Source organism: Ursus maritimus, unplaced genomic scaffold (assembly GCF_017311325.1).
Source record: "Ursus maritimus isolate PB19 unplaced genomic scaffold, ASM1731132v1 scaffold_25, whole genome shotgun sequence".
Lineage (NCBI taxonomy): Eukaryota > Metazoa > Chordata > Mammalia > Carnivora > Ursidae > Ursus > Ursus maritimus.
Genome location: NW_024425008.1, coordinates 10,105,566 through 10,249,744, shown reverse-complemented (window position 1 = coordinate 10,249,744; position 144,179 = coordinate 10,105,566). Strand labels below are relative to the sequence as shown.

Sequence of the window (144,179 nt, the reverse complement as noted above, 5' to 3'; positions counted from 1 at the left end):
ACAGAGTGGAGAGCCCTTGGCATGACATAATTTCCTCAACCTGCCACCCCCTATTGGGCCCTTCTATAGTTTCTACTTTTTCACAATGATAAAAAATATTACAATGGAAAATTTAGCCCATTCTTTGTGGACATCCTTTCTTAGTTTCTTAGGAGACCTTGCTAGAAATTGGATACGTTAGATAAAAGGAACGCACATTCTAAAAGCTTTTGTTGCATCTTGAAGGCATAGTCTCTGAGAAGCCAGAAGCTGGTTGGTACAAGGGAAATCTCCCCACTCCCGAGAGGATGGGAGTGTCAGGGGCCCTGTGGGTTATTGCTTCTGCTAAAAGGCCACTCAAAAGGGAGGGAGGCAAGATCAGAAGGGAACTGGAAACTGAGAAGCAGCTGGGCATTTACTGCTTGGAGTAGAGAGAGTTTGTAGAGGCAATTATGCCTGTACTCCAAAAAGGCTGAACACATGCTGGTTATAAAACCGGAGAGGGCCCGTGGCAGCCTGTAGAATGGACAGAGAAGAATCCTGTGTTTATTACTGGGACAAAGTTAAGTTAGGGACAAGGAATATAACTGAGGATTTTTTTTTTTTTCTTTTAGCCTGGATCTAATAGAGGAATTTTACCATTTAAAGGTAAAATATAAAGTAGAAGTAGCAAAAGTATTGGGCGCTTGGGGTGGCTCCGTGGGTTGAGTGTCTGCCTTCAGCTCAGGTTCTAATCTTGGGACCCTGGGATCAGCCCGTCTCAGGCTCCCTGCTGGGCGGGGAGTCTGCTTCTCCCTCTCTCTCTGCCCCTGCCCCCACGCCGTTACCCTCACCCCTGCTTCTCCCACCCCCGCTCATGCTCTCTTTCTCAAAAATAAATAAATACATAAATAAATAAATGATGTCTTAAAAAATATATATATAGACTTGTTCTGTGTGTCTGAAAAGAAAAGTAACAATAGCTGTGGCTGGCACCTCCTGGAATTCACACCCTTGTGTCACCTCCTGCCCTCAAGGACAGGCTGGGATTGGGAGCTTGCTTGTAATGAATAGAATACTATGGAAGGGATGGGGTGTCCCTTTTGAGATAAGATTATAAAAAGATTGTGGCTTCCGTCTTGGGGTCTTCTCTCACTCCCTTTTGGGCGGCTTGCTTCCGGTAGAAATCAGCTGCTGTGTCATGAGGCGGCCTCGTGGAGAGGTTCTCACCCCCCCCCCCACCCAGGGACTGAGCTTGGAAGGTCTCCCAGAAGACGGTCACAGCCTCTGCTGCAATCAGAGGGGGCCAGAGCCTCGCAGTGAAGTTGCTCCCGGACTCCTGATGCACAGAAGCTTGGAGACAACTGAGTTTTGGGGGTAACTTCTGTGCAGCAGCAGGGGACACATACAATAGAGCTCCTCCTCGAGGACCTGCCACGTAGCAGGTACAGGTGCTGGCACTTTGCAGTAATAATTCATTGGGTCGGTCACTGTGACCCTGTGAGTCACTGCCCTGCTTACTCTCATTTTCATTTGAAGCAACTGAAGCCTCCCCCCCAAGGGTTAACAAACTTGCCCAAAGTCGCAGAGTTAGGAAATGGTGAGGCTGGCATGTGGATGGAGACGTTCGGGCATGGGAGCCTTGCTCACATCAATAAAGATTTAAAAACAGCTGCTCATATTTCACAGGCTGGAATTGCATTGTTTGCCTCGGCCGAAAACGAGCAGTTTGGCAAAGGGGACCTCATCGTCTTAAACTAATCCCAACTTCCCGTCCCCACCGCCTGCAGGGGCTATGGAACCGCTGGATTTCCCCTGAAATTAGAGGTTCTGTAAAGTGGGTGAACAATCTGGCTTTGGATACAAAGGAGGAAGAGGATTCACTTGGCTGGGTGGTAGCTCGCAGCGCCGTCTCTTCTAAGGCATACGTTGGGTTCTATTCCTACTCTTACTCCTTTTTGGAGGGAAGCCGCAGGAAGTGGTGATGGGTAGGATTCAGGTGAGACGGTCGGAAACGGGTTCACCAGTGATTATATTCACGTTCCACGCTTGAGATGGTGCTAGCTTGGTTCAGAGCCAAGATACTCATGGAGGCCGTCTGGCACAGTGGTTAAGGTATTGGTTCTGGAACCAGCCGGATCTTGGTAGCTTTAACTGTGTGACTCTGGACAAACCACCTCACCTATCCCAAAGGTCTGTGTCCTCCCTTGAAAGTGGGCTAGTAAAATACCAACGAAGATTGTGGTCAGAATTAAATGAGGTTGGGACGCCTGGGTGGCTCAGTTGGTTAACCGTCTGCCTTCGGCTCAGGTCATGATCTCAGGGTCCTGGGATCAAGTCCCGCATTGGGCTCCCTGCTCAGTGAAGAGCCCGCTTCTCCCTCTCCCTCTGCACCTCCCCCTGCTTGTGCTCTCTGTCTCTGACAAATAAATAAAATCTTAAAAAAAAAAAGAATTAAATGAGGTAACATGGGTAAAGCACTTGGCACCATGCCTGGCACATAGGGAGAGCTTAACAAAGGAGAGCCTTGATTATGATTATGATTATTTTAGAAAGAGAGAGTGTGTGGGGAGGGGCAGAGGGAAAAGGAGAGAGAGAATCTTAAATTAAGCAGGCTCCACACCCAGTACAGAGCCTAACACGGAGCTCAATCCCACGACCCTGAGATGATGACCTGAGCCGAAACCAAGAGTCGAATGCTTAACCGACTGGCCACCCAGGAACCCCAGCCATGATTATGATTATATATAATAAGACACATCAGAGGGGCGCCTGGGTGACCCAGTCAGTTAAGCGTCTACCTTCAGCTCAGGTCATGACCTTGGGTCCTGGGATCGAGTCGTGTTGTGTTGGGCTCCCTGCTCAGCGGGGAGCCTGCTTGCCCCTATTCCTCAGCTCTTCCACCCCCCCCCCCTTGCTGGTGCTCTCTCACTCTATCTCAAATAAATAAAATCTTTAATTAAAAAAAAGAAGGCACATCAGAGCATTACTAATTAGTTATGAAATATTACCTTCCAAGTGTGAAACACCATGTTGGGCTTATATGGGATATAATATACCTTGATATTAAGTGGTACAGAGAATCTAGTAGGGAAGCTGGAAAGCACACATCAAAAGATACTCTGATAATATTTGGGAACACACGGTAAGTGACATATATTAGGGCATGTTAAGAATTTAGAGTCAGTTTTTGGGGCGCCTGGGTGGCACAGCGGTTAAGCGTCTGCCTTCAGCTCAGGGCGTGATCCCGGCGTTATGGGATCGAGCCCCACATCAGGCTCCTCCGCTATGAGCCTGCTTCTTCCTCTCCCACTCCCCCTGCTTGTGTTCCCTCTCTCGCTGGCTGTCTCTATCTCTGTCAAATAAATAAATACAATCTTAAAAAAAAAAAAAGAATTTAGAGTCAGTTTTTAAATTAAGGATATTCAAACACATATAACTAGAAGAACTTTTGAGTCACAGAGTTCCAGAGCTAAAGAGGACCACAGATTTTGTAGGTAAGTAAAGTGAAATCCAAGAGGAATTTAATGCCTTTACTTGCAGGTCATAGAGAAGCCAGAAGCAGGCTCAGGTTTGGGTTCAAGTTTGGACCCTGCCACTAACTAGCTGTATGTGTGTGTGTGTATGCTTTAATTTTAAACATTTTAAAAAATGTATTTATTTATTTATTTCGGGGGGGGCGGAGGGAGAGCATGAGTGGGGGGAGGAGCAGAGGGAGAGGGAGAGAGAGAAAAGCAGACTCCCGGGACACAGAGCTCAATCCCAGGACCCTGAGATCATGACCTAAGCCGAAGTCAGACATTTAACCAACTGAGCCACCTAGGCGCCCCTAGCTGTGTGTTCTCGAGCAAGCCACTTACCTCTGAGCCCCGCTTGCCTCGTCTGTGATATTTTATCATTTCAGACCTCAGCTTTCTGACTCCCAACCCATCTCTCAGGATGATGACTGAGAGCCTTACAACCCTACTTTATACTAAATTATTTAATATATTGGTCCAGTTTACATGGTAACCAACGTGTACGTAAGGAAATTAACATCTCTAAAAGCAGAGTTAGGCTTTTTAGTAGCAGAGGCAGGAAAGTATATGGGAAACCCTCCATAGCTAAAGAGTACTTTAGCTTTATGTCATTCTCTTTAAAATAAGACTTCAGAAGTTGAATTCTAAAGCCATCTAATTTCCAATTTTATGAAATGTTCTGGCTGGAAGTGAAATGGAATCATTAAGGATGCTCTCAGTTACACAGATAGATCAGTGCATTTGCCTAGGCCAGGATTCTCAGGCTAATTAGAAGATTCTAGAAGTGTCATGGCCTAGAGGCGAAGTCACTTCCTAGACTGGGTACTTAAATATTTTTCCACATAAAGGCTTCAGAAATTTTCCACTCTTTGAGGGGGGCAAGCGTGACACCACTTATGTAAGAAATAATCCCTTTCTGTTTGGGCCTGTCCACAGGCTTTTCTGAGTGCTTACTGCCACCTGGTGGTGCTTAGATGAATAACCATTAATAGGAAGGGCGGGCACTCCAGTTATTCACTCCCTAGTGACTTATTTCACTGGTTGGCGTGCCAGGTCATTTATTTGCTTCTGTGTGTACGTATGTATGTATGTATGTATGTATGTATGTAAGTATCTGTGTATGTATTCCAATGAACATTTTATTTATTTGTTTGTTTATTTTTAAGTTTATTTAAGTAATCTCTACACCCAACGTGGGACTCAAACTCATGACCTAGAGATCAAGAGTCCAAGAGTCACGGGGCACCTGGGTAGCGCAGTCGTTAAGCGTCTGCCTTCGGCTCAGGGCGTGATCCCGGCATTCTGGGATCGAGCCCCACATCAGGCTCCTCCGCTATGAGCCTGCTTCTTCCTCTCCCACTCCCCCTGCTTGTGTTTCCTCTCTCGCTGGCTGTCTCTCTGTCACATAAATAAATAAATCTTAAAAAAAAAAAAGAGTCCAAGAGTCACATACTCTTCCAACTCAGCCAGCGAGGCGCCCCTCGATGAACACTTTAGTTTAGAATAGTTTAGACTTACAGAAAAGTTACAAAGATAGTACAGAGAGCTCCTACATAGTTCCTAGTTCCCCTTATTGTTAACATCTTATATTAGCAGGGTACATTTATCACCTCCAAGAAACCAACATTGATACATTACTATTAACTAAATTCCAGACTATTTTCGGATTTTACTTTTCCACTAAACAGATAAAGTCCTTTATCTGTTTCAGAAGCCCTTCCTGGATACCACATTCCATTTAGCTACCATGATTCCTTAGTCTCCTCTGGTCTGTGACAACTTCTCAGTCTTTCCTTATTTTGCATTATCTTGACAGCTTTGAGGAGTGTTGGTCAGGTATTTTGTAGAATGTCCTTCAATTTGGGTTTATCTGGTATTTTTTTTTTTTAAGATTATTTATTTATTTGACAGAGAGGGTGAGAGAGCACAAGCAGGGACAGCAGCAGAGGGAGAGGGAGCCTGACACGGGGTTCGATCCCAGAACCCTGAGATCATGACCCAAGCTGAAGGCAGACGCTTAACCGACTGAGCCACCCAGGCGCCCTTATCTGGTATTTTTCTCATTAGACCGGGCTATGCTTCTCTGACATTAACCTTGATGTTAACTACCCAAGCTAGTACTTGCCAGGTTTCTCCACCGAAAAGTTACTACTTCTCCCTTTCATTACTTCATTCCTAAATTCAGCCCACACTTAAGGGGGAGAAGGGAGTAAACTCCACCTCCTGAAGGGGGAGCATCCACACAAATGATTTGAAATTCTTGCATAAGGAAAACCTGACTCTCCCCCCACATTTATTTATTCGCTCGTGTGTTTATACGGGCATGAACTCGTGGATATTTATTTTATACTTTGGGTTATAACCCAATGCTATGCTGTTTTTTTTGCTCAAATTGCAGCTTTCACCAGCGGGAGCTCTTTCAGGCTGGTTCCTGTTTTCCCTTTGACATTTCACCTCCTTTTGTTTTTTGAGCACTTCCTTTGTATATTTTTCATTTAAAAAATACTTTTAGGGGCATCTGGCTGGCTCAGTCAGCAGAGCATGCAACTCTTGATTTCGGGGTCGTGAGTTCAAGCCTCACGTTGGGCGTAGAGCTTACTTAAAAAAAAGAAAGAAAACACTTTTAAGCAGAAGAAAACGAAATTATCTTTAAATCCCATCATCCCGACACAACTAGTTAGCATTTTCATGTCTTGTTGCTCACGTTTTTGAAACATAGCTTTTAAAGAACATATTTTTACTGCTTCACGATTTCATAAACATAACTGCTATTTTTGACAATTAGTAGTGCTTACCAGATGCGTAAGTCAGATCACCTTAAGAAAAGCTCTCTGGAGTCAGACTAAGTGCCCTTCTCCTGGCACTGAATCTTTCTGAGCCTGAAGCTTCTCATCTGTAAAACAGGGAAATGGTGGCGTGTCTTACAGGCTTCTGCAAGAATTGAGCCAGGCAGCATAGACAAGGACTCTGGAAATAGTTGGCCTGAGTATAAATCCTGACCCTGCCACGTCTTAGCTGGGAAAATCTGGGCAAGTTACTTAACTTCTCTGTGCCTCAGTTTCATCCGTAAAATGGGGGGGAAAAAAGGCCTTACTTACCTCTCAGTATTGTTTGACCAAACGTTCAGTGGTGCCCATGGCAAGTGTTCGATGTCAGTTGTTATTATGAACTCTGGATAGGCCTCCACGCAGGCATTATTACCTAAATTTAACTATAGAGGCTACATCCTCCAGCTCAGTGTTTCACACGCAGGAGAGGTGCACTGTGTATTAACACCTATGTGTGCACACCCAGTGTCTGTTTATCAGCAAAATGCAGGTAAACCGCTTCCTACTACTGAGGCAGCAAAGTACCTTACACATACCAACGAGATCAGAGTTACACCTTTGAATGTATCTATGCTGTCTAGTATTTAGCTTCTTTTTCCTCACCTTATGGAGGTATAATTGACAAGTAAAAATTACATATATTTTAGGTGTATAATGGCTTGATCCATATTTAGCTTCCCATAGTGGGAGGACTTCATAAAGAATGAAACCATGACCTCTAGTCTTAACAGAAACACTTTACTATGCCTCTGAATCTAAACCAATGATGTACGTCTTAAATTTGGTCCTTTGGGGTATTTTTATCAACGAGGAAGACTTTATCCTACTTTTCAGCAAATTTCAAACTTTCTTCATGCTGACTGTTTTTTAGGGACCAAGTCACTAACCCACGCCCACCCTCCTGGCTGCCCCTAGGTCTTATAGGTTCTCATACTCCCCACTTCCCATAATATCTAGTTGGCAGTTATGATTCAGAATCACGTACTCTACACTAATGCATACAAGACATACCTGAAATGTGGTTAACATCCGTTGTGTTTCCCTTGTGAGCCTGTTGGGTGCTCATACCCTTACGATTGCTTCTCTTTCTTGGCAATGCAAAGAATATGGGCCTTGCAGTAGGGCAGAGGGCAGAATTCTGGACCCGCCACTTAAGAGTTGTTTTGCCTTGGGCAAGGTTTTTTTGTTTGTTTGTTTGTTTGAAGATTTTATTTATTTGTTAGAGAAAGCATGTGCACAAGCAGGGGGAGCTGAAGGCAGACGGAGAAGCAGGGTCCCTGCTGAGCAAGGAGCCTGATGTGGGACTTGATCCCAGAACCCAAGGATCATGACCCGAGCCGAAGGCAGACGTTTAACCGACTAAGCCGCCCAAGTGCCCCTTGGGCAAGTATTTTTTTAACCTTTCTGTGCCCATTTCTACAAGTGAGAAACTGGGTTTTCCTATATTGCAGGATTTTTTCCCCAAGATTTTATTTATTTATTTGACACAGAGAGAGAGAGAGCACAAGCAGTGGGAGCTGCAGGCAGAGGGAGAGGGAGAAGCAGGCTCCCTGCTGAGCAAGAAGCCCCACATGGGGCTTGATCCCAGGACTCTAGGATCATGACCTGAGCTGAAGGCACGATGCTTGACCAACAGAGCTACCCAGGCACCCCTATATTGCAGGATTTTTAAGAGGATTCAATGAGAAAGTACATGGGGAAACTTTAATTTAGTCCAGTCTGTCATGGAGAAGCACACAACCTTTATTTCTCCCCTTTCCCTCTCCAAATTCAACACACTGATGCATTTGGACCTACTCTTTGCACTAATTTGTGTTCGATCTTGTTTCGTTCCCTCGTATATCAGTCAAAGGTCCCTCTGGCAATCTTACTCAGAAAACTACTCCCTAGGGGCATCTGGATGGCTCAGTCAGTTGAGCATCCGACTCTTGGTTTCGGCTCAGGTCATGATCTCGGGGGTTGTGGGATTGAGCCCTGCATCGGGCTCTGTGCTCAGAGAGGAAACTGCTTGAGATTCTCTTCTCTCCCTCTCCCCCTGCTCATGCTTGCTCTCTTTCTCTCTCTCAAATAAATTAATTAATTAAAAAAAAAGAAAGAAAGAAAGAAAAAGAAAACTACTCTCTACCCCCTGGGCACTGAGAGGAAAATATCCAAGGGACTAAGATTGTGTAACCTCAGTGTTTTTCAGATTTACGCTTTTGGAACCCTTTGTTCAAATGAAATCTCTCTTGGAATCTTGATATAAATAAAACAGATTTTAGAAAGGTCATTGTATTAGCATTCCTTTATTTTGTAAGTTCACATAGACCATTTTATAACACCTATTAAAATGACATTCAGAACCGGAAGTTCTGATGACACATATCAGAAACCCAGGGTTAGAGGTGATAGTTGCGAACTTATCAACCTCAGCATTTGAGTCTGCCTCGTTTTGACTGCACAGAATCAGTAAAATTGTGATTCAGACAGAAAATAATTTAGTATCTTAACCACTGTTCGTATCTTCATAATAAATGTAGGGCAATACATACCTAAAAACTATCCATGATACAGCATCACATCCGGCATGCTACCCTTGCACCTGTTACCACATAAGCTGACATCTCTCAGAGCACCACACAGATAGACACTCTGCACAATTTTGTATGATAAATTCACAGGAGTAAATCTAAATACATAAATACTAGTGCAGAACTACATCCTTCCTAGTCTAGGACACATTTGGGAGACATTAAATAGGCAGAGAGATGACAAAGGATTTGCACAGAGAACTGTACAGAAAGAGCTCCTCGGCAGCACAAGGAAGGGACTGATCAACGTCTATCAGGAGTATACTGACTGTGCTCCTACCTTCACGCTCCGCTTGCTGCCGGCTCTCCCTTCCTGGTTGCCTAAGACTCAGGAGAACCGCCCTGCTAATCCTGCCTGGAGAAGGCCCTCCTCCTGCTCAGCGGCCTCCTCAGCCTTTCTCAGCGCCAGTAGCTGCAGTAAGCCAGGGCCTGGGCCGTCCTGTGGCAGAGCAAGCTCCCTGCGAAGGGTTCTGTGGACAGCTCCAGCCAAGATCTGGTCTAGGTGGGCGTGATTCACAACATCTTTCTCAATTGCTCCTCTCTCTACCAGTTTCTGTAATAAAGGCTCCAACCTTAGCACGTAAGTGGACAATTTCTCTTCATCCTTCTGATATGTGGTCAGATACTTGATCTGCAATTCCCTAGGATTATCCATAACCCCAAATACCTGCTCAAGAGCCTGCAGGCATTCAGCGACTGTAATGAAAGGATTGTTTATCTTGAGGACATGAATAACATCAAATGCTGCGCCTCTAAGGCTCCCTAGCAATCGCCTTCTTTCTCTGCATCTGACACCTGCCACGTCTTCATCATCTGAGTAGTGTGCAACAGCTAACTTTCAAATTCTTCTTCTCCTGGTTCTGGAGGGTCACTGCCTGAGAACACGTTCAGCTTTCTGTATTTCAGGTACTGCAGGGCAGGCTGAAGAGCCTCCTCTAATGCCTGTGCCAACATAGGCGCCTGGATTTCGGGGATCATGTCCTGGCCTAGGTCAAAAGGGTCGTTTCCATATCCAAGAGCTCTGGTCAACTCCCCCAACGTTGTGCCCTCTCCCTCTAAGAATTCACTTAATCTGCTTAAAAGTTCATTATCCAGGTCTGGGGGCTTAACGATCACTCTCCAGACACCCCCTTTTCCGGGTATCTCCTTACGGGCCACAGCATGAGTAGTCTCCTCAGTCAGCCCTACTAAGGCTACATTCCTGTTCTTGTTCCGCCGGAACATCCTCCCGAGCAGTCTGTACTGGCCCAAGGGCGCCCAACCAGCCCGCAGAGCCTCCTCAATTTCTGCCACAGGGCGGGGGGGGTGCCGGCAACCAACAGCGCGTTCCGAGGGTTCACATCCATCCCCGTGCACCAGTCTTCTAAGAGCCTCAGCGTCATGGTGCCCCAAACAACAGATTTAAATTCTAATCTGGCCGGGGGCACTGATGCCACCGCAACGCACGGCGCTTCTCCACGGCACCCCGGGTGAGTGTCGTCAACGTCCCGACCGGAGGCTGCGAGGACAAAGCAGTAGGGTTAGCGGCAGGTGTCAGTGACCCCGGCCCCCAGAGGCCCCGCGGCCCCGCACCGGCGGGCGACCTCCCGGCCGGCCCCATTGCGACAAGCGGCCGTCTCACCCTCTCCGCGGCTCGCGCGCCCCTCGCCGCTATCCGGTTGTCCGCGCCCGCGTCCCTCGCCGGCGCAGCGGGAGGCCGGCCTCTCACGCACTCCGCGCCACCAGGGGAGGGCGACTCGCGCCGTCGCGGCGCTGAGGTCCGCGGCGAGGCACCGGGAGCCGGGCCGAGGATCGCCAAAGATGCCCGGACGGCCGCCCACGTGAAGGGACGCGCCCGGCCGCGCGCGGTCGCAGCCGCCGCCCCGGGCCCAGCCGGAGCGGTGCCGGGCACGCGCCAAGAGGCGGCCTGGCGTCACGACGGGGCGGAGCGCGCGCGCTTCCGGCCCGAGCCGGAAGTCCCGACTGTGGCAGCATCCGGGACGGCGGGCGGGCGGGCCAAACGGGACAGGAAGGTGAGATCGGGGAGCTGCCCGTCTCTGCAAGCTCGGCCGGTGGCCGCTGCCCGGCAGTGGGCTCCCGGCGCTGCGAGGCGGAGAGGCCCGGGCCCGGAGCCGCCCGCGCAGCCCTGGTCGCGGCCGCCGGCGCTGCACCCCGGCGGGGGGCGGGGCCGGCTGCTGGGGAGGCCCGGGGGCTGGGGAGCCTCCCGGCCCGGCCGGGTGACACCGGCTGGGGCTCCGGCCGCAGCGACAGGGGCCGGGCCGCCGCGTGACTGGCCGCAGTCACGCTGTGCTTAATCACAATTAGCTTGTGCTCCAGGCTGGCCGCGCTCCCATTTCTCCCAGCCGGTGACCCCGGGGATTTCTCTTATGGTGGCTTTCTCTGAAATGCCAAAACCACCCGAGTATTCAGAACTGAGTGACTCTTTAACGCTTGCCGTGGGAACAGGAAGATTTTCGGGACCATTGTAAGTGTTTAAGAGTTACTGTCTTAACGTGGGGGCTCCGACATTGGTTTGACTTGTAGAATCGAGTGTTCACGTCCAAAATAGTACGGTTAAGTCAAAAACTATTTGAACTAGAAAGGTGAAGTGTTCCTTAGGAAACCAGTTTAATTCCAGTTTCTCAAGGGAAGGTGTGCTGGACCTATTTAAGCCGAATATATAGTGATTTATTTATTCTGTGGGATTCACATAAAAAGCACTGTCAATATATTCTGAAACTTTACTTTCTCATAACTATTACATAAAACAAGCTGTGAGTTGTTTACATTTCTTAGTAAATGTAAATTTAGTTATTTCAAACCTTAAATGCATTAATGGGGAATCGTTGCCGTGACAGCATTACTAGACCCTAACTTTTTTTTTTTTTTTTTTAATTTGAAGGCACAGAGCATGGAGAATGATGAACTTCCGTCAGAGGATGGGATGGATTGGAGTGGGATTGTATCTGTTAGCAAGTGCAGGAGCATTTTACTATGTTTTTGAAATCAATGAGACTTACAACAGGCTGGCCTTGGAACACATTCAGCAGCACCCGGAAGAGCCCCTTGAAGGAACCACATGGACACACTCCTTGAAAGCTCGGTTACTCTCCCTGCCTTTTTGGTTTTGGACAATTATTTTTCTGATACCTTATTTACAGATGTTTTTGTTCCTTTATTCTTGTACAAGAGCTGACCCCAAAACAGTGGGCTACTGTATTATCCCCATATGCTTGGCAGTTATTTGCAATCGCCACCAGGCATTTGTCAAGGCTTCTAATCAGATCAGCAGACTACAACTGATTGACACGTAAAGTCAGTCACCATTTTTTCCTTACAATTACAAAACTGCCAGTACTATACGGAGCCTGATCACAAGACTGCAGTTTCTTCACAGATCTCAGGAAGTTGTGGTGGGGCAGAGGCTTTCTAAAAAGTGTGACTAGGGGGCTGTCTTTATCTGAATAATAATGAATTTTTAAGTGAAGCCTGAGATACAGTACTACAAAATCATGTTGATAACTTCAGATTTTGGAAGTAAAATCATGTCTTGTTATTTGCATTCTTTAGAAACTTGAATAAGTACCTGAACTCCTATTTTTATTCTACTGTGCAGCATAGTGATGATTCAGAAATTTTTCCTTTGGGGAAAAAATGAATATGAACATTTCCATTGTGCTTAATGTAAAAAGGTCCAAACATGGTCATAAAATTTAAATTTTATACAATTACTTGGCTTGCTTTAAAATTCTTCGCACTAAAGCACCGGTTCAACCTGTTGTAATTAAGCCAACTATTTATGCCTGCTTGCTATCAGTTTGTGAGAAATTGGTATAAAATTACTGAGGTGATGGCTGTCTTGATAAGCAAAGTTTGTGCTTCCTTTTGGTAATGCTACTGGCATTATCAGCGTTATTAAAGCTACTAGTTTTTTTTAAAAATTACTTGGGAAGAAACTAAATGTTTGATAGTTGAGAAATCTTACACATAGAAGATGGAAACGAGGCGTTCAGTGAAAATATTTAGTCTGGTCCTTGTCAGATGTGTGACCCCCTCTAAAATACTACCAAGTCGTCATCCTTCTGATTTTCTTTTCTGGCCTAAGGTCCAGACTTCAGGCAACAGGTGAATTGCATGAAGATGTGATCTTTGTACTCCCCCCTTTGCATCTGTACTTACTACCTCATGTCTGGTACCAATACAAATAACTAAAACATGGAAATATCAGATTTTAGGACTTTTTTCCTTTTTTTTCTGGGTGGGATCAAGATGTATTTTTATACAGTTGTGTCATTAATACCAAGGAAATGTTTTACACTGACAGATTTTAATAATAATCATAACCTTTTCCGGTGCTTATTCTATTGCACCCTGTTCTAAGAGGTTTACATGAACAATCTCATTTAATCCTCTCAACAACCCTAAGAAAACAATTATCCAGATTTTACTGATAAAGACACTGAGGTAGAGACGTTAAGTAACTTGCCTGGTAAGGTCACACACCTGGTAAGCAGCAGAGGGAGAGGTATGACCAGGCCTCTGATGCTTTGTTCCTAACCACTGACCTATAGTCCTGCTCACAAATGACGTGTTTGACGGTGTTGTCCGCCCAGCCATGCCAAAGAGTGGGACTGGCATGATTGAAAGGTTTTTCTCAATTCATATGAGCTACTGAAAACCTAAAAGTGTTCTAACAACCTCAGCGTTCAGTGTTTGACTAGAATGGAAGGCTGAACGTTCCACAGCAAGCTTTACTTGAAAGATAGAGCAAGTACCTTTGCAACTCAAAAGCAGCCTGAGAGTCCTTCTCCAGTTAATCAATCTCACCTTCCCTTTACTTCTTCCAGAGGTCTAGTGACTGAAATGATACAGCTTTTGCTACAATACACCGAGTCTCCAAAGTAGGCAGCAGTTTGAAATACCCATTTCTGTGAAGGTCTGATAACCAAATCACTTGGTGTCTTTTGAGTACTTAACTAGTAGTGTGCACACTGCGGGCACTGTTTTCTGAGTGATTTCTGTGTTTCTTCACAACAGGCCTATGAGGCAGGTATGTGCTGGTACTAGTGCCATTTTACAGGAGAGGAAGCACAGGAATTAATAACTTGCCCGTGCTCACAAAGCAAGGACATGGAAAAGTCAGGATTTGAACTCAGGATGTCTGGCTTCAGATCTCCAGCCCTATCACCTCATTGTACTGCTTTTCAGAAGAAAAGAGGATAATTTGAGAAAAATCATTGAGCAGTTTCTTATTTGATTGGATTAGTCTTAAGGCAGTGGTAGTTGAAAATGATTTAAGAAAATTATTTCAATTTTTTTCATTTTATAAATGCTCGATATAATGCAAGGTTTGGGAGTTTATCACTTGTCTTATAAAGTCATTCCTTTCTATTGAAGTAGACTTTACCTTTTATACTTCAAATTCTAGTATTTGGGGATTTGGTAAGTAAGTGTTCGGTCCTTCTCTTTCAAAACCAGATTGGCTTGGTAGTAGAAATATTAGAGTGGGAGTAATGTAGTACTTCCAAATGTAATTACTAAATTTTAGATTGCAGGGTTACTATTTTTTTTTTTTAAGATTTTATTTATTTATTTGACAGAGATAGAGACAGCCAGCGAGAGAGGGAACACAAGCAGGGGGAGTGGGAGAGGAAGAAGCAGGCTCATAGCGGAAGAGCCTGATGTGGGGCTCGATCCCAGATCGCCGGGATCACGCCCTGAGCGGAAGGCAGATGCTTAACCGCTGTGCCACCCAGGCGCCCCCAGGGTTACTATTTTTGATTATTTAGGAATTAATTACCCAAGTTGTGAATTATTCCTATTTTGTTTATGGCTATTTAATAGTTCAAAGCACTCTTTGTAGAGCAGAGGGAAAGGTGAAATTAATCTAGCTCTGTTAGATTGAGGGGGAGGTTAAACTGATGGAGAGGAAACCCGTGTATTATATCAAGTTAGTTACTTCACATTCACATCACTGTATAATAAGCAGTGAGTACAGGATTAGATAAATGGCACATATAGGAAGTGTTTCAGGGATTTTAGGGAAAAGACAAGCATCCTAATATTTTCATAACTAGTCAATAATATCTGCTTCCAGAAATGAGAAAAAGAGTTAATATCCCCTAGTTTCTTTTTAAAAAATTTTTCCCACAGTTGCCTAATAATTCACCTTATTTGCAGCCAAATCTGAAATGAAGTAAAACTTGTGTTTTTCATGGAAATATGCCAGATATTTTATTTTTTTGAAAGTGCCAGGAGACTAGATAAATTGGAGAAACATCTAATTCATGGAGCTTTAGTCACCATGTAACTTTTCTAGTTTTAAAAATGCTACCAGTTTTATTTTTATTTTTTAAAAGGGGGGGCAGGGGAGAGGGAGAGAGAGAATCTCAAGTGGACTTCACACTCAGCCCGACATGGGGCCCAATCTCACAACCCTGAGATCATGACCTGAGCTGAAATCAAGAGTCAGACGCCTAACTGAGCCACCCACACGCCCCTAGATGCCACCAGTTTTAAAGTAGAATATGTGATTTCCTAAGTTTAGAATTTGATTATATTTCAAAGCTTTTATAATTAATAAAAAAAGCTTTTCTCTCAGGAGGTCAGTCATCAGATAAAACACTTCTATGGCAGTAACTGCACCCAAAAATAATCAAACTGGTATGTCTGTTCACCATGGGTTACTGTTACAGTTTTTATTAAGATTATCTAGTGCTGATTTCCTTCTTGATGAACAATCTCAATCTCCAAAACACTGTTCGAAAGCTTTACCACAATACTGCATGACTCATTTTTGCATCAAGTGTGTGCTATCACTTTATAAATTCTCTAACATGTTTATAAAGTTCCAGAGAACTCTGGACCATGATTGGGAATCCTGCATTAGTATTTTTGTTTTGGTCCAAGACAGTGAACAGGTCTTGAATTAGAGCTGCATATTAGAATCATCCAAAGAAATAAAAAAAAACCAAAGCAAAACTCCTCACATGAGCAATGCCAAGGACCCTTCCCAGTCTTATCAATCTCTGCGAGAGGAGAAAAGGCAATTGCTTTTAGAGCTCTTCACATGATTGCATTGGAATCATTGGTCGAGAATCACTGGACCATAGGTTTTTATGCACCATAAAGTCTCAACTGTCATCTTAGTCATGTCTGTCTTTGGAACAGCTTCAACAAATTATCTTGCAGCAAGTTCACCCCAGCTATTTGAATTGCAAATCTTGAAAGAGGTGTCTATATTTTCTTAATTTTTTTTCAAGGCTTAAATAGACTTTCTTGTTACAAGTGGTGGCTGCACAGAGCAGGGCCTTATACACTGATACATGGTGTCACAGGATGTCACCATGGAGAAATCAAGAAGTCATGATTGTAGAAGAGGTCACTGTAACTGCAGTCCATGATCCAACGGAAGCCAGCTAGGAATCCAGCAGACATGATCAGGACAGACAGCATGGTCGGCTCACAAGGTACAGGAGAGGACAGTCCCCTTCACTCCTGCTTCCTGTAGCTCTCCAAATGTGGCAAGACCCAGCCCCATGGCAGGAGAAAACAAAGCAGGAGGTGAGTCCAGTGGTGATATCCATGGTCCTGAGCTGTTCCCATGGCAGCTTGGGATGATCTGGGCAAGAAGCACCGGGAGCCGCGCGCTGGGCCGATCAGGCCCTTCACTCCAGGGGCAGTGTCAGCATCGACGTGACCATACAGAGTAGACTGTAGGCAGCTGCCTGCTGGAGCCCAAGGTCTGGAACAAGGTATATTTTCTGGTTCCAGTTCCTCTCTTCTAGATTATCCTGAACACACTTCAGGGTTTTGCCTCCCACTCTACCAAAACTACTCTCTTGTCAAGAAGTCACTTAGACATAACTAAACCCAATAGTTAAGTCTCAGCCCTTAAATTACTCGTTTCAGTTTCTGACACACTCCTTATCATTGTGATACTTTCTTCAGTTGGTTTCTGGATCAGTACTGCCCAGATCTTTAGTGATGATGGAAAGGTTTTATATCTATCCGTACTGTCCAAATCAGTAGCCACTAGCCACATGAAATGAGCCCTTGAGATGTGGCTAGTGTGACTGAGGAACTGAATTTTAAATTTTAATTAGTTCAAATAGCCATATGTAGCTCGCAGCTACCAGATTTTACCCCTGTTCTAGACACTTCCCTGGTTTGCCTTCTTCCTCACCAACTTCTCCTGTCTCCTTTGCTGGTTCCTCCCTGGGGCTCTGCCCAGTTTCTGAATGTTGACATCCCCCAGTTCTCATTTTTATACTTACTCCCCTTGGTCATCCTATCCTGGTTCATGGCTTAAAGTGCCCAAATTTATATTACTACCTTGCCTATCTCCTAAGCTCCAGACTTGGATATTCAACTGCCTATTTGGTATTTCCTAAGATGTCTTACCAGGCATCTGAGATTTAACCCGTCCAAAACCAAGCTCCTCATCTCTCTACCCACTAAAATCTGCTCGAGGCCCCTGTAAGTCTATCAAACAAGTGGCAAGAGATTCTTTTAAAATGTTACTTCTCTCAAAAACCCTCCTATAGCTTCCCTACTGAGAATAACACTCAAAGTTCTTAACATGGCTTACGAAGTCCTAAGTAAGTGGCCCTTGACTATTTTCTTCATTTTCTACTATTCTCTCCACCCCTCATTCCACGCTAGCCACACTATCTTCCTGCTGATTCTAGAATATGCCAGAAAAACCTGTTTCGGGGCTTATGCACTCAGTGTACCTTCTGTCTGGATGCTCAACCCTGGCCTGCTCTATCACCGTCTTCAGACCTTTGCTCAATTGTCAGCTTTGTGAGGCTGCCTCTGACCAGCCTATTTAAAATGAAGCATCCTCCTTCCCTGTTTTCCTCCACAGCACTTACCATCACATGACACATTACACATTTTGTCAGAATCTAAACTCCATGAGGGCAGGGATTTTGTCTGTTCACTGTTGTATACCCTGTGCCTAGAACAGTGCCTGGCACACAGTAGGTGCTCATAATCACTTATTGCATGGGTGATTTTTATTGCCACTGAATACCTCTTTCATTAGACTGCAAAACAATCTGGTTTGCTCTCCAGAGAAAATAAAGGTTAAAGTTAACATTTTCTACTAAGTGCAAAGTCTAATCTGTCACATGTTCGAGGTAAGTTGAGTGGTTAAGCTTTCTCGAGTTTCAGCACATAGTGATATAGTCTTTCTGAGGCCCAAATTTAAAATGAGTCCATTTATTTTTGCCAACGGTTGTGATGTTGGTTGTGTTGGGATCTTCCTTATTCATGCAGGAAAAAAAAAAACAAAAAAACAACAACCCATAAACCACACTCACAAACAAGGTTTTAAGGGGTGATTAGAGCCTTAAGCAATTCTCAAGTTACAATCATGAAGATAAGTTTCCTAAGCCACCTAACATATGCATCAAGTGTCACGGCAGCCTCTTACAGCTACAGCACACAACAGCAGTGTTCGGGAGTTGAAGGCAATACCTTGGCCCTGTAAATCGCTCATTTAAGGTGGTAATGTGTTTTTAGAATTTAGTTCTATCTCCAGCAGAATTTTTGGCACTGGAGTAAATTTCTGTTTTTCTTTTTGCATTGGAGGAAATTTCTATTTAAAACCGTACCCCAATGGCCTTGTTGCTGCCCCAATGTGAGCTGCTACTTTTTAAAAGATTTAAATAGAAGCTTACATTCTAGCATTCACTGTTCCCTGGGCCATGTCTTTAAATAGAGCAGTTCTGATCTCAAAGGTCACCTGAGAACTGGAATAGTTACGGCCACACTGAAATTCATTTCATACTTCGAGAATAATGTACTGGCTAGAGGGCATCTTTTTCAAGGTTAGAGCTAGGCACATCAGTTTTAGAAACACCTCCTCCCTTTTTTTTTTTTTTAACAGCGTCCTACCTCACGTTAGCTCTGCTCACTTTTCCGACAAAGTAGTCAAGTGGGAAATGTGGATTTTTTTAAAAGTATTTATTTATTTATTTATTTGAGAGCAAGCGAGCATGAGTGCACGAGTGGGGGGAGGGGCCGAGGGAGAGGGAGTGTCTCAAGCAGACTCTGCACTGAGTGGGCAGGGCTCATCCCATGACCTGATCCGAAATCATTGAGTCAGCTGTTCAACTGACTGAGCCACCCAAGCGCCCTGATTTATTGTTGTTTTTTGTTTTTGTTTTTTAGAGAGGGAGAGGAAGAGAGAATCTCAAATAGGCTCCATGCCCAGCCCGGAGCCCGACTTGGGGCTCAATCTCATGACCCTGAGATCATGACCTGAGCCAGAATCAAGAGTCAGATACTTAACTGACTGAGCCACGCGGGCGCGTTTTTGTTTTGGTTTTTAAGTCTAGATTAGTTAATTTTTGCCCTGAATTACTTACATGACAAATGTTTTAAACTGTTAATATGGCTGGTCTGCCCTTATTAAATTAAAGCATAACTTTTTAAAAATTAAAAACTGAGGCGCCTGCCTGGCTCAGGCAGTACAGCATATGACTCCTGATCTTCGGGTCATGAGTTTAAGCCCCATGTTGGCTATAGAGCTTACTTAAAAAAAAAAAAAAGACAGTTTCAATAACTTTTGAGGGATAGTAACTTTTACTGCATTTGTGTAGAAAAATACTAAATATGTTTTTTAAAAACGCAAAGAGAACAAGAGTGTACAATGAAAAATCTCTTATTCCCAACCCAACTCCCTCTGCTCAGCAGCATTCTGGCTATCCTTTTAGATACCACATGTGTATCTAGCCAATATTCTCCAACAGCAGCATTCTACACACTGTTCTGTATCTTGTTTTCATTTAACATTATATCCTAGAGATTGGTCTTTTTTTTTTTTAAAGATTTTATTTATTTATTTGACAGAGAGAGAGAGAGAGAGTCAGCGAGAGAGGGAACACAAGCACGGGGAGTGGGAGAGGAAGAAGCAGGCTCCCAGAGGAGGAGCCTGATATGGGGCTGGATCCCAGAATGCTGGGATCACGCCCTGAGCCGATGGCAGACGCTTAACGACTGAGCCACCCAGGCGCCCCCTAGAGATTGGTCTTTAACACACAGAGCTGCATTTTGGTCTTTTTAAATGGCTGTGCAAAATTATTGTATTAATATTGTATCTTTATTTAATGAACTAGGGTCTTGAGAACGGACATTTAGGTTCTATTTTTATTTAATTAACTAGGCTCTGCAAATGGACATTTAGGTTCTTTACAGTCTTATTACTAAGAATAATGCTACAATGAATGTGTTGTAAACAGATCTGTGCACAAGTGTGCTGTTATCACCGGATAAATTTCCATAAATGAAATTGCTTGGTCAAAGAACAGTACATCTAACATTTTGACTGAAGTGTCAGCTTGGCTTTCAAAGGGCTTATACCAAATCACTCACACACCATCAGTACTGTATACCCCTCACATCCTTTCCAGTTCAATATTGCATCAAAACTTTTGATCTTTCAGTCTGAAAAGTAAAAAATGGTATCACACTGTGGCTTTAATTTTAATTTCTTTGAAGTAGCACATTTTTTTCATTTAAAAGCCATGTGTATTTCTTTTCTTGTGATCTTGCTATTCCCTTCCTTTGCCCATGTCTATGGTCTCTCTGAACAGTACACATGAAATCTATAAGAGGCAATAGTTCTTAGTCATTTGTGCTGAAAATACAAAATACCTTTTCCCTCTTTTTTTTAATTAAAGATTTTATTTATTTATTTGACAGAGAGAGAGCACAAGTAGGCAGAGTGGCAGGCAGAGAGAGAGGGAGAAGCAGGCTCTCCAGCGAGCAGGAAGCCCAACGCGGGACTCGATTCTGGGACCCCAAGACCACAACCCGAGCTGAAAGCAGATGCCCAACCGACTGAGCCACCCAGGCACCCCCGTCTTTGTCTTTTAACCTTATTCATAGAATGTTCCAAATGTTTTATTATGACATAATCACATTTACTAATCTCTTCTATTATGGTTTCTGGATTTAAAAAAAAATCTTGCTTAGGAAAACTTCCTCACTCTGAAACTATAAAAACTACTACATTTTCTTTTAATACTTCTGTGGTTTTGTTTTTTACATTAAAAATCTTGATTCTAGGGGCTGCTGGGTGGCTCGGTCTGTTAAGCATCTGCCTTCAGCTCAGGTCATGACCCCAGGGTCCTGGGATCGAGCCCCGCATCAGGTTCCCCCCTCAGTAGGGAGTCTGCTTCTTCCTCTGCCCCTCCCCCTTCTGCTCTCTCTCTTTTAAATAAATAAATACATAAATAAAATCTTTTTAAAAAATCTTGATTCTACCTGAAATGTATTATGTTCTAAATAGTGAGAGATTTAAACTCTCACAAAAACTAGCCAATTTGCTTCTCATTTGTTAAAACTGAAACTGTTATTTTACAAATATTCTCCAGTTTCAATGAGGATTTTTTTTTTAAAGCAGGCTCCACACACAGCAGAGAGCCCAGTGCCAGGCTTGAACTCATGACCCTCAGATCAAGACCTGAGCTGAGCTCGAGTCAGATGCTTAGCTAACTGAGCCATCCAAGTGTCTCTTGATGAGGATTTTACATGAAATAGCCAGGAAATAATTATCACAAAATGACTGTGATCAGTTTCCTCAAACATGTAAATTTTACTTGTAACTGTCTCCTGCTACATTTATGGCAATACAGTTTTGAATTTTGCAATGCTCAACTACCCCACAATAAGTTCAAACAGGAATTTCTTGCAAACGTTTTATCACAACATAGGGATTGACAATTGAGTTAAAAAGCCTAGGTTTTCAGGATGTCTTATATATGAATACTATTGCATATATGTAAGAAAAGATACTCTACATTTGTTCAGATTGAACAATTCCACTGAGAAACAGACATATCTTTAATAGGCTAAATAGGAACTAGTACTAAAAGTACTAATACAATAAATTGAGGGCCACAAATATCTCCAACAGATTTTCTCATTTGGAAGGAAGCCTAAACTTTATTTCCTTTGAAAGTACAGCCTTCTCAACACACACACACACACACACACACACACACACACACTTTACTATCAATTGGATTTTTTAAAAAAATCTTTAAAAATTCTGAGTAGCTGAAGGAATAATTCTAACAAAGTACATTTCATATGGGGGGGGGAACTATAGGGGGCTAGATGCCACAGAAACACACAGCTTGAGGCCCTTATATTGTCTAGGAAGCCAGGAAAGTCTGGAGGAAATGTTTAAGTTGAAACCTAAAGGATGGGAAGAACTAGACAGGCAAATGGGGTCACTTGGCTGAGGATCTGAAAGGCAACTAGTTGCAGAAGCATAAATCCTCTAAGTATGAACACTACTCCTAAATGGGACAAAGCTGATCTCTTCCTATATTATTTTCCCATTTCTTCCCATATTCAAAGTAAATTTTCTTCCCAAGTGATTTTTTAAATTTTTTTATTTATTTTGGGGAGGGGGTAGAGAGAGGACGGGCAGGGGGAGGGGCAGAGGAAGAGGGAGCGAGAGAATCCTAAGCAGGCTCCATGCCCAGCGCAGAGACCTATGTGGGGTCAGTCTCACAACCCTGACAGCATGACCTGAGCTGAAATCAAGAGTTGGAGGCTTAACCCACTGAGCCACCCAGTACCCCTTCCCAAGTGATTTTTTTTTTTTTAAAGATTTTATTTATTTATTCGACAGAGATAGAGACAGCCAGCGAGAGAGGGAACACAAGCAGGGGGAGTGGGAGAGGAAGAAGCAGGCTCATAGCGGAGGAGCCTGATGTGGGGCTCGATCCCATAACGCCGGGATCACGCCCTGAGCCGAAGGCAGACGCTTAACCGCTGTGCCACCCAGGCGCCCCCCAAGTGATTTTTTTTTTAAAGTAAGCTCTATGCCTAACATGGGGCTTGAACTCATGACTCGAGATCAAGAGTTGCATGCTCTACCAACCGAAGCCAGCCAGGCACTCTTCTTCCCAAGTGATTTTTAAAAAAATCTTCAAACTTTCTAACTTACAAACAACAGCAATCTATCTTAATAGGTTCCACGGAACTCTATTAAAGAAATATTTCTTCAGGTGCCTGGTGGCTCAGTGGGTTGAGCATTTGCCTTCGGCTCAGGTCATGATCCCAGGGTCCTGGGATTGAGCCCCACGTCTGGCTCTCTGCTTGGCGGGTAGTCTGCTTTTTCCTCTCCCTCTGCCTCTGCTCCACCTGCTTGTGCTCTCTTTCTCTGTCAAATAAATAAATAAATAAAATCTTTAAAAAAAACAACAACACGTATTTCTTGAGGCATCTGGGTGGCTCAGTTGGTTAAGTGACCAACTCTTGGTTTGGGCTCAGGTCCTGATCTCAGGGTCCTGGGATTGGGCCCGGATTCGTGCCCCCCCCACCCCCACTGCTTGGCACAGAGTCTGCTTCAGATTCTATCTCCCTCTCCCCCACCCACTCGTGTGCTCTCTCTCTCTCTAGAATAAATAAATCTTTAAAAAAATATGAATTATTTCTTAACATAACACAAAGCACTTTTAGAAAAACCATTATGTTGCATATGTCCATATATTTCACATTTTACACTCCATGTCTCACATATTAAAAGATTATTTATCTAAGTCTGGTGTCAAGCTTATTTTCAGCTAGTATTGTGAGGCTGATTTTCCTGTACAAAAGTAAATTCAAAAGAAATTCAGAGATTAACTGTCCTGCTTGCCTGTGGCTTATGTCTGTACCCTTAGAAGGCAGCAGACTGGAAAACTAGGCATTTCTTCTATACTGGTCCTTCACAGTGATCTTTCATGTTACACATGTAGCTCACTTAAGGAGAAGACAGTATTAGAATCAGTATTAAAATTAAGGAAAAGATCAATCAAACCTATAACCCAGACCTCAAAACACTGGACCGCAAGAGCAAATATCTTGCAATTTCTTCTTTATAAATATATTTACTAAACAAAGAAGGAAACAAAATATTCAGGAGCAAAGTTCAGCTATTACTTTAAAAATACGAACTATTTTAGGGGCACCTGGATGACTTAGAAGATCATGTGACTATTGATCTCAGGGTCATGAGTCTGAGCCCCACGCTGTGTGTGGTGGTTACTAAAAAAAATAATAAACTTTATCTTTTTTAAAGATTTTATTTATTTGACAGAGAGAAAGAGGGAGAGCACAAGCAGGGAGAGTGGCAGGCAGAGGGAGAGGGAGAAGCAGGCTCCCCACTGAGCAGGGAGCCCTATGTGGGGTTCGACCCCAGGACCCTGGGATCTTGACCTGAGCCAAAGGCAGACACTTAACTGACTGAGCCACCCAGGCACCCCAAAATAATAAATTTTTAAAAAGAAAAAATTAAAAAAATATATGAACTATTTTAACTATGCTGTTAAGTGTTTTTAAAGGATTGTATGAAGACAAAGATTATTATAAGTCAATAACTGAGTCGAAGTGCCAATGTTAGAGACACTATCACAAACTAAACAAGGAAATTTCTGACTATTTATAAAACATTTTCTAGTTGATATTTTTTTTCCTATTTGGTATTGCTTTGATTACATAAATGCACTTAAGTGGAAGGCTGATATTTCAAGTAAAACAATACTTTAAAGATATGAAAAGGTATCTGAACTCAGTTTCCTTAATAGCATGTACTCTGTAAGCTATAGATTTCAGAATGTGTAACTGGGAAAGCACTACAGTAATCTTTTTAAGGCTATGTGTACAACCCGGCTCTACCAATTGTTAGCTCAAAGTCAGGGCAAACACCTATTCCAAGATTCAATTCATCTCAGAAATAAATCGTATAATCTGTAAAGTCATACAGAACTCTAAAATTCTATAACTATTTGTTTAGATGCACGCTACTTGATTTCTTTGTATTTTTGCTATGCAAATGAATCAGGAAACATGCACAGTAAATAAAAAAACGCCTTGGTCCCACTGACAAGCAGAAAGGAACACACACACACATGTTAGGAATATATATGTATTTTAAAGGATTCAATAGTACTTCAGTAAGCAAAATCAAAGCAAGGGTACAGGATGAGAAGAAATGCCTTAAGTTATAGTCAACATAGATTGCTTACTTAAAGACTTACATTTGTGTTTATATACATAACATGTTACAGCATAAAAGCACATCTAACTTTGTTCTCTTAAAGTACAGGTTAAATATATACTTGTTAAGTGGTATTATCTTGGGGGTCTGTATATTGGGTGTGGGTGTGGACTCCAGGTTTCCTTGGATCTCTCTCAAGGGCTCATCTCCCTCCTTCAGTATTTCTCTTCCCGTTTTCCTTCTTCTTACACAGAACTGCCATTCTTAAATTTAATATCCAATTTTCACCACTTGCTCATGTCGCATGGTTCTTTGCAATGTTACTGTCCAAGAACTGACATGTATTTTTTTATAACAAGCAGAAGCCAAAAGATGTAGACATCACACAATTTAATTCAATGGTTATTTAAAAAGTAGAAAGCAATAAAAAATTCAGTTGCCTACTTAGAGGATTTTATACATCATAAAATGTTCTATTCTATTTCCATGGTCTGAAATTTATTTCTCACTCAAGAAAACAGATTCATTTCTAAACATTTATTATATCTTTCTTGCTGGAAACAGAAGAAACATTTTTTTCTTTGACAAAGTTGTCCTGGGGAAGAAAACAAATGCTTTTCCAGATTAGAGCACTAGTCTTTCCTAAATGTCAGTGCGTGATAATTCTCGTATAGTAGCAGTCTTTAAAATTTCATAAAAGCTACTGTTAAGATGGAGGTTTGGGCCGTTTTGCAGATGGTCCATCTGAGTTAGTTCTGATATCAGTGTTATTATCATCTTCTGCATCATCTTCATCATCACCTTTTAAAATAAATATTTGTTGTATGACAATATGTTCAGTGGTTCAAAGAAAAAGATTGCTAAAATGGTTGATAATGAGATCATTTCACTTTTAAGAATTAATAAAATCATGCATACAACAGATTCAAGGTATGAATGGTTAAAAAGATTTCAAGAATTTTGGTGCTTAAGATCTTTCTTATTTATCACTTTTTTTTTGAGATATAATTCATAGACCATAAAATTCACTCTAAGGTATATGAATTGTATCTCCAAAAAAAGTGATAAATAAGAAAGATTTAAAATTTTAAGGTGTACAATTTATTGATTTGTAGTATATTCCCTAGGTTGAGCAACTGTCACCACTATTTAATTCTAGAACATTTTCATCATCCCAGAAAGAAATCCCACACCCATTAACAATCACTTTCCATTCCCCTTAGCCCTTGGCAACCTCTAATCCATTTTCTATCTCCATAGATTTGTCTATTCTGGACATTTCATACAAATGGAATCATAAAATATGTGGCCTTTTTGTCTGCCTTCCTTCACTCAACATGTTTTTAAGGTTCATTCACGTTGTAGTGTTTATTGGTACTTCATTCCTTTTTATTGTTGAATAATATTCCATTGATGAATACACCACGTTTTGTTTATCCACTCATCAGGTGATGGACTTCTGTGCTGTTTCCACTTTTTACTTATTATAAAATAGTGCTGCTATGAACATTCATGGATAAGTTTTTACGTGAACATGTTTCCAGTTCTCTTCGGAGAACTAGGAGTGGAATGAGGAGTTCCTAGAAGTGGAATTCCTGGGTCATATGATAACTTTATGTTTAACTTTTTAAGGAACTGCCGAACCATTTTCCAAAGAAGGTATAGCATTTCATATTTCCACCAGCAATGTATGAGGGCTCCAATTTCTTCACATCCTGGCCAACATTTGTTATTGTTCTTTCTGATTATAGTCATCCTAGTGAGCATGAAGTAGTATTTCATTGTGGTTTTCATTAGCATTTTTCTGATGGCCAACGATGCTGAACATCTTTTCATGAGCTTACTGACCATCTGTATATCTCATTTGGAGAAATGTCTATTCAAATCCTTTGCATATTTGATAACTCGATTATTTGTAATCCAATTTCAATACTTAGTACTTTTTAGAGTTCTATCATTTTTCTTTAGTAATTGTTATAATTTTTAAATTTTGTACATTTGTTGAGATAGAATTCCTATAACACAAAATATACCATTTCAATCTCTATTGCTTTTAACAAAGGAAATTCAAACCTAAGCTTTATGGACCGGGTCTTCATTTAACATACAAAAACATGTCCTCCAATACAAAGATATTACTGACCTGCCATTAACAGAATAGGTGGCAGTTATTTTTCCAATAAGTAATGATATTTTAAGAAAGGGCTCTAGCTATACTCATCCTTATTCCAATGATAACACTTTCAACAAATTAGAGAAGTACTTCTGGAGCCAAGAAACAGGACTTCACTTTCAACATATGTGGCAACACCCAATTAACATATTCATGGAACCAATCTATTGTCTGAACTCAGTGTAATGGTCTGGGTTCACATTATCTGGAACTATCAAGATGTAAACAAGATGAAAAAATAAATAAATAAAAGTACAGTTTAAGCCCCTCTTCAGAGGCGTTAAGTCCTGACTCCAATATTTAATTCTTAGGTTCTTCAGCTCAGGGCAGAAAATGTACCTACCTTTTTTTGTATTCACTTGAATTTCATATTTCTCCTTTCAAACTGTACCTTCTAAAATGGAATATGGGAAAGGAGTCCCTGGGAATCAGAACTCCTTAAACTGAAATCTTCAGAACCTATTCTGCGACAGATGGCAGTCTTCCTAACATGTTTGTAATTTCAACCCTGGTAATACTCATTTTCATCCTTCAACTCCCAGCTCAAAAGTCACACCCCCTCTCTGAAGCCTTCCTGGGTCCTGAGTTTGCAATAGTTACAGAGGGCCCTGGGGTCATACTTCCAGTCTGTAATAAGTGTTTGCCTGTCTAACCCCCACCAGCCTGAGAGTTCCACAAGGCCAGGAACTGAATGGCATTCACCTCATTCTTTCTCAAGAGCACAGCCCAGTGCCTCGCACAGAGTACTAGGCATTCAGCACGTGTTTTGTGATATAAATGCAAAGAGAGTCGTGAAAACGCTTAAGTAGAAGCAGCCCAGATAATACGACAGTAAGTGCCAACAATTTTTAGTTGGATTCTTCTTCCCCCGAGGCTTTCTCCAAGTTGGCCACTCTACCCGGGCTCCCCTGCCCCGCCCTCCTGTCGCTCCAGCACATTCTCAGGGCTCACCGTCCATGGCCTCTTCTGGAGCCGCCGCCTCCCGGTCTTGCGTTTCCTGCTGTACCAGGGGGCCGAAGAGCTCGGTCACAAGCTCCCTCATCTGGGCCACACCAGACAACAGGCCCTGGAAAGGGTCGGCGTCTCCCGGCGCCTCACAGGGCACCCGCAGCACCCGCTGCTGCCCATCCAGCCCGACGTACTCGCCCAACAACTCCATGACGACCGCTGAGCTTCAATAGCAAGCGACAGGGCAGCGCCACCCGGAAGCGGAAGTCAGCACGCGGCGGGCGCAGGCGGGCGCAGGCGGGAGAAGGGAGAGGAGTGACTTCCGTTTGTCGGAAGTCGCTCCTCCTCCTTCCTTCTCTTCCCTTCTTTGGGATTGGTTCTTAGCATTGGGCCCCGCCTCCTCCGGCCACGCCTCTGGCAGCCGCTTTTCCCGCCTCCGCCGGGCCGAGCGGCGGTCCCGCTGACAGTTGAGGATGGCTGGGGCGGAGGGGTCCGCTGGGCGGCAGTCGGAGCTGGAGCCCGTGGTATCGTTGGTCGACGTTCTAGAGGAGGACGAGGAGCTGGAGAACGAGGCGTGCGCCGTACTAGGCGGCAGCGACTCCGAGAAGTGCTCCTACTCGCAGGTGGGCGCGCGGCCCGGGCCTCGCTTCCCCCGGTCTCCCGCCGAACCTCCGGTTCCCGACCCGACTTGCCTTATTCCCGCCCGCGTGGCCCGGCTCCCCGGTGGTGGTCCGGGGTCGCGGTTCGTCGTAGGTTTCTCAGTCCCAGGCCCAGCTGCCCTTAAACCTCAGCCTCCTGGGTCCTCCTTCTTAGCCTGTGGCCAGCAGGGCCCCCTCCTCCCTGTCTTCCTTCGTCCGGTCCCTCGGGATTCTCCAGGCTTTGGCCCTGGGGCTCCTGCTCTTTCCTTCCTCTCTCGTCTCTCCTTGGTGCCTCGGCTGCTTTTCATAAACTGTCCCCGTGACCTCTCAGATCCCGACATCTTTGTCCTTACTTTTCCCATCCTAAGAGTGTTTATTAGGAACCGAATGGGAGAGTCGAAGCAGAGTTAAAGGAGAGAGCTCTGGATTTGAAAATCTCCCCCTAGGCTGGGTTCCTTGACAGCTAATGCTCTACAATTTAGTTTGACAAGTGCTAGCTCGTAGTTTTTTTGGCGAGACGAAGCAAGTACAGTGTCTATTTGCAGTCCCCCCCCCCGCGCCCCCCCCCATGGGAATAGACCGGAACCACGGCAGCAGGTGGCACTGGCAAAGGAGGGGAGGAGAGGAGAGGATTTGCTTGAAGGGTAAATTTGGCATTTAGAAGACGTTATGAATCAGAATTTGAGGGGGTGCGTTGTAGTGTTTGGTGACTCATCCTGTATTTCTAGGTACAAAAATGGAGCCAGGTGGGTAGAAGGAAACTACACGGGGTGAGACTTGGTAGGAAGAAAGTTACCTAGACTCTGGAGGATGTGTGGAACACTGGGGGATGAGGCGAGAGACTTGGGGCCTTTATGTGGTGCTGACTGAGCTCATAATACCAGTTGTCATCAGTTGACCAATTGAGTTTACCCTGCACAGTGGTTAGATTGTTGAATTAACCTGGTATCTACAGATAGTTCCAGATGTTGGCTGGTATTTTAAAACTTTTGGTCACCACCAAAACAACCTTTTCTCTGCTTTCCTTAAAAAAAAAAAAAAAAAAAAAAAAGTGTGTGTAAGCTGTTCTTGAAATGTAGTTAGCTTTATAGAACGGACTTCCTAAAATTTTTCTTTTTACTGTAGTAAAATATGTGGAAAAGCACACAAGGCATGTCTATGGCTTGCGGAGAAAAGTGAACATACTCATGTACCTGTTACCCCACTCCCCCACCCCGCCCAGATCAAGAAATAGAACATTAGGGGCATCCCAGAAGCTTCTCTGTCTCCCTGCTTTCTAGGGGACGGTAACCATTGTCAAGATTTCTAAAAGTTTTGCCTGTTTTCCTTCAACTTTTAATTTTGAAAAATTTTAAATCTACAGATAAGTTGAAAGAATATTATGAACACCTGTGTACCTCTTCCATGTATTCATTTTTTGCCACATTTGTTTTCTCTCTCTTCTCTATATAACACACTTTTTCCCCTGAATCATTTGAATATAAGTTGTAGACATCATGACACTCTAAATATTTCAGCATGCATCTCCTAAAATCAAAAGGATTCTTTTAATGCATTGATTTTCTCTTTGGTGGAGTCAACAAGTGTTTTCCAAAATTGTAAGTGTGATATTGCGAACATAAACCTAGACACATTCTCCTATATTTGTATGTGTTAAAATGTTGCTGCAGGCCAGCTTACTCTTATCTTCAGCTGGCTGGGAATTTAAAACTATCATTTTTAAAAAAATGTATGAAAATGAGCACTAATTTAGAACATATATAATGATTTGAAACATGCAATGGTGTTTTGGTCCTCTCGTATAATTATTCTCTTTCCATTTTGGGGCTGTCTTTTTTAGGGCTCAGTAAAGAGACAAGCACTATATGCCTGTAGTACCTGCACCCCAGAGGGAGAAGAACCAGCAGGAATTTGCCTAGCTTGCAGCTATGAATGTCATGGAAGTCATAAACTGTTTGAGCTGTACACAAAAAGGTACAGACAGTCGGAGATTGGTACTGAATGCTTTTTAAATGTTTGGATTCTTTCCCACCTGTACTGTTTTTCTTGTTTTTCCATTTAAAGTAGTTGTGTACTGGTAAAATTTAATATAATTGTTTTCTATGATGTAACTGGAGAGAACAGTTTTTCCAGAGGGCCTTTTAAAATATGATTATTGTATAAACTGAAACTGGTCATCCTTCTCTGCCATTATTTTACTTGTGTGTTTATGTATGTGCGATATAAACATTTGTCTCTGTGCATGTTAATTTCCAGAGTTATTAAATATTTTAATTGTTATGTGCTTGGAGAAATTTCAAATTGGACACATGAACAGCAACCAAGGCCACTTTTTAGATCCTAGAAACGAATTGGAAGGGGCTCTAATATTAATATAAAGAGTAACTCATTAGATTTAAAAGAAAAATTAAAATCTGCGCTTCCTCATTTTTTCCAGAAACTTTCGTTGTGATTGTGGAAACAGCAAGTTTAAAAATTTGGAATGCAAATTATTTCCTGTAAGTAAGCACCATAACTAAAAATGCATTGAAAATAGCTGAGATTGATGTTTGCCGGAGTGGATAAAAACCATACATTTTCCAAAAAGGAAGTTCTTATGCTTGTTCTTTGCAAATAGGCAAATCAGTATTAGACTGTATCCCATTTTTTATTTTGTTGGAAAACTAACCTGTTCAGAGCCTGCATTACAGATTGTAATTAATATGAAAGATTTTGGTGGGAATGTTCTTTAAAGTAACTCAGGTTCAATTATGTTAGCTGTGCTCATAGTTTAAGGCTTTTAAAGCAAAGGGTATGTCTTTAAAAACAATAAAAAAACTTGGTAATAATGAATGTGGGCTAGATGCACACAGGGAGTTTTTCACTGTTTTTTGGCTAATAACTATACTTACACAGTAACGTTTACTGAAGCAACAGAAATTAAGTAGAAAGTAAGGGATTTTACATTGTTCATTAGTGATTGCTATTTCCCTCCTTTGAAAGTTATTTTTAGACAATTTCCTTGCCTGCTTTTTACCTTCTAGTGACCTGGGAGCTTTGGCTATCACAGCTGGGCATTAAGAAGTACTTCGAAAGTCTAGGCCAATGTTTATTTACATAGGTCGATCATTAATATTTATAATTAAATTTTATCAGCATTTTGTTATGGATGTTTTTTGTTTCCCCCAATTACTACAAAGAAGGTACGAAAAATTAATTTTGTTTATTCTCTGTATCCTGGAAAAAGTATCCTTTTAATAGGAGTGAATTCTTTTTCTTTGTACTTTGCAAGTTAAAGACCAACTTTTGGCAGGAAGATATTTAATGGAGAAATTGATTGAATGCATTGACTTCATGCAACAGGAAATTTATGATATTTATGATATTTTATTATATTCATGTTATTTATTATATCTTACTATATCACACTGATGATGTATTATAAATGTAATTTAATATATGTCATATGCATGATATTTGTACGATATTTATGATAATTTATACTTTCATGATGCCTGAAATTATAGTTAAAATTAGATCATATTATATATTAACATTAATCTCTTTCAGGACAAAGCAAAGATAAATTCTGGCAATAAATACAATGATAACTTTTTTGGATTGTACTGCATTTGTAAGAGACCTTATCCTGATCCTGATGATGAGGTAAGAGAATTGGAGGTTAATTGGAGGTTAATACCTCTAGCCTTCGCTCCTCAGCCTATTATCCAGTCTGGATCTCCATAGCTATTCAGAGGGGATTTGGGGATTGTGAGAGGATTCTAGCTCTATCCTTTCTTAGAATCTGGGCTGGAGCTGTAACTGGTACAGATCTCTACACCAGGAGAATGAAATATTGGACAGGACTTTCTCAAGGCCAGCACTTTCTTCTTTCCTCTCTCTCATTGCCTGCCTTCTCCACTCCCCCAAACACTGTCCAAAAAATGACCTTCAACTTCTTTGTTCCCTGAAAGACTAGAAATGGAGTGTATAGACTGAATCCTCTTAAAAATTTCAATATATACAAAATTTTTAAAAATTTAAAATTAAAAAAAAGTATACACAGAATTTAAAAAGAGTTTTTCTTCTTCCTCGCTCCATCTTCTTACTTCCTAGATATAACCACTGTTAACACTTTTTGGGGTATATGTTTTTAGACCTCTTTCTCTGCCCATGTAAGTGGACGTGTTTCGATTTGTAGTTACGTTTTAACAAGAGTGAAAAGTCGGTACATTCACTTCTGCAGCTTGCTTTTCTCACTTATCAGTATATCACAGACACCTTCCCATGCGAAACAGCACAAATCCACCTTGTTCCGATCGCAGCCAAGTATTCATAATGTGACGTGCTGTAAGTTAGTTACCTAAATGTTCTGTCGCAGACTGGTGGTGTCTCATTTTTCAGTATTGTAAAGAAAGCTGCAGTGACCATCCTTATACAGTAATATGACTGAGTATAATCCTGCAAGTATTTATGGATACCTAGAGGTAGAACCAGTGAGACATAGGATATTTATATTTACAATTGCGATCATGTCTGCCAAAAGAGTTCAGTCACAAACAGTAGGTAATAGTGTCTTTTTCCCCATACTCTTGTCAGGCCTGGATGTTAGCAGTCTTTTTAAATCTTGCCATCTTGATAGATGAAGAGCAGTATCTTTTAAACATTTCCTTTCCCTGGTCATGAGTGATTTTATGCATCTTTCATGAGTTTATTAGACATTTGTAGTAACCGGTCTGAATTGTCCTTTCATATTCTTGGCCCATATTTTGACTGGCTTTTGTTTGTGTATTTACTGATTTGAAGGAGTGCTTTTATGTTTAGAAAAATTAGCCTTCTGCCTTCTTCCTTGCTTTCTAGTTGTCTTGGAACTGTAATTATTGAACCAAATTATTTAGAGGAACAAGTTGAAGATATCTTTGAGTTAACAAAGATAAAACCTTAAACTGGATATTTTAAGGTATGGGGTAAAGTGTTATAACGAAAATAAGATGTTGAATAAATTGATGAAGGCAGAAGAAAGAATAAAACGGCTATATATGTATATATATATATATTGTGTGTGTGTATAGGCCTGCATATGGACATACATAAAGATATATATACTTTTTTCCCCTTTAAGAAGTTATAATAGGGAAAAGACGAACAACATTGGGATATCAATCAGTAGATAGGAAAGCCTGGACATGAAAAGAAAACCATTCCAAAAACAGTCTGTGCCCTTTGGTATATCATTTTCCTAGGGCCAGAATTTAATTATTTGATTATTTAGCCAATTCAGGTTAGGGGAGTTGTTGCTGTCCGTATTATCAAAAGACTGTTTATGATATTTACTTTTCAGTCTGAGTAAAATGAAGGGGTTGAAGAATATGGGGTTGCCACATTCTACATTGGTCAATTCATCTTAACCTCCCTGGGCCTTAGTTTACGGATAAAACGAGAAGCTGTTACTTACAAAGTTTTGTGAGAGTCAGATGCCAAATAACCGAAGTGAACGAACTTTGACGGTTGCTTCCAAAGTGCTCCTCTCAATGTAACCCTTCTCCAAACCAGTTCCTGGAGAGCGAGCTTCGCTGGCCCCATGACCCGCTAGCTCTCCCTGTCCCGTGGATAGCAGTCTCACAGACTCGGTAGAGAATTATTCAGTATCTAGTTCTGCTGTTTGCCAGATTTACTTCTGTGTCCCAGAATTCACTGTAATCATTAACATGCCAACTGCGTTTCCGTGTTAGATTCCGGACGAGATGATCCAGTGTGCGGTCTGTGAAGACTGGTTCCACGGGAGGGTAAGGAAAGCTTTCACCTTTTAAAGCCATTGTCTTCACAAAAAGAGAAAAGATCTTTCCTTTTTGAATTGTGTGATATTTTACCTTACAATTACTCTTCCAAAACGAAACTAGAAGGATATGATCAGTGTTCTATTGCAAAATTTTTTATTAAATAATGAGCATCTCGGACAACTTGGAGACTGCAAGAAAAATACTCGGTTTCCTGTATTCACAGCATCTTGGTGCCATTCCCCCCGAGAGTGGCGATTTCCAGGAGATGGTGTGCCAGGCTTGTATGAAGCGCTGTTCCTTCCTGTGGGCTTACGCTGCACAGCTGGCGGGTAGGTGTCTGTGGTGCCACAAATGGGCTCGTGACATTTCTGTGTTCAGTCCAGAATTTTTAGCAACTGTTTTTTTTTTTTTAATTTAAATTCAATTAATTAACTTAGAGTGTATTATTAGTTTCAGAGGTAGAGGTCAGGGATTGATCAGTCTTATATAACACCCAGTGCTCATTACATCACGGGCCCTCCTTCGTGCCCGTCAGCCAGTTACCCCAGCCCCTCACCTTCTTCCCCTCCAGCAACCCTCAGTTTGTTTCCTATGGTTAAGACTCTTTCAGCAACTGTTTTTAATGGGACTCTGAGGTATAGAAAAAGGCGCTTATAGACCGGTGGGGAGACAAACAAGAACAAATTTGTACTTAAATAGCTTGACACAGAGGCCGGATGAGACCAGAATTAGGGAAAACGGAGGAGGAAGTTTTTGAATGGGACTTTGAAAGATAAATACAACCAAAAGAAGTTGTTCTTAAATGGAAGACATGCTGTTGGTCGGGCGGGCCGGGCTACGCTTTGCTGCCTAGTGCTTTCAGTATACACTAAGAAATGGGCCTGAAACACTGATCAGCAATGAATGGTCTTGAGGCAATAAATATTTTATTTTACTGGTAATGCAAATGTGTTACTTAATTTATTTTTAGCGTGGCAGTTACTCATAGTGTCTGCGCCTCTGACCTCATAATGTCTGCCCTTCTCACCTTTAGGGAACATTTTACCATAAGAACCACAAACAGCATTGCCGTGCCTAAAATCTCACCTTACTCTTTTGATTTGTCTCAATGTTCTTTTTTTTTTTTTTTTTTAAGATTTTATTTATTTGCCAGAGAGAGAGCAAGAGAGCAAAAGCAGCGGGGAGCGGCAGGCAGAGGGAGAGGGAGGAGCAGCATTAGGTAGGCATAAGCTAAAAGAGTTGATAATTCCTTTCTGTTTATTCCAGAGATAAAGTTGAGACTCTTTTTCCAGATTCTGAAATATTTTTGAATTAGTCTAAGTGACTTCACCATTGAAGAGATCTGTGGATATGTGTGTGTTTCTTTTCATTGAACCCACAGTAACCAAAGTATCTGCAGAGGATGATGGGTTAGTGCTGAATGTTGATGGAATAGGTGATCTGGAAGTCATCAAACCCGAAAATGGAGATCATCAAGATAGTACCCTCAAAGAGGATGTTCCAGAACGTGGAAAGGATGCTGTCAAGGAAGTTAAAGCAGAGCAGACTAATGAACCATGTACCAGCTCAAGTTCTGAACCTGATCTCCAGGTAACATACGAAGTATTTGCCATGAAAGAAAGAAAGCTTAAGCAAAATTAATTCTGGGAGCTCCGCAGCTGTGGATGTCAGCTGTACCCTTTGCCTAAAGAAATTCCCCTCCAGGGGCGCCTGGGTGGCACAGCGGTTAAGCGTCTGCCTTCGGCTCAGGGCGTGATCCCGGCGATCCGGGATCAAGCCCCACATCAGGCTCTTCCGCTATGAGCCTGCTTCTTCTTCTCCCACTCCCCCTGCTTGTGTTCCCTCTCTCGCTGGCTGTCTCTATCTCTGTCGAATAAATAAATAAAATCTTTAAAAAAAAAAAAAGAAAAAGAAATTCCCCTCTATAGTCTAAAAAAAAGTCTGTGAAAACTGTGATAGTGTAAAAAAACACACTTCAAAATTTAATTTTTTTTTTAGACAGCATTTAAGAATCAACATCTCAACATGGAATCACAGGCTGGCTGCAGACTTCAAGAGCTTAATGCCAAGCAGTTTCTAAAGAAAGATACTGCCACCTATTGGCCCGTGAACTGGCGCAGCAAGTTATGTACCTGCAAAGACTGTATGGTGAGTACCTGATCGGGGTCGCCGTGACTGTGGTTATCACGGACCGAGGCCGCAGGCAGGCCCATCTGAAAAATGTGTTTATGAAAGTGGTGCTAGGACTGTAGAGAACTCTAAAATATTTTATATTAAGCAAATTTATGAACTGCTACTTGCAGTGGGAGAATGCTCGTGGGAGAAATTAAGAATTATGTAGTACTTTTTATTTATTAATCTTCATTTTAATGGAAAATAGACATTCTTCTCTTTTTTTATGTCATAGCATTTGCTTGGAAGTAAAAATTTTCCTGAAAGTTACAGTAAGTCAGTGGTTTTAAAATAAAGATCTATTTAGACCGTACAATACCTACTGGGAAGTTGGGAGATTCCTAAAAGAGATTTGGGCAAGAGGAATAAGTCACTCAAGCAATTCTGTAGGCTCAGGTTTTCTGGCAGCTAATCTGAAAACATTAAATAAATATTTAGTGATTCTCATGAAGTTGACTTTCTGAGAATGACCTACAGTTCTAATAGGAAACCGGTTTTATTTTTTGAAGAAAATGTATGGCGAGCTAGATGTCCTGTTCCTGACAGATGAATATGACACAGTTCTGGCTTATGAAAACAAGGGCAAGGTCGACCAGGCAGCTGACAGGAGAGACCCTTTAATGGACACCCTTAACAGCATGGACAGAGTCCAGCAAGTGGAACTTATTTGTGGTAAATGCTGTTTCAACAAAAATTCACGAAGTTCATAAGGTTTCCTTTGCTCTTAAAATATGTATAGAGGGGACCACTAAAACCTGTTGTTTTCATTTAATACAAACAGTTTAAAATTGGAATTACAAAGTAGCCTTCCATTACACTTGCCTAATTGTAGTGTTGCTGGGTATTTAGCCGTTGTTACCACTGAGTCAGAGTTCAGTGCTAGAAGCATCATGTGCTTGAGAAACCTTGACATGTGCTTTTTTGATTCATGGTAGATGCATGAGTAAGGAATAATAGAAAATCAATATTTTTTTTCCATCCGTTGAAATAGTTTTCATGGAACATTACAGGTCCTCTCTTTGACAGTCGTTCAGGTTGCTCCAGGAAACCACCAGAGGGACAGTATCCCTAAACCCTTCATGGCAGGCCTTTACAGACTCCCCCCAGCGTGCCCAGCTGATTTTAGACGTTTCCATCGCGGCTGGTCTCTGCTCGGATGCCACCACCTCGGGGGCAGTGATCATTTCTGTCTTTTATTTTTAACTATTTGATGAATTTCCTTTGCGTCTATTAGACTAAAAGCATTTTGAGGATGGAGGCTGCATCTGAAAGATTTTTGTAGCCCTCAGGGTGCCTCATACATAATAGAAACTAGTAAGTGAGTGAATGAGTTTTAAAACTTAATGTTTGACAAGTCCAAGATTATTTCAACTATTAGGATTCCAGAGAGATAGGAAGCTCTTTAAAAAATTCTTAGCTGGGGCACGTGGGTGGCTCAGTCGGTTGAGCGTCTGCCTTTGGCTCAGGTCATGATCCTGGAGTCCCAGGACCGAGCCCCACATCCGGCTCCCTGCTCTTCGGGGTGTCTGCTTCTCCCTCTGCCCCTCATGCCGCTTGTGTTCTCTCTCTCTCAAATAAATAAATTAATAAATAATCTTTAAAAAAATTCTTAGCTACTCTTTTTGGGCCTGAGGATTTTTTTTTTTTTTGAGTTTTTGTTGTTTTTTTGTTTTTTTAAATAAGTAGGGTCCTAGATATCAAAATGAAAGAACTTGGGAGAAATTGGGAACAAGTTTCTTTCTTTTTTTTAAAATTTATTTCAATTTATTTATTTTAGAGAGAGCATGAACAGGAGGGGCAGAGGGAGAGGGAGAGAGACTCTCAAGTGGACTCTGAGCAGAGACGTGGGGCTTGATCCCACAACCCTGAGATCATGACCTGAGCCGAAACCGAGTTGGACGCACAACTGACTACACCACCCAGGCCCCCCATGGGAGCAAGTGTTTATGCATGTTTCACTCAGAGAAGAAGTTAAAGTATTAACAAACTCAAATGTTACTGGGAAAGAAGTGCTTTGTTTCTAAAAGCAAATGAGTTGTCTAAAGTTTACTACCTTTTTTGTTGTTTTGATTTAGAATACAATGACTTGAAGACTGAACTGAAAGACTATCTCAAGAGATTTGCTGATGAAGGCACGGTAGGTTGAGTTAAAGAATTTTTTTCATAGCCCCATATGTTCTGAATAAACTGTTTATTTTCTTGGGTGAAGAAATGACCGTGTATCTTAAACTGGATCCTTGGCAGGTGAATACAGGCAGAACTAAGGGAAATCAGTGTTCTATGGCATTACTAACTAGATCTTTACAGAAACAAGTAAGCACCTTAAGCTGCAATAAGGTTAATCTGCTTTGGTTGTATTTGTCCAGAGAAGATAAGAAGTTCTAGATGTTCTTGGATGATGGACTGCCTTTTATTTTATGTTTGTGTCTGGCTATAAAAGAAAGAACACTTAGAAACTACAAAATGTCTGAGACAAACCAATAAAATGATTTATTATTGAACCCTAATATTTATTCTTTAACATTTCTACTCTGCATGTTGGCTTTGACCATTTGAGCGTCTGGAAGCTTAAAATTGCACACACTCTAATTTGCGTGCTTAGAGGTCACCTCTCCCAGCATCCTTGCAGGAAAAATTCTTTTCTTTTATTGCCTTTCGGTGTTCAGTGTTGTGATCCAACGTAGGGACGGTTCCTTCAGATTGGAATTCCCAAGGGTCCTATGTAGTAACATTTTGTAAGTGTGAATTTCCAAGCCACGTAGCAAATACATTAGAGCTTTGAGCTTCAGCATCTCGAGTAGATTAGTCACCTAGATCCTGACTCTGTTACAGCTTCTGATTCCTCACCCTTGGTGCCTGTGAAGCTGGTGTATCAGTTACTAGTCTGGGTTGTTCTAGTTAGAGGATTAGTAGGTATCTTATCTCACCCCAAGGAAGTCGTGCAAGTTGGCAGGGCTGGTTTGTGTACGTTAGCGGCACTACCCTTGGGAAGCGAGGGGGAGAGTTTCACTTGCCCATGCAAGTATTTATCCACTTTCTTATCTTTTCCCTCTCTCGCTCTTGCTCACGTGCATTCCCCGTGCTTTCTTTTTTTCTTTCTCTTTCCCTCCCTCTCCCAGCCCGACCTTCATTCCTTCATAACAATAAGAATGTAATTAAAAAGAAAATTCACAAACCTGTCTGTTTTGATGGACTTCATTCGGCAGTTGGGAGGTCAGATCAGCTGGCTAGACATTCTTGGGGCGAGCGGGGACTCCTTCCGGGTTGTCCCACTTTACTTTTTCATCCATATTGTCCCTTTGTCTTATTTTCTTATTTCTCATCTTTTATTTTGCTAATGTCATAAATACCTTTGTATAATGCTCTAATAATCCTTTTCCCAGTGAAATGGGAGATAAATTTCTCATTGCATGAAATGGATAGTCTGTTTACTAAGAGTCGTGCTTCTTTATTTTTGGTCGATTATTCTTTTTATGTAGCGAACATTTCTAATTTTGGATTCATGAAAGGGCAGAGTTTTTTTCAGTAAAGAGGAAAACACAAATCTCAAAGCAAAACAGACTTTGTTTTCTTTGGGCACTCACACAGAGCTGGAGGACATTCCCAAGAGACAGCTGTGGTCACAAGAGAGGGCGGTGGTCTGGGGAGACCTTTGGGTGCTCAGCTGTATGCTGACTCTGCCACTTTCTTTTCAACTCATGGTTTTGGTTTTTCTTTTAAAGATGTTATTTATTCATTTGAGAGAGAGAGAGAGAGAGAGGGCACGAACCGGGGGGAGGGACAGAGGGAGAGGGAGCAGCAGACTCCCCGCAGAGCAGGGAGCGCAATGTGGGGCTCCACCCCAAGGCCCTGAGATCATGACCTGAGCCGAAGGCAGACGCTTCACCGATGGAGCCCCCCAGGTGCCGGCAACTAATGTTTATTAAGAACTTACTCTGTGCCGGGCAGTGTTTGATCCGATCTGATCTGATCTGATCTGCCAACGACCCTGTTAGGTAGGTGCTTTTTATCATTTCTCATGAGGACGCCCCGTGGGCAGTGGAACCCGCGCTCGGCACCGGCTCTGTGCTTCTTAGCCGTGGGACCCCTGCCAGGCCCGCGTCTAGGAGATGGAGCCAGTGTGATTAATTCCACGTTAAGAGCATTCTTCCCAGCTGAACCGTCGGCCTTGTTTGTGAATCTCGTGACCGGCGATTGCCGTGCGGAAAGGCATATCCCCTTCCTGATCCGTGCTTTTCATCAACAGGTTGTGAAGAGAGAGGACATCCAGCAGTTCTTCGAAGAATTTCAGTCAAAGAAGAGACGACGAGTGGACGGCATGCAGTACTACTGCAGCTAGAGTGCGGGGCGGCGCTTCCGTCCGGGAATAAAAGAGGCGTGCCTCACGTCTGGTCCCGCTCCGGCCTCGAGCTTCCTTCCCTCCTTAACTACAGTAGCCGCAGTGTGGGTGCTGATTTCACAGCCGGCGCCCTCTGACTCCGCTAACCGCAGCTCTCTCCCCAGAGCAGGCCCGCCGCCCGACCACCGGACAACCCCCAGGTTATTTGCTTCTAAGTTGTAAGCAGTTTGGTTTAGTTTTGAGAAAGTAAACTAGTTTCTTTGCTAATGATTTGTTCTTTAACTCCTGAACGTGTCTCCCCTGCCACAGAGCTGTTGTCTCCCGGGACCTGCTCTGCGGGGCACGGCGGGAGCCCTCTTCCTGTCCGCCAGAACCCCTCTAGGTCCCTCACCCCTCTGATCGTGGTGCCTTGGGTCAGCGCTTCCTCAGGCCTGGTCTCTGCCTCTTTTCCCACATCCTTGCTTTCTCCAGTGTGGTCGCTGCTCAGAGGCGTCTGGATACTTGCTTCTCCTGGGCCCGGCCTCCAGTGGAGCCAGGGGCCGATGGTTTTCTGGGCTGGATGTCTTTCGCAGGCAGGGAGGTTGGCCGATGGCAGGATCAAGGAAGCCAACCTTTGTTATGATTTTTACTAATAAATTTCAAGTGAAAATGTCATTCACAGTTCTCCTGGCACTAGAATATTCGAATTTCAGTACTGTAGTGCTCGCAGGGCTTCCTGGAGAAAACTCGCCAGTGTACTAGTCCCTCTTCTGCTGCCTAGAAAACAGACCGGGTACTACCCTGTGAAATCTTGGTGGTTTACAAAGTCCTCTGGATTTCTTTATATTATCAGGGATATTCATAAGCATATAGTGAAAACGGACCTATTTTGATATCGTTCTGTTATGAAAATGTTCTTAGAACCCTAGTAAATTATTATTTTCCCCCTAAAATCTGTGTTGAAGGAGAAAGATACTGGTTTAGCTTACTTGTAGCGAGCCAGGGCGGTGAGTGCCCTGTTTCGGAAGAGGCAGACGGTGTGTAAGAGATTCCAAACTAGGCCCTAGGCTGCACGAATGATGAGCTTTGTGTAAATAAACGTAAACGTCCACAGCTGGTTCTCTAATGACCGTGAGATCTGCTTTTGAAGAACCTTGTGGATGGTGTATAAAACCCCATATTTGAGGGGAAGTCCTTTCAGTTGGTATGAAATCTCTTGACGGCCCTCAGGCGATGCGGAAAACACCTTTGATAAACACAGAGCCCTCGGTTGCTCTCCCTCCAGAGCGACATGGTCTCTGCTGACAAGAGATGACACGCTTTAAGGTATGTGACTCTAAGCATCGGGGCTTCGGGGCCGCAAGGGTACATTAATTTCCCTTCGTGTGTCCAGCAGTGGCAAATACCAGTCCCTGGATGAGATGAACTCGGCCTGGGGAACATCAGGGCCTCAAAGAAATGGTCCAGCCCCTGGTTTTCTGCATCAAGCCGCCTAATTCCAGATCCCCACGAAGAGTGATGTGTGGGGCTGGGAGGTCCTGTGGTCACAGGAGATGCTTCTGTGCCCTGCGCTGGCCTTGCAGAAAGGCTGGGTGGCCAAGCTCAGGGCACCTCTCAGATGGCGGGCAGGTCCCAGCTTGGGAGCTCGTGTCCGAGTCTGAGGACTCCTCGCCCCGTGCAGGGGTGCGCCAGGGCGCCGCGGTGGCCGCAGGGTCCCGGCTTCAACTGCCACGAGGTTCCTGGCTCCCGGGACAGGTCAGGGCCACGTCTCGGAGACCGTGCGCTTCCCGGGCAGCACAGAGTACACGTCTCCCAGGGCCGAAAGGCTCCTCTAGAAAGGGACTGATCCTTCTTTTACATTAACCAGAAAACCTCTTTTTTTGTTTTTGTTTTTTAACCTATGTTCACAGCTAGTTTTCTTACTGACCGCAACGGACGGTCTCTTTTTGTGGAGACGGATTTTGGCCAACATGTGGCAGTTGATATAAATGCATGTTTTATGCAAAACAAGAATATGGTATTAGTTGCTTTTAAGGCACTCCGGCATCGTATGTACATTTTTGTAGAATTGTTACTGGACTTACAATTACATACTTCAATCAGGTTTCTGTAAAATCGAAATAAAACCAGTTCAACAAAATAGTGGCTTTACAGGTGGTTTGAAGTCCTATTTAAATGTGCACAGCCTCCCCTGCAGGTTATGAGAGAAATGGATATAATGCCGGTATTCTAGCCGCCATTCCTGCCCTGGGGTCCTGCTCAAGCCGAGGGACTGGCTGAGTTCTTCCTGCTGTTCTCGGAGATGTGGCCTGATCTGAGGTCCGCCAGCGGGGCCCCTGCACCCCCCTGGCTTTACAGCCCTTCCTGCGAGGGAGGGTCCGTGATTCCCGTTGGGGCCTCGATGAACAGGGGAACAAAGGAAAGGGCTTGGGTGGTGACCGATGGCAGTGTGTTCAGGGACTGCTCCGTATGGAAGGAGCCCACAGTCTGGGGAAAAGTTGAGGTCCGCCCGCATGGTAGCTGTTCTTTCAAAAGTAAACATGAAAAAACAAACCTAAAAGCCAATGTAGAGGCCCATCTTTGGCCTCACCCCAGCTCTTCTGCCGTGGGAATTATCCAGACTTGTCACCAGCATGGCGAGCTCAGCTCAGGTGAATGAACTGTTGTCTACAGCCCTGAAGCTGCCCACACGTCTGAGAAGTCAGGATTACATAATCCTCAATGCTGGGAAAGCTGCAGTTCTCCCAGCAACCGGACCAAAGGACCCTGGTGGGGCAGGAGGAAATTGAGAGCAATCCAAGTACTGCAGGGACTTTGGCGGTGACCTAGTTCAGCTCCCCAGTGAAGAGGAGTGTGGTCTGGGGAACGTGGGAAGTACAGGAAGCCAACCCAGTTCCCAGAGGCCAGTGAGGCTGTGTCCCAGGCAGGTCACCTTGAAGTGGCTGCTGGATGCAAGCCTTGGTCCGAGGAGGCATGGAGCAGCTGTGGCCAAAGCCACGTGTACCTCCCTTGCCCTCCTGAACCGCTGGGCGTCAGACAGTGTGTGTCCCCCTGCTTACAATCACAGGATCCCTAGGTTGGAAGGGACCTGAGAAGTCAGCCAGCCTCACTTTGTCAGGACAGGAGGCCCTCCCTCATGGATGACCCTCACAGGCGACCTGTGCCGCCCTTGGCCACTTGGCTCCCATGTCTCCATGCTGTCGGTGGCAGTGCCCCAACTTCCAGTTCGCTCTTGGCCATGCCACTTTCCTGCCATGGGATTTGAGGGGCATCAGCCACACCACTCCGAGCTGCTGGCATCTATCTCGTGAGCACCGGAGGGGTCAGCCTTTGGAAGGAGTCAGCATCATGGAAGGCAAGGAGAAGAGAAAGATTCGGTGGATTCAGACATCGAGCCGCTGGATTAAGCCTTGCCCGAAGATCGTGCAGCTCGTAGACTTTTCTGGAGCAGAGAACACTTCCATGGTTCACTTGTAGTGACAAATGCTCGCTGCCTCACAAGGCACTCATCCCCTTTCTCCCAGTCCTTGATGTATTTTCCTGAACAAAAAGGCCAGCTGCTGCTTCTGGACTCTTCCATTGGCCTCCCATCCACATCTTTGGTCTTCTCCCAGGGATTCCTCTAGCTGGCACGGGAGAGCTGTTCATGGCGCGCTCGGGCACCTGGCCTGGCAGCTCTGCCCTGACCCCCCCACCTGGAGACCCCCACCTGGGCTTCTCCTCAGCCGTCTTTCCTCCAGCGTGGGGCCCGTGGCTCATGCTACTCTGCTTCCCCCCACTCACATCTCAGCCTCCTGGCTTCCCTCTCCGGCCTCTGCCTCAGGCCTGAAAATCCCTCAGTGCGGCTCACCTGTAGTTAGACTGAAAAGTTTGACAACTGTGTTGTGTGGATACGTATCTGTATGTCCACGCATACTCACAGGTACGACATATGTTACCCTGTGTATATCATGAGGAATTGGCTCACACGGTTATGGAGGCTGAGCAGTCCTGCGATCCGCTGTCAGCTGCAGACCCAGGACAGCTGGTGTAGTTCCAGTCCGAGCCCGAAAACCCAAGAACCCAGGGGAGCCCGTGATGCAACGAGCAGCTGAGAGCGGACACTCTCCCAGCTCAGGGGAAGATCCGTGTTCCAGCTCAGACGGTCAGGCAGAGAGTCCATTTTCCCTTCCTCTGCCTTTTTTGTTCTATTCCGAACCTCACAGTTGGGACTGTACCCGCACCCCACCCTGGGGAGTACCTGCTGTACCCCGTCCCTCCATTCCCACGCTAACCTCATCTGGAAGCACCCTCACAGACACCCAGATAGCACTGTTGCCAGACTTCTGGGCACCCCATGGCCAAGCTGACACAAAATTAACCCTCCTAACCACCGGCCCGTCTAGTTCGTCTCACTCCGCCCCACGCCCTGTTTGTGGAGTAAGGGAGGCCTTGGGGTGTGCAGGGTCCTGGGGGCCCGTCTCCTGGGATGAACAGCGGCCTGGGCTCTGCCTACTGTCACGTTCACTCTTGCCCCAGGGCACAACTCTTCCCGGTCGTAAGAGGCCTGCTGGGGACCCCTGGGCGGCGGAGCGGGCAGGCAGGTACTGTCACGTTCACTCTTGCCCCAGGGCACAACTCTTCCCGTCGTAAGAGGCCTGCTGGGGACCCCTGGGCGGCGGAGCGGGCAGGCAGGTGTGGGGGGGAGGGTTCTCCCGGCTTCCTCAGGAGAGCGCCCCCCAGTCTGCAGGCCTGGCGCTAGGAGTAGAATGGCAGCAAGTGGGCAAATAAGGAGCTGCTTTGGAGACAGGCACCTTCTCCACAGCTTTATTTACAAAAGCTGCAGAGTTAAAAATCACTCATTTCATCCCCTAGGTTGAGGGGGTCCCGCCCCCCCGACGACCTCTCAGTGGCGGACGGAGAGACCTGAGACGCTAGTCACTGTTTCCCGTGGTCCTGGCCTCAGCTCGGGGGGCACTGATCTAGGTGGGAGTTTGTTTACTATCTGCCCTCCGCGCTACACCGTAAACCTGCGAGTCAGGGACTGTCTGTCCAGCTCACTGATGACGTGCCGGAGCCTGGCCCAGCGCCTGGCCCGTGACGGGAGCTCCATCGTGGACACGGGCAGACGGGAGCGCTCGCGAGTGTCCAGCAGCGCTGAGCGTGGCCAGGAGCTGGAAGCTTCTATGAACGTGATCTCACTTCTCACAGTGACCCGAAGAATATGAGTGTCCTTCCCTGTTCTGAGATGTAGGAACCGAGGCTCCGAGACACGGAGGGTCCATGGCTGGTCCAGGTGACCCGGGATCAAAGGCAGGCCTGACCCCAGGCCCTCACTGACAAGGGCCACCTGGGAGCAGTGGAGCATTCCGGGCAGAAACGTGGGAAGGGGCTGAGAGCTTTTGCCTCGATCACAGGATGCCATGCTCTGTCCTGGGGTACGACACCAACTCTTCTCTTGGTTTGGTTTTGGTAAATCAACTTAGACTCACACGACAGAACCGGACTCGCTTCTGGGGCCTAAACCTCTCCAGGGAGCTTTCTCTAAACCTTCCAGGAAACCTGACTCCCGCTCAGCCTCCCCAGGCGAGAGGCGGGAATGGAAGGTGACCCAGAAAGAGCGCGGAGCCTTGGCCCTCGGGGCGTGTGGCAGGGGAGAGAGGGTGAGGGCCAAGGGCCGCTGGGCAGAGGGAAGCAGGTTCGGGGGGGCTGACTCCTCGTGCAGGCGCCTCGCCGCCAGCAGCTGCTTGGTGGCCGCAGAGCCCAAGCACGGCCCGTGGCCCGTCGTGCCAGCCTGTGGCGCAGGACGCCCGCCGCCCCGGACAGCCCTTCCTGGCGGGCCTGGGCTGTGGGGGCCCCCGGGATGTGGGGGGCACGGGCCCTGGACCCCCGCTGGCGGGAAAGAGGCCTGAGGGGGAGTGAGAGCTGCCACTCACCAGCTCCTCTGAGGGCAGCGCTGGAGGGCACCGTCCTTCGCAGGGGGTGAGGCTCCCGCGAGAACCCGGGACAAGGGCAGAGGCTGCACAGACCCGCCAGGATCTCCCTGGGAGCGCCGGGCTCCTTGCCTCAGTCTCCTCATCTGCCAGACTGGGGTCATGAGGTGCCTCGCCGGGCTGTGGCGACACTTAGGGGCCGATGGTCATGGTTAATGGTTAACCAAGTGCTAACCATCACTGTCACCGAGTGGCCTGTGACGAAACAAGGAGAGGAGCAGAGACGAGCCCAGGGTCACTCGGTGGGAGCGAGGCAGGACCCCGGGTCCCTTGCTATGGGTTTGATTCAGTGAGGGTTTTTTAAGATTTTATTTATTTGAGAGAGAGAGAGAGAGAGAGGCGTGCTGGGCTCTTGAGAGAGGATTGGCCAGACTTGGCTGCTGGCCGGCACCCAGCTGCGGGACAAACCAGTGGGCCCGACGGCGGCTGGCTTCCCCCGTTGAGGACGTGAGAGTTTCCGCCCTCTGGGTAGCTGGTTCCCAAGAGAGAGGAAGGAGAGGAGAGGCCCGCAGGCAGAGACTCGTCTGCCTGTTCTCTAACGCCAACTGCCAACAGTCAAGAGCGCTCCGAGTGCCCTCCGCGTGGGGAACGAGGTGGGCAGTGCCCACCCTCATTTCCTGCCATGAAGGTGGCCGGGGGCCAGGCCGGGTGTGGCGGGGCCGGCGGCTGCGCTGGGGAGGCTGGGGAGCAGAGCACTGGAAGCACCAAGAGGACAGCAGGCCGGAGCTGGGCGGGCCGGGGAGATGAGGCTGAAAGGTCAGAGACACTAGGGCGACTAAGTGCGTTGTAAGGGGGTGACACCCAGAGAAGGAGAGAGCATCACTGACCAAGTGAGGGCCGTTAGGAGACAGGAGAGGGTGGACTCCGGAGCCAAGGGGGCAGGAGGCCCAGGCCGCCTCCTGGCACCAGAGGGGCAGGGGATGGGGGTGGGGTGTTGGTCCAAGGCCAAAGCTGACGGAGTGGCCATCTGAAGGTATCTGGCCTGCAAGGCCAAGGAGCAAGCAGGGAGCTGGAGGGTGGCCCATCGGGAAGGTGGGCAGAGGGGAGGTAGGAGGGCAGCCCCGGGAGAGCAGGCAAGGGCTGACTCACAGGGCTGGGCAAGCCGAGGCTAGAGCCTGGGGACCACGGGGACTGTTGTCTCCCAAGGCTGGGTCCAGGCGCAGGAGATGGACGTACCCATTGCTTATGGCTGGAGTCTGGCCAGGAGGATGGCTGGCAAGGTGCACAAGGGGAGGAGGTGGGTACCTGGGGGCGGTTGGGCCATCCAGGAGCAGAGAGGAAGGAGGTCAGAAGCCAGAGTTCCAGAGAAGGCACAGGAGGGACATCCGGGAGGATCTGGACAGGGCAGAGGGTGGCCGGAGAGCAGGAAGTGAGGTGAAGATTTCAAAGGTGAGCCCTTCTGGGGACAAGGGAAAGGTGTGTCGTGGTGTGTGGCATGTGTGGGTGGCAGAAAGGGAAGGACAGGTAGCTGGACACGGTGACGACATGGATGGGGAGGACAGTAACAAGGCTGAACTGAGGCCTCAGGGCACGAAAGGAATGCCCAAGGTGATGGGCGCCAGGGTGGGAGAGGGACAGGCAGATGGTGGGAGGCGCTACTAAGGGAGGCTGCCACACACCACCCGTCCTGACCCTCAGTCCATGGAAAGCGCTGGAAGCAGCAAATTCTTGGGAGCAGGCTGCAGGGTGTTAGGAGAGCTGGGACCCCGCTGAGTGGAAGAGGAGGAGGAAGATGTTGGGGGTGGGGGTGGCGGCAGGACACCACAGGCAGGCTGCCCAGTGGCTTGGGTCAGGGATGCTGTGGGAGCCAGAGGGGCTGGATGGTGGAGGGTCCTGAGGGCTGTGGAAGGCCTCAGCAGGGCGGGAACGCAGGTCTGGGCAGCCCTGGGGTGGTGGGAAGTGGGGGCACTCCGGTCTCCCAGGGTTTTGGGTCCATCTGTTGGAATATGCAGAAATGGGACAAGCACCCAAGAGAAGATTCCGGAAACAGAGGCTATTTATGTAGCTGAATAGTGTGAGGGTGAAGGATTTCAGGAGGAGTGTGCACAAGGCAGCAGCTGCCCACGGTGCCTCAGCACAGCCCTTGCTCAGAATGGGAACAAGACTTTGGCTCAGGGTGCCTTGGGGATTAGGAGGCAAAATACACAAAGTCCACCATCAGACCTCAACGAGGAAACTGCTGTCACCCCTTTAAGGATGAGGACCCTGAGCGTTAGTGCTTAGCCCCAGGTCCCTCAGGCCCGGCCATGCCCTGGTTGGCGCCCTGGCGACGGTCCTCACTAGGCAGGCCCTCCCTGGGAACACGAACCCTTCCTCCCTACCCCCTTCCCTGGCTTGGGCTTCCTCACTCCCTCCGAAGCCCAGCCATCATCCAGCAGATTCCCCAAAGTTTAGAGCAAGTCATGCTCACCCCCAGATCCCAGGCTCTCCCCCACCAGGGGGACCTACAAGAGGACATCCTCACTCTGGTGCGATGGAAAGCTCAGGGTTGGCGTCTGAGGAAATGCGCGGCTATGGGGACCGGGCAGCTCCAGGGGAGGCGCAGGGGGTGTTCAGAGATTGAAAGGGGTCCATGGGCCAGAAAGATGCAGATGGAGGGACATGTCAGGAGGTCAGTGAAGTGAGGCCCATGAAAAATCCTGATGTCATTATCAATGTCATGCATAAGGCTGCGTTTGGAGCAGGGGCAGTGCGAGGTTAGCAGGGAACAGAGGGCAGAACCACGCGTCTCACTTCCATCCTTCCTGTCGAAGGAAACACCCTTCAAACCCGGAGGAGCTGAGCAAACATGACAAGGAGGATCTGGGGACCCTGAGGGTCACTTCTGGGGAAGCAGTATGCTACTGTCATTCTGTACGGGACGACCAAATACTAGAAATGACCAAAGGTCTCCGTTCATCTGCCCTGGTGCTGTTAAGGGGGGGATGGTAGGTTCTGGTAACTGGGACAGGGCACCTTCACCGGTGTCCCCTCGAGGATTCTAAGATGAACGACTGAACACTCGCAGAAAGCAGCTGGATTAGGAGTGGGGTGTTTTAAGAACAAATTCTGCTGAGCTGGCCTCCTTTCCCACGTTGATGGGGTCAGCAGTCCCCGAGTGGGGGGAACGCTCCTGCCAGGCTGCTCCAATGTCACACGCGGAGATGAAGAGACAGGGCAGCTGGTAAAGAGGACAGCAACAGCTTTGGTAGTGTCCCAGTCATCCCACAGCTCACGGACCCTCCAGCCCCGTCCTTTGCCCCCCTCCCCCGCTGGAGCTACTCAGGCTTGTCTCTGTGGGTCTCTGAGTCTCACCTCCCACTCAGATGCCAACCTGTCCCGGCCCTTCGCCCCGGCCTGCCACCAAGCCGCTCTTGCCAGCCTCACTGTCCTCCTCCGTGTTGCCACCCAGAGCACCTTTTGGGCCTGATCTTCCAGAATCTCTGAGCAGCAGCCGCTGGGTTAACTTTGAGGAAGGGTGGAATTGGTCCCTAATCTCTTCCTTGTAATTAGCTTGAAAAGATAATACATGCACGTACCTTGAAAATTCAACCAGGACGAAAGGTGTACAATTCAGCCCCCGCCCAATGACGGTGCCCCTCAAGGCCGTCCTGGGAATATTCGCACAGGTCCTTGCAGACCTTTTCATGTCTATGCGAGCGTATTGCCGACCGCCTTGAGTGGGAGCATACGTATGCGTTGTTTTGTATTTTGCTTCTTTCACTTCCTATATTCTGAAGATCATATTCCCTGCTTTTTAAGGGGTGGCCTTCGGGGTGCCCCACACTGCTGCTTTCCTTCTACCTAGTAGGCTACCTTGGCCAGAGGCTCCCTCTAGCTGAACTGTACAGGTTGGAGTTCCTCCAAGTTGACTTCTGGGCCTTCTTTTCATCTCAAACCTTCCCCCGAAGCCACGCTATCTACTCCCGAGGCTTTCCACGCCAGCCAACTACGTGGACAACTCCCACCTTGGACCCCTAGCTCGGACACCTGAGCTCCTAGCTTGCACCCAACTGCCAAGTGCACACGACCACCACTGAACTCCCGTCTTTCTGCTGACCTGACTTCTGCTCTCCCCGCACCCGCCAGGCGCTGGTTCCCGTAGCAGTCACGCCACGTGCAGAATCATATGCAGAAGCCTCCTCCTAGCCTTCTGTTGGCCGTCTGGGCTCGTCTCGGGAAGGCTGCCCCCGCCTTCTGCCTGGCCTCCCGATCCGCCGCAGCCCCTCTTCAGTCCGGGAACAGGGAACACACACCTCTCATTACGTCACGGCTCTGCTTACAACTCCACGGCAGCTCCCCGTCGCTGCTAGGATCAAAATCAGCAGCCCACACTGTGAGGGCCCCACGCGCCCCTCACTCCCTGGAGCTTGTTTCCTCGGTGCATCTTCTGGAAACCCTCCCCCGACACCCTCTTCCCCTCAACCTGCACTCTGAAGGTCCCTTCCACATTAACTCTTCCCCATCCGGGGCCAGTTAGAGCCACAGCCTCACCGTTGTAATAATCCAGCGTCTTTTATTCCTCGACACCCTGAAACAGTTACGGGCAGGACTGTCTTGATCATTACTGTCACCTCAGGACTGAGCACTTAGAAGTGACTTACTGCACGAATAAATGTTTGCGGAACAAACGAATGCCACGCTTGTGCACTTCCACCCCCTGTACATTATGCTCCCCCGGCCTGGGCCACCATCCTTTCTGGGGTGCGGTACGATTTCCATGGTTGAGAACTTGGGCTCTGGAGCCACACTGTCTGGGTTTGAGCCTAGGCTCTAACCGACGTATTAGGCAGGTGTGTGACCTTGGACAAGTTACTTGATATCTCTCTGTGCTTTGGTTTTCTCATCTGTGATAAAATGGCACTAATAATAGTATGTAATTCACAGAGGATTCAAGGAAATACTATCTAATTCACTGATTAAAGAAAAAAAAATAAAGTGCCTGGCATTGCATCTGGCATATACTTCTCCCTCCATTCATTCCTGGGCCATGTCAAGCCCGTCTTCCCCCAGCCATGATAACCTCCTACTGCTCTGTACTGCTTTGTGTCTGGGACAAAAGTCATTTCCCGTGAGAGTCCAGAGTTTCTGAGAATAGGCATCCTATTGGCTCTGTCTGCTGGGAAGAGTGGACCCAAAAAATATTCCTCAATGCACTGAGGAAAGGTAAGACCTGGCATGGCTGAGAGGCTGGCCTGCACCCATCGTCCCAGGGGTCATCTGCAAGCACAGGAATGAAAGTTGACTTATTCAATTTTCCTTTTAGGTTTTTAAGAAGCTCACATACAAAAAACCTTAGCTTTTATCCTGAGAGTCCAGAGTTAAACCCAAGACGGTTACAAAATATAGAGAACCGCCTTCGTGAGACATGAAGGCGGAAAGGCCAGAATGGAACTTGTTAGTGAAATGATTAAAATAAAAAACGATACCGATTTTACAGCAATTGAAAAAAATGGAAATTAGAAAACTTCCTATTTCACATGTCTTTTCAGAAAACCTAGACTAGATCATGACTCCCTTACCCTTTCAAATTGAAGCCTGAGTTTGAAAGAGGAAAAGAGCTCAGACACAGGGACACCCGTGCATCTTGGGGCGTAGCTGGGTTTCTCGTTGCCCGACCACAGCGCCTGGCACGCTCCAGGCGTGGGTCCCCGTGGGCGGGACCCTGAGCTTCCTGTGGAGACCCCTGTGCAAGTAACTCTCTGCTGCCATTTGTAAACTGGAATCGCTCACGAGTGTCCCAGTGAAATAACAGAAAAGAATGAACTTGACTTAGATGAAAATGTGGTATTTCCAAGGAAACCGTAATAATTTTAAAGAGCCCCTGCTTAACTGAAATCCTGGAAACCGAGGGGAAGTTCCCCTAGGAAGCCTCCCAATTCTACCCTCAGCGGAGGACAAGCGCCTCTGTGACTGAGGCTCCGGGGCTAACACAGACCGTACCCAACTCAGCAGGTTCTATACAAGCCATTTATTTGAAATGCCAACTATATGTAGGATAAAGTCAGTGCTACATGCTTATCAGTAACAGTAGAAAAATAGAACCAGTGGAAACCTTTGTACAACCGTAATGATACTCAAAAGAGAAATGTATCGTTTTACAATGCTTCACACAGACGAATTCAAGTTTGGAGGTACCTAAATAAAAATACTATATATTTCTTTAAAAAACACTATGTACAATTGAAGCGTAAACAAGTTTTACAAAGTACTGGTTATGCAGGTTGTAGAAAACACTTGCATAGGACATGAAATCAGTTTAAGAAAAATTTCTGAGCCTTTAGCATTGAAGGCACTTGACTTTATACCAGTAACAGCACAACCACAAGAAACGCAGTGTTGTAGAAGATTCCAGCTCTCTGAAGGACAGATGTGCTACATAAACAGTAAGTGGGGTTCAGGGACCTTCACCTTTCAGCCGCCCCATCTAAGAGCAGGATTCCACACCACCTGCCCAAGGAACCCAGATACAGTCATGTGTAGGTACACCATGAAGCTTCCAGAGCTTGTCTCGCAGAACCCACGTAAACACACAAACACGAGAGGTTATTTTCAAGACACACACTTGCAAGTAATCTTTCTACAGAAACAGCCACAGCATTATAATATTCAGAATGTGGAAGACTGACACATGGTCTGAGGGTTTTCTAGGAGAAAAAAAGAAATCCAAAGACTTGCCAATAAAACAATTATATAATCGCCATTGCAATCTACAGGACAAAAAGACAACATTTCATAAAACATTGTTCACACAACAGTGTTAATGGAAAACTGTAAAATACCTTTTAGTGTGTGACGGTAACTCTTTTAGTAAGGTTATGTGTAATGAGGTTTGAAAGTAAACCACTTAGTAGACAAAGTAAACCATGGCAGAACCGGGAATAGCACCCATCACTGCTGCTTTAATAGTAACTTTCAATTGCAAGTTGAAAGTCAACCAAATAATAATTTAAAAAAAAAAAAGTCAAATAAACATTTCCCTTTGAGTTCGTTCCTAAGGTAAAAACACGAATGCCTCAGAATTGCAAAACAAGTGTCTTACAAGTGTTTCATGAAACACGTTTCCCCCTGAAAGGCGGATTACACATTATTTTGCTGAGTAGTTACTGACAAGTGTCCACCCTTCCCGCAGAGACCAGCGTGCGGCGAGGTCGGCTGCGAGCCCCCGTGGCCCCCGCTGCCAGAACGTAAACAACCAGTCAAAAGAAAACCCAATAACAGGTGGCAATTGTAGTAATAAGAGTTGCTGAGGACGCAAAACAAAGAATTAGGTAAAGTTTCACAGAGAGCTCTACAAAAAGACTCAAATATAAAGAACTTGTAAAATATCCTTAAAATCCAACTGGTTCTGGAAATGCCAAGGGCGCTTAGGTCTAGGGGCGTGTGCCTAGAAGGAGCTAACGGGGCGTGGGAGGAAGGGAGTGGTGCGGGGAAAACTGAAGCAGCTGCTTCTCATGGATAGTTTTTGCCTTTCATGCTGCTATTTCTTTTCGAGTCACGGGTGACTTTGAACTTAATTTATCCATCAAAATCACAAAACTAAAACAAAAATACAAGGAGAGGACCAACAGCATCTTGAAGGAACATGGATCTTCTCTTCCCACTCCAGGAGCTAAATGGTAGTTCTCTAAACCGCGACATGGCGGGCACTGAAGGTGCCGATTGTCTGACGGCCTGATTGTCCGTGGCCTCGAGAGGGGATCTGGTATTTTGAGATTTGGTTCTCATGAAATTTCTAAACCGAGTGAAATGCCAGGTCCTGCAGCCGAAATTTTATATTATACATACTTTTTTTCTAAGAGCAATCTTACTCAGGCTTCACATTTATCTTAGTACAGCCTTAACAGAATTTTCATGCCAAGTAAGCACTACAGAAGATCGGGGAGGTGGGTGCAAAAGCCAGAGGCACACAGCTTTTCAGCCTACCCTAGCCACCATACCTCACAAGACACAGCAGATACTGACGCCTACCCTCGCACACACAAAGCCCCATCTGCTTACCTTCCACAAGTCACACCAGTCCACAGTCCCACAGAGTAAAGCAAGTTCCTCTCTATACACAGTTGAGTCAGACCAGCTACTACATTATTAAAAGCAAACTTCATAAATTAAAGTAGGAACAGTGGCCACTTATTTTTATGTTTGGGGGATATCAAAGAATATTTAATAAGTTTTCAGGAAAATGAATGTGTGACATCAAACAGCTCTTGTCTAACATTTTAAAAAATACAGGTCAGAGATGAGAAAGCTTTTTCCCACCCAAATTAGCTCTACTCACTCTTATTTGCAGTTCCAGCACAGTACAGTCTGAATTCAGAAGAGAAATTTAAAACTATATCAAAATAATTCATGTCAATACATGTATATAAATACACATTAAAGAATATGATGGAATTAACAATTTTTGTTTCTGAAGAGAGACAGACTGAAATTGGCTTCAAAAGACACCATCATCTATTATAAAGAGTCAAACCTCCTAAAAATGAGCACAGAGTCCTATGTTTTTCTATCTTTAAAAAAAGGAGCCTCAAAGGCGATGCCAGCCAGCCTCCCAGGGGACGAGTGTTCGCTCTGGGGGCCGTGGCGCTTGGCCCGACCACCACCAGCGCTGACGAACACGCGAGCAGCAGCTAGCTAGGCAGCGGAGCGGGGCAGCGATGTGCCGGTGTATGCGGACAGACTGACGTGTTCCCCGTCTTTGCGACTACCTACTGTTAGGATTTTTTTAAATGTCAGATTATTCCTGAGTGTATATCCACAGGGTAAAGTAGGAAAGACTGTTAAGAGAAACTACAGCTTCGGGAGAAATCAGAGTTGTTGACGCCCAATAGAAACCTATTTACTTAAAAGTGCATGTAATTCATTTATATGGTAGCTTGTAAAGGCTCCCTAGCCCTGCATAGTTTTAGAGTGAGTGTGAGTGATTCATAGTTTTACATATATATACATACATAGAAAAGAGGCTCCCAGACACCCTTCACATGAGGGAATGTTCGGCAAGTCCCTTGTCTTCTAAGTGCTACGGCTGTGTGTGTACGTGTTTGTAAAAATACAAAGTGAATGCTCAAATAATGTTGAAGTGATTTAAAAACTCAAATACTAATATATTTACATTGGAGAGTAAGAAAAAAAACAGTCCTTAGCTCACACATTGCCCTTCCAAGGGAGAGGATCTTAAAAGATCCCATGTGCTCAGTGGTTCAGTAAAATCCCAAACCAGCGTCCCCAATGGAGTTCAAGTAGGACATGTAGTGTTTCACCGGGGGGGGAAAAAAAAAGGTTTCTTTTTCTTTTTTGGTGACAAAGCATTATGCATTCTACAACTTTTTTAGGACACCAAAATTCAGACAAACTTTGAAAAACATTTAAAAGAACACATAGGCTTACAAACACCAAATGACATCCGTTAAGACTGAAGCCCTTTTGTTTTTTTTTCCCACAGAGAGCAAGACAACTGAAGGCAGCAAGCAGTCGTTTCCCCGGCTCAGCGGGAGAGTCGCCGCTCGGAACCAGAAATCCCCGTCGGGCAACCTTGAAGCTACTTTGCTATTTCCGCTGCCTTAGGGTTCCAGGAAACCCAGTGTCTTGAGAACCTCAGCTAGCGCTACGCTAACGCACACGGCCAGCATCTGCGGGGATCCCGATGGCGCCCACGCTGTGAGCAAAGCCACACACAGCTTCAGCCCGGGCACAAAAGGCTTTGCTCCTTTCGGTTCTTTACCGAACCAGAAAACGTCAGGATCCTGACTGGACTCCCGCTGGAGGAATGAAGACCAGCTCCCAAGAACTGTTAAGGAAGAATGACACTAGATTTATGGAGATTGAGCAGGAAGATTTCTGAACTAAAACAATTACCGAAGAGAGAGGAGCATTTTGATGTGCTGTTCTTTGGAATTTCTATAATTAAAAAATAAGCACAGAACTATTTCATAAGAAAATACATCTTAGTGTGCAGTCCAATGCACGTGGAAACTGGTAGATGAAGGTAAAATGCAAAAAAGTATGAAAATACGGTTCCTTTAAATGCGGCAATAAAGTGTGACATACAGATACAAAATCAATACAGATAAAATAAATGTACAAGTGCAAAAAAATTCCATCATTTGTAAAGAGGAAAAAAAGTGCCAGCTTGCTTGCTCTTAAAAATGCTTCCCCACACAACTGTTCAAACACAAAACAGACAGATGCGGCATTCAAAAGAACCCTCGTAGCATGCCACGTCTCATAAACATGTATATACAAAAACCAGAATAAAATAATGGGAAACCAAGTTAGCTGGCATCAATAAACTGGTCTCTAAGTTGTCGGGTTACATCATAAAATGGGATGTTTCACATCTCAGGCACAGACGACTTGGAGGTTGCTCTCAGAGGGCAGACTTTTTGTAGAGGAAGTCTGGCTTGCTCGGTGACCTCCTTCCCCTGCTTATTGAATCGTCCCTTTCTAAATCGGTATTTCGCTGAGCCCCGTGGCCCAAGGACTCGCTGTCGGCCAGTCTCCTACTGGATCTCTCTTCCGGAGCTTCAGAGCTGCATGCAGGATGTGAGGGTCTGTTGGGAGTCAGCCCAAAAGTCAAGTCAGTTTCAACTGCTGTTCGTCCCCTGACGTGGGCTGGACCATTGCCAACATTTTCTGGGGCTGCCAAAGGAAAGTCTGACCGCTGGGGAGGTTGCTCGACAACATCAAGGTGGATTGGCTCATTCTTTTGTCTGTGAAGATGCCCGTCAGGGGAAAGTGGATATTCTCTCCTAGCTTCTTCCTGCTTTTTAGGAGAGGTCTGGCTAGGTAGGTAGGCTGACTTTAAGCCACTTGGTGAAGCCTTACTGTGGCTATACAAATCAGGACCGAAATATCCACCTTGCGAAGGGGAAGGGGTGCGTCTGCCAGGAGCAGGCGTAGAAGGTCTGCAAGCAGCATTTGAGAAGTCATAGAAATCCGGATATTCCTGCTGATTTTCTCGAGCATCTGATTTTTGCTCTAGTGTGTGTTTCTTTCGAGACGTGTGTGTATGCCTCTGTGGAATACATGACAGATGCTGGGGAGGCCCTGGTCCTACTTCAGAAACGGACTGGCTGAGTTCTGTGTCTACAGCCAGTTCTGGAAGCCTCCTGTCCTTGAGTGACAGCGTGGACACACCCATGGCGATGTCAGGCACGAGATCATTTAGCACAGGTTGTGTGCACTGCAAACAGAGATAAAAGAAGGGAGGGTTCAAAGAAAAACGCCCACGACTCAGTCTTTGTACAAATGATGTTCAATGGTTTTGCTTCCTCACTATAAAAGTGATCCAAGCTTACTTTCAAGAATGATAATGCTATACACGCCCCTGGGTGGCTCAGTCGGTTAAGGGTCTGACTTTTGATTTTGGCTCAGGTCGTGGTCTCAGGGTTGTGGGATCAAGCCCCATGTTGGGCTCAGCTTGGAGCCTGCTTGTCTCTCCCCTGCTCCTTCCCCCTCCACCCCAACCCTTCTTGCTCGCATGCTCTCTAAAATAAATAAATTTTAAAAATCTAAAAAAAAAAAAAAGATTACAATATAGAAAATCATAAAGGCCAAAAAACAAAACAAAACAAAAAACAAACAAAACCCCCCCCCAAACCCACTAATCTTCCCTACTGAGATAATTACCATTAACATTTTGAGGTATTTTTTCCACTATTTTTTCCTCTGCTCATATATTAATTTTCACAAAATGTAGTAACATATGTAAGTCTGTCACTAAATTTTGAGATTACTACTTAAATTACAACACAATACTATATTGTATTGATGAATGATGGGTTATTTAGCCATTCTCCCACTGCTGACATTAAGGCTGTTTCCAATTTTTCATTATTATAATCAAGACTACAATGGGGTGCCTGGATGGCTTAGTCGGTGGAATGTTCAACTCTTGATCTCAGGCGTTGTGAGTTGAAGCCCTATGGTGGGTGTAGAGATTACTTAAAAATAAAATCTTAAAAAAAAAGAACTGCAATAAACATACAAATAAACTACCTTTAAAGGGAATTTTATTTAAAATATAAAGTAGTAGAACTTTTGAAATTGTGGAACTGAGAGGCCAATAGGCTGGAAATTTGGCCTATCAAATACTATCGATCTCTGTTGTTTCTTCTTTTTTAGGGGTTTGGGGGGACAGCAGGGAGAGTAGGTAGAACGGTATAAGGAAGGATCACAATTTGACCCAAAGTGTACATTAGTCCACAGTGTCCAAAAAGTCGTATTTTAATACAGATTCCCTGTACTAATATATGGACCTTTTGTTTTCCTACTGAAGACCACTGACAACGTGTGACTGAGCAGGAAGGCTTAAACATCACTGTTTTTTTTTTTTTTTTAAACGTATTATATAAACAAATTCAACCCCTCATACACTGCAAAATCGAGCAAGGACTTCTTGCTTAGTCTAGTAGCTACTAACGCTAGCTACTGTGATTCCCAAATGAGTGCTCTGATGCAACAGCCCAGGCAGACACAGGCATAAGGACTATCTGTCCACTCTCTGAATGGGGAGTCTGTCGCCACACTGCTCCCGACAGTACACACAGCTGTAACTTCCCCTTCCCGGCCCATCAACGCATTTGGTAGAAGAGTAGATTCTATAGACATGAGGGCAGATTCTAGACATGTGCTTAAATGGTAACATCCATTGGCACGCCCAGTAACGCTACCCCTTCCAAGGACCTGCAGTGAAGACAAGGAAGGTACCAACTACCCCGACCACACCCCGTCTCTCCCTCGCGCTCGCACTCTGCTCCGTTATCTTTCTCTCTCTTTTCTACAGCCCTGCGGTCTAAGCTTTCAGCTTGTCGGTAACACGGCTGGGTGCTGCTGAGTCCCAGTAGGGTTCCCGGGGTCAGGGAAATTGCTTCTAATATTCCAGGAACATTTTATTTTAGGTAAATTGGCGAAGTGCTAACTTACCACTTGTTTCTCACATGCTACTGCTGCCGAAGGGGCAGTGGCGGCGGCGGCGGCGGCGGCCACGGTCTGTCTCCCCAGTCCTGTGGCGTTGGTGCAATCAGGTGCTGCTGCTTTAACACCTGGCAAGTAGACTGGAGGGGGGCCGGCTTTAGGGGCTGTTCTGGAGTGAAACAGTGAATGATTACAGGGATAGGAGAACGAACGTGAAGGGTGCTGGCTGGGAGGTCTTTGTTTCCAGCCTGCTTTGAGTTGGTTATGGATTGGGGTAGCTGGGGGGTGGTACGGAGGTGGTGGTGGGGGCAAGGGCGGATGGAAGGCCACAAAAGAGTCCAGATCTGTAAACATGGTTTCTGCAGTGGGGGTACTGTTAACTCGACATCTCCCAGACTGTCTCATTGTCAAGAGTGGACTTTCATCCCCGAAACGTTCATCCGGAAAGAACTTGTGAGGATTCTAAGAAAGATTTAAAAAAACAAACAAACAAACAAACAAAAAGGATATTTATTAGCAAATTTCCTAGATAGAAATTTACAGGCTGAGAGCATTAAGTGAGATCCTAAGAAAACTGCATTTCAGCAAGAGTAAAAGGCACAACATATTTCTCTAGGCCAGAGAAGCCCAAGAAAAAAATACCTTAATAACAGCACAAAAGGATACAGTGGAGGCTCTGTGGCCTAAGATACGGCTATCAAGGAGAGCTGCTTAACTAAATATTACAGCAAACAGGTCAGTAATCTCTTGCAAGATTATGCGATAATGCAAAAGCAGGAAATAAAACCTAATTCAAATGTGTCTTTGCTGAGAAAATAAAATTAAGTACCAAAGGAAGAAAAGGCATACAAGCGAGAATCCTCCTAGAATTTTCTGACAAAACGTCTACACGCTGTCTGCAATGAAAACTACAGAATACTAGTCCTTACCTGTTACATACGACTCAGTTTGATTAGTATTTTGATAAACATTATATAAGAATGCTTAACTTATAAAGCTTTTATACATTTTAAGATATCAAATGAAGATACAATTTAGAATGGCAAAGGGGAAAGAAATGAATAGAAAACAAGACTCTATTTCAGGGATGGAAACCACAGCAAAAAATGAAAATCGAGAACAGCCTGCTGCCCTGCGAACACCACACCACATTCCCCTCTGAAGACTCAGGCTAACAAGTCTGGAGTCTGTGGCAAAAAAAATTCAATCACTTGACCAGACAAAATTAAATTTTATTTTAGGCTCTGATTTCACGGCTGTGAACAGACTGCTTTACACGTTCTTCCTTCACTCACTGCAAAACCGATGCTATTGCTCTGGTACTTGGTAAGAAATGAGTTTTTTCCCCTGATCAGTAAAGAAAAAACAAAACAAAGCAAAACAGAAAGCATTCATTCCTTGATTCTCATGCATACAGGATTTGTAACTTCATGCAAAAAATTTCTTATTATCTGGAGGAGGGGAGGGGAAGAAGAGGGGCATCTGGCAGACCTGTCAAGTCTGGCAGTAGGCCACAACCTGAAATCTAGAGACCCAAAGAGGGACAGAGAGCAGTGGAGGGTCAGAATTTTCTATTTCACCTTTGATGGGGATGCACACCATGAACTTTTAGCAGGCCTATTAGGCATAAGAGACACAGTTGCTTACATACACACCTCTTACCTTCACAACATCCACTCTCTACTGGTAAGGAAACTGATACTCGGAGTGCTTATGTGGTTGTCCCACGTTAACTAATATATAACCAGCAGAGCCAAGATATAAATTCAGCTCTCCCTCAAGAGCCCGTGTGCTCCATCCACCCTACACACGGCCTCTACTGGGGAGGGGGGATGGGGCATGGTGGCCAGGACTTCCAGGCTATCACAGATGCTCGAGGCCGCGAAAGGGAATGCGCTAAGAAACAGACACATGCCGTCAAGGCTCCCTGAAGGGTCTGAAATACCGTCTACACAATGATCAAGGCGCCCTGTTTCACCTGGTCGAATGCCATCCCCACCTGCAAGAGCTCTGCAGCAGCGTCCGCAAGACCAAACTCTCTTAACACTCGAATCTGAATTTCGTAGCTGACCGTGGCGCCTTCCCCACAGTTGAGAGCGTAGGCTCTCTGCACCTGCTCAGTGTGCCGTAGCTCCTGCAGACGTCGGACCATGTCTTTCATAATGAGGAGCCGAGGAACTGAAAAAAGAAAAACTTGGTTGGCAAAACATCTGAGCTGCATGACCACCTACTGAGCACAAGAAAGCAAGCATGTGTTCTGCATTAGAATCTTCTTATATATTTGTTGATAGCATTTTAATTTCCTGGAAACATAGTCATTTATATGCTGCCTGGAGAAGGGGAACCCTGAGTGGAGTCTGGAAAAAGGAGTGAAAACCAGGCAGGTAAAGAAAGTAGAGTGAAGGGGCGCCTGGGTGGCACAGCGGTTGAGCGTCTGCCTCCGGCTCAGGGCGTGATCCCGGCGTTACGGGATCGAGCCCCACATCAGGCTCCTCCGCTGTGAGCCTGCTTCTTCCTCTCCCACTCCCCCTGCTTGTGTTCCCTCTCTCGCTGGCTGTCTCTATCTCTGTCAAATAAATAAATAAAATCTTAAAAAAAAAAAAAAAGTAGAGTGAAGGCAGGTGTCTTGAGCAGAAGGACCAGGCATGTGTCTAACTGGCAGGTGACAGACAGCATGGCATGAGCAGCTGGCACCACTAGCAGCTTAGGGCTCAAAGGTACAAGCAGGAAGAGTATGAAGAGAGAAGGCGAGAAAGATGGGTAGGAGCAGATCACGAATGAGCCTGCATGTTAAGATCAGGAACTGACACTGTCTCCTGTGTACAACAGGGAGTCGCTTGTGCAGGGGAATGACAGGATCAGAGCAGAGCGGCGAGGTAGTAAGCGTACTGGGAGCAGGGTAACTCGGGTTTGGCAAATGACAGCCTGGAGGCTGAATCAAGCCTGCCACCTGGTTTGTAAATGAAGTCTTCCTGGCACACAGCTACACCCACTTGTTCGGGTAGTGTCTCTGGCTGCTTCTGATGGCGGAGTTGAGTAGCTGCGATGGGGACTGCAGAGCCAACAAAGCCTAAAGTATTTACCAAATGGCCCTCCTAGAGAATGTCTGCTGAGCCCTGGTGTGAAGGCCAGAATGGGAGTAAGGTTAGAGGCAGGAACACCAGTTAGGAACCGGGACTGAGGCTGTAGCAGGGGGCTGGGGAATAGGGGACACGGTCTATAAATAGCCAAGAGACAAACTGACTGGACTGGCCACTGGCTGTTATTTCTGGGGAAAGGGGAGCTATCATTTACTGAGGGTCTACTTTGTGCCAGGCAAACTCCTAAGCATCTTACTCATGGTACTTCCTCAAATCTTCATAACAACCCTAGAAAGGAGATATTATACCCATTTTGCAGACAAGGAAATTAATGCTCAGGGAAGTAAATTATCTTGCCAAAAGTCATATAAATAAAGTGGCAGAGCCAGGATACGAGCCTTACTGGAGTCTTTTCCAATAACCAAATGGCCTTCCTTAGAGTGAGGTGAGCAAGGAAGAGGGAAGAATCAGAGAACACCAGAATAGGACCAGGTCTTGTGAAATACAACAACAAAGACAAGTCTTATTTTTCTGAACGTATGTAATTGTGAATATCTCTGGGCTTTCTAGGTTCAGTTCTAAGATTAAATTATGCTGCTATTTAATTGTATTAACTCAAGCTGATAAGAACCAGGCTAATGACCACAGCTTCAATATCTGCACAGATCAGCTATAGTAACCGTTCTCTTCCTACTGTTGTCCAATGTATACTTTTAAAATAAGTGACGGTCAATATTTTGTCCAAAGTGGCCAAATGTGATAAGGCCAACAATTGATCAGATATTAGTCCCAGAATAATATGTGTTCAATTAAAAGTTCCTTTATTCTTTTATTTGTCCTTAATTGAAACAGACATTTATAAGCAGAAAACAAACAGTGTCATTTCTACTAATGCTATAGTCTGCTGATGTTTTTGAATCTTGTGGTGGTAACTGGCAAGAGCTATAAAATTTCTGACCCCCAGATCACTGTGGATTTTCTTACCTTAAAAATGGACACTGGAGTCCTTTGGTTAAAATCAACATTAACTGATGTTCAGAAATTTTTGGACTTAACAGTTATATCTCTAACCATGGTCAATTTCCTCAAAGTCAAGACAGAAGCCTGTGCTACAAGAGAACTCACAGAGCAGATCCTGGGAAGCTGGATGGATCTCTAGGAAACCAACAGTGATCACATTTGGGAACAAATGTCTAGACTCAAAGATACAAGTTTATAACTCTCCTCAAAGAGTCTTATGTGAGCAATGCTTTATGGTGATGAAAAATCTGAATTCCTCTGAACTAGCGGTTCTCAACAGGAAGCAATTTTGCCCCACAGAGCACATTTAGCAATGTCTAGAAACAGAAAAGTGTTTCCCAAAGGTTGTCACTAAGAAGTGTGTGTGTGTGTGTGTGTGTGTGTGTGTGTGTACGTGCACATGCTACTGGTATCTGGGGGGATAGGCGAGGGATGCTGTTGAACACACTTCAGTGCACAGGACAGCCCCCCAACAAAGAACTGTGTCAACGGCCAAGGCTGAGAAACCATGGGCTAACCGGAAAACCTGCCCACATCTGTTACTGGAAAATAAAACATGAAACAAAAAACCCTACCTTATTAAGTATTAATTTTTTAACAAGAACAATGCATAATAGGTATTGGAAAGTGGAGAGAATGAGCACATATAAAAAGGCTACAAAAATGATCAGATCATTCATTTAAATATAAATGCCTGACAGAAGGCTACCATCTCACCTGGAATTTCATTGGCTACGACTGAAGGAGGGCTTGACTGGTGACTGCTGATCTGCTGGTGGCTCATCATGTGACAGCACTGTGGCACGGCGGTGTTCACCATGTAAAGTGTGTCTGGCACGTTGGACATTCTAACCATTCGCAAACGCACAAGATCTGTTTGCTCCACCATCATCTCATCCAGCACTGACTAAAATAACAATTCAGTATTAAGAGAATCTGTCAACTCATCTCTGTGAGTCACGTTTGGAGAAAGATTATAGCCTTCATCACATAAAAAGGAAACTGATTTATTGTTTTCAGTGCATGAAGCTTAAAATTAATAGTGAAAGGAGAAAGAACCCCTACTTCTTTAATTTTTAAAGAATCCTTCTGTATCATCTTTGAAAAGAAATAATCATCTTCTGACTGTTTGCTTTTAATTAAAGTATTTGAAATTTGAAGGAACGTAAAAAATTAGTCAGAAGGAAATTATATCTAAAGTTACTATAATCGATACATGGGCTAAATATCAGATCCAACAAGAAATGCTCAAAATACAAAATACTGAAGATCGATTTTAAATTCAACAGACCTATATATAAACCCAATTGTTAAGTTAGTTTCAGATGAATCTCAACAAACTACAGAGTGGCCAAAATGATGTAATGTATAAACCCTTCCCACATTTCCTGGGGGCAATTATCTACTTAAGTGTGGGTTCAGCCATCAGGGAACAGGGAAGTCCCAGGAGGACTATCTGATTAGCTCCCTGCTGCCCCATTCTGACACAGAGCAGAATGCAGGGTCATTTATTACAGACCTTTTATCACCAGACGCAACCTTTGGTAAAGGCCTCTGTGTGCTGTTGAGCACTGAACTTATTTCTGAAAAACCAGACCCAATCATCTTGCTTTTTTCCTATTTTAGACTATTTAAAGTGCCAACCACTCAATAAAAGGTAGATTATTGACCTACTCAATAAAATTAACTTCTCACAAATCCTTTCACATATCTTAAGCCAGGAGCTCTGACAATCAACATGAGACAAAATTTAAGGTAACTTAATTCTATACTGAAACACAATGTTTTGCCGTTAATCTGTTTCACAAAGCTTAATGGTGATTTCTGACTTTCAAAGAGTGTCAGTCCCTCAAAGGGCCATCCCAAAGTTCTAATGGTTGTCAAACACAGCTAATAAACATCACAGTATTCCATTTTCACATTACCATATTTTCTTGGAGTTCTTCATATTATAATACACAATTTACTTAATAAGCCTGAAATATTATCTTAGTTTTGTGCACTTATTCTAAAACTAAACATAATTTCCAACAGTCAGCCATTACAGAAAAACATTAGAAGAAACCGTGTCATTTCTTTAGTTTAAAAAAAAAACGTGTGCAATCTTCTTTCAGATCACAAAATACTATCATTTCAGTAAAATTTATTTTTTTTTCCAAATTAACAATTTGCAACACCAACTAAGATGAGAAAAATGTGAAGCGCAATTCGACACGACCTAAGTTATAAAAACATGTTTGATAATTAAAGATTTCAGAAAACTATTCCCGTGAGTAGCCAAACCAGAGTTTACTTTCACTTTCCCCATTACTGGATATTTAGGCGATTTCTAAATATGTTTACAATACCACAATGAGTATCTTTGTGCTTATAGTTCGTAAAACGTACTCTAAGATCTTAAAATGATTTTCATTACCTTCGCTTCGTCCACATAGGGAGAGAACAGTCGAGGACGAACATATATTCCAGCGTTTTTTTGCCGTAACCAGGCATTTGATTTTCCACCTTCTGTTGTAGGAAGCATATCCGATGGAGGAGTACTAATCAAGCCTCTTTTCATCTTGAAAAAAAATTATTTTTAGATGAACTAGAGATTTGTGTAGACCTAGAATACTACTAAGATAAATAATTACACCTACAAATCATGAAAATTTGGGAATATATGTGAAATTTCAAAATAATCCAAATATTTAAGACTATTTAAAGGATTCAGCAATAAAAAGGTTCTGTAATTTACCACTTTTCTCTATACAGAGGAATGATGCCTTTAAAACAAGAGCTATAATGATTAAAACTATAATGAGTTGGACTAGTTTTCAGAACTTTTAATAAAAACCAATTTCTATTTTTTCCTTATTCACCTAGAAATGGATTCCATCCCCACCCCACCCCCCACAAGACAAAAGAAGCACATCTTCTTGGGCCTGCATCTACAGTACAAGAATACAGGTGCTCTGCTGGTGGTTAGGGACAGAGCTCTAGGGGAGGCAGACTGGACACAAATCCCTAGCTCCCCATTTAACAGCCACATGAGCATGGACACGTCCTTTTATCTGGACCTCACTTTAAGGGCTCCCAGATGGCCCTGGAGACGGGACACTGCAGGACTAACTAACGGTGGTGGCCATTGTGTCCTTGTCTGTGCTAGGAGAAAATAAATCACGTACCTACAGCTCGTTAAGGTGGTTGTGAGGATTAATGATGGTCATGCAGGTTATGCACTCAGCACAGTGCTTATTAGCACACACTAAGAGTGTTTTATGCTTAATAGCCATTATTAGCAAAATTTCATTGGGGACTTCTGGGTGAAGCATGGAATTAAGAACAGAGATATGTATTTTCTTTCTTTTTTTTTTTTAAAGATTGTATTTATTTATTTGACAGAGAGACAGGCAGCGAGAGAGGGAACACAAGCAGGGGGAGTGGGAGAGGAAGAAGCAGGCTCCCAGCGGAGCAGGGAGCCCGATGCGGGGCTCGATCCCAGGACTCTGGGATCACTCCCTGAGCCATAGGCAGATGCTTAACGACTGAGTCACCCAGGTGCCCCAGAGATATGTATTTTCTAAGTCTACTAAACCAAAGTTCTAAATTATTTTTCTAAACCCAATTCAGGGCTCAATTTGGTTTATGTCCCAGTAACTTTTTTTTTTTTTAAGGTTTTATTTATTTGAGAGAGAGCACGAGAGAGAGAGATCAACTGATCTTGTGCTCCTGCGCACAAGCAGGGGGGAGGGGCAGAGGGAGAGGGAGAAGCAGACGCTTCACTGAGCAGGGAGCAGGAAGCAGGGCTCCATCCCAGGACCCTGGGATCATGACCTGAGCCAAAGGCAGACACTTAATGGACTGAGCCACCCAGGCGCCCGTGTCCCAGGTTTTAAATAAAACCAAACATTGTAAAAACAAAACAAAACAAAAACCAAACATTGTTGTGTCCAATATTACTCTTGTTAAATAAGTGTCTAATTGTTGCATTAGTTAAAATTGTTTTTTAAGATTTTATTTATTTATTTGAGAGACAGAGCAAGCGAGTGAGAGATCATGAGCAGGGGTGAGGGGTAGAGGGAGAAGCAGACTCCCTGCTGAGCAGCGAGCCCAATGCGGGACTCAAGACCTGAGCGGAAGGCAGACGCTTAACTGACTGAGCCACCCAGGTGCCCAGTTAAAATTGTTTTTAACTAATAAAATACAGCATTAGATAGTATCTAGAAAACAGAGAAAAACTCATAACTCTAATCTACTCCAACTGTAATAATGTTTATATATTTCCTTCCAGTCTTTTTCAAATGGATTTTTACATAATTGAATTCTAGAATATATAAAAATACATTATTTTGTATCCTTTCTGAAATTATATTCCATCATTAGCATTTTTCATGCTACTATATTAACCTTTATAACCATTGTTCGGGGGAGCAAAATATTCTGTTGAGTAGTCATAGTATAGTTTAGTAGTCATAGTATAGTTTACTTTTATTTTTTCTCTTAGACATTTGAGCGGTTTCCAAATATTTAAGGACAATGCTACTAATGAATCAGTTATACTTCCCCTATGGGATGGTAATATTATTTCAAAAAATACTGATTTAATTGGTGAAAAAAACAGTAACTTATGGCTTTATTTTGCCTTCTTTGGTGTGTGTGATTACTAGTGAGATTGAACATTTTTTCTTATCAGAAATATCATAGAGGCACCTGGGTCATTAAGTGTCTGCCTCCGGCTCGGGTCAAGATCCCAGGGTCCGGGGATGGAGCCCCACTTCAGGCTCCCTGCTTGGCGGGAAGCCTGCTTCTCCCTCTCCCACTCCCCCTGCTTGTATTCCTTCTCTTGCTGTCTCTTAAATAAATAAATTAAAATCTTTAAAAAAAAAATCATAAATATTTAATTATTTTCTTCTACTTTTTCCATGTTTCAATTTAATATTTGATTCTGCAATCTAACAGGGATTAATTTTGTGTGCAAGTGAAATGAGGGTTTAACTTTAAACAAATTTCCCCCAGCTCACCAGCTAATCTAGCACCACAATGATTCACTGACTTCTGACAGATTATTATATGTTTAATTCTTATATATTCATGAGGATCTTTTTCTGGGCTATTTTGTCTTGTCTGTTTTGCTAGCATCACGAGTTAGAGGGTTTTTCTGTTTTTTAAATTAAGCTCTCGGCCTGATGTGGGGCTTGAACTCATGACCCTGAGATCAAGAGTTGCATGCTTTACCAACTAAGCCAGACAGGCATCCCTAGAGTTTTAAATTATATTTTAAATTCTGGAAGAGTTATCCCTTTATTCTTTTTTCTTTAGAGAACATAAAAAAAATTCTTATCAAACAAACAAATGAACATTGGCAGGGGGAGGGAAGAAAACCAAGAAACAGACTCTCTTTTTTTTTTTTTAAAGATTTTATTTATTCGACAGAGATAGAGACAGCCAGCGAGAGAGGGAACACAAGCAGGGGGAGTGGGAGAGGAAGAAGCAGGCTCATAACGGAGGAGCCTGATGTGCGGCTCGATCCCATAACGCCGGGATCACGCCCTGAGCTGAAGGCAGACGCTTAACCGCTGTGCCACCCAGGCGCCCCAAGAAACAGACTCTTAACTACAGAGAACAAACTAATGATTACCAGAAGGGAGGTGGGAGGGGGATGGGTGAAGTAGGTCATGGGGATTAAGGAATGCACTTGTTGTGATGAGCACAGAGTGCTGTATGTAAGTGATGAATCACAAAATTCCTCACCTGAAATGAATATTACACTGTATGTTAACTAACTGGAATTTCAACAAAACTTAGAAAGAAAATCAATCACTTGTATGCAATGAAAAAAAATTCTCATCAGTTTTTTTCCAGATGACTTTTATGTTTCTGAGCAGCTGAAAAACTATGATGATGTGTATAAGCACTGCCTTAAAGTTATAAACCAACATGTGAAGAAGTAATATTTATAATATTTATTTTTCACATCCATTAATTCAAGCAATTCTATTAGTTTAAAAAATTCACTTAAAAAAAACTATGGAAGTACTATCATCAGCTCCATTAATTTTTAACTGAAATACGATCATAAGATTCAGTCATCCTTTCCCACTGAACCAGTCTCCTCTTCTGCTCCCTGATTTACTGTTGCTGTGTGTGGAAAGTCTCCAGAGGGAATCTCTACCCTTTCCTTTGTGAATAGACCTACTCGATCTACACTGATAAATGGCTGACTCTCTTCTCTCAAAAGTAAGACTGCTCTACCCACTCAACTCTCATTCACTGAACCTTTATTTGTGCCAGTGGCTGACACAATATGGCCCAAAACACATGACTGTCTCTGTCCTCATGGACTTCACAGTGTTACAATACTCTATTAGTAGAAATTATGTACAATGATTAAAAAAAAAAAAGATAAACCTGTACATTTTGGTGTATTTTTTTATCATGAAAGAGATAAATGAAGGAAGGCTCTTACCGCATCACTTAGGACCTCACTGTTTATAGGTAAGATGTGTTCAATTCGCACAAAAGGTAAGAGAGAAGAAAGGATCTCTCTAAGCTCTTCTATGTCTAGGTCTCGTCTTTTTACGCCTCTTCTGTTCACACTATGGGCAGTGCCACTCAGTAAGTTTGGCTCTATGAGACAGAAAATGAAAAGTCTCCAATCAAATCCAAATTTTCAAACTTTTTTCTCTATCACACTTTCGGTAACACGCTTTACACTTAAGTGCATCTGCTTTAAAAAGGATTATAAATTATTTTTGTGTCTTAAGTATTTAATAGAGATCTTCTTTGACAAAGACAAAGCATGATATCAACAGTAGGATAACTTTTTTTGATTGTTCTGCATTAAAAAATAAAGAATTCTTTTCCACATACTAACTCAAAGGAGAAAAGATGACAATCTATTAAAATCTAGTTTGACCAAGGGCTGCTTCTTAAGCTTTTTCAGTGCTGTGACCAGTTTTTAGTACAAATAAGGGCTTTACAGGGCAAGTGGCATTTCTGGTCACTGTGGGTTACCAGTATACTCACTAGGCTACCATGTTTACCAGCAATTTAACAAGGTATTAATTACCTGGTATCTAAAGCAGCAAAACTTAATGTGGACTGTATTTAACTTTGATTTTTAGGACAGTCCCTAAATCTCCATAATATGGGAATGTTACTGCATAAAAGTGAACACTTTCATCTCTGACATGCAATATAGTCCCACTGTCCAGGGCGGAGGGTAAAGGTTTTCTTCACTAGGTATCAGTGAAAGGAGAAGATCTGAAGTACATATAAGCTTATAAGATCGAATGGAAAACAGAAATTACTAAAATTTTGGGAATCTTTAATCATGTCTATAATCTAGGGGCTATATTTTTTTCTTCTTTTTTATTTTTTGCTGTATTAAAAAAAAAAAAATCTTTAAATTCCGAAACATAACCGCTGTATTTTTTGTAAACACCCTATAGGCAAATAGGTATTTCCCTTAAATCAAGTGACAGACACATGGATAGAGAGATAAGAAATCATTGTTTTTTTGAGAAGCTAAGCTTTTTCTGGCATCATTCAAGATAAAATTGTTGCAAGCATGTGGAAAAGGGTTTTTTCCTTGCCTTGCTATGATTTGGCTTTATACTTATACAAAGCACTGCTTTTCAAAAAAAGCTTTTCCCCTTAAAACAGTGGCATCCTGTTTTCAAATAAAATATTACATAAAACTCCCAAATATGTAACAGGTAAGGGCAGAACCTTACACATGCAGGTGACTGAAAAGTGAAGCCTGGGGTGCTAAGGTTCCTTCTCATCCCTGTGGAAGAGGCTTCTGTTCTAACCCCATCAGAAAACTACTATTTTATGGGAAATCTTATCAAGGATGCTCATTATCTGCCCAAAATAAATATGATGTTTCATCATTACCAACCTTACATAAATGAATAAGCCTATGGCCTATAATGATTATGTGGCATTATATACAATTAATTCTTGTTGTTTGGAGTAGTCCTATTCTGTAAAGTCAGTGTAAACAATTAGCAAATACTGAACCACTGCTCCTAAGGGAAACACAGGGTTAGGTTCCTGTGAGCCTCTGGTCCCAACAATTTTATCAGTCCATCAAGACATAACTTTGTTTTATGTGTGTTTCTGTTTAAGATACCTTATTACTATATATTGTTGATTCATGAACACTGCACTCATAGCCAACAGCACTGTCACGCATACCTGAATGAAGCTTATGTAACTCCTACTTTCTCTCTAAGGGACATCACAGCCTTCCTGGGCTTGGAAACATCATACAGCACTAAAAGTTACAATGGCAGGCCAGTTTGATCAGTGAGATCACCAACCCCCGCCCCCCATAAATATGAAAGAGATGGCACTTAAATATACTGAAAAGGACACTTGTTTGCAGTATGAGAACTGATAAAAGGCGGCAGAGTGTCACCCTGTTCCATCTGAAGCTGGGAACACGTGCATCAGAGGACTCAAATTTCTGTCACTGTGAGTATGTTTGCAATTGACCATGAAAGTGCCGTGGATACCGATTTTGGGGGTTAGAAGTAAATTTTAGCAGGTAGGTGAATTTGCAAATACAGAATCTACAAATAAGGATAGATGGTATATTGGCACTTCAAAAAGTTCCAAATAGTAGTGGCTTTAATATTAAAAACAATTCACATCTGAGAATTGCTAAAAGGCTTTTTTGTAGGCCATAGAGAAATAAATTAGTAGGAGAAATCAGGTTTTGAAAGGCAGGTTTCACTTGAAATTTTTGTGTATTTTGAAATGTGACAGAACAACTCTGTAAATGCACTACAAATTTATCATTGGCTTGAACACTTTCAATAGGTGAACTTCACGGTAGGTAAAATATCTAAAAAAGCCATCAAAAAATGACAGGAAAGGGAAATCTGTATTTAATTTTTCTAATTAAAATGTTTTGAAAAGAAATGTTTTGCTTTGGGTTTGCTATATAGAGAAATACAACATTCTGTGAGGGAAAGAGCATGCATACGGTGTTTCTACCTCTTCTGCAATATCCCCAGTTGGAAGACATTCAGAAGCTTTTTTTTCCCTTTAGCTTCCACAAAACTTAAAAATAAGCAAGTATGCTTTTTTTGGGGGGGGGTCATATATTTTTTAATTGAGGTATAATTCACATAACATAAACCTCACCATTTTAACCATTTTAAAGCATATGATTCAGTCAGTGGCTTTCAGTATATTTAAAATGTTATACATACATCACCACTATCTAATTCCTAAACATTTCCATCAACAATGCTTTAAATGAAAATCATTAAACGAAAAATTTCATTCTAATACTTCTATAAATCAGTAAACATACATTATTAAGCATACAGATAACATTAAAAATACCCTTTTAAAGTTGTAAAATAAAATCTTCTGGTATATTTATTTCTAACAAAGTATACCCTTCTCCACTAAAGGATTTTACGGATTGTAAAAATTTCTGTTTTTACCAGGCAATATGCCTATTGTCAAGACTGACACACAGCATGCCTCTGGATAAAAAATTTACAATACAAGCTAATTTTGTGAGCTTACCTCTGTCAGCTATTCTTCTCATCAACTGATGCTCACCCCATTTAATCAGATATTTAAGGATATCTTGTTCACTTGCCTAGAATAAAAATGGTTTACATTTATTTTAGTGAAGTTGGACAAATGGCAAATTTGCTTAATGACTTTTCCTAGGTCATGATGTACACACAGTGTGCAATTTAACACCTTTCCCTCTCCACTGGAGGGTTGAAATGTTCCACTAAAGCTGTGGTCCACCAGCAGCAAACACACGACCACTTCGCATGTGTCCAGTAACCTATCTCTTGGCTCCAACTAAATTTTTTATTCTTGTTTTCATCTTTATTTTTTCCGTTATCCTATTCTCTTCACCTATTTTAACCTTATTTTATCCTACTATATGGTCTCTATACAGCTGCCTTCGATTCTTCTTGGGACACGGCAGAGATAAGCAGATGAAAGTAGAGGGATACAGATGGCTTGTGATTACTATCTCCTGCAGGAGCAGAAGGCACAGGTCCAGCACCTGTTTCGGCAGAGAGACTACACTCTGCACCATGAATGCTACTGACTGGTGAAGGGCCCTTCCAGCAGTCTGTGAAATGGCAAGGTGCCCCTCATTTCTTTGTACTTTACTGAAAATCTTAGAGCAAATCTGGGCTGCCCTCCAAGGTTTTTACTTCCTAAATAGAAATGCAAAGCTTTCTAAAGACAATAATCTGAGAGAACTGACAAATCCTAACCCCCATAATGCACGCAGTTCGGATCAGGACAATGAAACAAGGTTAATGAAGAAAGATCCTAAATAAATCAAATCCAATTATGACAACATTTGTACTGCAATCAAAGCACAGATGCTAAATGGATTATTTAACTCTTCACTGAATCTCTGACTGGGATGGAAGCATTTTATTATTTTCCTAGTACAAATATAAAGAAATAGGTAATGGCTCCTTGGGTTTATGTTTTTGTAACATTAAAACTGTTATATAGTTTTCGGCATAAAATTCATACAACCAATGCCAAAAAAATTAAACTTGAACATATGTTACTTGAAAGTATTTTTTACAATATTTTAAATCTATTGTTAGTTTAAATTACCAAATTAGATGGACATATAAGTCAATGACAGAAGAATTTGCTGAAAGCTACTTCTGATTAAAAATAAGTAGTTGAAAACCTTATTCTATTTTGGTAAGACACACTGAGTTTTTATAAACATTTGAGTAGATCAGAAATTAAATACTACTCTTACTTTGTGCTGCTTAAGCTACTGTCTACAGTTTACGTATCTGATACTCCACCAAAACCAAGAAATCGTTAAAGTGAATTAACGGAAGCCAAGAAAATCACTGTTGGGATATGCTTTCTGACCTTGCCTACTGCCTCAACCCCTTTGGTGTAGTTGGCTGGGACTTGGGCTTGTTCACAATGTTGAGTCATTGCAGCAGGTGCACGAAGGGCCAGAGAGCTAGAAGGCTTTTCCTGTACGAATTTGAAGAGGGCACCCCTTGGGTGGGCTGATCTCCCTAGATGGGAGAATAGAGTGTAGGTGGGTTTCCTAGTGCACACATGGATGATAATGAATTTGAGAGGTGTATAAATGATTACCTGTAGGTAGTCAGACTGGATAGCAGTGAGCAGATGGTCTTTGCTGAGTTCATAAAAAACATCCGAAGTCATGACCTGGGAAAATTCCTCACAGAGGAAATGTAAAGCTTGTCGGTGCACCCATTTAGAGCCATAGGGATGAGAGCTCCACTTGAGGATGGCAATTAAGGTATCTAATGAGATGCTCTCAGCAATGATATCCTCACAGCCTAAAAGAGAAGGCAAATACTTCTTAATCATAAATATTACTTATGGAACATTAGTATGCTAGACACTATACTTAAAAGTAGCAATAGTAAAAAAGAACAAGGAGATAAATAAAATTTCATGGAAATCACCAAGACTTCATGGGATGGGGTAACAATAGGTAGCAACAGACTATGATATCTATAGGAAATCTGCTGTTCTGTGGAGACAGATCCATAGAAAGAGGCAGAGAATCCTCACAATTGTATAAGAAAACAGTAACTGTGTAAATCCAACAATTTGAGTAAGATACTATAGCGGAGAGCGCTGGACCACAAGGGAAAGAAGAGAAGGTAGAAATGACACAGTTGTGGGAATTGGCCAGTCGGAGAAAGGCTAGAGCTGGGAAACACAGTTCATGACACCGGATGACACGATCATCGGCTGTTCAGATGGGTGAAAATGAAGGTGAAATAGAATCAGGAAAATTAGAAAGTTCTGTATCTCAGTGAAAGAAAATCAACTGCACGGAAGATGACAGGAAACAACCTTAACCACAACCTATGTAACAATGATACTGGGCACTTGAGCTGCACGGACACAAACTGTGACATGGCTGCGGTAGGGCTGAAGCAACCTCAGGCTTTTAAGATTCAAGCACAGAGTCCTGATCAATGGAACAAGGTTGCACTGCTGTCCTGTGAGATGCTGTGTTCTGTTCTGGGCCCTGCGTTTTAGAAAGGGCACTGACAAAATGCCAGGATTCTTGCAGGAGGGCAAAAGAACAGTAGGGAGTTTGAGACCTGTCACAGGAGAAAAGCTCTGAACAACCAAAATTACTTGGCGTATGTAAGAGAAACCTGAGGGGAGACATAGGCGCTATCTTTAAGTGTCTGACAGACCCTCATGAGGCAGAGGAGAAATGACTGACTTCCCAGTTGTGCCAAAGGCAGGTCCTGGATGTTAAATGGATGTTGAAAGAACGGGAATTTTGCCTCAATATTAAGAAATTTCTAACAATTAGATTTGCTCTCCTCTCGTCCCTAAAGAAAGAAAGAAAGAAAGAAAGAAAGAAAGAAAGAAAGAAAGAAAGAAAGAAAAAAAGGATCCTTCTAGAAAAATACAGGAGCAAAGGCTGGCTCATCACATAAGGGATAGAGTAACAAGAACCCCTAAGCTGGATATGGAGCTGACGTCAGATAGCAAACGAGCTGCTTCCATGGCAAAGATAGAATCATTTTTAGAAAAGCGGTAACAGCATATCAATGTAGGAGTAATTTAATCCAAACATTAAAGATTAATTTACTCAATCTCAACATTAACCTGAGATCCTGACAAGTAACACTGAGACCACCACAATGGAATCCATGCAAACAACACCCAAAGAAGTGAATGTGCGCTGATGAGGAGTGAGAAAAATGGAAAAGCTGTAAACTGCTCTCCTGATTTTATGGTGAGTCTTGCCTGCCAGCGGCCAGAGGAAGACTTGTGTCATTCTGCAGCTTGAAAGCAGGCACTGGACTAGAGGTGAGGAGAATGAATCAATCTGACAGGAGAGGCAATCTGATAGATGTGTTTGGGCATGAAGCAGGGGAAGTTAGAGAAAACGTGGTTATTCAAAAGGATGTATCACAATCATATGAAACCAGGATATTGGCAGAGGGGAAAAAGGAAAATTAACAACAACATCATATATTTAAACTCCTGAGAAGTTTTCAAAGAAGTGAGACGTGATAGGAAAAAGTGGGCTTTGAAATCAAGACAGATTGGACTTGAAATCCCACCTTGGCCACTTAGAAGCAAAGTCATTCTGGACAAATCCTTAGCCTCTTTGAGCCTGAAATGTTCTCATTTGTAAAACTGGGTTTATACTCCTAACTCAGGGTTGTTACGAGATTTAAATTAGACTGTACCCATGACACTCTTCTTTTGTTCAAACATTCTGCAGTATCTACTTGCCAAAGCGCTGTGAATACAACGCTCTTTTTACCACGCATTTTCCTGGGTGATATCATCTGCCCCCCATTGGCCTTAACTCCCAAAGCATCCTCATGATTTTCAAGTCTATGTACAGTTCCAGGGCGCCTGGCTGGCTCAGTCAGAACAGCATGTGACTCTTGATCTTGGGTTGTAAGTTCAAGGCCCACCTGGGGTATAGAAGATTACTTAAATAAACTTAAACAACAATAAAAATGTCTACATACAGTTCCAACCCAGAGCTCTCTCCTGACTCCCAGACTCATTCCTTCAACTCCCACTGGAGAGTTCTACAGGGATACTCTGCAGACCTCTTCAAGGCAAGTTAATTTACCTCCTCTGGGAAATCTGTGTATACTTCCCCCTGCCACCCCGGCCTTCTTCATTCCTGCTTTAGAGAAAGGTACCTCTTTCTTCCAAAGCCAGAAATCTTAGTACTAATAGTGATTCCTTCTCCTGAAGGCCACATCCAATCACCATCAAATGCTGTTCTTGTTTTAAATACATCCCCTCCACTGAATCTCTACCACCTCCCCATTTCAGAATCTGATACTTTCTAAACCCCGCATCACTGAAATAGCCTCAAAAAGTTCCCATCTTTCTCCCTTCCAATCTGTTCTCCATACTGTTGCCAGATGATCTTTTAAAATGTAAATTAGATTATATATGTAACAAATTATTCAATAGCTTGCAAATAGCTTGCAAATAACTTCAAGATAAAATCCAAACTACATATTCCTGATGGTCTGTCCACTGCCAACTTCTCCAGCCCCATTCCTGTTCATATTCTACACTGCGTTCAGTACTTAGCATTTCCTAGAGTTCCACCAAACTCTCACCTCCAGGCCTTTGCATATGTTGTTCCATTTTTCTGAAATGCTCTTAATTCTCCTTAACTCATCTACATTTTTTAGACACTTAGACATTGTCTCTTTCAAAACGCTATCTTGATCTTGTTCCCCAAGCCTAGGTCAGGTGTTCCTCCTACCTAAAAATGCTGCCCTATTTCTCTCTATATAATAGCATTAAATTCTCATACTATTTTATATTTCTTAAATATCTGTCTGAATCCTCTATCAGACTGAGAACTCCTTTGAGGTAGAGCCCCACCTTATGTCTTTCTACAATGCCTGACATCTAGCAGCTAATCAATTAAAAACAAAAATAGCGAATACTTTTGAAACTTATTATGTGCCAAGTCTGTACTGGACTTAGAATATTTAATTTCAGCATTCTTATTCAAAGAAGGTGGTATCATTATTCCCACTTTACAGATGAGAAACCTAAGATTCACAAAGATTAATGAACTTGCTCAAAGTCATACAGCTAGGAAAAAGACAAGTTGTACTTACCTAAACACAGCCTTCCCCTCCCGCCAAAAAATCTCCCCCTTTTTTATGCCTCTGAACTTAGGTCTTGTATGAATCAATGCTCCTCAGGACTTCTTCACTTGTGACCACTCCTCTTATGAACAGAAAAAAGCACCTTACAAATATACCAAATATGGTGATATTAACTCACAAATGTGAAAGGAAGGCAATTAGGCAAAAAATTGCAATGCTGAAAGGTATATTTTAAGAAAAGATTTATCTAATATTGTCAAATGTAATATTTTCATATTATAGTAAAGGATTTCAATTAGTGGTAATTTGCCTTGTGTCAAGGTTATTGATAATGGAATGAAAATGTAAACACAGCAACAAGACCGAAGGGGTGCTGGCAGGGAAAGGGCAGCAAGCCAGATGCAAAAAGGCTTCAAACAATGCCATTTCCTTGGTAAATTCTGGACCAGTCTTGTTGGTCCAAAAACATTACCAGCACACTATTGAAGATGGTTGGATTCCTGTTGACAAAGTGATCCTAAACCAAACCCCACAAGACCAATGTATAAATCAAAAGGTCCACTTATATGCAGTGCAGGTGTTCACTTCTAGCGAGCAAAATACCATGTTCTCAAACTAAGTTGTTTTTGCTTCTTTTTAAATTTCTGCTCTGTCATGGATCAATACTTTAGTAGAAACCAGTAAAAACACTGTTTGAATACTGTGACGATGTCAAACTGACAAAAAGTTTCTAAATGCTTACTCTCACTAACTGTACTTACCCTACTACAGACACACTTTGAGGAGCACTGCTGTCTAGAATCCCTTCTCCTGTGCCAGTTTCAGGGTATATGACAGTCAAATTTGTTTCCTCCCATTTGGTACTAATTAATTCTCAGAGGAAACTCTTTTTTCCTCTTCTGTTTCCAAATAGAGTTTACTGACTCTATTTCCTAACTAGAGATAAAATGGTATCCTTTTCTTTAAAGACAATTAAATATATAATCAGAACGACTATCTTTTGGGTGGGACAGCAAAGCAAGATTTATTGTGCAATAGCAAAGTGATAGTATAAAGCTCCCAAGGAGGGAGGGGACCTGAGTGGGTTGCCCAGAACGACTATCTTTTTTATTTTTTATTTCTTATTTTTTTTTTTAGTAGGCTCCGTGCTCAGTGTGCAGCCCAACACGGGGCACGAACTCACAACCCTGAGACTAAGATCGGAGCTGAGACTAAGAGTCAGATGTTTAATGCCTGACTGGGTCACCCAGGCACCCCAACTTTATATTTTTTAAACTAGAAATATAGAGTGTAAGCGTATTATCCAAACATGGCCGATTACTGTACATATTCACCAACACCAGCCCTCTGATCCCACCCCACCCATGGGCAGAGTACACATGCCCACCCCAAGCTTTGGGACTGGCCATGAGATCTGCTTTGACTAATGAAATGTCAGTGGATATGATGTGACAAAAAGCTTCAAAAGTACTTTTTGGGAGCTGGGCTTGCCCTCTTGCCTTCTGCTATGGTGAGAACATGCTGTGGCTAGCTTGCTGACCCTAGGAGGAGAATGAGCAGCAGCAGGAATAGAGCCACCCAGCCCTGCTAAACCACAGTGGCAATCAGAATGACCCCAGCTGCTGCAAACTTCAATCTGTAATTTTAGGTGACCTGGACATTTGTGAGAAATACATGTTTATGTCATAGGCCACTGAGATTCCCCAGTTGGTTGTTACCCAGCAATGGTTGACCAATACACCGTATACTTTTCTTCGATGAACTCAAAAGCCTTTATCAATTTCCTTGTAACAGAAAAACTCATCTGTAGCCAAGACTTTGAATGGCTCATCGGTGCCATGCATTCTGCTCAGGTAGCAGACTTCCACTGATGCGGTTGTGAGGTTCGCAGATGAAATATAAAGTCAACTTCTTAGGATTTTCTTTCCCCCCGAAAACTGCATTTTACAGATCCCTTGCTTACTTGATTAATCCCTTCTTCTCTTCTCTTTTACCAGAATATTTTCTTTCTGATATGTAATGTTGGCAAAAATGTTGCTTTTAAAAAATTTGAGCTACATACCATGAATGATCAAGGCAGAGATAGAAAGAAGTACAACAAACTGACGTTAGTAATACAAATGATGCTGCATGTTGAACAGGAACATTTTCTGTTTTTATTATCAACAATTTCCCCTTCTTTATGCTCCTCTGATAACTATAAAATAAGTTTCAATGTTGACAGATTTCCTGAAAACACGGTCCGGATCTGTCTTTCCTGCCACTCTTATACTTGGCGCCACCAGCACCAGTGGGAAACCATTTCACTGGCTCGTGTCTATCAGAAAATGCATAACCAACTTCTAGGGGGACCTGGGTGGCTCAGTTGGTTGGGCATCTGCCTTCGGCTCAGGTTGGGATCTCAGGGTCCTGGGATCCAGCCCCATGTCAGGCTCCCCGAAGGAGTCTGCTTGTCCCTCTCTCCCTGCCCCCACTCATGTTTTCTCTCTGTCTCTTTCAAATAAATAAAATATTAGGGGAAAAAAAGGCAACTTCTAGATTCAGAGTTTCATATTGGGGCTGAGGTGGGAAAAGGAAGCACACAGGCAAGGGGAAAGAAGTGAAGGGAACAGTGGAGGGTGATCACAGCTTGCTATGCAACACAGCCAGCACAGTAAGCTTAGAGGAAGGCTGGCCTTAGAGCAGGCACGCTGGCTCTGCAGTGGCATCAGTTAGAAACAGAAATAAGACTTCAAGTGCAAATAGGCTTGAGAAATCAGTTGCTTCAATTCTTTCCAACTAACCTGTATGGAACGGATTCCAGTTCCCAAGGAAAGGCATCATGAAATGAGAGGGAAGTGAGGGCAGTCGAAAGCACATAGAGGCTTTGAATTCGGGCAGTTAGGTCACTACCTCTTATGTCACTCCCTTAGGGCCTTGTGTCATATCAAAGCACACCCTGTGATTCTCATTTCCTCATACAGAGGATGAAATAATCCCATCAGAGTTCTCAGGATTATGTTAAATAACATCAGGGAGCCAGTGTGTCCATCAACATTACCCTTTTTCTAGGCTAGAAATCTTAAATGAGCTGGGCCGACTCCTCCTCCTTTGACATATATATAGAACTAGTCGATGCGTCCTACTGATTCTTCCTTCAAGATGCTCTTTGATTAGCCTATTTTCCATTCCCAGGAATGTGACCTCTGTCCGAAGCCTTAGTACCTCACACATCAAATACTGAAAAGCTTCCTGCTGTCTCCCTCCCTCCGTCTTCTAAACCATACCGAGCACACCACAGAAAGGTTTTCCACCATTGTCCCTGCGTCTTCTCTATTTTAAACAGGCAACCAGAATTCCAGAGCCAAGGCAGAAAATGAGAGTCAGACATGTAAGGATTAGAAGACAAGTCAATCTGTGCTGCAGTGTTTTTAACTGCCAGTCCTTGGACTCTGCAGCTTGTGCGAGCTGGTTGGATAAACACTCCTCTCTGCTATGCCTCAGGAGGCCCAGTCTGAAGATCCTACAGAGCTTCTCAAAGGGTCCTGGCAGGGTTGAAATCCTGGTGCCTCCACTGGTGACCAGCCCAAGACCACTCTTTTGCTTTCCCTCCTCCCCTACCTCACTCTCCCGGGGGTTGCATCCTGTTCAAGGGATTACTCACCTAATGAGCGACCTGCAGCATGCCTTTGTTTTAGGCTGCCTCAGGTTGCAGGGGGAATGGGAAGAGACACCCATACAACGAGAGGAAGAGAAGTGGCCCTAGAAAACAAGATTCTCCAGTGCGATTCTGGAACTAGATCACTCATTGAAGAAACGGCAAAAAGGACCCCGGTTGCCCCTGGTAAGTGGGGTCGTGGTGATCCCTGCATGCAGCATGACAACACTATGGTTTTTCTCTAAGTGAAGTGCTAGTTTAGTAGTAGAGGTGGCACCTGAATGGAATGGGAACATCAGGAAGCATGAGGACCTGAAATTGGCTAGCTTTAGCTAACTGCTTTCGAAGTTACGTTTTTTCAACAGGCTCAGGTTAGCCACCCCTCAATCCAGGCATTCTGTCAAAGTCAGAAGACTTAGGTCGGTGTTTAAAAAAACCCTTATTTCCTGCAGCTGCAGAACAGACTGCCAAAACTCAGACTCCAGATGTAATTTTAAAGATATCAGACCTCAAAGACTTGAATGCAAAACCTCAACAAATCTTTTATGATCAAATCTGGGTCCGAATAGAAACGGCTGGTGACAGAAATCTGGAATGGGGTTATTTGGGTGGATGAGCGAGGAATGTCAAACCCCAAGATTTGCTTGAACCTTCTGGGTTGGGAGACACAGATCTCCTAACTCCTAGTAGAGGATAGCAGCCTCCTCCTGCCAGGAGACCCTGCAGATGCCCGCAAAGACAATCCCTGTCCTCTTCAAGATCTGCCTCTGCTCACTAGCTCCAAACCAACAATCAGGAGCTGGTCACTCATGCTCACAGTCTGAGCAAGAACATAGAATTTCTGTTCGTGAGGGAAAGAATGTACACACCCGGGAATTGTAAGACCTGGCCATAGGTACTGGCAGGGTCTAGAAGGCCGTTTGTGGGAGCGGATCTTGAGAGTGCTGGACCAGGATGCCCGCTCTGTGGAGGTACAGTACAACAGGAACAGGAAGGGGTTTGTCTGGAGTTCAAGGGATTCACCAGGGCATTTTTGTCGCTTCTCGGCTCAGTGATAACAGAGACTGGGCAACCATGGATAAAGCAGCTAAGAGCTCAGACACCTCTGGGATGAAGGTCTGCGTCACCCTACCTGGCAGGCCACCCAGACCTGCTGAAATATGGGCAAAGGAAAATGAAAATTTAGGTTGGGGAATAGAAGAGGGAGATTGTGCTAATTTGTATGGTTCCAACTTGCTTAAGCCTAGAACCATTTCTCACAATCTCCATTCCTATATGGTTCCAAGCAAAGTTGGTCAAAAGAGAAACGTGTGAGATTGGGAGGGCAGAAGCAGCAGCATCACTCTCTAGAAGTCACCATATCTAGACATGGTGACAGGCAGACACAGAGGTGCCCAAGCTTGTCCTTGCTCTCCCCTGCTCCAAGTCCAGTTCTCCCTCCCAGCTGCAGCCCTGGTGGCAACACTGGCCCCAGGTCACCAGATGCTTGGCCGAAGAGCCATGGACCAAAGAGCCACTCTCCACATGCTGCCCTACCCTGTGCGGCCTCCCGTCAGTGGCTCCGTGTGCCTGGCCCCTCAGGTTGACTGGCTGCTAGCTTCTCTGCATTCTACTTCTCTCCCATTCACACCTTCCCTTCCCCAGCTTCCCTCGCAGTGGTGTGAGGCTCAATCCCTAGAAGAATGCTCTTATCCGTAAGTCAGAGTTGCTCTGCTTCCCTGTATTGAACTCTGAATGACGGAGTTTTGATGAGAATATCAGTTACAGCCTGCAGCTGCAGCAGCCGGGACTGTGGCTAACTGTACCATCTTTCCTGAACTGAGTCGTTTGTAGAGGTGTGGCTGGTGATCACCTTGAAGGCTCTGTAATGAATTGATCTAAATTATTGTTTGCTCCTTGTTAAGTTAAATCACACCAAACTGTTGATACCAAACCATTCTGACCCGTGAAAATAACCTTAGAAGATTAAATAATGTATTTGTTTTCTCTTGCTATGTAACAAATTACCACAACAGGTTAAAACAAATCATCTCCTATTTTCTGTGGATCAGGAAACTGGGCAGAGGTCACGTGGGTCCTCTGTCAGGGTTCTATAAGGCTGCATTCAGGTATCAACTGGGCTTGCCTTCTCTCATGTGAAGACCTGAGAAGTTCTGGGGAAGAATTTGCTTCCAAGCTCATTCAGGTTGTTGGCAAAAATCTTTTCCTTGCCGCTGTCTGACTAAGGGCCCGCCTTTCTGTGGGAGGTCTTGAGAGTGCTGGACCAGGATGCTAGGTCTGTGGCGGTACCACGGGAGCAGGAAGGGGTTTGTCTGGAATTCAGCTATAAAAAAGAAGGAAACCCTGCCATTTGGAACAACATGGATGAACCCTGAGGGCATCATGCTAAGTGCGGTAAGTCAGAGAAAGACACGTACTGTACGATCTCACTTACATGTGGAATCTAAAAATGTCATACTCACAGAAAGAGAGAATAGAACGGTGGTTTCTAAGGGCTGAGGGATGAAGAATGGGGAGAGGTTGGTCAAAGTGTACAAACTGTCAGTTATAAAATGACTAAGGTCCAGAGTCTTACTGTGCAGCATGGTGACCCTAGTTAATACTGTATCGTATACTTGAAAGTTGCTTTGAGAGTACAGCTTTAGCGTTCTGACCACAACAATGGCATGTTAGCTACGTGATGTAAAGGAAGCACGAACCAACCTTACTGTGGACAGTCCACAGCATATACAGGTATCAGATCATCACACTGTGCACCTTAAACTTAACACAACGCTACATGTCAATTATGTCTCAATAATGCTGGGGGAAAAGATAAAGAAATCTAGATTAAAATCTATTTTCACTACAAAAAAAGAAGAAAAGTAAGTTGAGTTTTTCTGGTTTTATTTCTCATACCCTTTTGGCTAATGTTCAGAATTTGGTTATTTCTGTTAGGTAGATATTAAAAATCCCCTCTATACGTAATATAGAGCAGAGTCTTAAAGTGCAACACATTTATCTACAGGGAAGGATATGTTTCAAGTTTCTGTCCCTTTCAATAGGGGGACTCTTACAAGTTCCTTGCAATAACTAAATGCCAGAGGGCATTAGTAATATTATAGATCTATTCCAAATATCTTTTTATGTTTCATTTCAATATATTTTAAAAGTTAGGTACTTAGACTACCTCTGGATTGTCCACCTGGATGGATTTACAGGAAACAGGTAACACTGGATGCCTCTGTGAAGAGGACCTGAGCAGTGCAGGCCAAAAAGTTGGGAGGGCAGGGGGACTCTTTGCTTAGTACTCCTTGTACCTTTTGAATTCTGTTCCATCTGAATATATTATCTATTCAAAAAAAAAATCAAATAAAAAACAAACAAAACCCATCAGGCTATGGAAGTTGCCAGGAGTTCCTTCCCTTGGTGCCAATATAAAATCAATCACTGACCACAGAATCCAAGCAAATATCAGAAAGGAAATAAGAAGGTTCTCTGCTTTGAGAACATTACTCCCCTCTGATGGGAAAGAGGCAATCACTGAGATTCATGCTGCTCGTGTGTGAAAATGTACCCTGACTGCTTATATTCTTTATTCTGATAGTTTTGCGAAGCTGTGTGAAAAGAAAGGACAGAGAGGAAGATAGGAAAGAAGTTACTGTAGTAACTTGGTAATAAAGGAGGAGGCTAAAGCACACAATTATGAAAGATTAAAGATTTCTAAGACATGAGAGGAAAAAGCCAAGACTAAGAACTCTTAAGATACTTATTTGAATATACATTTATATTGCTTTTATGTTTACTTTATAAATTAACATTTGATACGGCATTTTCAATATTTAGACTTCCATGTTTTTTTTGGATAAATGAAAACAGCATGATGAAGGATGTCAGTCTCTAAACACAGACACTCTATATAAGCCTCTGCTATACTAGCACGCAAGGGGTCAAATTCTGGAGCCTACAGGATGCCCGAACTCCTTGAAATTGAACACATATTCTTACATGTGGGCATCTGACTAGAAGAGAGATGCAAGATACACTATTAGGGTCAGACTGACCAGGGACCCAACCCCAATTCCCCTTAACTGTGTGATGTGTGAAATTTTGTCTGTTTCCTCATCTGAAAACGTTCCCTAAATCCTCAAAATCTACTTGTTACTATAAATAAGTTTCCTCATACACCATTACCCTGGTGTATTCTAATTCAGAAGCAAGCACAGGGTCTGTGGGGAGTGGGAGGGGGCAGGAGGAGAGCAGAGTCTCAAGGGAGCAGAGCAAGCAAAAGATTATAAAGAGAACAGAAACGCTGACAACCCAAATGTACTGCGTACTTTCCACTCGCACGTCACTTATTAAAATGTTAAATAAAAACAATTCTAAGGGTACCTGGGTGGCTCAGTTGGTTAAGCATCTGACTCTCGATTTTGGCTTAGGTCAAGATCTCAGGGTCATGAGATCGAGCCCCATGTCTGGCTCTGCCCTCAGAGCAGAGTCTACTTGTCCCTCCCCCTCCCCCTGCTTGCATGCTCTCCCTTGGTTCTCTCTCTCTCTCTCAAATAAATAAAATCTGAAACAAGAAAACAGTTCTAGTAGTCTCAGTATGTGAAAAACTCAGAGGTTCACATACCTTTAAAAAAATACCATTTACATCTCACTTTACTATCCTTAAACCATTTTCCCACTGTGACAAAACAGTAAATTAGTGTCCTTAATGCTGTTATAATAATAAGAAAAATCCAAAGGTTTGGGGGTAGAGTCATGTTATGATTTTCAGAAAACTTGTTGATATTTACTGGTTATCTCTTAAATATGATTGTGTCTCCCTTCAAAACAATGCACCTCACAGATAATTTCTTCCCATCCCTCGTCCCCCACGACGGGAAAACATAGCCCTGCAGTTAGAAAGACCAGGATTCAACTTTGGGCCCTAACACTTTCTACCTGAAACCCCAGGTAACAATATTTTCAAGTGTCAATTTACCTATAAAATGGAGAGAATACTTACCATAGATGATATGAGTTAGAGCTTAGCAACAGTGCCTGGCAAAAAGCAGGTACTAAAAAATTCTACGAAATAAATGAATAAATACAGTAAGAAACTTCAAAAAAGAATTAGCAGTTTCTGATGAGTAATTTATAGATTGTATCTGCTTAAAGGATGCATGTATTAAAGAAAAAAACCCACTATTTCTGGAACATTTCTCATGGTGTCTACATGCTGATTATGGTCTCAGCTGAAGAGATCTTTAAAAAAATGCGTATGTAATCAGGCCGTACTACTTGCTGTGCTCAGTCAGGATAAGGCCCCATGTCTCCGCACAGTATACCAATGTCTCTACTGCACAGCCCTGCTGGTCTCTGGAGCTTCGTTTCTCACCACACCTCTCTTGTCTCTGCAACTCCTAGCCTAACCCCAAGTGCCTGGCTCTTATTTATCTCTGGGTTTTTCTACTTGTGTTCCTTCTGCATAACCTTTATTTCTAATCTTTACTTAACTTTCATTCACTCTCCCAGTCTCAGCTTCTCTGGGAAGCTCCTGATACTGTCTCCCTTTCCTAATTCCCTATACTGAGGTCTGGGGCTCCTCCTCTTCCTCTGTGCTCCCCTATCATCCAGCGCTTCACTCTACCAGGACACTTCCACCATAACTGCCTACTGGTACGTAGCACTAGATGATCTTACTCGTTACTTCAGTCTCAGGGTCTGGCATACAGTAAGCGCTAAATGAATAAAGTATAGGAGTCCTAGTTCTAATTCTATGTGAAGGTCTATCTGAATCAACAGGTCCTTCCCCTCCATAATGTCCCATTTTCACCTTTATTTGCCTTTCTCTCAGGTTTACAGACCTATTATGATGATCAGATTTCCAACACTGTATCCACCCACTTCTACTTAACTTAGTATATCTAAAAATTTGACATCAAAATGTAGTTTAGAAGTGGGGCTCATACCAATGAAGACTTTAGATACTTAATATTTTTACCGCTTACACTTATATACAAAAAAAAAAAATCAATCTGCAAGTAAAGATGAAGCATAGAATAACAAAGAGACTATTAAATCACAATTTAGCTTAGAAACTTTTCTGAACCTCTCATAATTAGATACAAGCTCAGATATCAATGTTTAGAGAACCAAGGTGATGTCTATGCATCTTCTAGAAGTATTTTAGTGAATCAGTCTCAAAATTCAGAACTGCTCTTTAATAAATGTAAGCTTCCATTAGGAAGAAACAAATTGACAGTGGAAACTGTATGAAAACCAACCCATTTTGGAAAAGGCCTATCACTATTATGGTTGAAGAGGAATATGGTTAGAAACAAAGACATATGGGGCGCCTGGGTGGCACAGCGGTGAAGCGTCTGCCTTCGGCTCAGGGTGTGATCCCGGCGTTATGGGATCGAGCCCCACATCAGGCTCCTCTGCTATGAGCCTGCTTCTTCCTCTCCCACTCTCCCTGCTCGTGTTCCCTCTCTCGCTGGCTATCTCTATCTCTGTCAAATAAATAAATAAAAAATCTTAAAAAAAAAAAAAAAAGAAACAAAGACATACAAGTGTGCAAACTGTGTTTTCGGGTTTTTGGCACAACTTTCAGATGTGTGGATATTTCTTTTGGTTTTTTCCTAAGGTAGGTAGGTAGGTAGGTATGTATGTATGTATGTATGTATTTATTTATTTGACAGACAGTGAGCACAAGCAGGGGAAGCAGGCAGAGGGAGAGGGAGAAGCAGGCTCCCTGCCAAGCAGGGAGCCTGATACGGGACTTGATCCCAGGACCCTGGGATCATGACCTGAGCCAAAGGCAGACGCTTAACAACTGAGACACTCAGGCGCCCCTCAGATGTGTGGCTATTTCATCTTCAAATGCCATGACATGTAAAGCATGTATCAGAAGTTTTATAGACATGTCAATGCTAAGTATAAGGTATACAAAAATGTTATAGTAAAGAGAACCAAAACAGAGCTCCAAGTTATTTATTTATTTATTTATTTATTTATTTATAAGATTTTAATTTATTTGAGAGAGAGGGGGCATAGGCAGCAGGGAGTGGCAGAGGGAGAAACAGACTCCCACTGAGCAGGGAGCCTGCCTGATGCAGGACTCGATCCCAGGACCCTTGGGATCATAACGTGACCCGAAGGCAGACATTTAACCTACTGAGCCACCCAGGCACCCTATTTATTTTTAAAGATTTTATTTATTTATTTGAGAGACAGAGAGCGAGAGTGTGGGGGAGAGGGAGAGGGAGAGAGAATCGGAAGCACACTCTGCACTGAGCACAGAGCCCAACATGGGGCTTGATCCCACAACTGGGAGATTATGATCTGAACTGAAATCAAGAGATGGACACCTAACCAAATGAGCCACCCAGACACCCCTCAAAGTCTTTTACTAAATCAAAGTCATTCCCTTTGTGGAGACATATTTAGTAAGGCTAGCCCATGTTAATTTGTAACAGAAACTGGTATTTCTTTTCACAAAAATATATGAAAGAACAGTTGGAGGCAAGAACTTTCTGGTCAGTTACGTACACTCCAAACTCATACTCAGTCTTCAGGAGTTATTTATAAAAAGGTACCATTTGTTAGCAGTGCTTTCCATTGGGAAGTGAGACTGAAGTGTTCTTAAACACTTTTGTATTATTTGTATTATCTGAAATATCCAAACATCAGTACATCTCTTATATTTTTAGAAACAAAACAAAAGGGTGCCTGGGTGGCTCAGTCAGTTAAGCATCTGCCTTCAGCTCAGGTCATGGTCTCCAGGTCCTGGGATTGAGCCCTGTGTCAGGCTTCCTGCTCATCGGGGAGTCTGCTTCTCTCTCACTCTCTCTCTCCCTCCCTCCCCCTCTGCACTCCCCACTGCTCGTTCTCTCTCTCTAATAAATAAAATCTTAAAAAATGAAACAAAAGATACAATTATTAAAATAAACTAACTCTATACGTATTGACATAATTTTTGCAAAGCTTAAGTGTGAAAAAGGCAAAACAATAATACGTACAGTGTGGTGCTATGTATGCTACAACAGAACGAGATATGCATGTGAAATACACACACACATTCACATACATTTAAAGTAGATGTGATCAGATGTGGCCTTGGGGAAGAAATAACATAAGTATTTGTACCCGCATCTCTACAACAGGAAGAACAACGGTAGCTACCACACAGGTTACTATAAAGTGAGGTATTCCACACGATAATAGCTAAATAAGTCATTACTCATCTATCCTAATTCTTGGAATAGTTCATTCCAGACACTTCCAAAACCAGAAGGAGACAAACACCTGTGTCTGGTCAAAGTCCCTTCTACTCTAGACATTTTAGGAAATAAGTGTAATATTTGGTTTTAAGGCAGAAACTTCAATTCTGTATCTCAATATTGTATTTGTACGATGCTGAAGTTCTTTCCTCTATCATTGCCCTTCCTCAATCACTAATGTCTTCCCCCAAATAACCTGCAGCTTGAATTGCATTAGTTTGTACTCCTTGGCAATAGAAGTTGTAAGAGTAGTCAAAATTTAACTATGGCAGAGTCAGAAAAACAAATTGTTGGGGCTTTAGGAAAAGGCAACAATTAGGCCACTTCTCTTAGTGTTTCTATGAGAAAAAGGGGCTGTAATCGAATCAAAGTGGAGTGGGAGTTTACATCAAACAGCTCCACCATGGGAAACTTCTATGGACCATTTTTTATGGTCTTGTTTTGCCATCCAATGTTCAATGTTCTCTGCAATTGTAATCCTATGTATCATCGTTGAAAAAAGTCTGAATCTGGTAATTTTTTTAGACTTTGGAAACTTGGAACCATGCTGTCAAATGATGTGTAAGGAAAATAACTCAATTCTTATCTTTAGAAATTGTCTACCGAAGAGTTAAGGTAATTCAGTTTTTAAAAAAGATTTTATTTATTTGAGCAAGAGAGCAAGCGAGAGAGAGAGAAAGAGAGAGAGGGAGAGGACCAGACTTCCTGCTGAAGAGGGAGCCTGAGTCGGCTCATCCCAGGACCCCAGGATCATGACCTGAGTCAAAGGCAGATGCTTAACCAACTGAGCCGCCCAGGCGCCCCTGTAATTCAGTTTTAAAAACATTTGTTAAGGCCCTTGCAAATGCAAGCCACGCACAGTGCCTGGTGCCCACACTTCTGTGAAGAGAAAGGAACAAGCTCATTTGAGGAACCCGGGAAGAATTTATATGGTGAGTATGTGGCAGAGTCAGGATTGGAGCACAGATCTGACCCCAGACTTCATATTTATAAAAGACCATTTGGGTACCATTATTTATCTATGAACCTGAGCAAATCTCCAAGCTCCACAGGGTTGTTCTGAAGATGAAATGAAAAGACATATGTGGGGTGCCCATCATGAAGCTAGGTATGTAGCAACATTCAAACATGGTTCCTTTTAATTCTCTTCTCCCTGGTATTGCATTTTGCATAGCAATGGTGTTAAAAAAATGCTAACCTGAAATCAAATCTCTACTTCAGAATGCATTGCATTGGGCAACATCATTGCAGATGCTTTCTGCTATCCTCATGGTGTTCAGAGTTCAGTATACTCTTCAAATAATAAATGCTCAGCTCTTTCTTGTCCCTATGTTGTTCAAAGTTCTGTGTTCATATCCATAATGACCGGACTATAACATTTCATCTTTTGTCTGATTATATTAATGTTTGCAAAGTTCTAATTAAATCTCTCAGATCTTGATTATAATAAACACATAATTTGTGCTGGGGAAGAAAAACAAACCAAATCAAAACAAGCAACTCTTCCTGTTTCATCATTTCCCTCAACTATGGCATTCTTAGGATTTTAGTATGACAGAGAAAAGATTTTGCTCATTGGTGAGAAAGCCTTCTAATTATCCTCAGATTAAACTTTTTGGCTTCAAAAGATTAACAGCCTTGACTGGCTTCCAAGAATATGCTAAATTCAACTGATATCCTATTACATGCCCAAAAGAATTGATAAGACTTTATTTGAAATTTACCTTAAAACTGAGTTTAATGGCATGGAATTATACACCATTTAGACCATCTCTAAATTTACTTTTAAAAATAATATTTCATATTTATCTCCTAGATTGAGATTGAGCATCTTAATTTTATTTGCAACTTCTATAGTTAAATGTTTATTACACACACCCCCTTTTAGAAAGAAAAAAGCATTAAAGATAACTCAAAATGTGTAACTCACTGAATTCTACCTCTGAAACTAACAATACAGTATGTGTTAACTAAATTGAATTTAAATAAATTTTTTTTTTAAATATGGCTGACATCAAGGAAATTCAAATCAAAACCACACTGAGATACCACCTTATGCCAGTTAGAATGGCAAAAATAGACAAGGCAAGAAACAACAATTGTTGGAGAGGATGTGGAGAAAGGGGATCCCTCCTACATTGTTGGTGGGAATGCAAGTTGGTACAGCCACCCTGGAAAACAGTGTGGAGGTCCCTTAAAAAGTTAAAAACTGAGCTACCCTATGATTCAGCCATTGCACTACTGGGTATTTACCCCAAAGATACAGACGTAGTGAAGAGAAGGGCCATATGCACCCCAATGTTCATAGCAGCAATGTCCACAATAGCTAAATCGTGGAAGGAGCCGAGATGCCCTTCAACAGATGACTGGATTAAGAAGTTGTGGTCCATATATACAATGGAATATTACTCAGCTATCAGAAAGAACGAGTTCTCAACATTTGCTACAACATGGACGGCACTGGAGGAGATAATGCTAAGTGAAATAAGTCAAGCAGAGAAAGACAACTATCATATGATTTCTCTCATCTATGGAACATAAGAACTAGGATGATCGGTAGGGGAAGAAAGGGATAAAGAAAGGGGGGGGTAATCAGAAGGGGGAATGAAACATGAGAGACTATGGACTATGAGAAACAAACTGAGGACTTCAGAGGGGAGGGGGGTGGGGGAATGGGACAGACCGGTGATGGGTAGTAAGGAGGGCACGTATTGCATGGTGCACTGGGTGTTATACACAACTAATGAATCATCGAGCCTTACATCGGAAACTGGGGATGTACTGTATGGTGACTAACATAATATAATAAAAAATCATTAAAATAGAAAAAAAAATAAATACTAATAGATGACAAAAAAAAATAAATAAAAATATGGCTGAGAGTCTACTAAGAGCAAAGCACTATGCTAGGTTTCTTTGGGAGATTCAAGATGATGAAGATATTGACCTTGTCTTTAGGGAGTATATAATACACTAGTTGATAGAGGAAATGAGACAGGTACATAGATAATTAATTCCAAAATAAGTTAGATGTAAGAACCTAAAAAAAAAAGTAAAAGAAGTGTTTTAGAACTTTGCAGGAAGTAGAAAATACTTTTAATTTGAATGCCTATGACAAACAAAGGAAGTAGCATGTGAATTTGGTCTTAAAGAGTGTGATAGAACTTGGACATTTAGTGGTCAAAGCCAAAGATATTCTAAGACCAAAGAAAAGTGTGAGCAGAAGGTCACAGGTGAAGAGTTTGTAGTCTATACAAAAAACGGTTTAAGTTCTAACATAGAAAATGCAATAAAATATTACACTTTAGAGTTCTACTCATAATTTTGAGTAAAGAATTTCTTAAGGGCCAAGTGTCATTATGATTAGAGATGTATAACTTGAGAGTCATCTGAACTGCAATTCCTGAAACCGAGATTAATTCTTCATCTATGCTGTACAGTTAACTGAAATCTACATTTACTACTCTGATCTGTTGATAATGGTCTTTAACTTAGCTCCATTATTCTCTAGGAAGTATATTCAGACTAATTTGCTAAAGAGGAAACAATTACAGACAGAAGCATAATGAACTGCCGGTTCAACTGAACTGAGACAGAAGAAGAGTGTCAACACAGAGACAATGGAGAGGATGGGAAAAGGGAGAACGGGCTTAGTGAGTTGGGACAGTTAGTCTCTGCTACTCTGCATTTGTTTCAAGTCACACACTCTTGAAATCTGACCAAGTTGCTAAGGGAAAAATTAGGTCATTGCTTTCCGTTGTTTCTGTGTTAGATTTTTAATTCAATAAAACATAATCACATGCATTTATGACTAAAAATATGGGCAATGCATTACAGAGTCCAATTTGGAACTAATGTTATAAATAATTCTCATATTCCAAAGATTGAAAAATACATTTTTGATTAAGATGAACATATAAAATCTATGGTTTAAAGTGTACTACCTTAAAATGCCCTGAACTGGAATATACATGTAGATATTGGTGCTAATTCTGAGCTATTTTGTTCTGAGGTCAACAGTATTTATAACAAGGAAACTTAAGTTCTTATGGTAGGCCCACGGTTGTTAAAATTCATAAGAAAACCTACAGTTCTCCTAAAGAGTGGATTTTTACTCAAAAAATTGGAAATCAACATATATTCTCACCATGGTACTCACATTTTCAGAGGTGTTTACACAGTGTAGTGTACGCTAAAATCATCGTGAAAGTCAGTGCTCAAATACCTGATCTTTCTTTTGAGGCTCTTCTAATTTAGCCATCTATTTTGGAATTTTATACACTGGTCTTTTTACTATAGGAACTTATCACCCACGTTTCCAAGCTGTAACCACAGAAAACAACTCTAGTTGGCTTAAACAGAAAACGGGTTTATCTGAAAGGATACTGTTAGCCCACAGTTGCTGAGAAAGTTGAAGACCAGACTCAGAAAACAAACAAGAGCAGAGGAAGGCTGTAGAGTGAGGACTACATCAGGGAAAGAGCCTACTGGGTACCCCAGGCTGCCCTAGGCCCCTGGCTACCACAGCTCCTGCTGTGTATAGACAGTGGACGCCATCAGTGGCATCAATGCCACTGACTTCTCTCCTTTTCCACTAGATGTTGCTGCTCCCACCTGCTAATATATTCAAAGACTTCTCTATAGTCCTTGCTTTTCTGTGCTATCAGCTCCCAATTCAAAAAGCCCAAGTCATGTGCTTAAACATTAACCACTGAGAAGGCTGAGAAAGCAAGTATTTGACCTTTTAGGTTTTTACACTGGGGTTTGGGTTCTGCCCTCTATCAAGACCTGTACAGTGAGGAATTTCTCAAAACGAGGAAGAAGGTCGTAACGCTGGCAGCCAAAAGAGTCAAATAACTGATACGGGAACACTCAGCAATTCAGGAAAGAATGGCCTACTCGTATAAAGCCCTCTATTCTCTGGCTAAGTGCTCTGAAGCAAAGTCTGAGTGGTGACCTACCCAGGCCCCTGTCCCCACAGTTTTTAAATGTTTTAGCTGGGCCCACATTTCCCTTACTTACTCCTGCCCAAGTGGTTCAGCATAAATCAGGCTTATGGCTGAGACTCCTCAGAGCTGATGCTTCAATCACTAGTCTGCTATTTTGTTCTTACAACTAGGCCACAGTGGCCTCCCACCTTCATCCCTGGAAAGTGGTTCTCATACTGCTCCCCTTTCTCACCATGCCCACATTTCTGGGCTTGGGGTCAGAAGAGCTGGTTTAAGTCACAACCTTATCATTCACAATCTCAAGAGAAAGCTAGTTATTCATCTCGGAGCCCCACCATACTCACAGGTTGTCAGGGAGACCAAATGAAAGTAAAAACCCTTTGTCACCTAAAATGATAAGCATGATCTTGTTAGTTAACATTATTGACAGAGACGATAAATCCCCTGTTCTTTAGGATTAATGCCTATCCTATCTAGGTCTCTCTGGTTCTTCTGAGCACTGATGTCATAGCTTTTTTGTACTAAAAAATTAATTTTGTAATCAAAGCAGTATATGCTCATGATCTACAAAGTCTTGTCGCTATTAGTAATAAAAAGCTTATTCTAAAGACAAAACCCCCTGCCCTATGTCCTTCCTATTCCCAGTCCTGCTCCCCAGAGGCAACTCTTCTCAATTCTTTAGTTGTTTTTTCTGGTATTTACCTCTCTGTATTATAATTTTTATTAAATCCATATTCAGTGTTCATATTTAAATACTGCTTACTGCAAGCCAAGTGGTGTACCAGAATTATATTTTCTTCCATACGTAATTTTAAATTTTCCTTGGAGCTATTATTTTTTCTTTCCCCACTTCCTTCATTTTCTATAAATCTGTTAATTCTTCATAAAAGCACCAAAAGACCCATGAAATCTCTTTCAATGTCCCTTGTCATTTAATGTTCCTGGAGCCTTTCACCCTCCTGGCCCAGTCTAGACGTGATGCCTGCTAGACCTACTACATAGCCAGTACTTAAGATTTCCCTTTCTTATTTTCTATGTTTGACGCCATTTCCTGGACCCCACACTTTTTCGTTCTTGGTTCACTTATCATTTAAAGGAACACATCCTTAGTAACTTCCACAGAAGGGGTGCAGAGGAGATCAGTTCTTTGAGGCAAGACTGAAAAAAATGGCTTATCTAGCCTTATGCTTGATCGACACTTTGGCCAAATACAGAATTTTGTGTTGAAAATAATTTTCCATCAGCTTTTCAAAGGCACTGTGCCACTGTATTACAGCGTTCGGCTGTTGCTACCGAAAAGCTCAATGCTATTCAGAGCCCTGTTTCTTTGTATGGGACCAAATGTTTTCCTCTCTGCAACATTTTAGACTCTTCTCTTTTTCCCTAGAGTTCCCTAGAGAAAGGGATAAAATTTTTTTTTTTTAAGATGCTCCATGCCTAGCTTGGAGCCCAACCCAAAGCTTGAACTCAGAACCCGAAAATCAAGACCCAAGCTGAGATCAAGAGTCAGACGCTTAAACAACCGAGCCACCCAGGCACCCCGCCATAGGACTTTTTAATACAGAAATTCCTTTAGCTTTAGCAGTACTTCTTATATTACTCCTCAGATACTGGCTTCTCTTCCATTTTCTCTGGTATGTTTCTAAAACCACCACTTGTTAAGTTGTTACACCTTCTGGACCAATACTATAGTTTTCTTATTTGTCTCCACTGTTGTCCATCTCTTTGTTATTTTACTTTAAAGATTTCTTCAATTTCACCCTTCAATCCTTCTATTATATTTTTCATTTCTGCTACCTAAGCTCCAAGAGTTCCTGTCTTTACTTTTACAGTATCCTATTTATGTCTCATTGATTCAATAGAGTGCTCTCTTACATAAGGGTATTTTGCTTCTGTTGAGGTCTTCTTCTGCTTTCTTCATGGTTACTGCTAATACTTTGTTTTGTTCTGACCTCTGTCTCAATTTGGAAGCTTTTTCCAAATGTCCAGCGAGCCTTAGACAGGTTTTCGTATTTGTGAATGAAGCACTAAACTGCTGTGTGGGAGCTCTGTTGCAAAAGGAGGACTGCTCACTATAGTCTTCTCTGTAGAAAAACTGGAGGGCAAACTGGTTTTTTCACCATGTTAACTCCTGAGCATAACTTCATCATGAACTCCACAACATCAGTCTCCATCAGTCTATACAATCTTGGGCTGTTCACCATTTCTAGAGCTCCAATTTTTAATCTTGTATCTACCTGGCTTGGACTAGAGTAGGAGAATGGGAGTGATTTTGCCATTTACTTTGTAGGCTTTGACATAAATTCAGATCTCAACCTTGTGCTTTACCCTACACCCCCACCCTCCCTTTTCATAGCTATTTCCAGATTTGAAATCTCTTTAGTTCGATTTCTTTAGAAAATAAATTTCAAAGTTTCTTGTGTTTGGTTGGGGGTGGGGTTAGAGAAGGGAACTGAAGGGGCAGGTTAGGATTTGCCAAGGGGCGTAAGTGATACTGATGCAAAGAGACAGATGGACCATTGAAACAAAATGGAAAAAGCACTGACCCAAATATACTTGGGAACTTAAAAAAAGGTAGCACAAATCAGAGGAGAATATGGATTGTTTAATAGAGGGTACTCAAACAACCAGCTCACCATATGGAGTAAGACAAAACCCCATTCCTTTCTGACACCACCTATAAAGGTGAATTCCACGGTGGGGGGAAAAAGTTGATCCATTCAGTATTCATACTTAAATACTTATCCCTTCTTCCCAGAGTACTAAGTACCCTCTGTGAATTGCCTCTCTTATCTTCAGTAGACCCCTTTATAGGTTCTAGAGTTACAGACCTCTCCCTCTATGTTAAGTCAGTGATTAGTCCTTATCTGCTTTCCAGCCTCCAAAAATTTCAGTATCCTATCTCCACTGTTGTTTTCTTCCTGGGTATCTTTGTCCTTGAGGGTTTATATTTGTTTTATTCCTTTACTATACCATTAGGGCTTTGGAGGAGCCAGAAATAAACTTATGTTTAATCTGCTATGTAGGAAATCAAGTGAAATTAAAGCTTATCCTAAAATGCCAGGCCAGTAAGTTGAGGCCCCATTACCTATTAACGGACCTCCCTAATAGTGACTGCCTACTTGTCTGAACAAAATGCATTCTCAGTGTAGGCCAGGAATCTGCCCTTTTATACAAACCACTCCGGCTGTCTGCCTATACCACCTCTTCTTACAATGCTCTTGAAACTCTTAAATCACCTCTCTATCTTTAAGGACATATTTAGTCTCAAGGTCCCAGCCTCCCTTGACAGAATTTCTTTTTATTTTTTTATTTATTTTTTTTATAGATTTTATTTATTTATTTGACAGATATAGAGACAGCCAGCGAGAGAGGGAACACAAGCAGGGGGAGTGGGAGAGGAAGAAACAGGCTCATAATGGAGAAGCCTGATGTGGGGCTCGATCCCATAATGCTGGGATCACGCCCTGAGCTGAAGGCAGGTGCTTTAACCGCTGTGCCACCCAGGCGCCCCAGAATTTGTTTCTTTTTAAAACCACACTTTAAGTTTTGAAGTTAAATCTAATTAGGAATAAAAAGCAATAGTCATTAATTCAGAATCATTTACTGAATGCCCACTATGTCCCAGCATGGGGGATACAAAGATGCGAACAATAAGGTCCTACCCTCAAGCTGCCCAACAGGCTAGTCTGACAGCGTTGCTTAACTGGAAGTTAAGCCCTCATCGGAATCATAGAACACAGATGGTTTTGGTGACTATTTTCTTAATTCTCTCCAAAATGGTACATAACTATTACCATGCTGGACGTATCAGAGAGGCTAATTCATTACACACAATAGATGCTTCAGAGTATTACAGGCTGAATATGCTTGTAGAACTCCCGCTGAGAAAAACCAATCGTAGAATGACAAATAGCTAGATATTTACAACAGTTTGATAAGTGGCATGCACCATCTCACTAGTGATAAAATTACAAGAAAATTTTAAAATTGGTAATAACCTAGTAAAAATCTGCAAAATATGCTTAGTATTAGGTATAATCAATAGAGTTATAAATTATTTTTTTGGATGTAAAAAGTTATTTTTATTTTTTTAAAGATTTCATTTATTTGTCAGAGAGAGAGAGCACACAAGCAGGCGGAGGAGCAGGCAGAGGGAGAAGCAGGGTCCCTGCTGAGCAAGGAGACTGATGCGAGACTCAATCCCAGGACCCTTGGGATCATGAAGGCAATTAACCAACTGAGCCACCCAAGTGTCCCCCCCCCTTTTTTTTTAAGATTTTACTAAAAGTTAGTTTTAGAAAAGAACGTGGTAGTGAGTGAAATATGTCCTGATGATTATCATTTAACGGCTAATATTTATTGAATGCTAACTATGTAGCAGGTGCCAGTCTGATCACTTAACATGTATTATTTCCTTTAATCCTCATAATCCTACTTTGCAGGGTTACTATTCTTATTTTATAAATGAGAAAACAGAAGCTTAGAAAGGTGACTTGCTCTGAGGTCAAGCACATTAAAACATGGTAGTGAAGGATTCAAATCCAGTTTGTCTGGTTCCAGAGCCTGAGCTCTTAAACTTCATGGTATAAAATTCCTCTCCAAGGGACCAAATATTCTCCTTCCCACAGAAATGGGGTAAAAATTATGCTGAAGGTATGGTCTGTTATAAACACTAATATGAACAGTATCACAGACACGGCGGAAAAATAAGGCCTACATGGAGTGTAAAATCAAAACACCAAATAACCTAAATTCTGTATTTTGAATAATGAAAGGAAACAGAGAGCCAAGTACACCCAGGTTTAAGGGAATATATATTACAGTGTATATATTATAGTAACCAAGAAATACAAGGAATGTTATTTTATATCTTTGAAGGTATTAAAAAAATAAAATTTCTAGCTGTGACAAAAAAAAATATTTAAACTCACTTAACGTAAAAGAACTCTAGATCAAATATTACCTAAGAGCCAAGAGCTGACTCACAATTTTAGTTTTCATTCAAAACTTAAAACAACAAACCCCCAAAGAACTTTATTAGGGGATGCTTTCCCATCTTTTAAAAACAGCAAAGTGGGGTGCCTGGGTGTCTCAGTCGGTTAAGCATCTGTCTTCAACTGGGGTCATGATGCCAGAGCCCCAGGACTGAGTCCCACATCAGTCTCCCGGCTCAATGGGGAGTCTGCTCCTCCCCATCCCTCACCCAACTCATACTCTCTATCAGTCTCTCTCTCAAATAAATAAAATCTTTAAAAAAAAACCCAGCAAAGTGGATACAGTACACGTTGGTGTCTTATTATTTAAACATGTCAAAAAACGAAACCAATTTGAGACAATAGAGGTTATTACACCTTTTAGGCAATGTTGCAACCTTCAAATTTTTCTGTAGAGGCATTTTCTAACAAATTTCTTTCAGAATAAAATAGTGGTAGGTCAAGCTGCTAGGTTACTTTTGATAATATTATCCTATAGTCTGACATCAAAATAGCCTACTATTATTAATGTAATGATTGTTTTAAACTGATAAAAATATTTTAACAACAGTTCAATTGTGGTAACAACTAAATTAGTACTATCACTAAAAAGATAATGGTAAAATAAGATTTTAAAAGATCTCTTAAGTAACAGAAATCTCAACTTTTTTCACTCAGGTTTATCAGTGCCTTCTTCTGTATAATTCCTCTCGTGTAATTAATTTCTTATTGTTATTTAGCTGGGGCTTTTATTTCTCAAAGTCCTATTACTTTGTTGACTGAGCCATACAACACACATTTTTATTTTCAAGTTAGAAAAATGTGTGTAGCTTTCATTATTCCTTTGTTCACTAAATTCCTGTCTTTTGCCCCAGCCATTAACATTTTCTTCTAATTGGCAACTTCTAATATTCTTTTAGCAAATACTCATTAGCTAAATTTCTCAGGTAATTTCATGTCATATAGCTTATGTTCTTTTAACATATGGCCACCAAAAGCAAAGAATACATTCTTTTGAGACCCAAATTCCCTTTGTTCCATGTGGAAAGTCTCTTTCCAGCTCTGAAATGTTAAGATTCTAATGTTTACCAATAGATACGTAATTCTTTTAATGTTACCTTCATGTATTCATTTGCCTATAACCCAAAAAATGTGCTTTCCTGACCTAAAAGTTTTAGTTTAAATGAAGAAGGCTCACGAGTCTAGCTCTCACTGTGTCTTATACACTGTAGGCTGTTGCTGGATGTACAAGTTGAGTTTGAAAAGATACAGAATATTTAAAAATTTAAGTCAGAAACTCTGCCTAATTCTTTGATTCAAATAAACTTGTATCCAAATGTGACTATTTTCATTTTGGGAATGAATTTTCATTCTTTCTCTAAACATTCAAACATCAATAAGTTACTGAGTATAAAAATGAGACTCTAAGTTATCCCAGGAGTCCTAGATCAAGAATAACCATGAAATCTGGGAAACAAGGCGAGTTCAAAGCTTGGGCGCCGACAGGGTACAGATGGTAGTTATATATTCCCACACCTATCGTCTTACATTAGGGAATTAAGAGCCTCACCTCTCATCTATTGCTCTTAGTCACTAGTTTTGAATGCTTGGTTTTAGTACTAAATGAACACCCATATTAATACTGACCCTCAATTCTTTCTGATTCCTTAACTATAGATTCAAAATAACTGACCCTGACACATCCCAAACAGTGAAATCATGGAACATATTGGCTGTGTTTTCAATTTGGAAGACAAAGATGTAATTTTAGAAATCAAAATTAAAAACCAGAATTTCATACCTTGTGCAAGCATGTTAAATTCCAAGAACAGTGCTATGTGGTAAAGTTCCATGGCTTCTTCTGCCCTGGTCATGTTTGGCTTCCCTGCGACGAGAGCCTGAACTTCACTGAGACTCCCCACTGAGGGGCTACAGTGCAAAACGGAGAGGTCCACCACATCAGTATACATACAGTGTAATATAACTTTAGCATATTTTTTTGGTATAATGGACTCATCTAATATAATTCTTGTGGGAGTCCTCAAAGTTCGGTCTGTGATTTCTTCACCAGTCCTTATCCTCCTTTGTAATAAATTCCGAAAAAATGGGGACCGTGCTGAAATAATAGCCTTGTGAGCTTTGAGCTCTTCATCTAAACAGTTCTGATTTCCACCAAAAGCTTCAACCAGTTCAGAGTCTGAAGAAAAACTAAGGACAACATCATAATAACACATGTAATCAAAAAGTCCACGCATATCTACATCAAGGGAATTCGGTGTTCCAAATTCTTCACTAAGCTGAACGAGGATATCAACATTTTGAAACCTTGAGTCCTCCATTCCAAACTCTCCTGTATAAAGGTAGTGTAGCAAAGCAGAAAACATGGGCATGTCTATACCAGCTGTATTGATGTCCATAATGATCTCTGCCCCATACTCCGGTGAGGAAGAAAGCAGTGTTTTAAAAAACGGACACCTCGCCGCCAAAATGGCACGATGAACAGGAAAACAAGTTTCTTGAAATATTAAGTCTACGTCGGTACAATACTTGTACTCATAAAGATCGGCCATATCTTTCTGCAATGTCCGAGCTTCTGGTCTAGCCAAACTGGCTTGTAGAGAAAGCTCCTTTAAGGCTGAAGTTCCCTCATATTCCTCCACTAAAGCATTAACATCTCTAACATCCCACCCAGAGAGGAGTTCTCGCATCTGCTTGGCATGATCGGCAGACCTATTAGATTTTCGACGCTTAATAAACTTCTTTTTGAGGGTGGCAAGGCCAGAGGTTCTCTTTTTTTTGTCTTGTGGTTTCTCATGGCCATGGTCAAGGCTATATAATTTTGATTCACAACCATAGCCTTGCTGAGAATAGGATGATGTCCCTAAGAAGGAAATCAAACAAATGAAAATTTGTTTCTTTGTTCTTAACGTTCATTTTCAACGTTCACTTTAACACATATTTCATGCTAAAAATTTTTACAAACAGACATTCCTGAACCATTCGAATAAAACTGACTTTTGTTTCTATAAAGGAAGTTATTAAAAAGTTCAAATAATTTACTTCCATATTAAATAAGGAATAGAGACTAACAGAGCAGATTACTCCTTACTTGACAAAATGCTTTTGGTTCTCTGGTTATCAAAAACCAGACATCACAGATTTTAATAAAGGACTTTTAGGAAATGAGAGTTAAGAGATTTATAAATTAAGAATACTATATGTATATAATAGTGAAAAAAAATTTTCTTCTTCTTCACTACACCAAGGCTGCTTTGCACTGGGGAAAATAAATGGACCAGGACGCAAAAAGTTTGTATTTCACTGTTTTTACACCCATGGAGATTGCCAGGTTTTTGAGGGCAACTGACAATTATGGTTAAGACACCAAAGAAAAGATCAATGGTGTTACAGCAGCTTGGTCAGGATAAAAATGATACAAGACAGATTTACATTTGTTGGGAAAAAACCTGGATGTTGCAGAATTATTATCTATAATAACCTTTTCAAAGTTCAATTCTCTTTTCATCCAAAAAGACCACTGAAAACACAATTCTATTTATATCCGCAAAAGAAAAGGAAATCAGAAAAACTGAAATAGTTACCTATGAAAGTCTGTTGGGCTTGAGAATTTCCCCCTACCCTCGGGGAACATGAATGAGGATAGTTAGATGCATTAGCACCCATTTTCTTCAATCACTCAGGCATTCCATCTGCTGGTTCTTCAGAGTGTAATCCCAGAGGCCTTTACGAACTTTCAACCCTGGATCCAGCAGCCTCTTTTCATCCATTTCTTGATATGAAACAAAAATAATTTTATTCATTTTTTCAAATGTATCTCAAATTGCACAGTAAAAAAAAGGAAGCTAGTGAAAACTGCTTTTATTTGCAAATGACATGCTGTCAAATTCACATGTAAAAATTTCAGAAAGTGTAAACAAATAGTTAAACTTGAATTATGAATCAGTGGTAGCTGCAATTTTGAACCATAAAATGTACCAATTATATACTTTCTAAGGCAGTGAAAAGTAACAAATCAGACTAATTTAAATATATAATTATGGAAAGAGTATTTCAAATTACAGGGAAAAGTATTTAGAGACTAAAAAATTTTTCAATTTTTTTTCTTACACTTTAGAGGCAACCATCAGTCATTATAATCTAACATCTAAGCAATTTATAAACATTGAAGAGGCTGGTATTAGAGGTGGTCCTCCTCATAAAGTCCTGAAATAAAAATACTGCTTTCTATTACCTGATATTATGACTTAACATGGACAGGACAGTACCAGTAAGAGATAATTTTAACAATTATAGAAAAAATCCCCACCATGGAACCTTAATTTTCAGAGCTGCCGGCAGAAGCCATATGCACAAAGAGAAGACACTCAAAGATTAGAGAACAGGGTTAATAGGAATACTGTATCTGCATAGCATCTGGATATATAAAATCTATGTGACTAAAAGGGATCATGGTTTAAGAGAGAACACAATTTAAAAATCTATTATTGGGATTGTTACAAAACCAACCAGGAGACAATCTAGCCTCCTAATGAAGGATGAAGCGTTTTAAGAAATAGTAGTTAAACACACACACGCAAAATCACAAAAAAATCTGCTAGAAAACAGAACTGTGTCCAGATTCTTGGAATTTATTTTCATCTCTGTTGCTGACACAGCATAACCTTAGGAATTCAAGTTTAAGAAAATCACTGTTAACATCTGTCCTTCCTTCAATCTTTTTCCACTATATACATGAGAATTTAAGCACAGGACGATCTACTGATAGTGGTCAAGACTGGGAAACCTTTTATAAACTGGATATGACACAAAGTGGCAGTAACTTCAATCAAATCATACACTCACACAAGCAAATTTCTTAGTTGAAATTCACCTACCTACCAAGGAAAACACAGCATGTTAGACTTTTTACTCTGGGTGCCTGCTACTGAAGTCAGGCTATGGGTAGACAGGGATTTGACAGAGCATTCTGTAAGAACTAGGCAGCAAGGAACCCAAAGAGTTTAATATACTGACTTTTTTGTAAACATTAAATGGTCAAGAAAATTACTTCTTCCAGCAAAGTCAGTTTTTTTAAAGTTTGATGCTTAACGTAAGTAAATTCAGTTTTCTATTCTTAAATATTAGAAATGTAGAAAAGGCTGCTTTTTTGGATAGTTAATTTTGAACACTGTCAATTAAAAAAATTTTTTTTCAAGATTTTATTTATTTGACAGAGAGAGAGACAGCCAGCGAGAGAGGGAACAGAGGGAACACAAGCAGGGCGAGTGGGAGAGGAAGAAGTAGGCTCCCAGTGGAGGAGCCCAATGCAGGGCTCGATCCCAGGACCCGGGGATCATGGCCTGAGCCGAAGGCAGACGCTTAACGACTGAGCCACCCAGGTGCCCCAGTTTAAAAAATTTTTTATCGGGGCGCCTGGATGGCACAACGGTTAAGCGTCTGCCTTCGGCTCAGGGCGTGATCCTGGCGTTATGGGATCGAGCCCCACATCAGGCTCCTCCGCTATGAGCCTGCTTCTTCCTCTCCCACTCCCCCTGCTTGTGTTCCCTCTCTCGCTGGCTGTCTCTATCTCTGTCGAATAAATAAATAAAATCTTTAAAAAAAAATTTTTTTTATCATTGACGTATAGTTGACATTAAATGTTGTCAATTCTTATAAAATGGAAATTAAATCTGCCTGTGTTAATTTCAGTTCAAACTTAAGAAACAGTAAGCCTAATAAATCTTAGTTTTCAAACTGAGCTCCTTAAAAGCTTTAAGGTTCTATCAGGTACTTTTAGTGGTTCTTTAGAAAAAACTATGGTCCTGGAAGCCAAGTTTGTGGCCTCATTTACAGGTCAAATCCTTTTCCCACTGAGATTTTAGTTAAAACACAAAAACAGCACAGAGAATTCTTTTTCAAATTTTAAATATATTAAGAAGAATGCAGAATAAAAATATTATGCAAAATAAAAGCCTTTACCAAAATGAGAGGAAAAAAATATAAAAAAGATGAGCTTTGAGTCTGGAAGTAATGGATGGTAAAGTGTCCCTCCTACGGTAAGTCTCTTCTCACTTCCTTCTCATTCTTAAAGTTACATATTGCTTCATTCGTTTTGTTTGCATTTATTTATTTATTTATTTATTTAAGAAAGAGAGTGTGTGTGTGTGCACATGAGCAGGGGGAAGGAGAGAGAGAATCTCCAAAAGACTCCCTGCTGAGCATGGAGCCCGACACAGGGCTTGATCTCATGACCCTGATCATAACCTAAGCCAAATCAAGAGTAGAACACTTGGGGCGCCTGGGTGGCACAGCGGTTAAGCGTCTGCCTTCGGCTCAGGGCGTGATCCCGGCGTTATGGGATCGAGACCCATATCAGGCTCCTCTGCTGGGAGCCTGCTTCTTCCTCTCCCACTCGCCCTGCTTGTGTTCCCTCTCTCGCTGGCTGTCTCTATCTCTGCCGAATAAATAAATAAAATCTTAAAAAAAAAAAAAAAAGAGTAGAACACTTAACCGACTAAGCCAACCAGGTGCGCCTGTTTGCTTTTTAATTTTTAAAGACTGCAGAGCAAACTCACTAACATGGCACAAAGTATACTGCTGAAACAAAACAAGATTGGTGCCATGTTTCCAAATGAAGAAAAACCAGGGTCCACAGTAGTGGACAGAGTTCCTATTCTAATTTTGTCACATTGTAACAAAGTATGCACATACACATAGGAGAATTATTTTCATCTGAGAATTCTGCAAGTATTGTAGGGACACAAACACTGTTACCTGGTCTGAAATTTAAAAGATGTCAAAAATGTCTTTTTTTCTTTTTCCTTTCTTCTTTTTTAAAAAGCTCAATTTTATAGTGAGCATAATTAGACATTCTAAAGCAAACATACAAAGGTTACAAAATACCATCAGCCCCACTGGAGACACAAGACCACCTAGCAAGCACTAGGGAAGTCACAGGCTGAGATAAAGATGCCTGGCCAATTGCCACTGTAATTAGCACCACAGGAACATCTGAGGTCTCACCCTGGAGAGGTGACTTGAAATAAAATGTCTTTGGGACTTAAGGACAGAGTCTCTTCCTGGTGGCTCCTAGTCAATGGGAATCTCCTTCAAGATGAACTGATTTGGGCAACATTCATATTTCCTACTGGAGCTCTAATACTAAAATAAACATACGTCTTGGAAAGACTTAATGGGAGAGATTTTTCAGAATCAGATATAACTCTTAAGTCCACCTCGTACCCCCAGTTTCAAATCCTGGGGGTAATCCTGACTGTGCAATTATAGTACTAAAACCCTATTTCTCAAAATTCTCAGGGAACAATTTTATTTATTAAGTAACCCTATGCCATATGGAATGCAGTATTATGTTATTTAGTTCTTATTCTAACCCATTGCCTTTAGACGCTGGAAATGAGAATAAGTCACAGTTAAAACTCTTAGGGATGTTTTCATTCTAGGCAAGCTTTGTCTCCTACATAAAACAGGATGAAATCTAATTTTTGGATATGGCAGGAAAAGAAAGGAAAAGAGAGGGCCCACAGGATGCAAATGGCCCTAGAAAACTGATAAATTCTTTTTCTAGAATCATCATTCTGGGGGAGCTCCCTCTGTTAATAGTCATTATGACCAATCTCAATCAAATGATCTAACCTGCTTAAAACAAGCTTGGGTGACGGCAGCAGACCCAACTGAAGGGAAAAATGATATTGAAGGCAACAGAATTAACAATCCCATGAGAATATTTTTAGGAAATAAAAATCTCTGCCTTCCAAAAAACCCTAGATCAGCATTTCCAAAGAGTTTTCCCAAAGTTTGCAAAACGCAGGATTAAACAAAAACTGATAGGTCTCTGTACCTCAGTGTGAAGTAAAGAGTGCTAAGGTGCACTGTGGACCTCCAGGAGGAAGTATTCAGCACGATCTAAAGGAGCCCCTTTGCCCCACAGAGCATTAAAGGAATGTGCTTCCATGACACACTTTGGCAAACCTTGACCTTTGCCATAAAAACACTTTTTACTGCTTTATGCGGTAGAGAGAGCAATGGGCATCAAGTGACCTGGGATGGAGTACTCCCATCACTAATGTTCCACTTACATGGGACAAGTCACATTTAACTTCTATGAATCTCTGAAACTGAGATGTATGGGTCTCAGCATCCATAAAATAAAGTTGATACGGAGTACCTAAAATTCATTGAAGTTCTATGACTTATTAGTTTGGAAAATGAGGACGGGGAAGGGAGTTAATTCTATACTAAATGTTAGTGTACAGAGGGGAAAAAAGGCAATTGGATTATGGGTTTTATTTTATTTTATTTAAGATTTTATTTATTTATTTGACAGAGAGAGACAGCCAGCGAGAGAGGGAACACAAGCAGGGGGAGTGGGAGAGGAAGAAGCAGGCTCCTAGCAGAAGAGCCTGATGTGGGGCTCGAGCCCAGAATGCTGGGATCACACCCTGAGCCGAAGGCAGACACTTAACGACTGCGCCACCCAGGCACCCCCGGATTATGGGTTTTAAACACGTTTTTCTCCTTAGTCTGATTATTAGCTATGGTTATAGAAGGCTAGGAATGTAAGGCACATGTGAATATGAAAAACAATTCATAATGAAAGAGAAATGCAAAACTATGGTAATCCTTCACTCCTGTCAAATCTAAGGTGACCATATAATGTACCATCACACCAGAATGCTTGAGAGTAAAAAGGGGTACAACCCAGATGAGATGCCAGAACATACATAGCCCAGGGCTAGTGGGGCCAAGTGGATGAATGACCACCCCTACAGCCAAATCTCACACTTCCAGAGCTAGAAATAGGACAAAGGTTAAAAAAACATAACAAAACAAAAAAACCTCCTAAAACCTAAGTTAGAATAGTAAGACTTATGTCCACTGCATTCCCCAAGCATATTTTACCTAACATAACAACTCACATTTATTGAGGTTTTACTGTGTTCCAGACTCTGTTCCTAGAACTTCACATGTACTAACCCATGTAATTCTCCCAGTAACTTTTTACCAATGAGGTAAAAGTTAGTAACTTGCCCAAGGTCTTAGAGATATTAGTGAAAGAGCCAGGATTACTTTGTAAATCTTCAATTCTACCCTTGGATACATTTTAAGAACAACAAAAACAAAACAAAAGGCAACTGTGAACAGTTAAGTCAGAAGCAGAAGCAGCAGCAGACCCTTGCTGCTTGAAGATCTCTCCAAAAAGGTGAGACCAGACTGGGAGTTCAGAAAGCCACCAACCAGGCTTCTATGTGTGCTCTGGGGCCATCTAACACAGAGGCAGGTGACCTTCACGTGGAACTACAAACCCCACTTGTTCCAATGACAAAGAACAACAGTGTTTTTAACAGCAGCTTATTAAAGAAAGGCAAAATTATGTTCCATTGAACATATTTATTAAGACAGAGAAGCCAGAGTGATGGAGCTAGAAAGGGCCTTCAAATTTCTTTTGGTCAACCTTGTTTTTGAAAGTGAATTATAACCTCATGGAATGGGAGAAAATATTTGCATATCATACACTGATAAGAGATTAATACCCAGAATACATGGAGAATTCCTACAACTCAACAACCAAAAAAACAAACTGATTAAAAAATGGGAAAACATCTTACATAGACATTTCTCCAAAGAAGATATATGGATCACCTGATAAGCACATGAAAACACATCACTAATCATTCAGGAAATGCAAATCAAAACCACAATGAGATACCACCTCACTATTAGGATGGCAATTATCTATAAAACAGAAAATAAGTGTTGGAAAGGATGGAGAAATTGAAATTTTTGTGTACACTTGGTGGGAATATAAAGCGGTATGCTATGGAAACAGCCACTGTGAAAAACAGTATGGAGGTTCCTCAAAAAAATTAAAATCAGATTTATCATATGATATAGCAGTTTCACTTCTGGCTATACACCCAAAAGAACTGAAAGCAGCATTTTAAGACATGTACACCGATGTTCACAGTAGCATTATTTCCAGTAGCTACAATGTAGAAGCAACCCAAAAGTCCATCAACAAATGGATGAATAAGCAAAATGTGGTATATACATATGATGGAATATTATTCAGCAGATGAATAAGCAAAGTGTGGTATGTACATACAGTATTATTCAGCCTTAAATTAAAAAGGAAGGAAATTCTGATATAAGCTTCAACAACCGTGAAGACATTATGCTAAGTGAAATAAGTCAGTTACAAAAAGACAGATATTCTATGATTCCCTTTATATGAGGCACTCAGAGTAGTCAAAATCATAGAGACATAAGTAGAATGATAGCTGTCAGGGGCTGGGAGGAGGAAGAGTATGGTGAGTCAGTGTTTAAAGGGTTTGGAGTTTGAGTTGGGGAAGATGAAAGAGTTCTGGAGACAGATGGTGGTACATTCAGATATCACTGAACGTACAGTTAAAAATGGTCAGGATGGTAAATTTTATAGGTATATAAAATGTATATATGTATAATAGGTATACATATTCTACAACAATTAAAAAATGATTATAGACATTGCCATCAAAAAACTATTGTCATCAAAAAACATATACTTTTGAAGCTTTATGGCTAAGGTTCAAAATGGACTTATCTAAGGAAATTTCTTTTCCAGGTAAAGTAAAATAGATTAGTTATTATTGTATTTCTCTTCAAGCATCAGAGAATTCATTTGAAAAAAATTTAGGCAAACTCTTTCCATTTCAGGAATGTCTCATTGTATCAACCATTAGTAAAATATATATAAATATTTCAATGTCAAATGAAATAAGCAGTATTTCATAAAATTATAATACTTGCCAGAAATAATGTAGTACACTTTAACTAATTTTTATATTTAGAAAAAATATTGCACTTTTTTAATTTACACATTTCTGATTTTAAATTGCATCATGAAAAATTTCAAAAATATGCAAAAGGTAATGCTATACTGAGCCCTCAAGCCTGTATCACTAAGATCCCAGAATTATCTAAATTGTTTTGGCTTATATTTAAATGCTTAAATTTGATGTGGAAGGCTTATGGCTAGAATTTAAATGTTTGTTATAAGCTTCTTATAGAAATAAAAATCTGAAGAGATATATGTACACCATGATTATAATTATCCTAACTACTGACTATCAGCCAGCCAGTCTTAAGCAGTGTACATGAATTAATTCTTTAAATTTCTCAATCATGTGAGGTGTAGGTCTATTATTATTCCCACTTTGCACAAGGAAAGACTGGGAGGTTAGGAATATGAGGCACGAAAGGCTTAGTTACTTATCCAATGTCACAGAGCTGTTAAGTTGCAAAACCAGGCTTGGCATTCAGGCTCTTGTATCTATGAATGATGTTATCTTTGCAAATTTTTCCCCCTAAATGTTCGAAGGAAAAATTTCCAGAGCAGACAAATATAGTTCCATTCCAGAAATGGGAAGTGAGTACACACCTGAGAGTGTTACTTTTGGCACTTAAAAGGCTCTCTCATATAAAGCAAAAAAAAAAAAAAAAAGACTTAACTGAAAGGGTAGCTTATGAAAGCAGAGCAAAAGTACCTTTCTGAATACTTATAGCTAGACTGTGTGTTCCTTGATGGCAGGACGACACTTGTTTATGCTTGATCAACCATCCATCCACCCATCCAATTCTGAGCACCTGCTGTGCGCACGGCACTTTAGATAGGCCCTGGGAATATAGCAGTGATTACACACTGAATAGGAGGGTTTCTCATGAAATTAAAAGAAAGGCTACTGTTCTGGCTTCCTAGTTTAGAGCCAGACCTTCAAGAATTAATAGGAGTGCATCAAGTAAAAAAGGAAAGGTCATTCAAGGTAGAAAAGAAGGGATGAATAAATAGGAATAACTCTAGTCCCAGTCAGTGTCCTACTCCCAGTTCTCACAGCCCCATACCTCTATTATCTGCTAATAATGCAGCATAATTACATTTCCACTGAACTATACACTTCCCAAGGGTATGCACTCAGCTGCTTTATCTTTTTTACCATCCACCACAGAACACAAAGTAGACACAACATTCGAGGGAATAAATGTTAACTATTATCATTAACACTGATAGTGTCTAAGGCCTAAGAAGTACATATGTTTAAGTATATGGGTAGGAGTTGGATCAAAAAGCCTCAAATTCCACACTAAAGTGTTGAGCCTTTATTCAGAACACAAGGGGGAACTACTGGAACAAAGCATAGAATAGGAGGAAGGAAGCACACTTACATTTGTTTTAGAAGATTACTAGATGATCTGAAGGCAGAAGATACTCGATGCAGGAAGACTTATTAGAGCATTCTTGCTGTAGTCCTGAAAGTGTTAATAAGGATCTGACTTCCCTAATCCCTAAAATCAGGACACCATCACCCACTTCGCATTAAGAATTAAATAAGATAAAATGGACTGACAGTGGAAAGCAGAAGTAGCCCAACATAAGGGTTTTCGTGAGGGGCCTCATCTTGTGCCAGGACCGACCTGGCCTGAACGAGATACATCTTAGAGATGTTGAGGTATTCTGAAATACTCAGTTTCTAGATATTTAAACCTGAGGCAATTCCTGGAAAGAGGTAGGTAAAGGACCCCTGTGGCTGCACAGTGAAGATGTGAATAAGCAAATTACTCTGCATCCTTTACCTCAGAGCTCCCATTTAAAATGCTTCATCCAGACCTAAAAACCTCAGAATAAGAGCCTCCTGAATGGAAAAACGGGAATACAGGGATGAAAAAGTTTGGAAGCCTGACTCTCAGCTCCTGGGCTTTTGCTTATCCCCCTCGTCTGGGCCTCTGGCAGCAGTAACTGAGACCTGCTGGGGCAGCCTGGGCCAGAATAGTGACAACCACAGCAACCACAGCGGGAGCTGCGTGGCCCCAGCCATCCCTGACACCCAAGGCTTTGCTGCCTTCTTCTAGCAGCTATATCCCCCAAACTGAGGTAGCTCTCAAAGGAATGAGAAAAATTTTCTCCAACAGCTAGGAAAAAGGGCCTATTTGCCAAGGGTGGAAATGATTATGAGGCCCTCCACAACAGATTACAGAACTGCCCCATCAACTGTCTTATAAGATAATGGTGCCATTAGAACTTTTGAGTTCATGACAGGAAGATTAGTTTTGAGCCATGCACACAATATTTGAGTGAATAAATAAAATCGATGTTCTAATCGGTGACAACGGTTTTTATTGTTAGCTTAGTTATGTATAAAAAAGTAGTTCTGAATGATTCAGGGAAGGCAATGAGAAATCTGAGTCTAGATTTGAGTTTACAAAGGATTTGCAGAGAGAAATAGAACCGAAACCAGATAATATATTCAAAGCAACTGAATTTAAAGAAAAAACAAGGAATTTCTCATAATCTACATTCAAAGCCAAAAACTCACATTTTCTGAAAACCAACTTATGAAAATGTTAAACAAAAAAAATACAAGTATGTATTTCTTGTTCATGAGTTGCTGCGGGCTCCACTGGTAGACTTGGAGAGATACGAAAACATGGTGAGTGAGCCTGACAGTAAGCCTGCACAGGGGAGCAGAATACAAAAGAAAACAGGAACATGAGTACAAACACTCAAAGGTATCCTCATCCAAGGCCGTCTTCTTAAGGACATCAAATTCCAAACTACCAGATCATCAAGGAAATAGTCATGCAAATGGTCCCACGAATTATTCAAGTCAAATGGGAAGATAATAATAGTTTAGAAGTTATCGATAATTCTGTACTAAAATTTTATTTTTCCTCACATGGCTCAGACTAAGAGAGCCAAAATAAATATGGGAGAAAACCCCATTACTTTAAATTTTCAGTGAAAAGAGATAGCAAGCTGTCTATAATGGGGCATTAGCCTTAATAAGGGCCACTTGTTGACATGACAAATGAAGAATGTTCCTCCTCAATTTCTTCCGAAGTCTACAGAAGAATCTTGTATACAGAGGTGCTAGTGAAAGAAGTGGCTTTGATGATGAACAAGTTTTGAGAAATGTCAGCTAGGAAGGACTCTAGGAGAGACATCAACAAGGCCTCTTAGGTAAAACAAGAAGTAAAAAATTAGACAAAACTCTTAGCCTCATAACGATTAGTAGAGGCCTTTCTTAGAACTACGATAAAAATTTTTCCTATCTCCTTCCTCAAGCCCACAGCTCATCCGGTGCTACCCACTTGCTGTAGCAGAAACACAGGAAGAGGATATTGCAGTCCAGATATATAAGACTGAAACAGATATTCTAGGTCCTGTTTATGCAATGTAGGTCTTAATGTTAAAACACTATTTTGCTTTTGTTTAGGATTATCTATAATAAAAAATTAAGATTAAACCCTATGAAGCCCTTATCATAGAACAGAGCACAAAACTGGTGAGGGGATGATGGGAAGGAAGAAGGGAATGATGATGATGTCTCTACCCTGCATGACTGGGTGGTTGGCAACGCTGTGAACCAAGAAGAAACACAGGATATGCAATTTGTGGGTAAAATGGGAATAATAAGGATAATGGGTCTGAGGTTCCAGAGAGACGTACCAAGGAAGAAGAAATACAAACAGAGCATACGTAAAGGAAGAAGTCTAAAAACAAGAGTTTCCTAATACTAATATTTTTGGCTCTAGAGGTAACACTCAAATACGTATTACAATACGGCATTCTCTTGATATAATTCGTTTACTTCTTTTTTTTTTTTTTTAAGATTTATTTCAGAGAGAGAGAGTGTGGGGGAGAGAGAGAGAATCTTAAGCAGACTCCCTGCTTACCGCAGAGCCCAACGCGGGGCTCAATCTCATGACTCTGAGATCATGATCCGAGCCTAAATTAAGAGTTGGATGCTTAACTGACTGAGCCAACCAGGTGCCCCATAATTCACTTACTTCTGACTGAGGATATGATTTATAAATGTCCTATTGATGTTTGCAAAGATAGAGTCTAAGAAGTGACTCTGTTTTTGTTTTTTTTTTTTAAGTAAACTCTACACTCAATGTGGGGCTTCAACTCAACCCTAAGAGCAAGAGTCACATGTTCTACCAAGTCAGTCAGGCGCCCTGATACTGTTCATTTTTTGAGGCCTAAAGCCATTTCTGGCATAACTGCATTACTGCATAGTGCCTGGTGAAACAAGGGTGATACTGAAGCTCTCCTCTGATCCTTAACATGGCTGAATCCACTTGTTCTCCTAACAGTATCTGAGTAACTCTCATACAAGCTATCAGTAAGATACACTGAATATTAAAGCATTTTATTAACTACAATTTTTAGACATGACTTCTTGAAACAGATTTTCTTTATCAGTTGTCTCATTTCTGCCTTCTCTGAACAAAGATAATACCCTTTGGGTTCACTGTGCCAAGAAAATTATACCTTAGAGGAAGAGGATATGTCTTCCATGTGGTAATCATTATTGGAATGAATGTCTTGTCAGCAGCAATATTTTGCCAGCATCTTCCACCCCACAAATGAATAGATGTATGATATTTTCTAGAATCATTAACAGAATATACAAATTTCCCTAACATTTTTTCCATCTTTAGTTTTCCCTTACTTTTGTATCTAATGAGATTATCTTAAACCAATCCATTTCTTTATATGGGTACTAGCTACTGGTTGATGTATACAGGTCTTCATTTGACTCCTGAGTCATTTCCTTAAAAAGCATTTCCTGCCCCTACCTCGGGGCCTGCTATTCCCTATGCCTGGAACACTTTTCCCACAAAGTCCTCACATGGCCCACTCTCTCATTTTATTCAGATCTTTGCTCAAGTGCCATGCCCTCAAACAGGCTTTCCCTAATCATTCTCTAAAAAATAACATGCCGTCTTATTCCATCATTCTCTATCCCCTTCCTTCAGTTTATTTTTCTCTAGAGCACTTTGCAGCATTTGAAATTACATACCTGTTTCTTATTAACAGTCTCACACTACAATGTAAGCTCCAGGAGAGCCAGAACTTCATGTATTCTGGTGCACTGGGTGTTATACACAACTAATGAATCATCGAGCCTTACATCGAAAACTGGGGATGTACTGTATGGTGACTAACATAATATAATAAAAAATCATTATAAAAAAAAAAAAAGAACTTCATGTATTCAACATTAAATCCTCAGCACATAGAACAGTGCCTGACAAATATGAGGTATTGAGTTGGAAACTCCTGAATGAAATCAGTTTTTTAAAAATAAACATTACAGGGCACCTGGGTGGCTCAGTCAGTTAAGCGTCTGCATTCTGTTCAGGTTCATGATCCCGGGGTCCTGGGATCGAGCCCTGCGTCGTTGGGCTCCCTGTTCAGCAGGGAGCCTGCTTTTCTCTCTGCCCCTCACCCTGCTTTCATGCTGTCTCTCTCACTCTCTCTCTCTCTCAAATAATCTTTTAAAAAAATTAATAAAAATAAACATTACATAAGGAAAGACTAATTTTTAATCATTTTTTAAGCTTTTCAATCCAAAAATTGTTTCTCAGGATCGGCTGGATACAGTCTAAGCCTCATTGAAGAATGTGATTTAAAAACTGCAGTAGTATTTGGGATTTAAAAAAAAAAAAAAAAGACCCCTGAATCACAGAATACATATAGCCTTAAATATGATATTCTGTTGAGATGTTTCAAAATACACAAACAATAAAGTAATTATTTGAAAAACCCACACTGATTCCTCAAAAAACTAAACACAGAAATACCATATAATCCAGCAATTTCACTTCTGGGTATTAAAAAAATGAAAACAAGGACTCAAACAGCTACCTGTATTCCCATCTTCATAACAACATTATTCACAATAGCCAAAAGGTAGAAGCAAACTAAGTGTCCGTTAGACAGATAAATGGGTGAACAAAATGGTATATAACATATAATTCAGCCTTTAAAAGGAAGGAAATTCTGATACAACAATGTGAATGTACTTAAAGCCACAGAACTGTACACTTAAAGCTGGTTAAAATAGTAAATGTTATGATATAATATATAATTTTTTAAACCACAATTTTTTAAAAAAGATTTTGTTTATTTATTTGAGAGAGAGAGCACAAGCGGGGGAGAAGGAGAGGGAGAAGCAGGCTCCCCGCTGAGCAGAGAGCCCGACGTGGGGCTCGAACCCAGGACCCTGGGATCATGACCTGAGTTGAGGGCAGATGCTTAAAGGACTGAGCCACCCAGGTGCCCCTTTTAACCACAATTTAAAAAGGGTAAGTGGGGAAAATCTCCATTAAAACAGACAGGAAAGCAATCTCTTTCCTTTCTTTACATTCTTTTAATGAGTATAGTGGGAGTATCTTAAAAGAGGACCATATAGTTTTACAAAGTGCTTTTCACACAGTAATTAATTTTATTTTCACATCAAATCTTCAATGTAGACAGGACAGGCTTCGTTCTCTGATCCCTGAATGAGGCAGGGAAGGCAGAAAGGTGAAGTGACTTATCCAAAGTAAAATATATTGTAAAACGGCAAAGCCAAAACTAGATCCTAGGCATTCTGATCTTTAATCTACTGTTTTGTCTCAACAAGAAAGCATCTCAAGTCTTTAGTCCTATACCAACCTTTCCAAAGAGAACAGCCATGTCTTCTTTAAACTTCTCTGTCTACAGCACACTGTTCTTGTTACTCAAGTCTTAAATTGCTAAAGTTTCTATTTTATCACTCAATTAAGATTAAAGAACAGATCTTAAATTAATCTCCAGTGTCCTGCACTGTTGGTGAACAATAAAAAGTTTCTGGATTGTGGATTATACTCCATAAATATCAACCACTCTGAGTGACTATGCTTCTCTATTTTCACTCCTTCCTATTACTTGTTTTTTCCTCCTTTGCAGAAGATACTTTTTGCAATTTCTGTAATAAAGGAAAAAAAGTACAAAAGTAGAAGAGAATAGTAATCTCCGTCCATCACCAAGTTTCAATGATTACCGATTTGCAGCAGTCTTGTATCACTACATCCCAATTCATTCTCTACCCAATCCCTCCGGATTATTTGAAGCAAATTCCAGATAGCATATATTATCTCACTTGTAAATATTTCTTCACACATCTCTAAGAGAAAAGATGTAGAGACAACCACATTACCATTATTACATCTACAGTAATGAACGGTAATTCCTTAATATGAACTTCCCACGCAGTGTTCATATTTCCCCAGTTGGTTTACTTTTTCTTTGTTTGTTTGACTCAGGATCCAAATAAGGTTGATACATTGTGACTGCATGACTATGTCTCTTAAATAGGTTCCTTCCCCACCCACTCTTTTCTCCCTCTTGAGATTTTTTGTTGTTGTTGTTGAAAAAAAATCAGATGATAGTTTCCCACACTGTGGATTATGCCAAACGTATCACCACGATGTAGTTTAATACGTTCCTCTGGTCCCTGTAATTGCTGTAAATGATAGAATTAGTGACTTGATCAGATTCAGGATAATTTCCATATTTTTTAAAGTTTATTTTGCCAAGACTGCTTCACAGATGGTGATGTGTAATTCCAGCAATAGGTACAAAATGTCTACTTCTCAGTCTGCGATATTAACAGTTATCAATGATCACCATCTAGGGTCATTAATTAGGAGTTGCAACATGGTGTTATTCTATCATCCCTTCTTTATTCATTAGCTGGAAGTTTTCTGAAAGTGACTCATCAACTATTCACTTTTCTGATACAAAGTTTGCGTAGAAAAGGCAGAATAAATGAATGATTCCTTAGTTTTATTTACTAATTTTCAAAACAATGAATTTCCCGGCATTTTCTAATGATGATCAACAAGTTTAAAAGAATGCTATGGATTTATGGATTTAAATGTACTTGATGGGCTTCAATCCTTTGCAGTTATCCTTATTGAGGCACAGACTGTCCCACATTTGGATAGTGGAAACTTATTCAAATTGGCCCCTAAGACCTTATAACACAATCTTACTGTTTCTGATAGCTTCTTTGCTTTCTGGGATTACATCTTATTCCAGACATATCTTGTATTTTTCTTGCCTTAGACATGGAATCAACCATCTCTCTCTTCATTTTTTTTAGATTTTACTTATTAGAGAGAGAGAGAAAACACACCAGGGGGGAGGGGCAGCAGGAGATGGAGAAGCAGTCTCCCTGCTGAGCAGGGAGCCCAACATGGGGCTCGATCCCAGGACCCTGGAATCATGACCTGAGCAGAAGGCAGATGCTTAACCAACTGAGCCACCCAGATGCCCCTCAACCATCTCTTTAAAGAAGCTCTGATTTCTTTCAGTAGAAAATGGTATTTAGAAACCACAATCTGGGTGCTATAGGAGCTAAGTTCCTTTTTAGTACACAGAGATAGGTAATTTTATACACATATATATAAGCATGTACATAGATACAAACAAATACATGAGTTTATACTGATGCTTCCAACTCATTTCAGATTTGTAGGGTTTTTACTTAATCTCATTGATCCTTCATCTATTTCTCCTTTCTTACATGCCAAAACCTTATTCTCAATGCTGCCTACATAACAGTTCATTTACTTTTATCTCACTGTATACACGCAACAGCTGAGAATTAAAATGTCAGTACTATCCACCATCAACAACATGATAAAGAAAATCATTTTATGTTTATTTTTTGTAATTCTTTCTACCTTTAGGATATTACCCAACTCAAGATATCCTATAAATTACCATGTATGTCAGTCACTTGGAGTAGTTTACTCTGTGTATCACTAGCTGGAAGAACACTTGTAAGTTTTATGTTACTTTTGATTTTTAGGCATTGAATCTTTAATTTAATTAACTGTTACATAATTCTGTAAAATATGGGTTTAAAGTCAAAACCACAAAACAAGATATATTCAAAGAATGCTCTCCCTGTCTACTCTCAATTCACCTCTCCCTGCCCCATAGGTAACTTTATTAATACTTCTTCCACCCCGCCAAATGTAAGAGTTCTTGGTCAGACTTGAAAACACTCTAAAACAGGTCCTTGGCAACCTCCAAATTATTTTTGATGACCCTGATATCCGACTGGCCATAATCTTGGGACCAGATGGGCATATAAAATGTCAACCTTACTAATACTTCTATATAATATCCCAAATTCCCTCTTTTTTTAGCGACTATCCAATGGCTCCCTGATAGAAGCAGTAATAAAATTAGCTAGTAACTTCCTTCTCCTATCTCTCTACTCCAGCATCTAATTTTAAGTAATATATGTTTAATTACAGTTAAACCCATGAGGCAATCAGTGAGTTTATTCTACTTTTTATATATTCTCCCCACATTTTTGATAATTAAACTTTATCTACAGAATTAAACTACTGAGTGTTAAACACTATACTGTCTTTCAACCTTAGTTCCACCATTAAAAAATATATTTAATGCCCATTACCAGTTTAAAAGTATTATTCAGAATACAGGTCCACAATCTCTCATCAGGTAGAAACCTCTGGAGCTAGATATGTTCTAAAATTCAGAATTTTCCCCTCCTCTTTCTTTCTTTTCTAAGAAAGTAATATAGTATGTGGATTATTTACTCTAATTATGTAAATCCCCCTAGTTAGGTTTAGCATAGCACCCCATAATCAAACAAATTAACATTTTACAGTAAAGTATATTAAATATTTAAACTAAGCTATGTTAGTTTAGATCAGGTTTTATTGCCAAATGAATCCAGGTCGTATCAGTGTTTGTCATCAAATGAGTCTCCCTAAAAAATGGTTTTCAGGACTTTTGGAAATTTAAATTATAAATAAAAGAGTGTGGATCTGTAGCTAGTAGCTCAAGATCCTGTATTAAAAATAGTATTTTCCCAACCCAACCATCATCAAAAAAGTCAAGAAAACATTTTTATATATATTAAATGAAGGTATCTTTTTTGGTATGGCTGACATATATGTTATATTAAATTTCAGGTGTACAACACAGTGAGTTGACAATTCTGTACATTACCCAATATTCACCATAAGTGTAGTTACCATATACTTTAAAATGGCATTTTTCTATAAAATTCCATGGTATTACTGCAAATAGAGATTACTTGTTAGAATTTTGCTTAGGAGAATCTTATTAAGCCCATGTGGTCTTTTTCTAATATAACCTATTGTAATTCAAAACAGCTGTCAGTCCCCTGCTGATACTTTTATTTCCTATTAAAAATGCATTCTTAAAAGAATATAAAAGTACATCGCATTCCACTAATCTAAGCAACATTCTTTTAAGTGTAACCATTAGAATTTCTAAACTAGAAATTGAGGGAAAGAATGCAAAGAAATGAGGAGATGACCCTGGTTCTTAGAACTTTGGCTCATAGTGATAATAAAATGAAACTATATATTCTTAGTGTTCTCCTAGTATTTCTAGTTATGAAATACTTCTTAAATAAAATGCCTACTTTATAAATGTATATCTCACATGGTCTGAAATTTGTTATCTTTTAGCTGTTTAAATGATTTAAAAAAGATAATCTCTGAGTCATGAACAACCTAGGAATAGTCACTATGGAAATCTCATAGATCATCATTCTAAATAGGTTAAGAAAATCTAAACCAGTAACGGAATCATTAAAAGAGATATTCAATTATTAGAAATAATTTTTAAGTGTAGCTACAGTAGTCTCCCCTTATCCATGGATTCACCTTCCGCAGTGTATATTGTCAGAAGGTAAAACAGTAGCTTAACGCTGCACCACTATGCCTATGGTCACTCACCTCACTTCATCTCATCACACAGGCATTTATTTTATCATCTCACATCATCACCAGAAGGGTTAGTACAGTACAATAAGATATCTTGAGAGGGAGGGACCACATTCACATAACTTTTATTACATTATATTGTTAAAATTGTTATATTATTGTTGTTGATCATTTCTTGGCCTTTTGGCTAAGATCAAGTGTATTACTGTTGTTCATCTCTTAGTGTGCTTAATTTATAAATTAAACTTCATCCCAGGTAACGAATGGTGAAGTATACTGAGACAGGAATTTTAACTCTCCTTTCCATCCTTCCTCTTCTGTCAGACTTCATTGTTGAAGCATGTGACAGAACTATGACTTTGTAATTAAGGCTATAATGAGATTTCTCTGTCATAAGTTATTACTAACATTTGCTACGATTCATCTAGTTCTGCCACAAAGCTTTTTTTGCTTACCATAAAATTCTCATGTATAGTATCAAGCAAGCAAAAAATATTTTGGGAAAGTCTGAAGACAAGAATAATTAGGTCTTATGAAGCCCATTATGGAATTTTTCTCTAAAGAACAATTCACAAATAAATCGCAGATAAAATAGACCTGAATACACTTTCAAAATATAGGGAAAAAAATACACATATTATACTTGAAGTTACTTCTGGCATTCAAGTCTCCGAAGGAAGGAAGGAAGGGGGGAAAAGGAAAGGGAAGGAAAGGAAGGAAGGGAGGGAGGAAAGAAATTGCACAGTAACAACACACAATTCATTATTGCTCCTTCCAGGACTCCAACATTAGTAAGACTTTTCATAAAATTTAAGGAACTGTGGCCAGAGACTGTCAAACTTTTTATCTAAGTGAACATTTTTAGAAAATAATTATGGACAAGCAAAGAACACTCTGTGTATCTAGTTTAATTGATTTCTCCACTTCCCTTTAAAGACAGTAACATACCTCAAGTTTATTTAAAAATTGTTTACAAAACCCCTTTTCATGTTATTATTTCATCCTAACAACTCACTGCTGACACTGTGCTCTATCCTGTAGGCTTTGGCTCAAAGTACAAGGAGTTATGTGGAGGAGTCAGACATACAAGCAAGTGATTATAGAGTGCAACAGGGCTGGAAGAGTGGGCCAAAGTACTAAGGTAGTGAGTGTATGACTACTGGTAAAGGTCATATTTGAACTGGGTCTTGAAGAATAAACATGACTGTTTCAATAAGGAGATTTCTGATGGCAAATAACTCCAAAGAAATGGCTTCAACAATAAGGAATGTATCTGTCAGGTGGAGAAATCCCATGGAAGGGAAAGCCCCAGGACCCAGTACAGTATGTGTCTAAAATGATGTTATCATGGACCTACGTTCATTCTCTCTGATCTACCATCTTCCAAGCATGCTTCATCATCCCTTGTGGTCACAAGACAGCTGCCAGTGGCAACTGGGATCATCTATTCTCTTGTTCATATACAATAAGGGGAAAAGGTCCTCTCCCTCAGAAATAGGATGTCTCCTTCCCTTCAATCTGACTGGGACAAATAACAGTTTACAGGGAAATGCCTTTAGCTGACTGGCTTGGAGTAATCAAAATCTACCCCTGGAGTGGGTGATGAATCATCTTCTCAGAATCTCCTGGATGACAAAGAGAAAGAACTCCAAGCACTGTGATAAACACATGAAAAACAGAAGCACAGGAAACAAGAAACAACTTGGTATGGCTGGAGTGATGGGAAATCTAAGGTTGGACATGGTCTACAAACTCTCTTGAGTTTGGACTTTATCCTAATAAGCAGTGGAAAGTTAACACAGGCTTTTTAAGTAGGGAGATAACATGCCCAAATTGGTTTGTTTTTTTGTTTTTTTAAGAAACACAAAATGTGGTAGCAATACAGAGAGTAGAGAAGGAAAGGGAGAGTGGAAGAACAAATGGCAGAGACATGGTTGGCAGAATGTTCAATAAACAGTTCACACTGGTAAGAAAGTGGTAACAGGAAGGGAAAGAATTGAATAGCAAACACAAGATGGCAAAGCTGCTTTGTAAAACGTGCGCGTGCGGGCGCACACTCTCTCTCTGGAGAAAAATTAAGCCCCAGACAGGTTAAATGGCTTGCTTAAAATCACAAACCTATAAACAGTAGTCAGACTCTGAATGGAGGTTTGATTCCCAGTCCAATGTTCTATCTAAAAACTCCAACAATGCTCAAAAGACTTTTTTGAGTCCTGTGATGTAAAGGATGCTCTATGTATTGAATTAAAGTGATTCCTATTTATTCCAACCCTAACATAATGTTCACTACATGGATTCAGTATCAATTTACATAACAGCACATTATACATTTTTGAAGTTTCTATGTTATTTGAGATAGTATGTTGTGAAAACTCAATTTGCAATGTCAAATTTACAGACTGTCAAAATTTTAAAAATTTAAAAAAAGGTTTCTAAAAACCACTGCAGTTTGCATCAAAAGAATTCTGAAATTGTTTTGCAAATAAACTAGGTACTGAATATTTGAAATGCATTATAAATCTGGAGTCAACAGGCACCTGAAAAGTTTCTTCTAAGTTATGCCTCCCTTTGAAATTTTGGATTCTGATAACCAACTTCCACTATCAACTTACAAGATGTTGCCTCACTTTTAAAGACACTTGTTTTAGGAAAAATCACTTGCCTGCTTCTTTTTACAGTGGTGAAGTCTGATTTTGTTTTGTTACCATTGTACCAAGACTGGGTTAACAGGGAAGATGGTTTAAAATAAAATAAAAATAAATGCTTTTCCATTAAAAAATTATAAGCAATATAGTTTTTAGCTTATTGGCTTAAATCTTAAGTCTTCTGCTTCTGAATTCAATGAATAACTGTACGGAGCACCTGTGTGCCTGGCACTATGCTAGATGCTGGGAATACAGCTGTGAACAAAATTATAGTTATTCAGGCATATATTTGTATGATTATTTGATTAGTGTCAGTCTTCCCTGCTGAATTAACTACAGTACTATTTGTTTTCAGCCAAAATATGCTGCAAATGTACACAGATGATGCCTAAAATATCAACCGGGCATTAACATGTTGTTTTGCCAAAGATTGCAGAATTTTCCCTGTCACCAGGCTAGAGACACTCTCAGCACCCATGAAGAAGCTTTTTTTTTCTTTCATTAAAACATACTTGCTAAAACACTCAGCAAACCAGGAATATAAGGAAACTATTTCAACATAATAAAGGAAAACCCACAGCTATCATCATAGTGAATGGTCAAAGACTGAAGTTTTTCCTCTAAGATCAGAACAAGACAAGGATGTATATTTTCACCACTTGTATTCAATATAGTACTGTAAATCGTAGCCAGAACAATTAGGCAAGAAAAAGAAATAAAAAGCATTCAAATTGGAAGGAAGAAGTAAAATTATTTTTGTTCAAAGACATTATCTTATGTGTAGAAAATTCTAGATTACATACACACACCTCTTAGAATAAATGCTTTCAGTAAAGCTGCAAGATAAAAAGTTAACATACAAAAATGAGCTGGGTACATTAACAATGAACAATTCAACAAGAAAATTAAGAAATCAATCCTATTTGTGATAGTATAAAAAAAAATAAAATACTCAGGGATAAACTTAACCAAGGAGATGAAAGATTTTTACACTGAAAACCACAAAATGTTGTGGGAAGAAATTAAAAATACAAATAAATTGAAAGATATCTGGTGTTTATGGACTGTAAGACTTAATATGTCAATACTGCTCCAATCTATAGATTCAATGCAATCCCTATTTTAAAAATCCCAATGGCATTTATTTTTTTTTCAAAAATTGAAAAAATCCACCCTGGAATTCATTTGGAATCTCAAAGGACCACAACAGTACCCCCCCCCACCCCGCCGCCAAACAGTCTTGAATTAGAACAACGTTGGAGGTCTCACCCTTCCAGATTTCAAAAATTACTATAAAGTCATCAAAACAATGTGATACTGGCATAAAGACAGACTCACAAACCAACAGAATAGAGAGTTCAGAAATAAACCCTTGCATGGTATAATCAAGTCATTTTCAGTACGGATGCCAAAACCATTCAATGGAAAAACACAGTCTTTTCAACAAATGGTGCTGGGAAAAACGGGATATCTGCATGCAAAGATTTAAACGTAAGAGTTTTTTAGGGGGAAAGCTTCATAACTTTGGATTTGGCAATCATTTCTTGGATATAACACCAAAACATATGCAAAAACAACAACAAAAAAACTATGTATGTTAGACTTCATCAAAATTAAAAACTTGTGCATCAAAGGCCACTCAACAGAGTAAGGTAATGGCATGGAATGGCAGATAATATTTGCAAATCTTATATCTGATAAGGGATTGATATCCAGAATATATAAAGAATTCCTACAACTCAACAACAAAAAAGCAAACAACTGGATTAAAAAATGGTAAAAGAACTTAATTGCAGAGTGCTTGCTTGGGTGGCTCAGTTGGTTAAGCGTCTGCCTCCAGCTCAGTGCATGAACCCAGGGTCCTGGGATCCAGCCCTGCATCGCTCCGCGCTGGCCTCCCTGATCCACGGGGGGCCTGCTTCTCCCTCTCACTCTGCCGCTCCCCCCACTTGTGCTCTCTCGCTTGCTCTGTCAAATAAATAAATAAATAAATAAAAATATTTAAAAAAAAAAACTTAATAGATATATTTTTTTATTAAAGATTTTTATTTATTTATTTGACAGAGAGAGAGCCAGCGAGAGAGGGAACACAAGCAGGGGGAGTGGGAGAGGAAGAAGCAGGCTCCTAGCAGAGGAGCCTGATATGGAGCTCGATCCCAGAATGCTGGGATCACGCCCTGAGCCGAAAGCAGACGGTTAACGACTAAGCCACCCAGGTGCCCCTTAATAGATATTTTTTAAAAGAAAATTTAATAAGAATATTACAATATGGCATGAGACATCCAGTAATTAATGGTTAATTAGTATTTGAAGAACCTGGAAAATATGCTGCCCTCAGTCACCAGTAATCAGATCCTTGAAGTATGTGTTTAATTATTTCATGTATTTGTGCAAGTTCTGGACACAACGAAGTGAGCAAGACACACAACAGTCCAAACCTTCACAAATCTGTGTCTTCCTTACGAAGGAGCTATGCTAATCTTCCCTGTATCATTCCAATTTTAGTATATGTGTTGCCGAAACAAGCACAACAGATATTTCTCCAAAGAAGATATACAAAAGGCTGATAAGCACAAGAAGAGATCATTAAACATTAGGGAAATACAATTAGAACTACAATGGGGGTACCTGGCTGGCTCAGTTGGTGGAGCACGTGACTCGTGGTCATGAGTTGTGAGTTTGAGCCCCATGTTGGACTTAAAAAAATTTAGTTAAAAAAAAAAAAAACAACTTACAACGATAAACCACTTCACACCCATTTGGAGGGCTATTACCAAAATAACAGAAAACAACAAGTGTTAGTGAGAATGTGGAGAAATTGGAGCCCTTGTGCATTGCCGGTGGGGATATAAAATTTGGCGGTTATATACCCCAAAGAAATGAAAGCACAGATTCAAAAAGACATTTGTACACTCACATTCATAACAACATTATTCATAACAGCCAAAAGGTGGAAGCAAACCAAATATCCATTGACAGATAAATGAACAAAGATGGATGTATATACATACAATGAAATAGTATTCAGCCTTAAGAATGAAGGAAATTCTGACAAATGCTACAACATGAATGAACTTTAAAAACATCATGCCGGTCACAAAAGGATAAACATTGTATGATTCCACTTACATGAGGTACCTAGAGTAGTCAAATTCATACAGACAAAAAGTAGATAATGATTGCCAGGGGGTTGGGGGTAAGGGAAATGGGGAGTCAGCGTTTAACAGACATAGAGTTTCCAGGGGGGAAATGAAGAGTTCTAGGAATGGAAGGTGGTGATGGTTGCCCAACAATGTGGATGTACTTAATGCCACAGAACTGTATACTTAAAACCAGTTAAAATATCAAATTTTTTGTTTATGTATATTTTACCACAATAAAAACAAAAACACCTGCCATGCATCCTTCTTACCGACTCTATCCTAGCCTAGGTTCTCATCTATTCATATTAGGTAACTGCAACAGCTACTGTCATCGCTGGTGCATTCCATTCTCTCATTCAAACTCAACCTGTAGATCACTGACAGGTTCATCTTGCTGGTTTATCACACTAATATCTGGCTTCCAACCTTACAAAGGCTCCCCATATCTTGCCCTAGAAGATGAAAATCCAAATCTCCTCAATCTAGTACTCAAACCCTTCCAGACAGATATCCTTCCAACTGTGTGATTTTTTCCTTACAGTCTCCCAAATTCAGTTGCCAGCTCATCCTAGTTTCCCTCCATTCCCCTCCCCCAAAGCTAATCTCCACATCATATTCTCGCTTTTCCCTCACAGAGTAACTGCTCCAGTATCTCTGTAAATCTAAACCCTCATAGGCTAGCTTAAGTCCCAAGTGTTCCAGGAAGTTCTTTAGACTCCTGAGGCCTCACTCATCCCCCTCTAACCAGAACACCTACAGCATTCTTTGTATTCATAGAATGTACTAGATTGTCTCCTAGACTCATAAGGGTACATCTTATCTTTCCTGAGGGCAAAGTCTATATATTACACTTTTTTTTCTCCTCTCGCAACTAATATAATGCAAAACGCAAAGCAGATTTTCAATAATCACCAGGGTAACTGAACAGAAGGTACAACTTTGATATGTGAGTTTCACCGACTAGAACATGATCAGAATCATTTGACATTATTGCATTTCTGAAGGTTAATCTGTGACACATAACAAAGAAACTGCTGTAATTCAACAAGAAAATACATGGAAACTAGGCGGTATAGCCTAGCAAACACAGGTGTTTTAACTTAAAATCAGAGTCTGATACAAAACTTGTTTAAACGCTGGTATTGGGACACAGAACAGAACAGTTAGGCTTTGTGGGACAGAATATTGACCTATGTATGGGTTTTACTGAATGCGTGCAACAATGAGCCATGCTTATAATTGGGTGAAAATATACTTACAGGCCTATGAAAACTCTAAATGTTTTATTAAATTCAGGTTAGGAAAAAAAAATCTCATCAGTTACTTGTGGTAACTGAGGGTATCTGTCAGAATCGGAGTGAGGCTCTTTCAACTTTAAGCACAAAGACCTAGGGATGGGCACCAGTATTCGTGGTGAAGAATGCCATCAATGAAGAATAAGAGGCTCAGGAGTATAGTGAAAAGAGCTCTCTAAATGGGGGCGTAGAGAGGCCCAGATCCTAGTTTTGGCCCAATCCCCAGCCAGTTGTAGGACCCACAGCAAGTCACTCATCTCCCTGAGCCTCGTTTCTCAACTCTAAAACAAGTCATACCAGATCTCTAAAGGTTTTTCTGACTCCAAAATTGCAGGACAAGTTTAATCACAGCTTCTATTAACATGTATGATTCTCGCTATTTCAAATCTTCCTTCCACATTTCCGGAAGAAAATAATGTATTTCAACGATCTAAAAGGAATGGACGCTATTCAGAGACAAAAGAGTCCGTTAGTTGAAAAAAACTAAGTAATTCTGTAAAAATGCTTATTTCCTCATGATAGTAAGATGCTTTGGCAGAAGGAACAGTTCTCTGGTAAAGATAACCAAGACTGCTTCTGTAAATTAGGCCTAATCCAGAGTATTATCTGTGCTGGTATGTGAAGGGGTGCTATTGTAGTTCAAAGCGGAAACAACACTCCCAGAGCTTCTCCAAAAGGACGGTGAGAAAGTTCTCATCCTCGGGGTAAGGCTAGTAAACAGCTGTGCAAATGATAAGACACTGAGAATGCACGCTTTTAGCCATTCAAGTACTCCAAGCACAGACTCCTTTATCAAACACCGGGTATTGTCTTCCTCCCAACCTGTCAAAACGCAATTCCAGTTTGATCCCGGAACAGTAACTTACCCGGACGATCTAACTTCTCTCCCCCCCACCCCAGGGAGCAGCCGTCCGCAGGCCTGTTCCCTCTCCTATTCCTGCCGGCCGCTCTCACGCCCACCCCGGGGCGGTCGCAGCCCCGCAGCCGGGTAAACACGCGCCCGAGTCTCGGGAGCGGTTTCCCGGCGTCCTGGGAGCGGCGGGTCCCGCCCCTTGGAGCCCGGAGCCGGCCGGGCCGCCTTCGCGGCCACCTCGGGCCGCTCTCCCCGCCCCGAGCGCCACACCTCGCGCCTCTGCCCCCGGGACGACGGCGCACAGCCCAGTCTGCCCCTGGGAGCGCACGGGCACCGGCCAGTTCGCCGCCGCCGCCGCCGCCTCAGCCCCAGACGGACGACTGCCCTGCCCGCCGGCGGCCCGGCGCCCCCCGCGGCGGCCCAGCCCCAGGCCGGCACCCCCACCTCCTAGGCACAGCCCCTTGCTTGCCGGGACGCCCCGCGCCGCGCCGGGCACAGCCTCGGCTCCCAGCCTCAGAGACACCGAGGGACACTCACCCCGGAGGTTCCTCCCGCCGCTGCTGCTGCTGCTGCCGCCGCTGGGACCGCGGCCGTCGCCCCCGCCGCCGCCACCAGCACCGCCGTCCGCACCGGCGCCAGCACCCCCGGCCATCCTCCTCCTGCCGCCGCCGCCGCCCTCTCCGCTCCTGTCAGTGGCTCAGGCTCCGGGGCTGCTCCAGGTTCCCCTCGCCGCCATTTTGACTCCTAGAGGGAGCAGGAGGGGCTCGCCTCGGCGCGGCCCTGGGGCGCCTGCGCGGCGCTGCGGAGCCGGCCCGAGCCCCCGCCCGCCCCCGCCGTCGCCGCGCCTACGGTCACGTGGGCCCACGGCGCGCGCGCGCGCGCGCGCCGGGCCGGAACGGAGACGCGGGTTCGCGGGTCTCGGGAGCGGTCGAAGCTGAAGGCGCGCGCATTATTTCTTCTCCACGCTGGGGAGCACAGCGCGGGACGCTCGGAGTTTGAAGCTCGTTGCAGCATCCCGCTTCCTTCGGGGAATTGTAACAAATCATTACATGTATCAGAATGGAATTATAATAAGTACGTTACTGGACGATCTGTTCAACCAATTCATGCTGCCATTCGGCGGCCGGCATCCTGATCGATCGCACATCTTGCATCCTTGTCAAAGAGAAGACAGCGCTTCCGCGGAAAACTCCTGGCGTTTCGGTGCCTTCTAGGCAGTTTATCTTTACCTCTGTCTGCGTGTACTTTTACAGACAGCACCTTGCTACTTGCTATAGAAGGTTTAAAACAAAAATCTCAAGGACACGGAAAAGTTTTCCTCAACAAAATGCCTCAGTAAATTAAGGACAAGAATTGATGGACGCGCACGATTTCTGCTTGGATGAGTCAAATCACTCTTCCCCGGATGGCCCTTGTCTGGGAATTTGCAATAATTGAAGCGATGCCATAACAAAAACACCTTATATTTATGAAGCACCTTATAGTACTTAAAACACCGTTAAATACATGGCTTCGTTTGAACACCAAGCCACCCTTTGAAGTAGTCGGGACAGGTATTATGGTTATAGCCGTTTTACAGCTAAGAAATAGCCTCGGAAATACTCAGTCGTTTGCCCGGGGGCACACACGGAGCTTTAATAAGCAGGCGTGAGCAAGCCCAGACTAGAGGTCCAGACATTCTGACCCTGGTCGCCAGGCACGTCACCCCTCACAGTTCTCAGGTAGGGCTTAGAAATTCCTGATGTATTTGTCCTCTGGGAATTTATTTAAAATCCTCTTGAAAGTATTTGCATTTTCAATCTCTGCCCACCCTTTGAGAAACAAGTTTTCCAAGTCACATCGTATCTTTCTGTTGCTCTCGAACCATCTCTAAGCTTACAAGAATAAGAGCAATTTCGAATTTTGTGATGTTTTTAATCATCTCTTTGTCCTTTACTATTTTATCCAAGCATTTCATATGTGGTTGGAGAATTTAAGATTTTTTGACATCCTTCCAACCTTTATCCAAAAATGTAAAAATTGCTAAAAAGCTGTAATCCTGAGCTGCAGATGCTGACTTCCAACCTCATAGCAAATGGGGAGAGAGGGTCAGAATAGAAGTTCAGAGTTCCTCCCACTCCTGGAGAAAAGGGAAGCCCCAGACATGGTATAGGATTAGAAGAACACTAGGGTCCTATGGAGAATGGGACCCCCTTCTCTCCTGAGCTCCCCCCACCTCCAATCCTCCTCTTCAACAGAGAAGACCCATTTAAAATTATTGAAATTTCCACAGGAATCTGGTCCATAACAGATGTGGCAGGCAGGTGGTTGACCAAAGAGGACTTAGGGCCTGTCCCCCTGCATCTTGGCAGGCAAAAAGGGGTGCAACTCAGCTTACACCTTCTCACTCCCCTCTTCTTTGCTCTCTTCCTCAGAAATGTCATTGCTTACAGCAATAATCTGGTGCTCCGGGTGATCTGCAGAGGACCAGAACCCGACCTCAGGCGGAAGGTTACAGATGGTTGGCGTTGAAAGTCAGCCAAACTGAGCATGAATTGGCAGGACAACTTGAGGTGGGTCACAGGGACTGCAATCTCCCGGTGGTCACTGTTCCAGGCCACGATTTCTACTACATCACACTTATCTTTGGCTCCTCCATGAGGCAAAGCACGGTCAAAGCCAGCACATGCCCCACCTTATCCTCTTCTTCAGCCTTAAAGGTGAAAGAGCAGGTATGGCTAGAGAGTTCATCACCAAAGCAAAAATGGAGCGAGGACCTGCAGACCCCTGCCTGACATAACCTGCATGACTCTGGAACGCTGATTAGTTTATCTTTCTCTTAATCAGCTAAGTATTAAGTTAACTGAACGAGTTGTTACTCGTAACTTTTAGTTACAAACTAAAAGTCCATTGTCCATACCCCTTCTTGATAATTCATTAAAAAAGATCAGTTCCCATCATTGCACTTTCTCACTTATTCCTGACCCTCCTTACTTGACTTTGGTTCTGTTTCCTAGACACAATTTTAAAAACAAAATTAAAACAAAACCAACAAGAATATGAATCCAAAATTCTATCAAAGGCTTTTTATTTTTGTTTTTAAGGGAAGTGGGCAGAGGGAGAGGGAGAGAGAGAATCTCAAGTAAGCTCCACAGCCAGAATGGAGCAGAGGCTGGGCTGGATCTCGCCACCCTGAGATCATGATCTGAGCGGAACTCAAGAGTCATACGCTTAACTGACTGAGCCACCCAGGTGCCCCTCTCAAAGGCTTTTTGAAATGCCAAGTAAGGTCTGCTAGATCTACCTTGTCCTTTTGTCCATCTGCACGTTCAGAGAACTCTAATAGACTAGGTGGGTATGATTCACCTTCACAAAACCCAAGCATAAGTGTTCCATGATTTTTTCCACCCTTTAATTCATCCACCTTGTAGTTTCTTATTATACCACTTAGCTACACTTTCAAGATACTGAAATAACTCAGTTTACACATGCATCAGAGTTTAGATGTGTCTAGTTTTCGTCCAAAACGTTTTTTAAAGCCTCCAACACCATGTGCCAAGCATGCTCAGGCTGAAAAAATAAATGATTCTTTGCCCTTGAGGAGCTTAGAGCCTAAATAGGAAGACAGACTAGAGGAAAAATGGCTAGTGCTAAGATAATATTCGGTAGTGATGAACAGAATGGGTCCTAGAGTCATACAGATCTGGGTGACATCTGACACAAACCAGGCCAAAGTTGTTTCTGGAAATTTCTTTTTTTTTTTTTAATATTTTATTTATTTATTTGACAGAGACAGAGACAGCCAACGAGAGAGGGAACACAAGCAGGGGGAGCGGGAGAGGAAGAAGCAGGCTCATAGCAGAGGAGCATGATGTGGGGCTCGATCCCACAACGCCGGGATCACGCCCTGAGCCGAAGGCAGACGCTTAACCACTGTGCCACCCAGGCGCCCCTGGAAATTTCTGCCAGGCTATCCTAGGATATGTTTTCCTCTTAAACTATTTCTCTAAATTATGACTTTAAAGGACAATGTAGATTTTCTTCTTCACCTCTGAGGCGAAAGCCAAGACCAGTAGGAATGAAGACCACGAGCAGAAACTGAGAGCTTATAGAAGGGGAAGCCATGACATCATTTGACCTTTTGGGCATGGTTGTGCCCTAAACCAGTCCACATCTGGTTTTCTTGTGTTTATGAGCCATTAAGGTGCCCTTACTTACCCCTTTTTAAAATCTTAAACTGGCTGGGAGTGGGCAAAAACAGTGGGATTCTGTCACGTGGAATCAAGAGTCCTTAATTCGTGTTCTGTTCCTCCTTCTGCTCACTCCGTCAGCAAATGGTAGCCCAGCCACCCTATCCACCTGGACACCTGTGCTGAAAACCTGAGTCATTCCTTGCATTAACTGTTTATTCCATTTTCTCCTGCTCCATTCTGTTCCTTCCTTTTTCTACAATACGTAACCATCCACTGAAGCCCCCTCTATGCTCTTTTCTGGAATACAGTATGGAAGCTGGGTTTTTTGTTTTTTTGGTTTTTTTTGTTTTGTTTTTGTTTTTTGAGAGAGAGAAAGAGAGTGAACAAGTGGGGGAGGGACAAAGGGAGAGGAAGAGAGACAATCCTAAACAGGCTCCATGCTCAGTGTGGAGCCCAACTCAGGGCTCAATCTCATGACCCTGAGATTATGACCAGAGCTGAAATGAAGAGTTGGACACTTAACCGACTGAGCCACCCAGCCACTGCAGGAAGCTGGGTTTTTGAAATCATGATACAAAGGAAAATTCTATTTCTTCTTATGCTTTGCTTATAATGATTCTGTTTGCAAGTGTTTCTCTGACTCTCCTGGAGTCTAAAATATTAGGTGAAAAGAAAACACATGTGTCAAAGTGCCCAGAAGAGTGACTGGTACCTTGAAAGATGTGAAAGATGTCTTCCCTATCCCAGGAAGAAAGAAACATTTTTATCACCAGGGACACATATGTTTGAGAGTCAAAGATTAGGGGAAATGTATACAAACAAATCGTGTTCAACGAAGCCATATCTTCCTAGTCACTTTACAATTAACTGGTCTGACTCAAGATACTTTGTCTTGTCCTATTTCCTCTATTTAACTACTCCTTGTCCAGATTAGTATATAGGTGTTTTGCTCCAACTGCTTCTTTGGGTCTTCGTTTCCTATGGCAGCTCCCATGTACATGCAAAAATCTGAATGCTTTTCTCTTGTTAATATGTTTATGTTGATTTAATTCTCAGTCCCAGCCAGAGACCCTAAGGAGGTAAGAGGTAAAGTTTTGCCCCCTACACATGAATGCAACTACATTTAAAATATGAAACTTGGGGTGCCTGGGTGGCTTAGTCATTAAGCGTCTTCCTTCGGCTCAGGTCATGATTCCAGGGTCCTGGGATCGAGCCCTGCATAGGACTCCCCGCTCAGTGGGAAGCCTGCTTCTCCCTCTCCCATTCCCCCTGCTTGTGTTCCCTCTCTCGCTGTGTCTCTCTCTGTCAAATAAATAAAATCTTTAAAAAAAATAAAATAAAGTATGAACCTCAGTTCATGAAGTACACAATAAGGAGAGTGAAAAGACAAGCCACCTGATGAAAAAGATATTTGTAATACATAAAAACAAAAACAAAAGGCTTATATCCAAAATATATAAAGAATTCCATAAAAAAGACATCCCAATAAAAAAATGGACCAAAGATTTGAGAAAATGAGGAATTCAAATGAGACAAACGAGGTGTTCAATCATATTAGTATAAAGGAAATCAACTTAGAGCTGCAATAAGATAAAGTTAACGACTCATCAGCTTGGTAAACATGAAAAAAAGAGACAATTTCAAGTGCTGATGAGGATTAGATTAATAGGAATTCTGTACACTGCTGGTGAGACTGAGAATAGGAAGAAAAGGTTTATTTATTTATTTGAGAGAAAGATTCGGGGGGAGGGGAAGAAGGCGAAGGAGAGAGAAACTCAAGCAGACTCTGGGCTGAGCGTGAAGCCCGGTAAGGGGCTTGATCTCACAACCCTGAGATCACAACCTGAGCCAAAACCAACAGTCGGACACATAACTGACTGTACCACCCAGGCACCCCTAGGAAGAACCACTTGTGAAAGCAGTTTGGCATTATGCAGGAAAGATGAAAATTGGCTTGTTCTATGGCTCAGCAATTCTAACATTAGGTATACAGAGAAACTTATGCCCACGTACACAAGAGATATGAACAAGAAGGTTCATAGCAGCATTGTTTATATGAGTCAAAAAGTGATAACAATGTAAATATCCAGAAATAAGAGCAGGGATAAAATGTGGTATGTTAATGCATTACGTGAAATTAAGGTATAAAAAACATAGATGAATCTTACAAACGTGGTGTTAAGCCAAAGAAGCAAGACACAGAAGTGATCGTACAAGATAATACCATGTATTGTATTATTGTATTCCAGCCTTTCTAAGGTGCACTTTTTCTTTCTTTCTTTCTTTTTTTTACATTTTTTAACAAATGTAAAAATTTGTTGACCAAATTTCAGTTGATGACGTCTTAGCACTGAGTCCTGATTTGGTGAAGATATTTTCTTTTTTCTCAGTGGGACATTAAATAATGGCATCTTAAATTCTATAAAATTAAAAACAGGCAAAGCTTGGGGCACCTGCCTGGCTCAGTTGGAAGAGCGAGTGCCTCTTGATCTCGGGGTCGTGAGTTCAAGCCCCATGTTGGGCGTAGAGATTACTTAAATAAATAAATAAACCTAAAAAAATTAAAACTTAACATTGTGTTTAAAAAAGAGCAGGTGAAGCTAAACCATTTGGTTTATAGATACATAAACCCTAAACTATATGGAAAAGCAAGGCTGAGTAATTGTGACACAATCTCAAGTATTGAAGATGCTATGGAACATTCTGAAGGTCTAATTGGCAAGGGTACACGGCCAATCCTTAATCCTTTGGAAGGACATATTTCCCTCACGAAACCTAGAGATGGAATTCACCTCAATTTACTCAGCATCCTGCTTCAAGTTACATTCTCACACATTGTCATTGTCTCACATCCATTTCCCACCTTCCTTTTTCTTCATAACGCCCTCATTTTTCCCAGTCATGTGTTCTGAGTGACATCAATCCCATGTTTTATACCTGGTTCCTGATTTAAGATTTTCAGCAAAAGCTCTTCCCCTGATTTTAAAGATTAGATCAGGGGAGGATATAGAACCCCATCAAGAACCAGGGTGTGGTGAAATGTTTGTTAGGACTTCTGGAAGAGAAAATCTCTTCCACAGAAGATACTGGAAGAGTCTTCCCCTCTTCCATTGACTATGACTGAAAAAGGTTATAGCCCCAGGAATTCTTTGAAATCATCTTGCTGCCCGAGGGAAGCCTGTCTTAAGGTAGTATTAACTTCAACCTTAAGGAAAACTGACACCCTTGTGACATCATTAGAGATACTTAATCAGGCTTTACCTGAAACTAGTCCTACTTCTAGCCTTGGCAATTATGTGAGCTAATCAACTTTATTATGAGGTTTTTTGTGACATTCATTCAAAGTCATCTCAACTGATACTATTTCATTTAATCTCTATATCAGCATTCTAAGAGAACTATTATTATACCAACTTTGTCTGAGACTCTGCAGCTAGTAAATGATAGCGCTCAGGTCTGACCTTTGATCTTTTGGCTTTGACTGCCAATGTCTTTCCACTCTAGCATAACAGAAATCCATTGAAGAATTTCTGTGTGTGGTTAACGAGAGGAAGAGGAATGCCAAATTTAAGAAAGAAAAGGTGATAGAAGAAAACTAAAAAAGTGTTCATCACATGTAATTTCTTTTGAAAAAAGAATAGAGCAGTTCTTTCTCAGAGTTCTTTGTAATAATGAATGGAGGCTTTTGTTGGATCTCTCATTAGCATTGGGCTGGCAATTCAAAAGTATGTTACTGATGTTACCAATTCATAACACTGAATGTTTTCCCCACCTTTGCAGCTCTTCTGCTTTTGCTGCTTGCTTATTTGAGTTTCTCTGTCTTTGAGGTCATGCAGTTGTGAAGACAGACACAAATAGACCCAGAGAGACGCACTGCATTCTGCAAAGACCTTTGGTCCTTGATTAGCAATTAAAGGTGTTTTTCTAGAAAGTAGAGAAGTCAAGATGTTTGGACTTGAGGTAGTGCAGTCTTAATTCATTATATAATTTTCTAGAACCCTAACACCAGTTTGTTTAGAGCATGAACATTTATAAAAATCACATTAAAAAGAAGTCAGTGGGCGAGTGTGCCTTTCTTACTCATTGTATACATAGAGCTCAAAAATAAAAAAGCCTGATCTCTAGGCTACAGCTCTAATTAGGCCCTTTCATGCAACTGCCGCAGGAAGGTCCCATATTGTAGGTCACTAAGAATACATTGAATCCAGGGCCCTCTAAGCCCTTTATTGAAAATTGTAGAGGTTTAAGTTAACAGTGTTAGTCTTTTGTGACTTGGAGAAATTAAACGGAGGAAAGTTGTTGTACCTGTAATTTGAGAAGCTAGAAGTGCCACCTCCTGGGTTAGGGGTAGGCGGTAGGGAGCTTAATTGTGTTGTGGCTGAATTTGGAGTCAGATTTACTGAGGCAGTCAAAAGTAATTTAAAGGTTTTTGTTTTTAATCACAGAGGAAGACCTAAAATGCTTGATTCTCACATCAACAGCATTCTAGTCTAAACTTTTAAGATTGGGAATGGTTCAGCCGGAGTTGTCTCTTATCCAGCTCGTTCTTACCTTACTTCAGCATTGTTTGTTACCTCTTTTTAATTTAGAAAAGGGGGGTAAAACCTGAAGAAAAAAAGACTTGACTAATATAGTCTTCATTAAGACCCTTTTGATTGCAAGGGATAGAAATCCAGCTCCCACTATTTAATCCAAAAGCCGTATTCATCATAAAGAAAATAAAGAGTGGCCCAAAATTCAAGGACAAACACTCCTGCTAGCTTTAGGAACATTCAGAACCAGGGATTTGAATATGGTCTGAATGTTTCTTCTGTCCCTTATCTCTATGTCTTTCCAGTGGCCTGCCTTCATTATTAACTCACCATGGAAGGGCTTTCTCCACAGGTAGAAAAACAAAAACAAAAACAAAAACAAAACATGGCTCCTAAGTTAGACCATCCATTGCATAAAGCGGTCTTGAGTTCCAGCCTGCTGGTCCCAAGCATAACATCCCTGGAGAAGGGCTCTTTGCCCTGGTATTTGTCAGGAACCCAGCTTTAAACTAATCAACTGAGGCCAGGAAATAGGGCAAGGCTGTATTAAATCAGCTCTTACAGGATTCATTATGTAACCAAGTGTTCAAACTATGCCTGGGGATTTAGGAGTCCCCTAGACACTTTTAGGGGGCTTGCAATGTCAAAATTATTTTCATTAAAAACAATTAAACAAAAATTACTTTTATAATAATACTAAGATACTTGACTTTTTTTCTTATTCTCTGAAGAGTGTACAGGGGAATTTTCTAGAGGCTGCATGACATGGGATATCAGAATAGATTGAGTGCAAAAGCAGATGGGAGAATTCAGGTGGCCTAATCTTCTATTAAATCGGACATTAAAGAGATTTTAAAAAGTAAAAGAATGCCACTCTTTTTGCTGTTGTTGACATAAAATGAACAAACCTTTTATAATTTCTAAGAAAAAAAAAGAAGAGAGTTTTATTTGAGCCCAAGTGAGGATAGCTTCCCAGAATACATAATCTTCACAAGTAAGAGAGTGCTCCAGAGAAGGGATGTTTAATACAGGATTATATATGTTTTTTGTTACATCAAGAGTTACAAGTCATCAGGATGAAAGGCATTCCACAAAATTATAAACTTTATCTTATGCTTTTAGTTTGTGCAAGGTTACAGGCTTTAGAGGGATGGGAACAGAACTTAGGGAGCTTTTTACTCTTATCTTTAGCTCGAATTGTTTTTTAGGTTATTTGCTAATGAAGCAGATGTACAATGTATGCTTGGGGCAGAAATGGAGCTCATGCTTTGAAGTCATTCTGACCATGCTAAAAATTAAAATATAGCTTCCCTGGGGTCCCAGGAGCAGCACCTACAAAACATGAAAAGTTGAAAATTTCCCTTAACACTATTTTTTAAAAAGATTTTATTTATTTATTTGAGAGAGCGCAAGCCAGAGAGCAGAAGCAGGGGGAGCAGCAGAGGGAGAGCAAGAAGCAGATTCCCCGCTGAGCAGGGAGCCCGATGCAGGACTCAATCCCAGGGTCCTGGGCTCATTACCAGAGCCGAAGGCCAATGCTTAACGGACTGAGCCACCCAGGCACCCAAGAATCCCCACTAATTTTTAAGGCGATCCTGAGATTAGCAAGTTTGTGAACCATGAATGTATCCATGGCCACTTCCTTGATTTTTCTAAGCCTCAGTTTCTTCATCTGTAAATGGGGATAATAACAATGCCTACCTCATAGAGGTATTGGAGAATGAAGGCGGTTAATACTTAAAAAGTGCTTAGAGCAGTGCTGTAGAAGAGTTAAATCATCATCATAATAATAGCTGCCACCACCATGTGGATGGGGGAGGGGCAGTTCTTAGGAAAGAGAGTCTAGAAGATGATGTGATATGTCAACAACATTGGAACCAAAAGATAACCAATCAGAAAATCAAAAGAAAGTATCAAGGACCTGTGTTAAGGCAGATACTACACGAAAAGAAGTGCAAGGGTAGAAATTATCTCATTACTTGGGCTCTGTGTCTTGATTTAGTAATTTGAGTTTCTCCAACAACGAGCCTAAGTGTCAGGGTTCCAACTTTCCCCATGTGGCTTCTCTTTAAGTCTCCTTTGAGTATTTGCTATCCCCTAACCTACAACTGGCCCTTGCCTGTCAGTGATACATGGATGAGTATGAATGCCCACTATTTGACACTTTAGGTGCCAAAGGCACAGTTAATCCTCTTGGCATTCCTGAATGGTAGGCATTATTAACTCAATTTCAGGCTGAGAGAGAATGTGAGCGGCCCAATGTGACACAGTTAAAAAAGAACAGAGCCAGGAATTAAACCTGGATTTGCCAGACCATGGAGTCCAACATTTTCCCAGTATTCCATCTCATCTGCTGTCTAGAGAGAGGGAAAGAAAGTCCTTAATGAGAAACAAACTCTTCTATTTCACAGTTAGAGATAAAAGGTTTAATCACACTTTTCCTCTTTTTCTAAAATTGATTTAACTTACCTCATTGTGTAAGATTAAGGTGTGTTGATTTGATGCATTTATATACTGCAGTATGATCGCCACCGTAGCTCTAGCTCACACCTCTATCGCATTGCATAATAATTGTTTCTTTTTTATGGTGAGACCGTTTAGTCTTTTAGCAATTTTGAAGTACGGAATGCAGTATTGTTGACTGTAATCACCGTGCTGTGCATTAGATCTCCAGAACTTATTCATCTTTTAGTTGCAGCTTGTACCCTTTATCAGCATCTCCCCATTTTCCCAAACCCCAGCCCCTGGTAACCCCCATTTTACCCTCTGTTTCCATGAGTTCAGCTCTTTTAGATTCCAGATGTAAGTGATATCAGCCAGTATCTGTCTTTGTCTGGCTTATCTCAGTAAGCATAATGTTCTCCAGCTCTATCCATGTTGTGGCAAATGGCAGGATTTCCTTCTTTCTCATGGCTGAATAATATTCCATTGTGTACACACATACATGTATGTGTGCATACATGTGCGTGTGTACGTGCGTGTATGTATCACAACTTCTTTATCCATTCATCCTTTGACAGACAATTAGGTTAGGTTGTTTCCATATTTTTTTTATGAATAACTCAAGGCAATTTTTAAAAAGATTTTATTTATTTCTTAGAGAGAGAGAGAGTGCGAAAGCACACAAGAGAGGGGGAGGGGCAGTGGAAGAAGCAGACTCCCCTCTGAGCAGGGAGCCGAAGATCATGACTTGAGCCAAAGGCAAACGCCTAACTGACCCCGAGATCAAGAGTTGCATGCACTACCTACTAAGCCAGGCTAGTGCCCCACCAACTATATTTTTAGATGCGTTTATTTTTCCTTTTGGTTCCTTCAGTTTTTTTCTTCAAGTATTTTGAAGTGTTATTAGTGCATACACACTTAGGAGTTTTACATCCTCCTATGAATTGTTCTTGCTCTGATATTTACTTTGTCTGACGGTATAGCCACTCCAGTTTTCTCTATCACTATTTGCATGCAATATCTCTTCCCATCATTGTACTTTTAGTCTATCTATATCTTCATCTTTAAAGTGGGTTTCTTTTAGACAGTATATAGTCGGGTCTTTTTTAAAAAATCTGATCTGACAATTTTTGCTTTTTATGACTTTTATTTATTTATGTTTAATATAAATGGTCTAAACACATGTACCTTTTATAGTCATCAACCATGTGGTCCAGTCTCAGATATGTCAATTAAGACCTAGAATTTGTCACCCAAAAACAATTTCAAAATTACAAGTTTTCCGTTTCAATTTTTCAGATATCCCAGAGGGGACTCCTAGACTGTAGCAATCCTTCTCAAAATTCTCCTTCATTATTCTTTCTGTGTTACTCACAAAGTGTAACTGTTCACATGTTCGCACTCCTTTCTTTTCAATTCTTCAGAAGTTTGATCCCGACAGTATCTTCGAAAGGGTATTTCTGATACCCCTCTTGGACAGTGAAGGAGAGAAAGAAATTGAGTAGGCAAAACTGGAGTCCTCTTTGGTCCATAGAAGGAGAGACACATCTGGGAACAATTATATGTTAATACATTTTGTCCAGTTGTCTCTCCCATGGTTAATCTCATGGCTGCAGAGAGACACCCGATGTTTAAATTTCCCACCACGCATTCATTCCCTCTTTTCACAATCCAGTACCTCCCCTGCCTATTTTGTCAGCCTCTGCTGTGTGGGAGAGGGTATAATTCCTCTCAACATTTAATCTTCCACTCTCTCCAGACAGTGTCTTTAGTANNAAAAGAGAGCACAGAGGTGTGAGCATTCATTCATTCATTCAACAAACATTTACTGGATACCCACTATGTGTGAGGTACTCTTTGGAGTGCTTTCTGGTAAGCAAATCTGACAGAACTCCTGCCCTCACAGCACTCACCTCCTAGCGAAAGAGACACATGATGAACAAACAAAATGTATAAGTTTAGATGGTGCTTATGGGCCATGAAGAAAATCAAGCAGAGAAGGGGAAAGAGAGCAGTTGGAAGCAAGGTGAAGGCTGTTTTTTGCAGGTAGTCCAAGGACTTAATGATGTAAGGGAGCGAGATGTGAGGATGTGTTGGGGAGATTTTCCAGGCAGGGACCAGGAAGCAAGACAGAAAAATCTAGGTGGATTCAAGAGACCAGTGTGGATTGGGCATGATCAACAAAGGGAAGAGTGGAGACACGAAGATGAGGTTAGGGAGGTGGCCAGGCACTTTCATGCAGGACCTGAATTGCTCAGGGTAAGATTCTAGAGCAGAGCAGAGCTGTGCAAGAAAAATGTGTGAACTCTATCTGTAATTTTAAACTTTATAGTACCCATGTTAAAAGAACTAAAAAGAAATGGGTAAAATTAATATTTAAAGTGTATTTTTAAACCAAGTATATCTAAAATTGTATCATGTCAAATGTGTAATCAATATAAAAATTTTATTAATGAGATATTTTGCATTCTTTTTTCTTACTAAATGCAATGGACTGAATGCTTGTATTCCCCTCCCCCAAATTCATATGTTGAAATCCTGACTCTCTCTCTCTTTTTTAAAAAAAGATTTCTTATTTATTTATTTGACAGAGAGACAGCGAGAGAAGGAACACAAGCAAGGTGAGTGTGAGAGGGAGAAGCAGGCTTCCCGCCAAGCAGGAAGCCTGATGCAGGGCTTGATCCCAGGACACTGGGATCATGACCTGAGCCAAAGGCAGACGCTTAATGGCTGAGCCACCCAGGTGCCCCTGAAATCCTGACTCTTAATGAGATGGTATTTGGAGGTGGGGCCTCTGGGAGGTGATTAGCTTATGAGGGTGGAGCCCTCATGAATGGGATTCATGCCCTTATAGAAGAGATCCCAGAGAGCTCCCATGGCCCTTCTGCCCTGTGTGGACACAGTCTGACAGCTGCATGAACCAGGAAGTGAGCTTTCACCAGACACCAAATCTGCCTATGCCTTGATATTGGACTTCCCAGCCTCTAGGACTGTGAGGAAGAAATGTTTGTTACTTAAGCCCCTAGTCTGCAGTACTTTGTTATAGCAGCCTGAACAGACTAAGGCACTAAATTTTTGTACTTGGCGGTTACAGTCACAATTCAATTTGGATACTAGTTTTCATCCAAAATACTTCATCTATATTTAGATTTCATAGAATGTATAGGTGAAAAAGTAGATCGAAATACCCAAGTTGTTCCCAATACAGAAGTTGTCTAATAAC

General features: G+C 41.8%; 5 protein-coding genes, 2 long non-coding RNA genes and 1 other non-coding gene across 9 annotated transcripts in view; 2 read left to right on the top strand and 6 right to left on the bottom strand.

Moving 5' to 3' along the window:
• LOC103670058 overlaps window positions 1-6,433 on the bottom strand; it is a 40,339-nt gene extending 33,906 nt beyond the window's left edge. The window contains exon 1 of the long non-coding RNA XR_570489.2: window positions 6,272-6,433. This is a non-coding gene — a long non-coding RNA (uncharacterized LOC103670058). The remainder of the gene's footprint in view (window positions 1-6,271) is intronic.
• Window positions 6,434-8,573: 2,140 nt separating this feature from the next.
• On the bottom strand, window positions 8,574-10,728 carry MOAP1 (modulator of apoptosis 1). Its single transcript, XM_040641504.1, is given in 4 exon segments — window positions 8,574-9,654; window positions 9,657-10,169; window positions 10,172-10,372; window positions 10,496-10,728. Coding segments are annotated over 3 exon segments (1,050 nt in total). The 5' UTR covers window positions 10,257-10,372; window positions 10,496-10,728; the 3' UTR covers window positions 8,574-9,202.
• A 76-nt stretch (window positions 10,729-10,804) lies between these two features.
• TMEM251 (transmembrane protein 251) lies at window positions 10,805-13,080 on the top strand. Of its 2 annotated transcripts, none has more exons than XM_040641505.1 (2): window positions 10,805-10,886; window positions 11,756-13,080. In XM_040641505.1, the coding sequence occupies exon 2, from the start codon at window positions 11,772-11,774 to the stop codon at window positions 12,165-12,167; it is 396 nt and encodes a 131-aa protein (XP_040497439.1). In that variant the 5' UTR covers window positions 10,805-10,886; window positions 11,756-11,771; the 3' UTR covers window positions 12,168-13,080. The 2 variants fall into 2 exon arrangements, with proteins under 2 accessions (XP_040497439.1, XP_008696666.1); XM_008698444.2 differs by lacking the exon at window positions 10,805-10,886 and adding an exon at window positions 11,101-11,338.
• An 11,693-nt stretch (window positions 13,081-24,773) lies between these two features.
• On the bottom strand, window positions 24,774-28,250 carry GON7 (GON7 subunit of KEOPS complex). The gene is made up of 2 exons (XM_008698434.2): window positions 27,984-28,250; window positions 24,774-25,660 (listed from the first exon to the last, which is right to left on the bottom strand). Exons 1-2 carry the CDS (start codon window positions 28,189-28,191, stop codon window positions 25,566-25,568), a joined length of 303 nt encoding a protein of 100 aa, XP_008696656.2. The 5' UTR covers window positions 28,192-28,250; the 3' UTR covers window positions 24,774-25,565.
• A 150-nt stretch (window positions 28,251-28,400) lies between these two features.
• UBR7 (ubiquitin protein ligase E3 component n-recognin 7) lies at window positions 28,401-41,539 on the top strand. The gene is made up of 11 exons (XM_008698425.2): window positions 28,401-28,603; window positions 30,459-30,592; window positions 31,056-31,116; window positions 32,168-32,263; window positions 34,330-34,383; window positions 34,601-34,706; window positions 35,759-35,967; window positions 36,376-36,525; window positions 37,059-37,221; window positions 38,625-38,686; window positions 40,796-41,539. The coding sequence occupies exons 1-11, from the start codon at window positions 28,454-28,456 to the stop codon at window positions 40,886-40,888; spliced, it is 1,278 nt and encodes a 425-aa protein (XP_008696647.2). The 5' UTR covers window positions 28,401-28,453; the 3' UTR covers window positions 40,889-41,539.
• LOC103670023 lies at window positions 39,016-40,321 on the bottom strand. Its single transcript, XR_570484.2, has 2 exons — window positions 39,726-40,321; window positions 39,016-39,267 (listed from the first exon to the last, which is right to left on the bottom strand). It is a non-coding gene; the product is annotated as an uncharacterized LOC103670023 (long non-coding RNA).
• Window positions 41,540-52,774: 11,235 nt separating the features above from the next.
• Window positions 52,775-130,617, bottom strand: BTBD7 (BTB domain containing 7). Its single transcript, XM_040641503.1, has 11 exons — window positions 130,348-130,617; window positions 103,871-104,058; window positions 102,070-103,149; window positions 74,952-75,160; window positions 73,365-73,440; window positions 70,282-70,442; window positions 66,250-66,393; window positions 64,551-64,740; window positions 61,733-61,911; window positions 59,743-60,195; window positions 52,775-58,000 (listed from the first exon to the last, which is right to left on the bottom strand). The coding sequence occupies exons 2-11, from the start codon at window positions 103,950-103,952 to the stop codon at window positions 57,185-57,187; spliced, it is 3,390 nt and encodes a 1,129-aa protein (XP_040497437.1). The 5' UTR covers window positions 103,953-104,058; window positions 130,348-130,617; the 3' UTR covers window positions 52,775-57,184.
• LOC121105294 lies at window positions 126,944-127,048 on the bottom strand. Its single transcript, XR_005837763.1, has one exon. It is a non-coding gene; the product is annotated as a U6 spliceosomal RNA (small nuclear RNA).
• Window positions 130,618-144,179: the final 13,562 nt, after the last annotated feature.

Coding starts and splice junctions, on each gene's coding strand:
- TMEM251 (XM_008698444.2), top strand. CDS start 11,241: ATGGTGGCTTTCTCTGAAATGCCAAAACCACCCGAGTATTCAGAACTG. Junction 11,339..11,755: donor GGAAGATTTTCGGGACCATT/GTAAGTGTTTAA, acceptor TTTAATTTGAAG/GCACAGAGCATGGAGAATGA.
- GON7 (XM_008698434.2), bottom strand. CDS start 28,191: ATGGAGTTGTTGGGCGAGTACGTCGGGCTGGATGGGCAGCAGCGGGTG. Junction 25,661..27,983: donor TCCAGAAGAGGCCATGGACG/GTGAGCCCTGAG, acceptor TTATTTTAAAAG/GTGATGATGAAGATGATGCA.
- UBR7 (XM_008698425.2), top strand. CDS start 28,454: ATGGCTGGGGCGGAGGGGTCCGCTGGGCGGCAGTCGGAGCTGGAGCCC. Junction 37,222..38,624: donor GCAAGTGGAACTTATTTGTG/GTAAATGCTGTT, acceptor GTTTTGATTTAG/AATACAATGACTTGAAGACT. Junction 38,687..40,795: donor GATTTGCTGATGAAGGCACG/GTAGGTTGAGTT, acceptor TTTCATCAACAG/GTTGTGAAGAGAGAGGACAT.
- BTBD7 (XM_040641503.1), bottom strand. CDS start 103,952: ATGGGTGCTAATGCATCTAACTATCCTCATTCATGTTCCCCGAGGGTA. Junction 73,441..74,951: donor TCCAGTCTGACTACCTACAG/GTAATCATTTAT, acceptor TTTTTATTCTAG/GCAAGTGAACAAGATATCCT. Junction 58,001..59,742: donor TAGCATGTGAGAAACAAGTG/GTAAGTTAGCAC, acceptor CTCTGTTTGCAG/TGCACACAACCTGTGCTAAA.